This window comes from Bos grunniens, chromosome 10 (genome assembly GCF_055505025.1).
Source record: "Bos grunniens cultivar Pamir isolate PY7600 chromosome 10, Bosgru_T2T1.0, whole genome shotgun sequence".
Taxonomy (NCBI): Eukaryota; Metazoa; Chordata; class Mammalia; order Artiodactyla; family Bovidae; genus Bos; species Bos grunniens.
This window is the reverse complement of record NC_141174.1, coordinates 2,740,798-2,879,607: the sequence shown is the minus strand read 5'-3', so window position 1 is coordinate 2,879,607 and position 138,810 is coordinate 2,740,798. Positions and strand designations below refer to the sequence as shown.

At 42.8% G+C, this 138,810-nt stretch overlaps 1 protein-coding gene, 2 long non-coding RNA genes and 1 pseudogene across 5 annotated transcripts; 2 read left to right on the top strand and 2 right to left on the bottom strand.

The window, feature by feature from the left end:
* Positions 1 to 17,192: 17,192 nt before the first annotated feature.
* On the top strand, positions 17,193 to 18,734 carry LOC147363872 (endogenous retrovirus group K member 25 Env polyprotein-like; annotated as a pseudogene).
* Positions 18,735 to 23,788: 5,054 nt separating this feature from the next.
* On the bottom strand, positions 23,789 to 24,759 carry LOC147363871 (uncharacterized). Its single transcript, XR_015133868.1, has 2 exons — positions 24,085 to 24,759; positions 23,789 to 23,993 (listed from the first exon to the last, which is right to left on the bottom strand). It is a non-coding gene; the product is annotated as an uncharacterized LOC147363871 (long non-coding RNA).
* A 265-nt stretch (positions 24,760 to 25,024) lies between these two features.
* TTC8 (tetratricopeptide repeat domain 8) lies at positions 25,025 to 83,467 on the top strand. Of its 3 annotated transcripts, XM_086319233.1 has the most exons (15): positions 25,025 to 25,217; positions 34,650 to 34,679; positions 41,092 to 41,212; positions 42,526 to 42,589; positions 42,710 to 42,869; positions 43,088 to 43,177; positions 45,641 to 45,685; positions 50,763 to 50,848; positions 62,261 to 62,348; positions 64,976 to 65,086; positions 75,513 to 75,652; positions 77,229 to 77,403; positions 77,719 to 77,841; positions 80,552 to 80,635; positions 82,840 to 83,467. In XM_086319233.1, the coding sequence occupies exons 1-15, from the start codon at positions 25,116 to 25,118 to the stop codon at positions 82,954 to 82,956; spliced, it is 1,536 nt and encodes a 511-aa protein (XP_086175359.1). In that variant the 5' UTR covers positions 25,025 to 25,115; the 3' UTR covers positions 82,957 to 83,467. The 3 variants fall into 3 exon arrangements, with proteins under 3 accessions (XP_086175359.1, XP_086175360.1, XP_086175361.1); XM_086319234.1 differs by lacking the exon at positions 34,650 to 34,679 and having other exon boundaries at positions 25,026 to 25,217; XM_086319235.1 differs by lacking the exons at positions 34,650 to 34,679; positions 41,092 to 41,212 and having other exon boundaries at positions 25,077 to 25,217.
* Positions 83,468 to 87,586: 4,119 nt separating this feature from the next.
* LOC147363869 (uncharacterized) lies at positions 87,587 to 96,346 on the bottom strand. The gene is made up of 2 exons (XR_015133869.1): positions 96,182 to 96,346; positions 87,587 to 87,931 (listed from the first exon to the last, which is right to left on the bottom strand). It is a non-coding gene; the product is annotated as an uncharacterized LOC147363869 (long non-coding RNA).
* Between the last annotated feature and the right edge of the window lie 42,464 nt (positions 96,347 to 138,810).

Genomic DNA, 138,810 nt, shown 5'->3' with positions numbered 1-138,810 from the left:
CACACTCAGTGCCCCCGACCCTGCAGCAGGCCTCCACCAACCCACGCCTCTGCTGGAGACTGCTGGACACTCCCGGGCAAGTCTGGGTCAGTCTCTCATGGGGGCACTGCTCCTTTCTCCTGGGTCAGCTGGTGCTAGTGGTAAAGAATCCACCTGCCAATGCAGGGTACACAATAGACATGGGTTTGATCCCTGGGTCCAGAAGAGACCCTGAAGCAGGGAGTGGCATCCCACTCCAATATTCTTGCCTGGAAATTCTGTGTGCAGAGGAGCCTGATGGGCTATAGTCCATGGGGCCGCAGAGACACGACTGTGCATGAACGCACATTCCGGGGTCCCTCTATTGATATGGCCTCAGCTGCTAGAGACAAGCTAGAGTTTGTCACGCCTTGTTGGCGGCACTTCGAGGTATGCAGGGCCTTGGTTCTCTGATCAGGAATCGAAACCACGCTGGACCACCAGGGAAGCCCTCCTAGAGCCTGTCAGGTCTGTGAATGTGTAGGTTTGGATGGAATTACTAAAAGCTGAGGATTCTGCAGTTTTCAGTACAGCAGTTGTATGGCTGGCTACCAGTAAGAAGTATGAAGCATATCTCAACATCAGTCTAACAACAGAAAACACGAGAATTTTTTGTTTGATGAACTTTTAACAAAACACTTCCAGGACGATAAATAATTCTATTCGGAGAGGTAACTATAAATGCTCGCACAGATACGGAAGACCTTCTTACATACTGTAGTAGCAATTACTCTGTAATTATTATTGACTTGTCTCAAGTTGCTTCATGTTCCTAATGCCTTCTAATACATCATCAAAAATTCTACTATTCCAAAGCATGCCAAAGAAAGAAAAAGGTTAGGAACCACCACCACAGTCATCTCAAACATAAGTAGAGCACCCACATGTGAATACTGGGCTTGGTTATATGAAGGAATAATCAAGGAAAATGAACTCACAGTCTGTGCTTTGAAGAATTTACGTTCAAGAGAAGAAAACAAGATAAAGCCATAAGGACCTTTAACAACAAATAAAAAGTGGAACTTCCTCGGTAGTCTAATGGTTAGGATTTTCTGCTTTTAATACCAGAGGGTTTGATTCCTGCTTGGGGAGCTACCATGCCACACAGCACAGCCAAAAAATAAAATATAAAAGAGCAATAAGAATAACAAAATAATTTTAAAAAGAAATATTTTAAAAAATAAAAACAAGTGAATTATAGATACATATTTTAATATAATTAAGGGCCATATCTAAAAAATTACAAAAGAATTACAGAATAAACATACTTATCAAATGAGGCTTTATTAAATTCTACCCTTCATTAACAACTACTACATTTAACAGATGGATGTAAGAAAGATAAAGAAAAGTAGATTTATCATAGGTTGTTCAAAAAAGCAAACTTAGGTGCAAAGTATTAAGTCTTAAGCTAATTTTAATATAGGAGGACATTTCTTAGGTAAATATAGCCAGTTATAGACACATCAGTTTTAGAAAAAGTAGATATGATAATTGAAGCTAAGAGAAGATAAAACTGGGACATATAAAAGACAGGACAGTAATAAAATGCCATATATATTTTAAAGTTAGAAACTTTACTATACTGGGAAAAGTCTTTTGGTCAACAAATGCAGCACCATGTATAAGTAATGTCTTAACACTGCACCTCCACTTCAAGGATTAGAGATCTTGAAACTGAACCATTAGAAAGTGTCCAAAATGAAGCATAAAGAGAAGACAGTAAAGAAAACGGAGCATGTAAGAGCTGTGAGGTGATGTCAAATTGTCAAGCACACGTGAGATTGGAGTCTCATAAGTAAGAAAAAAGCGAAAACAGGGATGAAGACACATTTGAAGAAACAATGTTCATAATTAATGAAAAATTACAAACCGTTGATCCAAGAAACTCAGAGAATCTCAAGAAGGGTATTAGAACTTACACACACGTACTCCTGGACAGATCACAGACAAACGACTGAAAAGAGAAAAGACAAAGAGAAAATTTCTGGAAAAACAATGACATTCAGAAGAACAAAGATCCTAAAGAGTCTACCCCCCAAAAACTACCAGAGCTAATAAGTGAATTTAGAAGGGTTACATAAACAAGGTCAATATCTCAGCATTCTTTTTTACTAATGGCTATTGTAATTTAAAAATGGTTTGTTAAACTTCTTTGATGAAACATTAAAAGCAATGTGCAAGTAAATAGTTAACTTTGCAGAGGCATAATTCCTCTAAGACACTATAAAAGTTTTATGTACTCTAATCTGGATGACAATAATAAATGATTTAAAGCAGTATTTCTCATTCTGGGGCCTTTGGATCATGAGAAGCCTGTGAAAGTAATACAATTTCAATTATAGAAAGGCCATTGTCTACTTTCCAGCACAAGCTAAAGTATCAACTCGTTTTGAACTAGACCTCACTTTGGATACAATGGTTACTTAATTTGAATATGAAGTCTTTGTGTTCTTCTCATTTTTAATTTTAACCTTGACATAGTTTTAGATGGTTAGAAATGATAAAAGAATTTCTCTATATTTTAATCTTTATCCATATTCCTGATGCCCTGAATATTAGCACTTACATTTTCCTTACCATTCTCTCTCCCCGTATGTGTGTATGGAAATATGTATATACACATACAGGTATATATATATGCATGTGTGTGTGTGTAAACTCTCTCAGAGTAATTTGCAGACATAACTCCCTTTTTTAGTGTGTATTATTTTCCAAAATGACATTCTCTTCCATAATTATAGGATAATTATTAAAATCACCAAATAAACATTGATACAATACTATTGTTTAAACTATGAATCTTATTTGAATTTTGCTTATTGTCCAGTTAATAGCCTTTATAGGAAAACTTTTAAAATCTGACCCAGGATTCTATTTACATGCTGTATTAAATTTTCAAGTCTCTTTAAATCTGGAGAAAGTTTCTGAATATTTTTTCATCATCTTGACACTGTGAAGAACACAGATGATTTATTTTGCTCAGTTGGTTTTATCTGATGTTTTCTCTTTACTAGATTCAGGTTATGCATTCTTGGGAGTAACACAGAAAGCAGTGTTGTATCCATCTCAGTGCATTGTATGCAGAGGAAAAATGCTAACTCTGCATTCCATTTCTGGTTGACTTTGATGGCTTGGTTAAGGTGGTGGCTGCTGGGTTTCTCCTCTTTAAAGTTACAATTAATTAATTCCCAAGATATTAGTATCTTTGGAATAATAAAGAAATTTTAATATAAAATGTTTATTCATAAGCATTGACAAATAGAAAAATAATAACTATAGTTTGGTACACATAATTTCTCAAGGCATGCCTTGGATGAGGGGTGATTGAGGGGGTAATAAAAAGATTATACACTATTGCCTTATAATGTTATTTTAATCTCTGATTAACAAAAGCTTGTGGCAGCATCTTTAGTCTGTTTATGATGTTTATTAAATTCTGTAGACCATTCTCTATGAATGCACAGAATAAAAATCTCATTCATAGTAATCAACTTTGTTCAAAGGACAATCAGCTAATCGGTTACAGGTTGAAAATTTTTTTTAAAAGGTCACAATGAAGTATTTTGAATACTCGCACATCTTAAAACACATTCATTCCTGCAAATTAATTTTTGCTGCTGAGAGGTTTTTTTTAATCCTTTTGTATTAATTTTTAAAGATCAGGCAATATGCAGGACTGTAAATAAAAATTTGGTTATAAAAAGTAACCATTAACAATGTCTGATAGTTTCTGTTGACAAATATTTCAACAGGGTTCACACAGTGGAAGCTGTAGAGTCAGGGAGTTTTAGAAGCTGACAGGGTAAACAGGCTCCTTGAATTCATCATTCAGTGAGTCCTTTTTTTGTTTTTCCCTTTCTTTCCTGAGCAGGTCTGTGAAGAGGAAACTTTTTCATGTTGCTTTTTCTAATTGGAGGATAACAGCTTTACTGTGCTGTGTTGGTTTCTGCCATCCATCACCACGAATCCGCGGTGAACGTGTACACACGTGTACACACCCCCACCTCCCTGGGCCTCCGTCCCACCCTACACCTCTAGGTCATCACAGAGCACGCGGCTGAGCTCCCTGCTACAAGGCTGTGAAGAAATTTCAAGTTACAACGTGAACAAGGTTGAACAGTTACTCGGAGCATTAGCCTAAAAGCGGGGCTTCCCAGCGGGTCAGCTGTAAAGAACTCCACACACTAGCAGCAGCCTAAAGAAATGGGCCCAGACTAGAGCCCAGGGTGTGCAACAGTGTTAAAGCTGTTGTTGTTCAGCTGCTCAGTCGTGTCTGTTTTTTGACCCCACAGACTGAAGCCCGCCGAGCTGCTCTGCCCATGGGATTCTCCAGGCAAGAAGACTGGAGCGAGCTGCCACGCCCTTCTCCCAGGGATCTTCCGGACCCAGGGATCAAACCCGTGTCTCCTGCATTGCAGGCGGATTCTTTATCACAGAGCCATCTGGGAATCCCAGGGTTAAATTTGGGATATAAAAAATGCTGTGTAAGGTAGGACGGCAAGTATCCTCTAGAGGAATGTTAAGATTTAGTGAGTAGACACAGTTTAAGCTGGGCCTAAATTTTGCTATGTAGATAACTGGTAAAGGAGAAGGAGGACATTCCTGGAATGTGTGAGGCTATTAAAAAGAATGGAGATGCATACGGGGTGGAGACCAGAAGGCTGATACTAAATTTTAAAATTTACATTGTAAAAGTAGTACATTGATTTTCACTATAAAAATTGAAGATATATTAAAGGCATGCTCTTTTTCTCCTTGAAAGCTAAGTTTCTAAAAGTGAGATTAAAAAAAATAAACATATAAGTAAAAGTGAGATCAAAGGTTTTCTGTATTTCAATCTGTAGATTATTTTCTAAAGAAACTGTCAGAATCTCCAGTAATTCTATAGGGCATGAAAGGGTTTCTTTGTATTCTAACCGACACAGTTTTTTATCTTTCTAACTTTTCCTAATCTACAGAGTGAAAAAGAAGTGCTGCTTTCGTTTTTATTTCTCTGATTAATAGGGAGGTGGATCAACTCCAAATATGTTTATACTTTATCTCCTACAGTTTTTTAGGAAAATGTTATTCTTAGTTTCTTTTGTTTTATAGGAGTTTAAAATGGGTTTTATAGTCAAATAAACCTATCTTTTCAATGGAAATTTTTGGGTTTTGGGGCCTGTTTGGTAAAGATTCCGTCTACCCAAGATTAAAAAAAAAAAAAAATCTTCCTAACTTTTTTTCTTTTACTTTTGGAGTTTGTTTTAACCAAGAGATCTTTATTTTTGTACACTGGTGAGTTGACTCATTTTTTTTCCCCAAACGGAAAGCTAACTATCCCCTACACAATCTGCCGGAAAGGCTATCTTTTCCTTACTGTTTTGAAATACCATGTTTGTCATATGTTAAGCTGTCACATATCTGTAACCATATCTGGCTTCTCTATTTTGTTCCATTGATCTCTTTGTGAACCTGTTCAGATACCTCCTTGCTGTAATTACTATAGCTTTACTGTAGGTTTTTGGGGTCTTGTAAGGCAAATCCCCCTTATAATTATTCTTTCTCACTTTTGGGGGTGGGAAGATACTCTTCCTGATGATTGTCAGATTCAACTATTCTAGTTATTAAAAAAACACAGAATTTACAGGGTAATTTGAAGAGAACTGAAACATCAGTATCTGATCTTTCAAACATAAGTAAATAGGACCAGGGTATTTACTTATGTTTCTTTTTTATATGACTTTCAGTAAAATTTAGTAGTGTCATTCATGTGGGAGTTAGTGATATCTTGCTAATTAGTATAAGTAGATGTCCAAAATCTAATTATGGGAAACAAAGAAATGAGGATGAAGGTATCAGTGTTCGTCAGCTTTGCTGCTGTAACAAATGATCCAAACGTCTCAGTAACTTTCAACAATCACCTTTCTTTCTGGTTCACATCGCACATTGGCAGTTGTACAGAGCTGTGGCTTGGCTGCGCTTGGCTCCATCCGTCTTTTCACCCTAAAACTCAGGCTGAAGAAGTAGAGGAGAAAGAGTAAGAGACAACCATAAAGGCTCTAGAAGATTCTGATAGAACACAGAGTGTGTTTTTTTCTTCTAATAATCCATTGACCGCAGCAAGTCACGTGGCCAACCCCAATGTCAATGGGGCCAGGGCAGTCACGTGGCGGTGCTGGGTGGATGTTTAGCCTTCCTGCAGAGGAGGGGGTACATGGATAACCGGGGACAATAATACAATCTGCCGCAGTATCCTCAGGAAAAGGAATTATGTAAGGGAATTCAACACTCTATAAATGCTTAAAACTTTGGAACGTCCAGAGTAAAGTGGAAAATTTTTCAGAATATGAGGGAGGGAAAAGGGGAATGCCAGGAAGTATAAATATGAGACTTTCACGAGAAGACAAAAATATGTTCCACCGTGCAGGAAAAGTTAACTCACTGCTCGACCTTCTCAGGTTCCAGCAGACTCAGGGATGGGCGGTCAGGCTGGGAACGAGAGTGGGTGTGCTGGGCAGATGACTCCTCTGGATTCCCTCTCATCGCCTTTCTCTCTGAATTCCATCTGGGAAGGACGCCATAGGGTAGCACTCTGTTACTGACTCAGGGCCAAGGCCAGGCATTGTGAAGAGATTGGCATAAAGGTGCAGAAATTCTTGAGATGACTGTTTTATGTTTGGTTTGATGATAAGGTATTATGTTCAGTTAAATAATCTATACTACCAAGTCTTAACGTTTATCAAGATGCTAATTAATAGTTAGATCTTAAAACTTAAGTAGTAAACCAGAACTTGTATTACTTAGTATAATATTATAGGAAGGAAAGCTATTTATTCAGAAATTTGGTTTTTTTTTTGAGCACGTATTATGTCCAAACACTATTCTAGGCACTGAGGATGCAGTCAACTTTCTACTTTAGGTGCTTGCTTTCTGGGGAAGAGTGCGTAAGGGTAGAGAGAGAGGTAAATATATACATGCATACATGTAAAATATATCAGGTGGTTACAGATGCTATAAAGAAAAAAGTGGCAGGGAGATGAAATGGGAATGGTTTTCAGGGAGGACCTCTTTATTTTTTTTTTTCTCTAATTTTATTTTATTTTTAAACTTTACATAATTGTATTAGTTTTGCCAAATATCAAAATGAATCCGCCACAGGTATACATGTGTTCCCCATCCCGAACCCTCCTCCCTCCTCCCTCCCCATACCATCCCTCTGGGCCGTCCCAGTGCACCAGCCCCAAGCATCCAGCATCATGCATCGAACCTGGACTGGCAACTCGTTTCCTACATGATATTTTACATGTTTCATTGCCATTCAGGGAGGACCTCTTTAATAAAGTGATATATCAGTGGGGAGTTTTATAAACAGACAGCGTGATGTAGATGGCTACCTCGAGGCAAATATACAGTGGCTGTCAGCAAACACTACCCTAAGCCCAGACAAGCACCAGCAAGGAGGCCAGTGAACCGAGTAAGCAAGTCAGAGGGGCTGAGATACGGCCAGAGAAGCAGGCAGGAGCTAGGACCTGCAGGACCTTCAGATCTTGGTAGAGAGTTTGGATGGTGGTGTTAGAGCCTTTTAGAACTTGTTTTTTTTTAAAAAGAGCAGTACTCTGGCCAAATCAAAGATACTGCCTTACTCACTGCCCTTCTGTCATAAGTGTATATAAGTGTCCTTGTGGTAGACCAAAGTAGCGAGCAGGGACGTAAGAATATAGTGCATATTGCACTTTAAAAACCAGTACTTTCAGTTTGCATTTAAACTTTTTATACCAGGATTCCCTGTAAATGCCATATGACAGGTAGATTTTGGTTTGATCAAAATGCCATTATTTTAGCTAAAAAAAAAAAAACTAGGTTTATTTTTCTTTTTAAAAATAATTTAAAAAGGATCCTCATGACCCCTTCCCAATGAGTAGAAATAAGGCACTCTTTCAGATCATGTTCAATTGAATGAGGATGAGATGGAGCCAGAAGTGGTTGTCACATAAATAGAATTTATACCAACAGAGTTGTAAGCTTACTTCAATTGTTGAAATTAATTTGTTTTCAGACTTCAGAATCTGATTTTTGGAGTACAAGAAGCTTGATGGAAAAAGCAATTGAATGCAATCAGCCTGTCTTTATGTGCTTAGTTTAAAACTGTTTAGGCTGTCGTGTGTGATATGAATCAGAGAGACTCGGTAAACGTTCCTAAGAACACCTAGATGCTCACCTTCAGGGATGTGTAACTGCCTGCAAAATTCAGACTGAAACAAGCAAATTTAGAATAAAAGGGAACACTGAATCGTTGCATTTTCACGTTTCTGAGGCTTTCGCCAGGTGATGGCTTCACTGGAGAGTCACGAGAGAGAAGAAAACAGGTCTTGGCAGATGGTCAGTTATTTGAGGTCAATGTAAGGTCGCTCATGTACAGGAATCGAGAAGCATTTTATTTATTTTCAGGGAAGTCACTAGTTTTACAGTGTTTTTCAACTTGGACATTATAATGGCAGTAACAGAGTGAAGAGAATACATCCCATCAGTTTAGGAAAAATTATCATTCAAGTATTTGAAATGCCAGTAATATTTGATTGTGACTAACTTTATGGTATAAAATAGCTTTTCTGCAAATAAAGGCTAAAATAGGCTTGAAGACGTGAGAAAATGTGAAGATTTATAAAGAGAGCTTTAGTAATTAAAGCTGTGATACACTTTCTTAAATATTGACCTTCATATCACTAGCCTTAAATAGACAATCCAGAAACAGCATTCATTCTATGCTATAATTTGCAATATAATTAAGGTAGCATTCAAAAATCACCGAATCAGTGTCTAGTAAACTATGGAATACAAAATACACATAAAAAAAAAAACAAAAAAACAAACACCAAGAGCTTTCCTACATAACAACATTTCCTAGAAAGGCAATTATCTGCATTTGGCAAATAATAACTTTGGCTCTGCCCTTCCAATAGCCAAATGTATTATTATGTTCATGGCATTGACTATAATTTTCTGCACAATCTTAAATAATAGTGGTGCTAGCCTGTCTTGTCCCATCTTCTAATGGAGATGTATCTAAGGTTGTTCTGTGGAGTGTGGTTTAAGATAGGATACTCTAACAAGCCAAGGGGACTTCCTGGTGGCTCAGATGGTAAAAAACTGCCTGGAGATGCAGGAGACCTGGGATCTCTGAGTTGGGAAGATCCCCTGGAGAAGGGAACACCAACTCATTCCAGTATTCTTGCCTGGACAAGACCATGGACAGAGGAGCCTGGCAAGCTGTAGTCCATGGGACTCCAAAGAGTCGGCCATGACTGAGCAACTAACACTTCCACTTTGACAACATGCCAAGGGAAAAATCCTTATATTCCTGGTTTGTGGTGGTGGTTTAGTTTCTTAGTCATGTCGAACCTCATCACCTTATGGTGGGCAGACCGCCAGGCTCCTCTATCCAAGTTTACCAACAGCTATAATTTTCTCTCCCTTCCATGAGAGAGGAGAGTCTTTGCTACATCCCCATAGTTTAGAAAGTGTCTGGTACAGGTGGGCACTCAATAAATGCTTGGTGAGTAAATGAGAAGTTATTAAGGGGATTGAGTCAAGAAGACATGTGATGTGTCTATAAAATTATCTGGAAAAAGTTTGAGATCTTAAGAATAATGTATCTAACAATATTGGAATTATACTTATATCAAAGTTGTATTAGAAAAAATATATCCATTTTCTTAAAAGTAAGTGAATATTTTGATAGTTTGTACAATTAAGTTGCCTTTAAAATGCATAAAGATCTTTAAACTGTTTTTTTTGGCTGTTCTGGGTCTTCACTGCTGCGCGGGGACTACTCTTTCCTGCTGTGTGTGGGCGTCTCGTTGTGGTGGCTTTTCTTGCTGCGAAGCACAGGCTCTGGGGCATGTGGGCTTCGGTCCTTGTAGCATTTGGGCCCAGCACTGGTTCTGTGCAGACCCTAGCGTATGCAGGCTTTAGTCCCTGTAGCATTCGGGCCCAGCACTGGCTCTGTGCAGGCTCTGGGGCGTGCAGGCTTCAGTAGCTGTGGTGCACCGGCTTAGTTGCTCCATGGCATGTGGTATCTCCCCAAACCAGGGATAGAACCCACGTCTCCTTAATTGGCAGGCAGATTCCCATCCACTGTAACCCCTGAGAAGTCCTAAACTGATCATTTTGAAAAATAAAGACAAAAAACCAACTTGTCTGATTTTTATCCCCTTCAAGAGAAAAATAACTTTCAAATTGCCTTAGGAAAACTATACTTACGTAGACTAATCTTCAAAGGCTTTGGTATTTTAATGAAAAAAGTTATATAGCACTAAGTTTTTGAAATGGTTAAAATGAGCTCCTTAAATTGGAGAAGGCAGTGGCACCCCACTCCAGTACTCTTGCCTGGAAAATCCCACGGACGGAAGAGCCTGGTAGGCTGCAGTCCGTGGGGTCGCTGGGAGTCGGACACGACTGAGCGACTTGACTTTCACTTTTCACTTTCATGCATTGGAGAAGGAAATGGCAACCCACTCCAGTGTTCTTGCCTGGAGAATCCCAGGGACGGGGGAGCCTGATAGGCTGCAGTCTATGGGGTCGCACAGAGTTGGACACGACTGAAGTGACTTAGCAGCAGTAGCAGCAAACATTTAAATAGATGCCAAAGTGCATATTAAAGCATTAAATTATTTATTTCAAAATGTAACTCTTAGTTTTGCATTTAGTAAGAAAAGTATAGCATCTATTGAACTTAGCTAGTCATTCAACAAACATCTATGAGATTTTGTAAGGTTGAATATTATGAAAGTCTACTAGGAAGACACAAGCATTACAATGTAGCACAATAAGTTTTATAGGAAGAGTACTGAGAATATTTGCAGAGAGGTCTTTGGAGAATTGGAGTTCAAATAAAGTTGACATTTGGCTTGGATCTATACCAACCAGACAACAGGCATGGGGAAAGGACATAAAGACATTGCTACAGACTAACAAGTGCAAAGGCACTAAATCCTGAAAGTGCATGAAGAGTACAGACGGTGCTATGTGCCAGAGTATCTTCTGCTTCCAAAAGTACACGTTGCACATTTGGTTGAGGGTGTAGGATCTTGGGGCCTCCCTGGTGGCTCAGATGGTGAAGAATCTGCCTGCAATGCAGGAGACCTGGGTTCAATGACTTGAATTCAAATTTGATTCTGCCACTTATGAGCTGAGCAAACAACGAAGTCTAATTCTCAGTTCTTTTCCCTGTAAGATTGAGATAATACCAAACTTGCAGGGTTAGTTAGAAGATTTAAGGGCAGATGTAGAACCTAATTCACCTACAGTAAGACTGAGTAAGTGTTAGTGATCATTATATTGGTATATAGATAAATGTCAGTGACTTCTTATTAAAGTAATACCAAGTGGTGATTTGCTTATAGATTGCTGAGAATTATTTATCTCGTGGCTTTTGTTTTAGCTTAAAAAGCAGAGTAAGTCCTATGCTAGTGCTAATAATGAGCCACCTTTTCCATATAGAGTCCAAGGGTATCACAGTATCACTTCTTCCTGAACAACAGGAAAAAAAACTGTATACCTGTTACCTCAGATAATATCCATGTTAGAAAAAGATTTCTACCCCAGAATCAGTGGTTTATGCAACTGCCAGTAATAGAACTCTATAACTTTAAAATTCCAAAAGAACATCTTTTGTTGTTCAGTTGCTAAATCCTGTCTGACTTCCTGTGACTCCATGGACTGCAGCACACCAGGCTTCCCTGTCCTTCACAGTCTCCCAGAGCTTGTTCAAACTCACGTCCATCGAGTCAGTGATGCCATCCAACCATCTCATCCTCTGTCGTCCCCTTCTCCTCCTGCCCTCACTCTTTCCCAGCATCAGGGTCTTTTCCAATGAGTCAGCTTGTTAGGAAGCATAGTACAAAATAGCCGTATTAGGAGAAAGTCCGTGGGAAAATGGCGAAGGGCCAGAAGTACCCCGGCTTTGTGTACTGCGGACAGAAAAACATCTCCTGCCTTTGGTTATGCTCGGCGCCAAGATTTAATAATAAATAGGGATGTTACTTGAGAAAACAGGTTATGGGATAAGCACAGGAGTCACTTAGAACACACTGTCCTTGAAATGTTTTTACTGATTGTGTTAACCCCATATGCGCTCTGCTGGCCGTATACTCTAAGCTCTTTGTTCCTGCTTCTGTAAAAAGGCTTGACTGCAGAAATAAACCGGTCAGTCCTTGCAAGAGACTGTCCTAGTGTCATTCTTTCAGGTTCATCGCTTCCAAGTCCGGGGGAAAATTCCCAACAAGTGGCGCCCGAACAGCGACTTGAAAGGAAGGCTGAACAAAGCGACGAGCCCTGCAGAAAGAGGCAAGCAGGATGGGACAACATAGCAGTAAGATTCCTTTCATTTCTATAATGCATCATTTTTTGAAACAAAATGGTATGTTTCAAGAGATCAATTGAACGACTGCTATCATATTTTACTGGAACAATTTATGGTTCCCAGAAGAGGGGACACTCAATCTAGACATATAGAAAAGGGTTAAAAATAATGTTTTGTGAGCATATCGGCAAGGGTTACATGGTCACTCATATGGGCTATCATAGAACAAATTGAAGGGCATAACGTTGATTTGGAAGTAAAAACTATTCAATCTTTACATAAACATGAGCTTAAAGAACAAGATATGCAAGGTGCTTTGAAATATAAGAATGTTATGCTCAATCAGATACAATCCTTAGAAAAACAACTTAGAGACATATACATACAGGATGTGTCAAAACTGAAGCCACTTAGAACGGAGATCATTTCATTCAACAGACAGCCCAAATCTGAGGCTTTTCCTTCTGCTCTGCCTGTAACAGCAGTTGCTAACCTTGCTCGTACTAACCACTTCACTCCTCCTCCAGAGATGCCTGCTTGTGCTTTCGCTTTCCCAATACAATTTGATCAACCCATCCAAGGTCAAAATTCTTGGGACGGTGTAGATTTTTGGCATGCTGTCTAACTTTAAGAAAGCCTGTACTCTGTATGGACCTACTTCTCCTTACTGTATGGAATTTCTCAGAGGATGGGCTGACCATTGGACGCCATATGATTTTTTTCAAGTAGCAAAGATGGCTTTAAATCCTCAACAGTTACTGCAATGGCAAATATGGGTTAATGATGAGGCCCAACAGCTGATGATTGACCAGCAACCTCATGGTAACCCTGCCAATTTAACTTATGGTATACTGACTGGAACAAAGACTATGGCCGATGTAATGGCGCAATTAGCTGAGATATTACATTTCATTAAAGAAACTGCCTGCAAGGCATGGGCAAAGGTTGATAGTGCTAACTCTGATGGTTCATTTGTTAAGATTATTCAAGGACATGAGGAGGAATATTCTCAATTTATAGGAAAATTAAATGATGCAATTGAAAAATCTATTAAGGATGTAACTTTACAAAATATTATTTTAAAACAACTTGTTTTTGAAAACGCTAATGAGGAATATCAATCCATGCTTAGACCAATTCAAGAGACTAACTCTCTTATGGAATATTCGAAAGCTTATAAGGATATCAAATCTAATTCCCACAGAGCAAAATTGGCGACATTGGAAACCTTTGATGTACAAAAAACTGCTAATGCCAAATGTTTTAACTGTGGGAAGCCCAACCATATGAAAAAACAATGCCACATACCAACACAGGCCAGAAAAAATAATACTACTTCTAATAAGAAGAAACCCCCAAGAGTATATCCAAGATGTAAAAAGGGGTACCACTGGCTGAATGAATGTCATTCTAAATTTGATAAGGATGGAAACACCTCGACCCCCGGTGCACAACAAAAACAACAGGGAAACTAATAAAGGGGCCGTCCTCTAGCCCCGCTACAAAAGGAGGACCTAGCGTTATGACGCTACAAGCAGCCCTCTAGCCCCGCTACAAAAGGAGGACCTAGCGTTATGACGCTACAAGCAGCCCTCTAGCCCCGCTACAAAAGGAGGACCTAGCATTATGACGCTACAAGCAGCTACATCTAAGAGTGCTTGCATTGATATACCTAGTCCTTATAATATGGAACTAATAGAATTATACAACCCCCACAAAATTCCCACTGGATATTACGGCCCGATTCCACCCAGGACAATGGGACTAATTTTGGGACATAATAGCTGCACAATGAGAGGTTTAATGGTATTGATCGGTGTTATGGACAAAGATTATGAAGGGGAAATACATATTATGGTAAATGTTATGAAAATGGGAAATATATACTTACAAAAAGGGGAACATTTCGCACAATTATTACTTTTACCATATGTCAGACCAATGAAGGCATCTAATAAATTTCGGCAGGGAGGCTTTGGCAGTACCAACCTTACTGCTGCACTATCCACCTTATTAAAGGAACATCAGAAACCCATGCTTACTTTACGCATACAGAGAAAAAATTTCACAGGCATGTTAGATACCGGAGCTAACATTTCAATCATTAGAGCTACAGAATGGCCCCTTGATTGGGGTAAGGTTATGGCTCCTTCTAGACTATTAGGAATAAATAAAGCTAATGCCACACAAACTTTTGTCAACACATCCTATTTACAAATGTATGGCCCTAATCAAATTGTAGCTTATCTTAAACCATATATTACTAATATCCCAATCAATTTATGGGGACAGAATTTTCTCGAACAAACGAAAGCCACAATTTCTTTAAATGAACCTTTTTAATGGGGGCCATTGAGTTAACACCGCTACCCCTCGACTGGGAATCTAATATCCCAATATGGACACCTCAATGGCCCCTAACTAAAGAAAAATTGGCAACTCTTATGCAATTAGTTAATGAACAATTACAAAAAGCTCATATAGAACCTTCATTTTCCCCATGGAATTCCCCTGTTTTTGTAATAAAAAAGAAATCAAGAAAATGGTGAATGTTGGTAGATTTAAGAAATGTTAATAATACCATGTTACCTCTGGGGCCCTTACAACCCGGATTGCCCTCCCCTTCTATGGTACCAAAAGGATGGTCTGTAATTATTATTGACTTACAAGACTGCTTTTTTACTATACCTCTGCACCCTAAAGATAGAAAACGTTTTGCCTTTTCAGTTCCTTCTTTCTATAAATCACATGGCTCCTGTTAAAAGATTTCAATGGAAGATGCTACCTCCGGGAATGATGAACTCTCCTACCATTTGCCAATATCTCATATCTGTTTTATTACAACCCATTAGAGATAAATATCCTACTACATTTATAATTCATTACATGGATGATATACTTCTGTCTATGGAATCTGAACTCTATTTGCAACAATTATACAATGAAATTACTACTACTCTTCAAAATCATGGCCTGTTTGTTGCGCCAGATAAAATTCAATGGAAAGCACCCTTTAATTATTTAGGACATGTTATGGAAGAATCTAAAATCAAACCTCAAAAAAATCAAATTGCTATGCAGTCTCTACACACGTTAAATGATTTTCAAAAATTGCTAGGAGGTATTAATTGGCTACAGCCATCTGTCAGCATCCCCACCTATGCCTTACAAAATCTATTTAAAATTTTAGAGGGATCCCCTGACCATAATAGCCCTAGGCAACTAAAAAAAGAGGCCAAAGAAGAACTGGCCTTAATGGAAACACATTCAACAATCGTCTTCAACTCAGCTAGATTATGATCAACCAGTTTCTTTATATATATTCCCCACTGAACATTCGCCTGCTGCAATTATAGCTCAGCATAGCCCAATAGAAAGGGTATATTTACACACTAAACAGTCTAAAAAAATTGTATCATATATTGAAAAAATAGGGCAATTAATTATGTCAGGAAAAAGCCATATACAAACTTTGACTGGCTTTAATCCATATGCAATACCGTCCCCTTGACAAAAAAGGTTGCAAATTGCCTTACAATATAACTTGACCATGCAAATGGCATTAAATGATTTTCAAAATGTTGTCTCATTTCATTTGCCGAAAGGAAAATTATGGGACTTTCTACAGTGTACTAAATTCGTTATAACTAATATCATTGCATCCCAGCCTATTTCCAATGCACCCACCTATTTCATTGATGGCAACAAAAAAGGCCTGACAGGGATTGTCAGCCCTGATATCAAAGAGAAATTACCCACTACCTATTCTTCAGTACAAAGAGTTGAGTTGTATGCTTTATATGCTCTTTTATCACTTCAACCATTATCCTTCAACGTATATACTGATTCCAAATACCTTGCTTCCCTTTTTCCTGATTTTGTTACTGCCTTTTTATACAACCTAGATGAAGAATTATATACTCTCTTTTCACAGACTCAAGCTTTAATTCGCTCACGTACGGAACCTTTCTTTATTGCACATATACGTGCTCACTCAGGTTTACCTGGCCCTCTGGTCGCAGGAAATGATGCCCTTGACAGGCTCATAGCTCCCATTTTTACATCTGCCAATGATGAACATGCTAATCTTCATACCAATGCCAACAGATTGCACTCTAAATACCATATTCCTCTCACTAAAACACGGCATATTATTAAAACCTATGATGTCTGCACCCCTCTGCATTTACGGACTACAATTTAAAGAATTAATCCCTGGGGGCAACAACCTAATTCCCTTTGGCAATCTGACTTCACTCACTGCTCCTTAGGAAAATTTTGTTTACTTTTTGTCTCAATAGATACATTTTCCAACTTTATCCGGACAGTACCTGTCTCTTCAGAATCCAGTAAACACACCATTTTCGCACTCTTACTCACTTTCCCCATTATGGGGTTTCCTTCTGTCTTGAAAACAGACAATGGACCTACATTCACCTCGCATTCGTTTCGTTCATTTTTATCAGAATGGAACATAACACACATTACAGGAATACCCTATAATCCTCAGGATCAAGCCATTATTGAAAGAGCCCACCGCACCCTAAAAACTCATTTATTAAAACAGAAAGGGGGAATATGGAAGAGGAGATACACTTCTTATCCCATGAACCCTGAATTACTATTATCTTTAACTCTTTATTCCCTAAATTTTTTAAACTTAACAAAAAATAATTCTAATACTCGTGCAGATAGACATTTTGCAGAAGACAAAAACAGCAAATTAGAAATCAATACACCAATATTATATAAGCAATTTAATCAATGGCTACCAGGAATCTTACGACTCCTAGGCAAGGGGTATGGTCTTGTCATTGCAGATGGAGAGGAAATCTAGGTTCCCCTTCGCCATGTCCGTTACCGAGAGGGACCCCAAGACCGAACTCCCTCGGGAAATGACGAAGTTGACTTGAAGGGTCTTGTCAATGACCCTGGAGGAACCAATGAGGAAACGCCATCGTCTGAATCCTTACCCAACATGGACTCAAGTGAAAAACATGACCCGTCAGGCTGAGCAGACACTGAAGAACACTGGAACTCCTATGACTCCAGATAAGCTGTTTCTGGCAATGTTAGCTGTTCTTTCCTGTTCCTCTAGGGTAAATGCAAAATATGTTTATTGGGCATACATACCCAACCCACCACTTCTCCCCATAGTGGATTGGGTAGATGAAGCCCCTGTGATCTTTACCAATGATAGCATGCATTTTCCAAGTCCCTCGTCCATAAAGCGACCAATCCATGAAGAAGGTGAGGGAAAGCCAATCGATATTTCTGTGGGATTCAAAACCTTGCCTATCTGTTTTGGATCTCATCCCCTTTGCATGACTATCTTCCCACAGTGGTGGGCATACTCTGCCAACAATGGGACTACTTTACGTCTGGGAATGTTTGCTGTGGCATCTTTGTTACTTAATGGCTCCGAGCGACATTATCCAGGCCAGATAGCCAACTATTCGAACTCACTTTTTCAACCAGAGGAACCTACATGTCATACTGTATCTTGGAAAAGAAAACAGGAGATACAACCGTTACATTGGTCTGATTGTTGAGGCCAATTTGGGAAAGTTTCTATAATTCAGCAAAATCATACTAATCATACACTTATATTTGTTGACTGGGGACCTCACGGGTTGTTTGTGAACTGTTCTCAAGAGCAGGAGGAACATCATAACTGCTCCTGGTTTAATAGATCAAGCACTGGAGGCTTTCATAAATCTAAGACAAGTTTCTGGACTGATAAGGACATATTGCTGAATTGGTAAAATGGGGGCTTATCATCCTCGTGACCCAGGATTGTCATCCCCATTGTAGGGCCAGAACAATGGCACATTTGGAAAATTCCAGTAGCTTTAGAGCACTTTGTTAATGTTTATGGGACTATGGGTGTGTTTCGTCCTTCTAATTATACCTTCCTATACAATAGTACTGGCTATATTCAATCATGTATTCACCTTCCGTACTTATTTATTGTAGGGCATTTTGATATCGACTTATCGGCCAAGATTGTCAATCGTACTGCATGTGCATTGTATACCTGCCTTAATCACACCATTTCATATCACAATGCTAGCACTGCACTAGTTAAACAAAAATCTGAGTTATGGCTTCCCGTAAACTTAACTGAACCTTGGACTGATTCTGTATTTCTTTCTGTATTGTTGAAAACTGGGCTTAGGCGATCTAAGCACATCATTGGGTGGATTATTGCAGGCATCTTAAGCCTTATCTCCATTGTGACTGTAGGAACTTTGTCTGTATGGCTTTACATAATTCTATACAAAATCATGATTTTATCACTGCTTGGCACAAAGACTCTCATGATCTGTGGACTCGACAAGCTCAAATAGGTCAGCAATTACAAACACGAATTAATGAGTTACAAACTATGTTTATCCACTTAGGAGACCAAGTGCAGCAACTGACTTTCCAAACACGTATACGCTGTCACTGGAATTTTACTTCTTTTTGTCTGACTAACATGCCCTATAATAGCACTGAATATCCTTGGGATAAAGTTAAAGCGCATTTGCAGGATCTCACAGATGACTCAAGTTTAGACATCAATTTGTTGAAACAACAAGTTGCTAATTTTCAAGTTAGGGTACCTAAAGAATTATATAGCACTCAATTCTATGATACCTTAGCCAAAACCCTATCGTCTCTAGACCCTAGAGCTTGGTTTTCAGGAAGCAATATTTTTATATATGTATTAATCACCCTGCTCTTTTTGTCATTGCTTGTAGGATACAGAAGTCTCTACTTAAGACTCCATGCTTCCCACAATGGAGTCCAACTAGCAGCCGCTATGCTTAAATTAAAAACAAAAGGAGGATATGTTAGGAAGCATAGTACAAAATAGCCATATTAGGAGAAAGTCCTTGGGAAAATGGTGATGGGCTAGAAGTACCCTGGCTTTGTGTACTGTGGACAGAAAAACATCTCCTGCCTTTGGTTATGCTCGGCGCCAAGATTTAATAATAAATAGGGATGTTACTTGAGAAAACAGGTTATGGGATAAGCACAGGCGTCACTTAGAACACACTGTCCTTGAAATGTTTTTACTGATTAGGTGTTAACCCCATATGCGCTCTGCTGGCCATATACTCTAAGCTCTTTGTTCCTGCTTCTATAAAAAGGCTTGACTGCAGAAATAAACTTGTCAGTCCTTGCAAGAGACTGTCCTAGTGTCATTCTTTCAGGTTCATCGCTTCCAAGTCCCAGGGAGAAAATCCCCAACACACCTCTTTGCATCAGATGGCCAAAGTATTGGAGTTTCAGCTTCAGTCCTTCCAATGAATATTCAGGACTGATTTCCTTTAGGATGGACTGGTTGGATCTTCTTGCAGACCAAGGGACTCTCAAGAATGTTCTCCAGCACCACAGTTCAAAGGCATCAATTCTTTGGTGCTCAGCCTTCTTTATGGCCCAACTCTCACATCTGTACATGACTACTGGAAAACCATAGCTTTAACTAAATGGACCTTTGTTGGCAAAGTGGTGTCTCTGCTTTTCAATATGCTATGTAGGTTTGTCATAGCTTTTCTTTCAAGGAGCAAGAATCTTTTAATTTCATGACTATCTATTATGTGGTAAATTGCCATAAAGTATAACACATCTTTGAATTCATGCATGTGCCTGTGGATTTACAAGTATTTTAAAATCATGTGCACAACTGTCCCTTGAAAGAGTAAATTGTATTTATATATCTATTTCTTTAGGTCTGTGTTTTGCTTGACTTTCTGGGACAGCCAGGTAGAGATGTTCTGCTGATAACTGGAGACAGATACATGTCAGAAACCATAGAAAGAGATCAAGGAAAGATGAAATTTGAGACTCATCTCATCATATATCTGCTCATTGAAGGCAATGGATGAGACCCCATGGAGAGTCTGTGGAATGAGAAGAGAAGAAAGCCAAAGAGAGAACCCTGCAGGCCTGTGATATCCAGGGGCAGGTAATTAAAAGACGAAGGATGAAACATATCAAGGAGAAACAGATGCAAGAGAGCAGATGTTGATCGAAACGGTATCTCATTTTACACTTTGCTTTTGTTTTGGGTTAAGTTTAAATGGCCTGCTGCTGCCGCTGCTGCTAAGTCACTTCAGTTGTGTCCAACTCTGTGTGACCCCATAGACGGCAGCCCACCAGGCTCCCCCATCCCTGGGATTCTCCAGGCAAGAACACTGGAGTGGGTTGCCATTTCCTTCTCCAATGCATGAAAGTAAAAAGTGAAAGTGAAGTCGGTCAGTCGTGTCTGACTCTTAGCGACCCCATGGACTGCAGCCTACCAGGCTCCTCCGTCCATGGGATTTTCCAGGCAAGAGTGCTGGAATACGGTGCCATTGCCTTCTATGTTAAATGGCCTGAGTGATTTCAATTTAACATTTAAGAAAATTTAACCTTTCACATTTAAAGTTACACTGACCTCGGTATCTGATTAAACTGAATTAACCTAAAGAGATACCCAGTTGCTAGAGAGCAAAAAATAAGGATCCCTGAACTGAAATCTAGCTCTCATTGTGAAACTGACCTTTCAAAAGAGATTAAGTTTTTTCTCCAGATTTAGGTCCAGGAATGGGGTCGCAGGATCATATGGAAGCTCTATTTTTAGTTTTTTAAGGAACCTCCACCTGGGTTCGATCCCTGGGTTGGGAAGATCCCCTGGAGAAGGGCAAAGATACCCACTCCAGTATTCTGGCCTGGAGAACTCCATGGGCTATACACTCCATGTGGTCGCAAAGAGTGGGACACAACTGAGAGACTTTCACTTTCACACTGTCCTTCATAGTGACTGTGCCAGTTTCCATTCCTGCCAACAGAGTAGGAGGGGTCCCTCCGCCTCCACCCTTTCCAGCACTTGTGGATTTTTGATAGCTATTTCTTGTTGTGGATTTTTGATAGCTATTTCTTGTTGTGGATTTTTGATAGCTATTTCTTGTTGTGGATTTTTGATAGCTATTTCTTGTTGTGGATCTTTGATAGCTATTTCTTGTTGTGGATGTTTGATAGCTATTTCTTGTTGTGGATGTTTGATAGCTATTTCTTGTTGTGGATTTTTGATAGCTATTTTGACTGGTGTGAGGTGATATCTCATTGTAGTTTTGACTTGCAGTTGTCTAATAATTAGCGATGTTGAAAATCTTTTCACGTGCCTCTTGCCCATCAGTATGTCTTTCTTGGAGAAATGTCTATGTCGGTCCTCTGACCATTTTTTGATTGGGTTGTTTTGTTTTGATGATATTAAGCTGCATGAGCTGTTGGTTAATTTTGGAGACTAATCCCTTGTTAGTCACATCATTTGCAAATATTTTCTTCCATTCTGTGGGTTGTCTTTTCATTTTGTTTATAGTTTCTTTGCTGCGCAAAAGCTTTTGAGTTTAATTAGGTTCCATTTGTTTTTATTTCCCCTTCTCTGGGAGACTGATGGGAAAAGATATTGCTGTGATTCATGTCAGAGAGAGTTCTGCCAAAGTTCTCCTCTGAGAATTTTATAGTGTCCGGTCTCACATTTAGGTCTCTTTAACCTGTTTGGGTTTATTTTTGTGTGGTCCAAAAGGATATATGCAACCTCAGTGTTCAGTGCAGCACTGTGTACAAGAGCCAAGACATGGAAGCAACCTAAACGTCCACAGAGGAATGGATAAAAAAGACGTGGTACGTATACACAAGGGAATATTACCCAGCCATTAAAAAGAATGAAATAATGCCATTTACATCAATATGGATGGACCTAAAATGAGAGTAGGAGGATGAGCTGGTTGGATGCCATCACTGAGTCAACAGACATGAGTTTGAGCAAATGCCAGGAGATAGTGAAGGACAAGGAAGTCTGGCATGCTGCAGTCCATGGGGTCACAAAGAGTGACTGTGACTGAGTAATTGAAGAACAACTGAAATCTGAATAAATTGTGGAGTTAATAGTAATATTCCAATATAGGTTCCTTCTTTGTGTCATATGAGCCATCGTTCAGTTTAGTCGCTCAGCTGTGACCAACTCTTTGTGACCCCATGGACTGCAGCACGCCAGGCTTCCCTGTCCATCACCAACTCCTGGAGCTTGCTCAAACTCATGTCCATTGAGTTTGTGATGCTATCTAACCATTTCATCCTCTGTCGTCCCCTTCTCCTCCTGCCTTCAATCTTTCCCAGCATCAGGGTATTTTCCAATGAGTCAGTTCTTCGCATCAGGTGGCCAAAGTATTAGAGTTTCAGCTTCAGTATAAGTCCCTCCAATGAATATTCAGGACTGATTTCTTTTAGGATTGACTGGTTTGATCTTGCAGTCCAAGGGATCTAGTTTCCCCACCAGCTATTGAACCAGGGTGCCCTGCATTAGGAGTATGCAATCTTAGCCACTGGACTGCCAGGGAAGTTCCCATATGAGCCATAGTAACATCATTAACAGCAGGGGAACCTGAGTGAAGAGGATACAGGAACTCTCTGTATTATCTTTGTAACTTTTCCATGAATCTGAATATATCCTAAGGAAAGACTGAAGGTGAGAGGAGAAGGAGATGACAGAGGATGAGATGGTTGGATGGCATCACCAACTCAATGGACATGAGTTTGAGTAAACTCTGGGAGTTGGTGATGGACAGGGAGGCCTGGTGCGCAGCAGTCCATGGGGTCACAAAGAATCAGACATGACTGAGTGACTGAACTGAACTGAGTGTTTAGAAAATCTGTCTAATGTGGAACAAGGGTTGAGAATCAGTTATAGAGAAACCACTTACATTGCACCAGAAAAAAAAAAAAGTGCCCCATGAAATACTGAGTCCAACTGCCAATTCCAGCATACACAGTCCTAAAAACCTGAACCCTAGAAGCAATGGGCTTCTGCTTTGGAACAGGTTACATTTCTAGAGGCACTTCCAGGGAAACAAAAATGGAGTAATTGCAATAAACATAACTGGAATAATCACAGTTCTGATAATTAATTGCCTCTAAGATACAGAAATTCAAGAAACACTGCTTAGTAAAGGAGAAAAAAACTACCCACAACCCATTTCTGAGTTTAGAAAGGTGTCATTTTGATATATATGAAAGGTATATATATCTGGATTCAATATAATGTCATTGTGGTACCCTCGTGCTTTGAGAAAATTATCATTTATCTTTGCTAAAAGCTGTTGTCAGTTTGCTTTTGATCTCTAAAGGAGATTTAGATCTGGTCAGAAAGTTCTTCAATATTGAGTTACCATTTCTTCTCCTGCCTCACCCATTGTGGTAGGAAGAAGGCAAGGAAAAAAGATCCCCTGGCCCTACATAATGAAGTTAACCTGGATTTAGCTTGGTCTCATGCCTCTTTTCCTAATCATTAAAGATATTTGTCATCTGTGTAAATCTCTAGAGGAAAGTTAGAACTGTATAAAGAAATCATTGTGCACAAGTAAACATTTGACAAACAAGTGCTTGGAGATGGCATTTCTAAAAGCTCCTTAAAAAATTTATTTTTTGCATACATTATTTTGTTTAGTAAAAATATCTGATTTATAAATCCAGAACCCCAAGGCATCTTCAAATTAACAAATGGTATTAGCAGTTTGTAATGATCCAGATAACAATCCAGCTCCTTAACTCCATGTGACAGCACATTAATAATTTCTCTGAGCCCATCTCAGTTTCTCATCTGTAAAATGAAAGATTTGAGAATACATTGAGAATAAGCAGTTCTTCTCCTTTTCGGAGAAGGCAACGGCACCCCACTCCAGTACTCTTGCCTGGAAAATCCCACGGACGGAGGAGCCTTGTAGCTGCAGTCCATGGGGTCGCGAAGAGTCCGGAGACGACTGCGCGACTTCACTTTCACTTTTCGCTTTCATGCATTGAAGGAAATGGCAACCCACTCCAGTGTTCTTGCCTGGAGAATCCCAGGGACGGGGGAGCCTGGTGGGCTGCCGTCTCTGGGGTCGCACAGAGTCGGACACGACTGAAGCGACTTAGCAGCAGCAGCAGCAATGTACCTTTTCATTGGGACACAAGAGACTCGGCGAGGACTTAAAGAAACAGACTGGAGTGTTTGCGGATTTAGGGCTTAGAGTTCTGGTGGGCGGGATAGTGCTGAAGAAAGGTGTTCCCTGTGTTTCTGAAGTCGGAGGGGTAAGTGACAGGGGTATAGGAATTACTGAAGTGGAAGAGCAGGACAGCTACTGCTGGAGGATCAGTTCCCGGGACGTTTCTGGCACTGGCGGAGGACGCGCGTTAGGTTGCTACGCAACCGGGGGTCCTCGGGGCGGGTGGAGGACCCCAGTAGAGGTGTCTCAGTCAATGCCTGCCCATTTGGGCGCGGTACCGGCCTCGAAACTAACGAAGTAGGTCGTCTTTTCAAAGGTGCACAGTTTCTGGAGCCAAGACTTGGCAAGCCCCAGCGCCGAGTTCCGCCCGCGGCGCGTTCCTCTGACCCCGTCCTCGGGCGCGAGGCGGGGCGCCGCTCGGGCGAGGTCCCCGCCGCCGAGCGTTGCTGGGCGGGACCGGACGCCGCCGCCCGCGCCCTCCGCCCGCCCGGGTCCCGGCCCGAGCCCCCCGCGCCCGCCGGCCCGAGCCCTGCGCCTCCCCGGCCGCCCCGGTCCCGGCCCCCGCGCCCCCCGCGTCTCCCGCCGGCCCGAGCACCCCGCTCGCCGGCCCGTCCCCCACCAGCCCCCCGCACCCCCGCCCCCGCCCACCGGCCCCGCGCCCCGCACCCGCCCTGGCCCCTGGCCCAGGCCCCGGCCCCGGCCCCGCGCCCCCGCCCGCGGGCGCGCCGGCCGCGGACATGGAGCCGCTGCTCCTGGCCTGGAGCTACTTCAGGCGCAGGAGGTTCCAGCTCTGCGCTGATCTGTGCACGCAGATGCTGGAGAAGTCCCCTTGTGACCAGGTACCGGCCGGACCCCGCCGGGCCTGCGGGTCTTGGCAAGAGGGCTCCCGGGGCTCCCCGGGACCCCATCGGGAGGGGGCTGCAGGGAGGAGGACGCAGGGCGAGGGTGACCCTGTGGTCAGCACGGACGCGTGGAGCCCAGATCCTCTGGGACCGCGGCCGCTGGGTCCTGACTGCGGTGGCCGCGCCCTCTGCTAACTTCGGCCGTTGAAAGATGCTGAAAGACAGCAGCTAGGAGACCAGCCTCAGATGTCGCTGAAAAGATGATGAACTCTGTTAGGTCCTGTATTCTTGCGTATCAGTTCAGTCCAGTCGCTCAGTCGTGTCCGACTCTTTGCGACCCCATGGACTGCAGCACGCCAGGCCTCCCTGAACATCAACTCCCGGCCATCGAGTCGGTGATGCACATATTCTTGCGCAGGGGTGGGCTTTTAAGCTCGCTGCCTGTTACCTCTTAATTTCCAAAAGAGTTATGTATAAACTTAAAAATCTGTAACTCCCCGCTCCCCGCCCCTCCCCCCATTGAAATAGCTGCCTTTTTTTCTTTTGGATCAAACGTATAACCCTTCCAGTTCATCTTAAGACGGTTGTCCAAAAGTGGGGAGCTTTGGATTCTGAGCCTTGAGTGCAGCTTGAGGCAAACAATTCAAGTTAGAGGAATGAGAACCTAGGAAGGGAAAAGATACATTTATTATTGGGAGGGAAGGGTGAGAAAAATAATCCCCCTGAAAGAAGGCAATGATGGCATTGATTGTAGCTTACTAATGCTCTCTTAAATAAAGTACAGTGTTAAATAAGTGAGTGAAAACAGTAATATGCTGCTCGTGAGAGGGGCACCACTGCGGTGGTCAGGGAGTTCTGGAGGAGGCCTAAAAAGGAGAAAAGTGCCTCTAGCAAATGCAAAATGTACTCGTGGAGTTCGAGTTCCCAGCTTTTCCTCTAGTGCTGTTGGCTTGCGGGTGTTAGAGAGAAAAGGAAAATTGATGAGAGTTACATTCACGGAGCTGTGACAGTTGTTGCTCCGCTCTGCCTTAGCTCCCAGCAAGCTTAGCACATCTCCCTCAGAACAGTCTACCTTAGTGAGAATGCTAAACTAGGTTCTGTTTGGGTTAGTTCCTATTGGTTAATAAGACTCTCATTTCCATGGGCAAGCATTTTTCCAAGTGTGTTTCTTAGCACAGTCGTCCCACAAATGCTGCTGAAAAAAAAAGATTCCACCCTCAGGTTTGTTTGGGAACCATGACAAAATATGGACCCCTTTACAGTTTGTACAACCAGAGTTGGTTACACACCAGTGATGTACCAGACATTGTTTTTCCGTTGAGTCAGGGTAGTTTCCATTCCACAGAACAACAGTCCCCGGAGGAAGAAAATTTCCTCATTAAATGCATTTGGGAAACGTGTATTCCCTACTTAGAGATTCATTCTAAAGGCTCTGAGAATTTCTGCAGGAAGAGACTTAACTTTGCCTGATTCTGATGAATACAATAGTTATGAAATTTAATTGACCACCGATTCCTTTTGTGGCTGTGGGCAAGGGTCAGATCACCCTAGAGAGATGTCGCATTGGGAAATGTGTTATAGGCAAAGCAGCGGTGTTTTCTATTAATAGTTAAGACATTGTAATCTTATAAAAACCATTTTTGTGTTAGTTTCAGGTGTTAGAGTGAAGTGATTCATATGTGTATATTTTTCAGCTTCTTTCCTATTGTATAGTTTGTTACAAGATATTGAATATAGTTCCCTGTGCTATATAGAAGGTCTTTGTTGGTTATTTATGTATAGCAGTGGGTATATGCTACTGCCTAAATCCTAACTTATGCAACTCCCAGCCCACTTCCCCTTTGGTAACCATAGTTTGCTTTCTGTGTCTCTCGTCTTAATGACATAGTCACAGTGACGTTCAGTATTGCAATTCAGGTTTCATTTGTGCTGGGCACTGTGGTTGGGTCTTTACAGTGTTCAGTGGCCTTTTATAGAGTGCTTACTACTTGCCAGGGATAAATTCTATAAATCATGTTTATTTCTTTGCTGAGAATAGCCTTGCAAAGTAGGTAACAAATCGCTAAAGTTTATTGAGTATTCATTGAGCCTCTGTCAGGCTTGATTCAGAGGGTTTTCTGTTATCTCATTTAATCCTCAGCTAGTTTAGGAAGTTGGCGCTTTTTGCACCATTTTGCAGGTTGAGCCCAGTGAAGCACAAGGCCTTGGGCCAGCCTTTCAGTGCTGCGCGCTCTCTCTCTGTGCTTTCCTTAGCACCGACTTGTGCATGTTGTATCCAATTGTTATTTCGTTTTGGAAATATCTTCCAGTTTGATTTTCCCCACGCTTAAAGAAAACGTGCTTTTTTTTCTTAATTCATTAAAAAGAATTTAAATATTTATGTTAGAGTGCTGATGGAATTAATGAAGAGCCTTAGGAAGCTTAAGGAGGTTTTCCTATGATTAAAAGCCCCCAAAATTCTTCCTTCCTCTTAGCATGAGTCCAGGATGGCAGGTCTGCGTGTGGAATGGCAAGGACCCTGGCACACGGGTGCCCTCATTACTTGATATTTGCTGAACGAGCGCAGCAGTCGTACTCATACGTGCATTTGGTGCATGCGTTTGGTGTGTGCCAGCTTCCGCTGTGTTTACCAAGATCACCCTAGTTGCCTGATGGCCTCTGCCTCTCTCTCTCTGCCCCCATCTTAATTCTCAGCACCATAGGCCCCCTTTTTTTTTTTCTCTTAATACTTATTTTTACTTATTTAATTATTTGGCTGCACTGAGTCTCAGTTGCCGCACGTGGGATCTAGTTCCCTGACCAGGGATCGAACCCAGGCCCCCTACATCAGGAGCTTGGAGCCTTAGCTTGGACCACCAGGGAAGTCCCACCGGAGTTTCTGAAATGCATTCGCCTTTTCAAATAAGTGTGATTGCATTATGGGGCATTCTTACTTCATTTCTTGTTTCAAGGATGAATTTTTTTTTTTTTTTAAACCAGTTGAGCAGTTTCTTCCTGGGTCCTTACGGGAGAGTATTTCTGGTAGTAATTATCACTGGTATTTCTTACGACTCTCTCGTTGTTCCACTGGAGGAAGTTCAGAGACTGGCAGTCAATGAAGGGCTAATAGAAATACATGATCAGAGCAGAAGCAGATGGTCCTCAGCCCGCAGTTAGTGGGTTTATCTTCGCCTGTCCCTTTAGCCTCATGGGCTTTGTTTTTGTTTTTTGAGGCATCTATATTTTAGACTACTTTTCCTGTGCAGCTCCTTGAAGTACCATTTCTATGCCACCCAACTGATTTTAGTACAAACGAGTGACTCTGAAGCAGTGCTTGGACACATGGAAGAGAAAGGAAATTAAAATATTTCTCCTGAGTGCCAGTTGGATTCATTTTTGCTCTTGCTTTTATTTTTTTCCTCCCAGAACAAAAATAGCTTTTGTTTTTTATGTTAATTTTCACTTTTTAGCTTTGCTTATTTTTCTCCCGGATGAGGAAAACCTCTCTAAAGTGATTTTCTCTTTGTTAATCTTTTTATAAGCTGGTCCAGGGAGCTTCATGAAGATAACATTTCAGTCGTGATACATTATTAATCTTTGGAGATGAAGCCCACCTCTAAGACTATTTCTTCTACATTTAGTTCTCCTTTAAGAGATAACATTTTGGTGTCATCTCAGAAATAATGAGTACTTTGTACTTTTTGTTAGGGCTTTCCAGGTACTCAGTGGTAAAGATTCCACCTGCCAATGCAGGAGGCATGGGTTCCATCCCTGGTTCAGGAAGATCCCCTGGAGGAGGAAATGGCCACCCATTCCAGTATTCTTGCCTGGGAAATCCCATGGACAGAGGAGCCTAGTGGGCTACAGCTCATGGGGTCACAGCGAGTTGGACACAACTGAGCGGCTGAGCATGCACACATACTTTCTACTAGCATGTATGTATTTAGTTTTGATTCTTGCTAACGTCAGAGTAGTCAGGTTGGCTGGAGAGGTATGATATGCTATGGACTAGCTTGTTTCCTTAGAGTAAAACGTTTGTATTTGGATACAGAAGGCCTGAAGGGTAGGTTGAAGATGATAACGTGATGTTTGGCTGTGTGGAAGGGCTCCTGAAAAAGATGGATTCTGAACTGCTTTTCCAGATGCAGAGTGGTGAGGGATAGAGGATAGGGTCCCTAAGCACGAAGGACTAAGGTGCTGACCAGTTAAGAATAAAAAAGGACAACCGATGAATTCATCAGACGTTTCCCATTTGACAAAAGACAGTAAGAACAATCAGTTCATAGGGAAGTGTTGTCTTTTTTCAGACTTTTTTTCTAAATCATAACTGGGAAAGTGGTTAAAAGTCGTAAGATATAAAAAAGAGAAATGCAAAATGGCCTTCCATGCAGCAACATGACCTAGAGGGAATGCTTGCATTTACAGCTCATGTCAGTCATCCTGATTAGTTGCTTAATCTGATTACTGTTCTTTGTGTTCCATATGTCAGATTCATGGCTTTTAAAAAAGGCAGCCCCGATTTTAGCTCCAGTATAATTCAGCAGTTATGAAACATACAGGTTTTTCAGGTAGTGGTTTTTTTTTTTTTGTTTAAGATAATATACTTTTCTTAATGGGGTAGATTTCCAATAAAGTTTTAAAGTATTAGAATCAGTGATTCTGGGAGTGGGCGTGATCAGAATGGGGGTAAGTCACATTTTCCTTCCCCACCACCAATCTCTGCTTATAATGAGAGATGTTGCAGCGGAGAGTTATGACTGTAAATGGTCTGAATGTGGAGAAAAGGCTGAAAGCCGCTGGCTTAGATGAACGGGAGGGAAGGAGGGGTCCCCAGTGAGATGTATGTGAGTAGTTGGTTGAGACAAGGATCTGGTGCTCCAAGCCAAATAAACATCTTTCTGTGTGATTACCTAATTTACTTCCTCACTGGGGCCATGGAGACTTACAGCCAGACAATCTTTTGATTCGAGACACTGCAGAGCAGTTCACTTTGCTGAGTTTTACAGATTACACTCGCACTTGGCTCCCTGGTCACTAAATCTCGCTAAACCTTCTGAAATCCGTTCATTTCTCTCTTACATTCTTTCCCTTCCTGTTATTGCTAAATTCTGAATGATGACCCCGTGGTTTATGAGCAGAGCTGGTTAGACTCATTAGCCAGAGTAGGTATTGATGGCAATTAGGAAGTCACATTTAGAACTAGCTGGAGATTTTAATTCCCTAAAGTAATAGCAACAACCTAGGGAAAGCTGTACCCTCGGGAGGAAGGAAGCCGCTGCTGTGAGTTGAGGTTTATGCTCATGAGTTTGCCCAGGTTCTAGGCAGAGCCCCTCCATTCTCCGTCTTCTTACTCACTCACTTCGAAGGAGATTCAAAGGGAAGCTTTGATTTGATGCGCCATAAATTGGGAGTCAGTTCTGAGTTCTGAAGAAGGAAGTAAAAGAGAGCTGGCTGCTTTCCTGCTCATTAGATACATGTTTTTATAAGGAAATTCTGTGTGGTTGATACTTGTTGAAAGTGCTACCACCTTATACCTCATGAACTAAGATAGTATATGTAAAAGAACTCTGAAAACTATGAAATGGTCTTTAAGATGCCAGGTTTTATTTTTCAAGCTCTCCTATAAAGTAGGCGCTAGGGCTCTTGAGAGGGGTCGGAGTCATGGAGGTCGCCCGACTTGTTCAAGGTCCTGCAGCTGAGTGGCTCCCTGGGGGTCAAGCTGAGGTCTTCTGACGCTGGTGCTGCTGCTTTCTACTCAGCTGTGCTGACACCCCTGGGAATAATCCGCTAGACCAAGTGAACCTAACTTGTGGTTCCTTATGTGAGTGGGTCAATTTAAACCATAAAACTATAATTGACAGAGACCCAAAGATCAAGGTCTCAGTGATTTACAAAGAGTTTTGCCCTATCTCTAAATTAAAATATCCTGACTCTTTTCCTGCATTGTCCTGCCATTCCTGATGGGTCTGCAGACTAGCCTTTGTCTTCCACACCCTACAGTAGTCTGCTTTCCAGCCTTGCTATGATCTCAATACAAAGCTAAGTGCATGCTCTTGACTGACAGTGTCTAGGCTCATTGGAAAAGGGAATGGCAATCCACTCCAGTATTCTTGCCTGGAGAATTCCATGGACAGAGAAGCCTGGCGGGCTACAGTCTGGGGTCGCAAAGAGTCGGACACGACTGAGTGACTAACACAACAACACAGGCTCAAATATTCCCTGTACACTTTGACCTCTGAGTTTTCTCATCCATCAAATGGCCATGTTAATATGCCTGTCTCAAAGGACTGTTGTGTGGGCTAAGTTCATCAACACGTGTAAGTGAGCTCTTATTCTCTCTATACAGCTAGAGATAGGGAGAAGGAAATGGCAGTCCACTCCAGTATTCTTGCCTAGAGACTTCCATGGACAGAGGAGCCTGGTGGGCTGCTGTCCATGGGGTCGCACAGAGTCGGATGCAACTGAAGCAACTTAGCATGCATGCATGCATTGGAGAAGGCAATGGCAACCCACTCCAGTGTTCTTGCCTGGAGAATCCTAGGGATGGAGGAGCCTAGTGGGCTGCCGTCTATGGGGTTGCACGGAGTCGGACACGACTGAAGCGACTTAGCAGCAGCTAGAAATATTTGCAGGCAGGATTCTGCCATTTGTATTTGTCTTAAAGGATTGTTGGTAATCTGGAAACCATCTGTGAGGAAAGTGCTCAGTGAAATGGTGATAAAATGATGAATATAGCTCATAGATCGTTGGCACTCAGTAAACTTCCAGAATCATCTCTCTCTTCTCTGATCTCCTTGTCTCTCTTGTCGTGCTTTTCTCTCATCCCTCTAAGTCATCGACAGTTGGTTCAGGGTTGAGTATAGCATTTACCACATTGTACTGTAGTCTAATTGTGTGCCTTCCCCCATAGGAAGTTTTCAGCGCCTGTCCAGGGAAGCCAGGAGAATGTGGAATCAATGTTTTCTCTGCCTCCCTTGTGGTTCAGCCTCATCTCCATCTTCAGCCACATCACCTGGACTAGCTCTGCGCCTTTACAGCCTCCAGGCCTCTGATTTTCTTCTCCTTTCGCGTCGTTTCCCTAATGTCCTTTACTCGCACAGGAAATCGTCCTTGTGATCCCCAGAGTCAGAGAGACCCCGGAGGCCTTCATCAGTGAGCAGAGCGCTCAGGCTGGGCTGCTGGCGCCAGTTTGGGCTGCTGGAGGAATCTTCGTGCCCTTGGCTGAATAGGAGGCATCCCGCATTTACTTCCTCTCCGTGGCCCTTTTTCCTTTAACTTTTCTCTTCCTTGTCGGACGTTGTCTGCAGTCACCTCTAGTGAACATTTTTACCCCTTTCTATACGGAACTTATCTTGTACCTCTCCTTCACTTTACCTTTCAATCCTGCCTGGTTATATCCAGCTCATTTTTTATCTCTAAGGTGGACTGGCAAGTATGAGCTCTGGCTTCTTTGTGAGACCTTGAGCAAATTACATGACATCTCTGAATTTGTTTCCTTATCTGTAAAATGGATAGTAACACTTACCCGCCTCCCTGAGATGGTGGTGGGACTCATGAGAGAATGGGTCATTTAGCCATGTACACCAATAAATAAAAGGAAGAATAGAGGGGTTATTTCTTCTGTCATCTCATTGCTCGTATTGGTATCTTTCTCTAAATACGGACTGTGAGATCTAGGAAATCTGTTCTTTTTCCAGTTCTTTCTTATGCACACTGGCATTCAGTTCAGTCGCTCAGTCGTGTCTGACTCTTTGAGACCCCGTGGACTGCAGCACGTCAGGCTTCCCTGTCCTTCACTGTCTCCCGGTGTCTGCTCAAACCCATGCCCATCGAGTCGGTGATGCCATCCAACCATCTCATCCTCTGTCGTCCCCGTCTCCTCCCGCCTTCAGTCTTCCCCAGCATCGGGGTCTTTTCCAGTGAGTCAGTTCTTCACATCAGGTGGCCAAAGTGTTAGAGTATGAAAGAGTATGAAAGGCACTGGCATTGAAAAGCTGCAGTTGCTGTGTCTTATAAGTTGCTGTTTTGTGTTTGGTTCAGCTAATTGCCAGTGTTAGTTGCTCAGTCGTGCCCGACTCTGCGACCCCATGGACTGTAGCCCACCAGGCTCCTCTGTCCATGGAATTCTCCAGGCAAGAATACTGGAGTGGGTTGTCATTTCCTTCTCCAGGGGATCTTCCTGACCCAAGGGTTGCACTGAGGTTTCCTGCATCGCAGGTAGATTCTTTACCGTCTGAACCACCAGGGCCTCACTGGACTCTCCCTTTCTGGCCTAGTTTAGCCTTTTCCTCTCATGTTGCTGTTGCGTGTCATGCTAAGGAAATTGCTTATCCTTGCCTGGTGACCAGATGGTTTACACATTGCTTCCACACATATTCTTAAATATTTTAGGGTATTCTTTTTGGATTTTAGAGCTGTCGAAAGCAAGGTTCTTTTTTTTCCTTTCTTTCCTTTTTCTGTTTCTTAGTAACTTTCCTGGTAAAACATGCTGCAGATTGAGTGTTCAGAGGTTGCTGACTATAAACATGTGAGTGTAGATCTTTTATAAATAAATTTGTTATGAATCTGTTTTTGTTTTTTTTTTTAAACCAGTGGACTTCTATTTAATTTGGGATAGAAAAAACCCCGAGTTTTTCAGCACCTGGCACCAATATATATTACATAGTCTATTTACAAACATTTCTCAGAGGACATTACAGTCAGAATTAATTTCTTATCTTCAGCCACTAATCCCATTATGTTTATGCAGAGCAGAAGGGTTTATAGTATGTGGATTTTCCTCCTCCCCAAGTGATTAAAATCTGAATGTTTTAACCACCATCAACTGTTTTTGAATATAAAAAAATATTTACTTGGTATAGTTGTAAAATTATTTTTAATTCCTAAGATACTGAGACTTCATTAAATACATAGATATCTTCTCTGTGCTCTAAGTGAGGTTAATTAGAATTTTCTGATAATAGAAAATTTAGCACTCCTCCCTGGATATTAGTTATACAGAACTCTTGAGTGCACTTTTGGGGAAGGACTAGAGTTAATGTTTGGGTTTTTATTGAATGATTTTTTTTTTTTTTACGTTTTTTTAAACTTCTTTTTTTTAATTTTAATTTTTTATTTATTTATTTTTTTACTTTACAATATTGTATTGGTTTTGCCATACATCAACATGCATCTGCCACGGGTGTGCACGTGTTCCCCATCCTGAACCCCCCTCCCACCTCCCTCCCCATACCATCCCTCTGGGTCATCCCAGTGCACCAGCCCCAAGCTTCCTGTATCCTGCATCAAACCTGGACTGGCGATTTGTTTTTTATATGATATTATACATGTTTTAATGCCATATTGAATGATTTTTAGTCTACCTACAAATACTTGGTTAATCATTAAGACTTTTTATTTTAGAAATTGTATTATCCTAAAGATGTTTACTACCTTCTTAATGCTTTCCAGGAACCAGATCCTGCATTGCCAGTGTCTCAGGTAAAGGTTTAGCTGCAATATTTAGTTCAGAGCATAGTTTAATCGCTATTACTTAGTTGTTGCTATAGATTAGTAAGTTTGCTGCCTATCTATTGTGCTGTTATAAATTAGCTAAATCTACCAGGCATTCTGTACCTTTGTACATAAATATAAACTTGTATTTCCAATACTTTTGTGTCTATAGGTGTAAAACTAGGGCACTCTACTCGTGAAGACTTGGAGCTTAAATAGAAATGACCAGTACTGACCCAGAGGATGAGATGCAAAAGAGGAGGCAAGGGGAGCCAGGGGCTTAGAAAGGGAGCCAGAACATCCGCAGAGCCAGGAGTGTCCGGAAAGACTGATGGATGGGATTGTCGGTCCTGAGTAAGGACGAGGCTGACTCTGCTTGGAAAGATCTTGTCTTTTAGAGAGAGGTGCCTGCCACCATGAGGAGGAAAGGAAGACTTGGCCAGACAGCCGCATCTCCTGAATCAGCTTTGTTAGAAGTGGAGAGGCAGCCAGAAAGAGCTGCTGACTGGGTGGGACGGTGGGTGGGTCAGAAGGGAACCGAGGAAGAGGAGGTCTGGGTCGGGGGCTCCTGGCCAGTGAAGTTTTTAGCCCAAGAGGGTTTCTAGTAAGTCTGGGAATAGGAGAGGAGATGAGAGAGCTGTAAATCAGAGAACTTAAACATTACCAGGTGTTTGCCCTGCCAAGCGAGATAAAACTCTGTCTTTTAGGTAAATAAACAGTTTGAATCTCATGGGGTTCAAATGTGTAATCATCAGACCTTTTTAGAAGAAAGTGGTATACAAAATACTCTGCAGGAGGCCTGTGTGGTATCAAACAAAGACGGTAAATAGGTTAAAATGTTGTACTCTCTTCTTTAAAAGAATGACATTTGTCATTGAATATTCATTATAGTTTCTGTATTGATAAATGTGCAAAACTATTTTTTTGCATAATATATGTACAAGTCATAAGAGGTACCTAAAGTATAATAAGCAGAGTAAGTAATGTGCCTTTTGTTTTCAGTAATTTTGCAAGATTTTGATTAAAATTAAGATTAAATTAAAACATCAACCGTTTGCATTGTTGGTCTGGTTTTAAAACTTTACGTGGGATTTGAAAGTTTCAAAACCAGCACAAGGACTTCGTGAAGGACCTGCATTTGGTATGTCCTGTCCTGTTCCTGTTGACTTAATTGGACCGTGATCTAAAAGAATCAGAAGGGAGCAGGGCTGACTGGATTCTTTTGAGCTCACTATTCAGACTTTGCGCCTTTGCGCTCTCTCAGGTTTTAACCACTTCTAAAGTAAATGAGGCTTTACAATAACAACTCAACATTTTGTGCCTGAGTTTTCATTCTCACAGAGTAGGCAGAGTGTCGGTTGTTACTGATTGTCGTGATGTCTAAGTGAGGTTAGACCGTTCTTTTGGTGGCTTTATCCTAAGAATAACTTAGGAGAATTGTTTATCACCAGCCTTAGGCCTTACACGGCTTTGCGTTCTGTATGAAGAGGAGCAGAACAATTTAAACATGTTTACTCAGTCAGTAGAGTTTTAACCTTTTCATTTGTCTATTTTTATCACTAAAATTGGGTTAACCTCCCAGAATGCAGTACAAGTAAGTCAATATTTTCCTGATGTTAGCAGGCAGATATTTGCGTCTAGAGTAATGTCCTGTAGACTAACTCAGTAGGTGAATGAGTTGGGATTATGTTTCACAGATAAAAAGGGAAATAATTGATGTGATAATTACTCATTTATCAAGGAGAATCTGTTTTCCTATGAAAAAACTCCTAAGCATCTATTATCAATTTCACAGTACTTCCAATTTATCATCAGTATTCAAATTTATTTGCATAAACCACACAACCCTGTCATTTATTAACGAGTTAAGTGTATCTGATAAAAACAATTTGCAATTTTATTTAGATTCTAGTGGTAATGTAGGATTACCAATTTGCTTTGTTATGCATTTTATTTCACCAGTTAGTTTTGAACTTAAAAATTTAAACAGGCAGAGGAATTCAGAGTTGTAAAACGTACGTGGCTTTCCTCCAAAATAAGATGTTTTCATTAAAATTCCATGAATTGTTCCTATTGCCCAGAGCAGTTCCTTGGATACAATCTGATGTTTAATCAAGCAGTGATATATATCATTTTCAAGGGCATTTTTTGTCAGGATAGAAGTAAAGTTAGGAATATTAATATTCTCAAATACTGATAAAATTTAAAATTAAATAATTGTTTAAGATTTTATTGCAGATATTTAAATATCAAGAATTCACATGATTATTTCTACTTAAGAGTGAGATTTAGGAAATTGAAACAAATATAAATCTATTTACTTTTTTGAAAAAACGAATTCTTATTGAATAAAAATTTAAAAAATAAATCTTCCTATTTGGCTTCTGAAGCATATATTCGTTTGGTGAGGGGGGAATAGTGGATTTACTTTCCTATCCTTATATAAAAAAAGCTGCCCTTCCTTAATATTTGAGAGTTTAGTAGGAGGATGGAGGTCAAGAAGCCTGATGGATTGGACTCTGAGGTGACTGTATGCATATGAAAATGGTTTTACAAAATATGTGCATTTATAATTAATATCCAACTGTCTCAATGATATTATACTAATAAAAACTTGACTTTTAGAAAGTTAATTTAACTAGGGTTCCAAATCATATGTTAAGTCCCCTACACACGAGCCTTTGGGTTGTGAACCTGCAGACGTGCCATCGGGCGCATGTGTGTTCAGTTGCGTCAGTGTGAGTGACGCTGCGTGAGCGTGATGCTGCGTGAGCGTGAGTGACGTCAGCGTAGGTGACGCTGCGCCGCCGCGGCTCCCGCCCTGACGAGCCTTTCAGCTCTGCCCTCTCCCACTTCGTCTACCTCCTCCGGGTGGTAACTCCACTTGCCTGTTTACTCGCTGCCGGCCCCTGAGTGCCAGCTGCTGTACTACCGTCCTTTTCAAGGTCCTGTAAGATTAAAGCTGCTTTGTTTTTTTACGTGTTATTTGTGTGAAAACCATCATAAAGCTACGTAACAGCACAGTACTCTATAGCCGGTTGTGTTCACTGGGTACCTAGGCTAACTTGTGGGACGTAGGAACAAATTGGACCTCTGTGCTCTTGGGACTAAACTCGTTCGTACGTAGGGGACTCCCTGTCCTCCTGAAATTTTACTAGTCCCTCCTCAGGGGGGAAGTCCGCACCCCTCTCCGCGCACACAGGGTCCCGCGTTTGCCCTTGACTCTCCCTCCAGCTTCTTGCCAAGCAGCTTCTCCTCAGCCGAGCCCGGCCCTTTACTTTCTCCAGATCAGCTCCAAAGTGGGGCTTCCTCCTCTTCCTCACGTGTGTCACCTGGCACTCGCTCTCCTGTCTTGGCCTGGGTGCCGAACTCTTCACCTTTCCCCCACCCCAAAGCATCCGGTCCCGTCACTTCATGGCAAATAGATGGGGAAACAGTGGCAGACTTCATTTTTTGGGCTCCAAAATCACTGCAGATGGTGACTACAGCCATGACATTAAAAGACGCTTGCTCCTTAGAAGAAAAGTTATGACCAACCTAGACACCATATTAAAAAGCAGAGACATTACTTTGCTAACAAAGGTCCGCCTAGTCAATGCTATGGTTTTTCCAGTAGTCATGTATGGATGTGAGAGTTGAACTATAAAGAAAGCTGAGCGCAGAAGAATTGATGCTTTTGAACTGTGGTGTTGGAGAAGACTCTTGAGAGTCCCTTGGACTGCAAGGAGATCCAACCAGTCCATCCTGAAGGAGATCAGTGTTCATTGGAAGGATTCATGATGAAGCTGAAACTCCAGTACTTTGGCCACCTCATGTGAAGAGTTGACTCACTGGAAAAGACCTTGATGCTGGGAGGGATTGGGGGCAGGAGGAGAAGGGGACGACAGAGGATGAGATGGCTGGATGGCATCACCGACTTGATGGACATGAGTTTGGGTAAACTCCCGGAGTTGGTGATGGACAGGGAGGCCTGGCGTGCTGTGATTCATGGGGTCGCAAAGAGTCGGACACAACTGAGTGACTGAACTGAACTGAACTGTAACACTGAAATTCTTAGAAGCTAGAACCTGGGCTGTGGCTTACCCAGCTCAGTTCTCAGGACCTTGGGTGCAGTGTGTGCCCCCTGGGAATGTGAGAAGGAACCAGTGAGGCCCGTGTCTTGCTTTCCTGTGTGAACAGAAAGTGCCGCAGTCCTTCCCGTCCGCCAGAGGGTGCTGAGCGAAGAATACCCTTTTGAAAAAAAGCCGTCCGATACTTGGAGAGCAGCATAAACTGTGAGGACTTAAAAATAAATCAGGATTACTTTCTTTCATCCTCAAAGTTAAACCATAAGTCCAAGCCATCAACAACTTCCGTGATCCCTGCGGACAGCTGTATAGATCTGGCAACTTTCCTCATCTTTTTTGTGTGTGAAAATCTTAGGTTTCTACCCTTTGGTGGCTCACACAGTTAGATGCAGCTCCAACTGAAACTGACTTTTTCTAACAAACAAATCAGTTCTTTGGGCCCATGTTCTGCCCATTTAATTGTGCTGAATTTACGCATAACATTTGAAATATTTTATTCTAAGTTATCTGATAAGAATCCAGTAAACCTCAGCCAGAAAAGTACAAGCCCCAAATCCCACAATCTAGTTAAATGTAATTTCACTCGAGGAGCCTAAATATGTTGTGAAGTCAGCCTTCTTTGTTCCCATTAAAATGAAAGCCTGAGGAGTTTCTTTTATTCTTTAAAAATTAAAAAAAAAAAAAAATTCCAGTTACTTCAGCCCACAAGAGCAGCTCTGCTTGCTAATTCTTGTAAAACTATTTTCCATGTCGCACATTCGTCACATGTCATGCGCTCCTTGGCCCTGTTGTTTAATCCAGTAGGTGATACCTTCAGGGAAATTAGGATCCATGTTTGAAGGTGCTTGTGTTTCCTTCTCGGAACCTGTAGCACAATGCTATGTAATGAGGCGCTCCATCAGTACACGCTGATGACTGAGCACATCTCGAGGTCTTGATAAGGGCCCTTGGGACATCTCATTGCCTCTGTCTGTTCCTCTCTCTGTCCCTTTGTCCACCTGCAGCATGCTTCACAGCCTGGTTCCTAGGGTGATGAGGAGTAACCCCTCTCCTTGCTGCTACCTCCTCTCCACTTTATTATTTTTTTCTTTTTTTAATTTTTCCTTTCCACTTGAGAGTCTGTCCTGTACTGCTGCTTCAAGGGTGCCCTTCTCCCCACAGCTTCCACAGGGTACCAAGCTTTACTGCTCTCTGCTTCTATTGAGGCAGAAAGGCAAACTTTTCTGCTGAAGCAGTTTTAAATGTTTAATAAATGTTTGGGCTTCCCTGGTGGCTCAGATGGTAAAGAATCTGCTCACAATGCAGGAGACCCGGGTTCAATCCCTGGGTCAGGAAGATCCCTGGAGGAGGGCATGGCAACCCACTCCAGTACTCTTGCCTGGAGAATCCCATGGACAGAGGAGCCTGGTGGGCTACAGTCCACGGGGGTCCCAAAGAGTCATGATTGAGTGACTTTCACTTTCACTTTTCTATTGAGGCAGAAAGATAAACTTTTGTGTTCAAGCAGTTTTAAATGTTTAGTAAGGTATTCAGTTGTGCACAGCTTTATTTCTGATTTCTCAAGGTAAAGCAAAGCTGGTAAGATATTTTCTAAACTCCTTAATTATCTTTTCCATTTTTTTTTCTTCCACTCTCTAGCAGGGTTTCTACTGACTAGATCACAAAACAACTGAGATTGTGTTGATTAGTTACTAAAAAGTGGCAAAAATTGATCTTAGTTCAAGTCAACAGTTTTGAAACACCTATTATGTACAAAAACCATAGGTGTTACGGAAAATTCAAAGTGAACAAGGTAAAAAAGCTTGTGTTCTGGGGGAAGGGAGGGCAAACAGATGCCCAGGGAATTAGAGTGTTTGTCAAATACGGTACATACATAATAATATAAGTATCAAGAGACTGCTTTATGAGAAAGGTAAGAGGGAAGTAGGTTTAGAGTTCAACCATCAGGAAAGTTTTCGTGAAGGACATGGCTCTGGAGGGGGAAGACAGAACCCTGTGGTTGTAGCTTTATTCATTTGTTCTGAAGTTACTATTCTAGTAAAGCTTTCTATAAAGCTCTTCTTTCACTTCTAAAAAGGCGTGTTAGAAGAGCGCCAGGCAGTCGCCTCCCTGCCGTGTATTAGGTAGTTGATACATACAGGTTGTTTCTTGGTGAATAATAACCCTGTCTTCTTGTGTTAGCCTCTTGACATCGCCCTTTAAATCAGTATTATGCACTGTGTGGTAAATATGCTTGGTAAAATTAGACAATGATGAAGGGTGGTTAGCTTCCCAGGCTTTGCACTACTTCCAGAGCGAGTTAAGATATGCTCTGTCTTATCCACGCTTATTAGGCAGCCTGGATTTTGAAAGCACGAGCACTGACTGAAATGGTGTACGTGGATGAAATCGACGTAGATGAGGAAGGAATCGCAGAAATGATACTGGATGAGAATGCTATTGCTCAAGTTCCCCGTAAGTATTGATTTTTCAGTTAAGTAAATGAAATGCCATTAGGAGGCGCAAAATGCTCTCAATGCTTTTTTTTTTTTTTTTTGGTAATAAAAATAAGACATTATATACATGAAACGTGTATATGTGAAAAAATATTACCTCAAGTAAATGGCCTCTATTCTACCTAAACAGTACAAAAGCGCAATTCAATTATATTATCTCAAAGTATGAGACTGATGTATAACTATTTTTCAATAGAAATTATACGTTTTAAAAATGTTTTATAAAAATGCATTCAGTCTGATCTAATATAACAAAAGACTGTTTATCCAAGAGTCTGTAAACACAGGAAAGCATCCAAACAACAGCAGTGTTCTAAAAGGATTTTTAAACATTGACCATTTGAAAGCATCACTTCCTTGTAGTAACTGAAGATGCTTTGCTGTGATGCATGATGTGAGGTGGTGGAGTGATTGATTGGCTTGGCAGAGAATGCCCATCACGACTGTCACAGTGGCCTAGTCCCAGCCCGCAGGTGTGCTGCTGTGAATGGCATTGGGTGATTACCATGACATCTGGGGGTCTTGCTAGTAATTTCTTAGTTGTGACAGTGGTCAGTCATTTATACATGTTTGGAAGGTAATAGCTGTTTTAAAGTGTCTCTTTTCCCTATCATTTGGTCTTTTGGAGTTAAAATATCTAAATTCTAGATATTGGGGGTAAATGATCTTTTCCTGGGAGAAGAAGTTTGCGTGAAAAATAAACTATGAGTATGCTGCTGCTAAGTTGCTTCAGTCGTATCTGGCTCCATGTGACCCTATGGACTTCAGCCTGCTGGACTTCTCTGTCCATGGGCTTCTCCAGGCAAGAATATTGGAGTAGGTTGCTGTTTCCTTCTCCAGGGGATCTTCCCAACCCAGGGATTGAAGCAGGGTCTCTTACGTCTTACCTTCTTTGGCAGGCAGGATCTTTACCATGAGCACCACCTGGGAGTATAGAACTCTCATTTTGATGCGTCAGAGCTTTGGACCCCGTCTTGTCTTGAGTGTGAATGCTGGCTCTGCTAACAGGTTGACCTGTTTACCTAAGTCTCTAAGCCTTTGCTAAATGGGTTAGTACTATCTACCGTACAGAATTAGTGTGAAGATTAAATGTGATAACAAAAGTAACATAGGTACTCAATAAATAATGAACCAAACACATCTTACTAGGTTCAGTTCTTGTTGTTAAGTTCTTTTCCGTCAGGCCAGCGCACTCGTGAAAATTGCGTTAGCGGACAGTTTTTACAGATTTATAAATAATATGTGAATTGAACTTGCCGTCTGATCTCCTAGGCCCTGGAACGTCTCTGAAACTCCCCGGGACTAATCAGACAGGAGGGCCGAGCCCCGCTGTCAGGTACGGTAGTGCACTCCTGTTTCATCCACCCCCGCCGCCACCGCCAAATACCGGCCAGACTGTGTGAGAGCCTTCCTCTCTAGATCTTCGTCGGACACTAACGATTTACAATCTTCGCAGGCCGGTCACTCAAGCTGGAAGACCCATTACAGGTTTCCTGAGGCCCAGCACGCAAAGCGGAAGGCCAGGCACTATAGAGCAGGCCATCAAAACGCCGAGGACCGCCTACACCGCCCGCCCCATCGCCAGCTCGTCCGGGAGGTTTGTCAGGCTGGGAACGGTAAGTTCCGGCAGCTGCACCATAGCCTTGGATGACCAAAGTAATTTATGTAATGTTGCATCATTTTCCACTCTTTTTATAGTAGGGAATTATATGGAAGATTTTTGAAGGTGATTCTTTTTTACCTGTGTTGGATTTATAATTTTATGAATGTTAAATTCAATTTTTGTTTCAAGAGAAAGTTTCAGTTTTTCTTGTTCTGTCATTTCTCCCCACAGGCTTCCATGCTTACAAGTCCTGATGGACCTTTCATAAATTTATCTAGACTGAATTTAGCAAAATATGCCCAGAAACCTAAATTGGCAAAGGTATGTACTTAAAGTTATTTTATGTTATGAAGTGATGTTCAAAGTGAAAGTTAAAGTCGCTTCACTCAGTCGTGTCCGACTCTTTGCAACCCCATGGACTATACAGTCCATAATTCTCCAGGCCAGAATACTGGAGTGGGTAACCTTTCCCTTCTCCAAGGGATCTTCCCAACCCAGAGACTGAACCCAGGTCTCCTGCATTGCAGGTGGATTCTTTACCAGTTGAGCCACAAGGGCACCCCAAGAATACTGGAGTGGGTATAGCCTATCCCTTCTCCAGCTGATCTTCCTGGCCCAGGAATAGAACCAGGGTCTCCTGCATTGCAGGTGGATTCTTTACCGACTGAGCTATGAGGGACTTATCATATTAGCATTGCAGGAAATGGATAAAAATTTGTGAAGAAAAAAGACTTTGCCTTGATTGAAATGGAAATGTTTAATTAATATCTGAACTTTCTTTTAGTATTAAGGAAAGTCAATCAGAAATAAAGCATATATACTATCATAATAGGAAGTTCATTTTCTCCTAATAAAGAATAGCAATTCGTAACAAAGCAGATACACAGCACCATCTTTGGGTAATGACGTTTAGGGTGTCATCTGTATGTGTGTGTATTTTTCTTTTTTAGCTTGGACTATTCTCAGAAAAATAATTTTCTATCCTTGTAGGATTTTAGAACTGTCAAAAAGAAGATAGAAAAATGTTCTCTTTCTAATTAGTAATTAATCTGACATCTCAATAAAGATTACTTAAGCCAGACAATGGCAAGCCAACTATTAAATTCTTTTCTAAATTAAAGACAAAGAGTAATAGAGAGGGGAGGGGGAGGAATAGAAAGAAGGATGTTCCTGACCTTTCCAGTAGAAAAGAATTTGAAGGTGAGCATAGAATAATTCAGAGCCAGGAGCAGTTAGTTTCCAGAAACTGGTATAAGCCTAGCTCAGGTTTTTAGCTGTAATTCTGTGAATTCTGTGCATGAGTGCTGAGCTTGTTCCTATTATTAGTTCTACTGGCGTTTAACATTTACTAAATGTTAAACATTCTAGGGACTTTCCTTGTGGCTGGTAAAGAATCCGCCTGCAAGGCAGGAGACCTGGGTTTGATCCCTGGGTTGGGAAGATCCCCTGGAGAAGGGAAAGGCTACCCACTCCAGTGTTCTGGCCTGGAGAATTCCATAGACTGAGTAGTCCATGGGGTCACAAAGAGTTGGACACGACTGAACGACTTTCACACACAAACATTCTAGGGAAGGCGAAAAAGAACTCTAGCCATACAGACTTGAAACTTAAGTCAGAAAAAAGAATGCTAGCTGGTAAACAGGAAATCAGATGGTAACAATGCCAATGATATTTTTCTTCATTTCTTATTTGATAGTGGTCTAGTCAACTTGATTTAGTAGTCATAAAGTTTTACTTATTTCTTTTACCTTTATGAGGAATATCTGATTGCTTATCTTTTCAGGCCATTTATTAGAGGTGGCTCATTGGCTACTTGATACCATTGCTGTTTTCTAACCAGGGATTGTAGTCAATGGAGGCATTTCCCTCAATTAAATTAGGATGCTTCCAGGACAGACCTGGTTTATGTTATGAAATTCAAACCGAACTAGATTTTGCACTTATTTAATGTGTTGTGGAAATAATGCCAAGTTTCTCTGTCTTTGGTCTCCAACTTGCCTTGACTTAACTTATCAGGACGCAAGCTGTACTCATAACCTTTTAAAAAATAATTGAACAAATGGAGAATTAGGAATAGATTTTTTAAAGAGGGCTTTATCTTGATTTATTTATTCTTTTTTTGGTTGCTTTCAAGTGATCTCTCTTAATAACCTTGATATTTTCCAGGGGTAGAAGTGTACGCTTTGCAAGTGTAAAATAATGGTATTTATGGATAAATATAGTACCACCAAGAGGCAGTCCGGTAGATGCTTATTTATCCAGATGAGTTGGGGGCAGTATTAGAATAATGGTTCTCAGCCTTGCTGCACATAGAGACATCTGCATATCAGGAAAAACATCTTACTTTGCAGTTAAACTCTGCTTTGTTTCAGAAAGAGCTTCCAGATTTTCCTATGTCTGAGGTGTCATTATTAATATCACAATGACTGTATAATACATGCAGTTTTATGACACTCCTAAGGTTGGTCTTTTCATTTGTCTGTTTCTGATAAAATAGCATGTGTAATATGAAAAAAACTGGTGAGCTGTCCAGTTCGTATTCTTGAACTTTCCAGTTCCTATTTTTAAAAACAGGCATCAGTTGTAAGTAGCCTTGTTTTAAAATGAGTGATTGTAACAAATGTATGGATATACCCTTTACTTATAAATTCCAGGCACTTTAGAGGACTTTGTTATTTTGGTTCAATCCAGCTGCTGTCAAAATAGCCTTTGGGTTTTGCTATAACAATAGAGCACCTTCATTAAAATAAAATGTAATGTATTTTTTTTATTCTTTCTTCACAGGCTCTGTTTGAATATATCTTTCATCATGAAAATGATGTTAAGACTGTAAGTTTTGAATTTGCACTATTTTTTTAATGTAATTTTTCTGATTTGGGGGATTTAGATTTGGAAATGTCCTATTTATTACCGTATAAACAGCTGGAATTATTAAAGATTGGAGAATTACTCATACTTTCAAATCCATTGTTCGTTTCAGCAGGAAAGTTTGTATAACTATAGAAGTAGTAAGACTTATGCCTGATCGGTGGAGCAATCGATCTCCATTAAAGGGCAAGGTATGGGTAATCGAGAACGCTGCATAATATGTTTTCGTTAAAGTTTATTTTTACCCTAATAGCACGGTGGGTCCCTTTTCCTCTTTGGTGTGAGTAGTGATTATAGTTCACTGACACCTGTATTGGACGTCCTGGCGGCGTAGTGGTAAAGAATCCGCCTATTGATGCTGTGTTTCTGGGTTTTTTTGGTAATGTTCCCATCTCTCCCGTTTAACACTTTGTGATAGAAAATTTCAAACATGTGCAGGTAGAATGTATAATGCGAGTGTAATGAACTCGCATCAATCATCACCCAAATTCAACAGTAATCAATAATCAGTCATCTTGGTAGCCTTTGAACAGAGAATTTCAAGGTTATGTGCATATGACTTCTCCATTTGTGGTAATTTTTACATGCTAATATGCAAACGAGTAGTAACTGCACAGATTTTGTGAGATCAAATGTAGTTAATTCTATACTGTCTAATGATAGTGTTTTTTGTCATTCTTTATTCACAGAAAAAGCTTTATACCTATGTATTTAGTATGCAGGGAGACAAAAGCGTTTTTCTCAGTTGTGTTTTCTATGTGTCAACCATTATGCTATATAAAAATATGTTTTTTCCTGCCTCTTCTAAGCCGTGTAATCTAGCTGAGGAAATAAAATTGACACAATGAAACAGTTAGAAAGGTAATTGTGAGGTTCTGATATTATTACCAGATATCAAGGGGAAAAATCAGGGGATGATATTAGTAAAAATCCAGTAAGATTTTTTTGGAAAGGGAGGGAGAAAATGTAAAAGAAGGGTAAAAACATGAAGAGGATATGGAATGAGAAATAAATAAGCCATATCCTAAATAGTGGGAGCATTTTGAGGCATTGTCAGAAAGAAGTGACAGAATGTGATGCTGGATTTGGTGTGGCAGACAAAGGAGAGAGCCAGGTCAGACCTGCCTCCAGAAGATGCTGTGAGAGCGATTGTTTTACTAACAGACATGGGATTGTTAGGGAAGGAGGTTAGATTGTAAAGAAGCTGAATAACTCACTGAAAGGCATTTTCAGTTTGAAATTGTGAAAGCCGATCCAAGTGGAGATGCCACTGCATGTATCAGAAGCTGTGCCCCTAAAATGTAGGTGAGAGCCCAGGCCAGATATACTGAGTGTGGTGGTTATCTGTAAGGGAGTGATGGTGGATGTGGTCACATAGAGAAAAGAGAAACTAAGGCTGGAATGACTGAGAAACTGGGCACATTGCTGTAAATAAAAGTAAGTACAGTTCATGCCATTTTCACTCAGTATAAAGCTGGTCAGAGCATTATAGGGTGATATATGAAATCACATAGTTACATTGTCAGTAAAAAGAAACATTCACATACCATCCCCTTTTATAAATGAGTAAATGTTTGTAATTACTAGATCATAAGTTTCTTGACTTGTTGAAGATTGATTCATTTATTGCAGAGATGTTTATTTTTTCTTCCTGCACATTCTCAGCCGCCACAGTGTGCCAGGCACTGTTCCAGGCCCTGAGACCACAGGGTGAAGCGAACAGACAAAATCTCTGCTCTTTTGGAAATTACGTTCCGGTTGGGCAAGGAACGGAGACAGTTAGCAAATTTTAAAAACATATAAAATGTCATGGGATAAGTAATATAAAAATAAAGCAGGGAAACCGGGGAAGGGAATAGATGATGACATTGAGGATGATATTATTTTAGATGAGGTAGAAGGCGGCTGCTTTCCTGGTGGGTCAGATGGTAAAGCATCTGCCTGCAATGTGGGAGACCTGGGTTCGATCCCTGGGTTGGGAAGACCCCCCTGAAGAAGGAAATGGCAACCCACTCCAGTATTATTACCTGGAAAATCCCAGAGACAGAGGAGCCTGCTGCGCTACAGTCCACGGGGTCGCAAAGAGTTGGACACAACTGAGTGACTTCACTTTCACTTAGAAGGCGGTTGATAAAGTTCACTTTGAAAAGATGTTTAAACAGAGGCCTAAAGGAAGGAAGACGAACCACGTGGTTCGGTGGAAGAAGAGCACGTTAAGTCAGAAAGACTGACTGCAGAGGCCCTGGGTATCAGCATTCTTGGGTCGTTTAAGGAACGTTGAGGAGGCCAGTGTGGCTGGAGTGAAGTCTGAGAGGGGAGAAGTTGTAGGCAGTGGGTTCAGAAAACTGATAGATCATATGCCAGTTATGGGTCATGATGATGATATCCTCATGAATAGCTTCATCTTGAAGATGTTCTACATCTTGACATTTACATAATAGTGAGAAAAGGAGCTACATTGAAAAAAACGATTTGTTTTATGGAAAAATGTCTTTCTGCTTTTGGGTCCTTAATAAGTCTTTCCCTTCCTCTCCCTGTTTGGGGCAGTGTTGGCAATATTGACAGAACTGAAGTGGATTGGGGATTCTGAGATCTTTATCTCCATAAGCTGTTGAATTTCATCATGCTGACGTTGTCACAGCTCTCACAGTAGTGAATGGAAGACTGTTTGTTTAAACTTCGGTGGTTGGGGGCACTGTGTCCAGCTATCACTAGGAGCGTCTCTGGGACACCTAGTTGGACGTATTCACAGGTGTTTTGTTGTCTGGATCTGCCAAGGCTCCCTGTTCATAGGGACTTTTATGAACTTATTTATAACCTTGCAGGTCTTTATTAAAAACCAGATATTGGATTGATTAGTTTATTCAAAGATCCTAAGATATAAGTATCTAGTCATTTATTTTAAAAAGCTGGCAAAGACTTTAAAAAAATACAGCTCATCGGTCACCTCTTTAAAATTTAAAAATGTTAACAGCTTTTAATTGTGCATCTTATTACGATGGCAGTTGTGTTTGATTCCTAAGCTATTTTCAGCATAAATCAGAAGTAAAGAATGAAATTAATTCTTGAGGGACTCAACAACACGGCACCATTCGCGAACAGCAAAGCCGAGTAAGAAGCGGGCGCCTGTTCCCAGGGGATGCAGGGTCCATTTCGAATCATAATGGTGGTTTTGTCTAGTGCAGCCTCAGTCATCGAATGAAGAGCGATCATTAACATGTAATTTTTGCCATTTTTATTCTATATCTGTAATTCATATTAATTTCCTTGATTGGCTTAGACAAATATGTGGGCATGTGAGTCATATACGGGAACCATATCTGAAAGCAAAATCAACAGCCTGTAGTCAGCACTAAATCTAATCTTGGAAAAATTAGAATATGTAAAAAAAATTCAGAATGACATATTTTTATGAAAAATAGAATGTTATATTAAGTCTGAAAGTGAATCTGATCTGTTTGCTTTAACAGGTCTAAAAGATTAAGTTAAAAGGAATATGACTCAGATATTTACAATGTACTCCTGAACTGAGCTGATTGAAATATGGTTTTCTGGTATTTCTAGAGATAATGATAATTGAAATGATGCCTTTTTTCCCCCTCATTTTTCACTTCCACTTTTATCTCTGGATTCTTTTTAATTTCCATAGCTTTCAAGTAGAGATGTTGATTTTTCAAGTCCATTAGAACCTCAGCATGTGACACCATTCCTTTATAAATAGTTTGCATATTTAGAAGTCTCCCCTGGAGTGAGGGAAGATGGGAAACACAAGGAAAGTTATTAATTTTGCAGCAGGAGCTTCAAGGAACTCTTTTGGCGTTCATTTCAGATAAGAGTTAATATGAAGAAATGAACAATGATATGGGATACATTCTGAGATTATGGGCGTCCCTGGTGGCTCAGACGGTAAAGAATCTGCCTGCAATGCGGGAAACCTGGGTTTGATCCCTGGGTTGGGAAGATCCCCTGGAGAAGGGAACAGCTACGCACTCCAGTATTCTGGCCTGGAGAATTCCATGGACAGAGGGAGCCTGGCGGGCTACAGTCCATGGGGTCACAAAGAGTCGGATATGACTGAGGGACTTTCATTTCACTTCTGAGATTATAGAACTGAAAATCTAAGAGTTACTGTAACTGAGCTATTGGATATTGTGATAATGTTAACACTGACTAAAGCATAAAAGGTTTTCAACCTTAATAGAAAGGATAGTAAGTATTATAAAAAATCAGAATTCTTTTAAAACTAATAACCAAATCTTTACATGAGTTTCAGATTCCTGTGAACTTTACATTTGTATAAAGATTGATTTGCTTCCTCTCTGTCCAAATGGTTTCTGCTTTTTGAGTATAGAATCCTAATTGTTAATTAGGTATTTTTGTCTAATCTTGAATAATCACTAGAAGGAACAAACTAGAAGACAGAGAGAAAGGGATAAGCACACATAAAATACGAAAGCAGTTAGCTCTTTTTCAGTCCATCGCAAGCAAAGCCTGACCTTTAGGATTACTGGAACGTAAGGTGACATCAGAATAACTTAACAGTGGTTGTTAAAGATGGCAGTCACCCAAGCAATCAGTTCTTCTTCATGACCCTGTTTTTAAACCTTTTTCTGCCTCCATACTTGATCTTTCCCTGTTTCTCAACCTCTGTCTTTAAAGTGGGGCCTGCGCTTGGGCCTACTTTACACAGTAAAGGCTTGACTGCCACTAAGTTTGGAAGCATTTTGGTGGGGTAAAAACTTACAAATTTTTAATACCAGTTTTGTACTTTGTATATTAAAGCTGTATTCAGATAGACTGTACATCTGCTTCCCTTTGATCAGTGTTTGCTTCTCATCTGCTGTCAGCCCTCTGGTCTGGAACTGATTATTTAGGGAAAATTGGTGGGGCCATCTGGAGACATGAGCAACTCGAGTTTCTATCTGATTTCTAATGCATGTTTTGATTGATGCTAATTATATGGTTTATTTCATTATTTATTGTTTCTGCTTATTGTCAGAAGAGAAAATCCTAATTGAAAATGAATTGTTTTTCAAAGGCTTTGGATTTGGCTGCCCTTTCCACGGAACATTCTCAGTACAAGGACTGGTGGTGGAAAGTGCAGATTGGAAAATGTTACTACAGGTAAAATTCAGATTCTTTTCAAAGGCTGAGAAACGGCAATGTATTTTAGGGCCTCAAATCCAGTAACTTTTTCTGGGGGATGGATTTCCTCATGAAGAAGAGAGCAAGGTATCGCTGGCTTACTTGAGAGAGCATTTGCTTAGCAATCACGTGATGGCTTCCTGCGAGTGGTAAAGAATCAGCCTGCCAGTGCAGGAGACTCAAGAGACACATGTTCGATCCCTGGGTTGGGAAGATCCCCTGGAGTAGGAATGGCAACTCATTCCAGTATTCTTGCCTGGAAAATTCCATAGACAGAGGAGCTTGGAGGGCTACAGTCCATGGGGCCACAGAGAGTTGGACATGACTGAGTGACTGACTACACACATACACGATGGCAGTAAGACACCTTTACAATAGTGAAATTTTAGATGTGGGAAGGGGAAGCTTTGAGACCATCACACCCTTCTCAGATGAAGAAGCTGAGGCCAGAGAAACTGATTTGTATCAGGAACCAGTTAGTAACAGACCTGGGATTAGAATCGGGTCTGTTGGTTCTCTGCTCCTCTTGACTCACATCTTTATTTCTTCTTCTGCCTCACATCTGCAAAGTGCTTTACAGTTAAGCGAGAACTGGTCCACACATCACCTTACCTCAGTTAAATCTTACGGCATTTTGGAGGTAGTTGCTATTAGTAGCCCTTTGTCCAGATGAGAAGATGTGAGCCTCAGAAGGATAAAGTGACTTTCCCAACTTCATGGAGCCTGTAAGCGGCAGAACTAGCCTTTGAGCTCAGCTTTCTGATGCCAGTTCTTTTACTGTTTGCACAATCTCCTAGTGTTTCCCTAGGATCTGAACATTCTTACACAGTTCACTTAACCTTTAAACACATTTTTAAGCCAATTGAGAGATCAAAAAAGTTATAATGAATATTATGAATATTATACAACAACTGATAAACAGGATCTGAAATGATTGCTTAATATGGAAATGCACTTGGGGCATTTGAAAAATAGAAACAAATGAATAGTTATATTTTATAAAGATAAATGTATTTTATTATTCAAAAACAAGGTAGACTAGTCACTGTGAACATCATTCTGTAGTTAACTAACTTTAGTTATTGAACACTGAGGAAAAGGAAATATATAAATAGAATAAAAAGGATGCTTATTTTTCTACTGTTGAAATTAAGACTATTTTCCATTTAGATATTTCACATAGAACTCTAAAGTATTTTTTCCTACTGTTAGATTGAGGAAGTATTTTCTGATAAAAGGTAGTTCTGGATCATTATAACATTAAGGTTTTATGAATGTAATTTCTGAGGACAAGCTTGGAATCTTGAGGTTCTAAGCAAAACTCTCAGAAATCTGTAATAATGAAAGAAAAGCATAACTTGATTCCTTGTTTCCTTCATGTACGATGGTATTTAAATGAATGTATTTTGTTATATCAATTATTATTCTCCTCTGTTTCCTTGGTCGCTTCTCATCTTTGTGTATTGAGCATTCATTCATTTGTCCACTCACTCACAGTAAAATGTTTAATGAGAAGCTCCTTTAAACGGTTGACAACTGAATGGAAGAGAGCGGACAGGAATCATTTGCAAATGTGGGTCCCGTTTTGATAGAAGCAAGTGCAGGGCTCAGGGGGAGCCCAGAGAAAGAGCCCCTTCCTCTCGGTGACGAGGTCAGGGATGGGTACCAGAGGGAGCACCCAGGGCAACTTCACTCTCTCTGCTCCTGACAGTTAAGGCCTCCTGGTTCTTCCTGGGCAGTGGCTTTTACAGTTGCTCCCTTACTAGCCATCCCCACTCCAGTGCCCTGTTCCTGGCTTTTCGTGTCATTTGTTTGAATTGCTACGTTAGTTTCTTACCGAGGTTTTCTGCCTCCATTTTCTTGCCTGATCAATCCTTCCTGTGTACTACTGTCAGAGGGACTGTTGCATATATTCTTTGGTTGATCTCCATTACCTCTAAAGTGAAATCTGTATTTTACATGTGGCATCCATGAGCCTGTCCAAGTCTGTAGCTTTGCCCATGTGTCTCACTTCTCCCATTCTGTCTCGTGTTTTCCTTTTTGGTTAAACCTAGCTACTCGGCATCCCCCTAACATGCTGTGGACTTTCCTTCTTGTGTGCTTGTGCACCCCAGCCCACCCTACCTCACTGTTGAAATCTTGCCCATTCCTTCCACGCTGGAACTTAGTTCGTTCCTCCTTTGTGCTCTCAAAGTACGTTTTTTCCTCATTGGCCATAATGCAATTAGATTTATTTTAAAATATGTTTTGTTTCAGTCTTAATTGGTGCCTTCAGTACATGGTTGTTATCTTCATTTTTGCAACTCCTTAACATCATTAAATGTGCATGCGGTTGGTCCTTGACAATGTTTATTGAATTAAATTGGAGAGAAAAACTTGGCAGTTGGTGGAGATTATCTCTGGACTCTGACTCTTTGATATTGTCCTATGTTTATGAACTTGACTGATGTTTTCATTATCCCTAGACGTTCTTTATACATGGCGCCCACTCCATTTCCTTTGCACAAGAACCCATGTGGTGAATTCCTTTTTGATAGGATTAGAGGAAATGATCTCTTAAGGATATAGTAATAAAACACATATGACTCATCCTTCTTTCCTTTCTTTGGTTTCCAGGTACTTCAGTAGCTCTGATTGCTTGTTTTTTAATTTCTTTATTCTTCATTGTTTTTTCTAAAATCTAGTTCTGTTTTCATATTCTTTTTTTATATGTATCTTTTTATTGTAATCCCTATAAAATTATTTTTTGCAAGAGACAACTTATTAGTTAAAAATATGCAAACTAAATAGGTGTTTATGGAATTCAGTGATTGAACTTCAGCCATGTATTTAAGACTTAAATGTTCAGTTGAAACTCTGTATAAATATGCTGTTCTTCAGAACTTCAGAGTTCTCTGATAACATTTTATGAACATACCTTGTAAAAGTTGCAGGGCTTTTGAAGCAATAGGGGCTTGTACCACATCATACATCTGCTAACTTTAGGCCAGACTGTGGGGTCAGTTTAACTTCTTTGTCCCACATTGTCCAACATCTCTTTGGGTATAGTTATACCAGTGCTTAAGGTTTAGGTTAGGAAAAAAGAACACAGCTATTCTTTCAAGCCTTTAAATGAAAGTAACATAATAGACCATATTGTATACTGTTTTGTCTTTATTTCATAAATAAAAGCATTATCATAAAGTGCCTAAGTAGCTCCCACATGTCTGGGATGAGTAGTTATGAGAAAGCCCAACAGATCTATTAAGGACAGGCTGAAGTGTGCTTTAGCAATTGATTTCATGGTAATAAAATGTTCCCTGGGCAGAAGTGGGTGTTGACATCAGGACAGTTGTATTTAAGCAAGGAACAAATCTCAGATTCATAGACTAGGACAATCAGTATCAGAGACAAAAAAAGGGAAAGAAAATGTTGTGGAATAATAAAATGGTATAGCTGTATTACTCAAGTGGAAGTTAACTGATTACCTCAAAATTGTTTAGAGTTTAAAAATGGGCTTATGCAGAGTCAAAAAAGGTAACTTGAAACAAGTGAAAACTGGAATTATAACACATCAAAACTTATGGAATGCAGCAAAAACTGCATCCTAAGAGAGAAGTACCGAGCAATAAATGCCTACTCAGGAAACAAGAAAATTCTCAAATAAGCAACCTAACTTTGCATCTCAAGTAACTAGAAAAAGAAGAACAGATAAAGCTCAAAGTTAGTAGAAGGAAGGAAATAACAAAGATCAGAATGGAAATAAATGAAATAGGACCATGAGAAGGATCATGATTATGAGTAAGTGGGATTATTCCAGGTCTGTAAGGATGGTTCAGCATATGCAAATCAATGTAATATATCACATTAACAAAAAAGTATAAAAATCATACAATTATCTCAATGGATGCAGAGAGAGCATTTGACAAAGTCCAGCATCAGTTATGATAAAAACTCCTAACAAAGTGGGTGTAGAAGGAATGTACCTCCACACAGTAAAGGCCGTGAATGACAAGCCTGTAGCTGAAGTCGCACTCACTGGCATTGAAAGCTTTTGCTCTGTAAGATGAAGGGTAAGATAAGGATGCCCACTGGCTCTGTTTTTACTGAACATACTATTGGAAGTCCTAGACAGAGGAGTTAGGCAAGAAGAAGAAATAAAAGGCATCCACATCGGAAAAGAAGTAAAACTGTCTGTTTATAGCAAATGTGATGCTATATATAGAATATCCTAAAGACTCCACCAAAAAACTGTTGGAAATAATAAGTAAATTCAGTAAACTTGTAGGATACAAAATCTGTTGCTTTCTATACCTTAATAACAATGAAATTAAGAAAATAGGCCCATTTACAATTCCATCAAAAAATAAAACACCTAGGAATAAATTTAACCAAAGAGATGAAAATACTTGTACACCAAAAACTAAAATATTAATGAAAGAAATTGATGAAGCTGTAAGTAAATTGAAAGATATTTCACATTCTTGGATTAGAAGAATTATTACTATTAAAATGCCCATAGTGCATGAAGCAATCTACAGATTCAGTGCAATCACTATCAAAATTATAGTGGCATTTTTCACAGAAGTAGAGCAAGCAGTTCTAAAACTTGTATGGAACCACAGCAGACCCTGAAGAGCCAAAACAATCTTAAGAAAGAAAAACAAAGCTGGAGGCATTACATTCCCTGATTTCAAACCAATTACAGAGCTATAGGGACCAAAACATCACTACGAACAAAGCTGGTGGAGGTGATGGAATTCCAGTTGAGCTATTTCATATCCTAACAGATGATGCTATGAAAGTGCTGCACTCAATATGCCACCAAATTTGGAAAACTCAGCAGTGGCCATAGGACTGGAAAATGTCATTTTCATTCCAGTCCCAAAGAAAGGCAATGCCAACGAATGTTCAAATTACTGCAAAATTGCACTCATCTCACATGCTAGCAAAGTAATGCTCAAAATTCTCCAAGCCAGGCCTCAGCAATACATGAACCGTGAACTTCCAGATGTTCAAGCTGGTTTTAGAAAAGGCAAAGGAACCAGAGATCAAATGGCCAACATCCGCTGGATCACTGGAAAGGCAAGAGAGTTCCAGAAAAACATCTATTTCTGCTTTATTGACTATGCCAAAGCCTTTGACTGTGTGGATCATAATAAACTGGAAAATTCTGAAAGAGATTGGAATTCCAGACCACCTGACCTGCCTCCTGAGGAATCTGTATGCAGGTCAGGAAGCAACAGAACTGGGCATGGAGCAACAGACTGGTTCCAAATAGGAAAAGCAGTACGTCAAGGCTGTATATTGTTACCCTGCTTATTTAACTTATATGCAGAGTACATCAGGAGAAACACTGGGCTGGAAGAAGCACAATCTGGAATCAAGATTGCCAGGAGAAATATCAATAACCTCAGATATGCAGATGATACCATCCTTATGGCAGAAAGTGAAGAAAAACTAAAAAGCCTCTTGATGAAAGTGAAAGAGGAGAGTGAAAAAGTTGGCTTAAGATTCAACATTCAGAAAACGAAGATCATGGCATCCAGTCCCATCACTTAATGCAAATAGATGGGGAAACAATGGAAACAGTGAGAGACTTTATTTTGGGGGGCTCCAAAATCACTGCAGATGATGACTACAGCCATGAAATTAAAAGACTCTTGCTCCTTGAAAGAAAAGCTATCATCAACCTAGAAACCATGTTAAAAAGCAAAGACATTACTTTGCCAGCAAAGGTCCATCTAGTCAAAGCTATGGTTTTTCCAGTAGTCATGTATGGATGTGAGAGTTGGGCTATAAAGAAAGCTGAGCACCAAAGAATTGATGCTTTTGAAATGTGGTGAGAGTCCCTTGGACTGCAAGAAGATCCAGCCAGTCTATCCTAAGGGAGATCAGTCCTGGGTGTTCATTGGAAGGACTGATATTGAAGCTGAAACTATTATACTTTGGCCACCTCATGCGAAGAGTTGACTCATTGGAAAAGACTCTGATGCTGGGAGGGATTGGGGGCAGGAGGAGAAGGGGCCGACAGAGGATGAGATGGCCGGATGGCATCACCAACTTGATGGACATGAGTTTGGGTAAACTCTGGCAGTTAGTGAGGGACAGGGAGGCCTGGCGTGCTGTGATTCATGGGGTCGCAAAGAATTGGACACAACTGAGTGACTAAACTGAACTGAACATATACAAAAAGTGTTAACATACACAAAACAAATATCACGAACTCACGAAAATTAATAGAAAAAAAAAAAAAAAACTAGAGCACTGTCATTAAAAAATGGGCAGAGGCTCTGAAAAGACTTTTTTTCTAAAAAAGACAAGAGGCCCAACAGGTACATGAAAAGGTGCTCCACAACTAATCCTCGGAGAAACGCAAGTCAAAACCACAGTGAGATTGTCATCTCACATCGGTTAGAATGACTGTTACTGAAAACACTAGAAATCACAAGTGTTGGCAGGATGTGAGGGAACGAGAACCCTCATGAGCTGGTGGTGGAAGTGTGAATGAGTGCAGCCACAAGGAACACAGTATGGAGGTTCCCGAAAACATGAAAAATGTGCTTGAAATTAACATTTTAAATTAATTAAATTTAAAAATTAATTTTAAGTTAATTAAAAATTGCTGTACCATGTGCTTCAGCAGTTCTCATTCTGAATATCTGTCTGAATAAATGAAAACACTGACTTGAAGAAAAGATACCCGCATCACCATGTTCATTGCAGCATTAATAGCCAAGATATGGAAACAATCTAGTGCCCATGAAATCTTGCTGTTCGAGATGGCATGGATGGGTTTGGAGGGCATTATGCTAAGTAAACTAAGTCTCGTAGAGAAAGACAAATACCCTATGATCTCCCTTATATGAGGAACCAAAAATAATTAACAAAGTTTATAGATACAGAGGACAGATTGGTAGTTGCCTGCGGTTGAGACTAGAGGTGGTCAGATTGGTAGCAGAAGTCAAAAGGTTCAAACATCAATTATAAAATAAATAAGTTGTGGGAATGTCACATAGAGCATGGCAGCCTTGTTAATAATGCTGTATTGTGTGTGCAAAATTTTCTAACAAAGTAAAACTTAAACGTTCTTATCACAAGAAAAAAAATTCTGTAACTGTGTGTGGTGATGGATGTTAATTAGACTTATTGTGATCATCTTGCAATATGTACAAATATCAGATTATTATGTTACATGCCTGAAAAGTTGATATAATGTTATATGGCAATTATATTGAGTTGGCCAAAAAGTTCCTTCTGTTTTTTAAATTAAAAATAAAAGACACATTTTTCAAGACCAAAATAAATGGAAATCCGAAGGTGGAATGTCTGGTCAATATGGCAGAGAAATCAGAACTACTCAGCCACGCTGTAACAATTTTTGCCTGGTCATCAAACAAACGTGGTCTTGCACGATCTTGATGAAAGACTGCATTTTCTGTTGACTAATTCTGCACGCTTTTTGTCGAGTGCTGCTTTTAGTTGGTCTAATTGGGAGCAGTACTTGTTGGAATTAATCATTAGGTTTTCCAGAAACAGCTCATAATACAGGACTCCTTTCCAATCCCAGCATATACACAACATCAGCTTCTTTGGATGAAGACTGGCTTTTGGTGTGGTTGGTGGTGGTACATTTCACTTGCCCCACAATCTCTATCATCCCACATGATTGTACAGTATCCACTTTTCATCACCTGCCACAATTTGTTTTAAAAATGGAGCATTTTCCTTATGTGTAAGTAGAGAATCACATCAGAAATCCAGTCAAGATTTTTTTCTGCTCAACTTATGTGGAACCCAAACATCAAAATGATTAACATACCACACTGGTATAAATGATTTTCAGCACTTGGTTTCAGCATGTCCTGTGAGAAATCTCCAGCACGTAACTTCAGAAACCACTTTTGACTCATTTGATCAGTCACAGCACCTTCTCTACATGCTGCTTTTTTTTTTCTTCTGCATTTCAGTTGCATTTTTTTTATCTTTCTTGAAATAATAAAGCATAGTATTCTGAAAATGTTGCTTTTTTTCTTCTATCTTTAGTATTAAAATGACTGTACAAAAATTCACCAGTTTTGATTTTTTTTTTTTAATGCACACAGATATGACAGCTGTCACAACCTAACAAAATTGTTTTGAATGAAGTTAAAGGATGAGATGGCTAGATGACATCACTGACTCCATGGACATGAGTCTGGGTGAACTCTGGGAGTTGGTGATGGACAGGGAGGCCTGGCATGCTGCGATTCATGGGGTCGCAAAGAGTCGGACACGACTGAGCGACTGAGCTGATCTGATCTGAAAGACAATTAAGCAAATGGCACTCCATTCCAGTACTCTTTCCTGGAAAATCCCACGGACGGAGGAGCCTGGTGGGCTGCAGTCCATGGGGTCACTAAGAGTCGGACACGACTGAGCGACTTCACTTTCACTTTTCACTTTCAGGCATTGGAGGAGGAAATGGCACCCCACTCCAGTGTTCTTGCCTGGAGAATCCAGGGACGGGGGAGCCTGGTGGGCTGCCATCTATGGGGTCGCACAGAGTCGGACACAACTGAAGCTACTTAGCAGCAGCAGCAGCAGAGCCATCTTAACGAAAAAAACCGAATGAACCTTTTGGCCAACCCAGTACCTCAGTTTTTAAAAATGGGCTTTTATTCTGGGAGGTGGGTCATAGAGGATCCTGCTGTGATGTATGTCAGAGAGTGTTTTGCCTATGTTCTCCTCTAGGAGTTTTATAGTTTCTGGTCTTATGTTTAGACCTTTAATCCATTTTGAGTTTATTTTTGTGTATGGTGTTAGAAAGTGTTCTAGTTTCATTCTTTTACAAGTGGTTGACCAGTTTTCCCAGCACCACTTGTTAAAGAGATTGTCTTTAATCCATTGTATATTCTTGCCTCCTTTTCAAAGATAAGGTGTCCATATGTGCGTGGATTTATCTCTGGGCTTTCTATTTTGTTCCATTGATCTATATTTCTGTCTTTGTGCCAGTACCATACTGTCTTGATAACTGTGGCTTTGTAGTAGAGCCTGAAGTCAGGTAGGTTGATTCCTCCAGTTCCATTCTTCTTTCTCAAGATCGCTTTGGCTATTCGAGGTTTTTTGTATTTCCATACAAATTGTGAAATTACTTGTTCTAGCTCTGTGAAGAATACTGTTGGTAGCTTGATAGGGATTGCATTGAATCTATAAATTGCTTTGGGTAGTATACTCATTTTCACTATATTGATTCTTCCAATCCATGAACATGGTATATTTCTCCATCTATTAGTGTCCTCTTTGATTTCTTTCACCAGTGTTTTATAGTTTTCTATATATAGGTCTTTAGTTTCTTTAGGTAGATATATTCCTAAGTATTTTATTCTTTCTGTTGCAATGGTGAATGGAATTGTTTCCTTAATTTCTCTTTCTGTTTTCTCATTATTAGTGTATAGGAATGCAAGGGATTTCTGTGTGTTGATTTTATATCCTGCAACTTTACTATAGTCATTGATTAGTTCTAGTAATTTTCTAGTGGAGTCTTTAGGGTTTTCTACGTAGAGGATCATGTCATCTGCAAATAGTGAGAGTTTTACTTCTTCTTTTCCAATTTGGATTCCTTTTATTTCTTTTTCTGCTCTGATTGCTGTGGCCAAAACTTCCAAAACTATGTTGAATAGTAATGGTGAAAGTGGGCACCCTTGTCTTGTTCCTGACTTTAGAGGAAATGCTTTCAATTTTTCACCATTGAGGATAATGTTTGCTGTGGGTTTGTCATATATAGCTTTTATTATGTTGAGGTATGTTCCTTCTATTCCTGCTTTCTGGAGAGTTTGGAAATAAAAGCAAAAATAAACAAATGGGACCTAACTAACCTTAAAATCTTCTGCACATCAAAGGAAACTATCAGCAAGGTGAAAAGACAGCCTTCAGAATGGGAGAAAATAATAGCAAATGAAGCAACTGACAAACAACTAATCTCAAAAATATACAAGCAACTCCTACAGCTCAACTCCAGAAAAATAAATGACCCAATTGAAAAATGGGCCAAAGAACTAAATAGACATTTCTCCAAAGAAGACATACAGATGGCTAACAAACACATGAAAAGATGCTCAACGTCACTCATTATCAGAGAAATGCAAATCAAGACCACTATGAGGTACCATTTCACACCAGTCAGAATGGCTGCGATCCAAAAGTCTACAAATAATAAATGTTGGAGAGGGTGTGGAGAAAAGGGAACCCTCTTACACTGTTGGTGGGAATGCAAACTAGTACAGCCACTATGGAGGACAGTGTGGAGATTCCTTAAAAAACTGGAAATAGAACTGCCTTATGATCCAGCAATCCCACTGCTGGGCATACACACTGAGGAAACCAGAAGGGAAAGAGACACGTGTACCCCAATGTTCATTGCAGCACTGTTTATAATAGCCAGGACATGGAAGCAACCTAGATGCCCATCAGCAGATGAATGGATAAGAAAGCTGTGGTACATACACAATGGAGTATTACTCATCCATTAAAAAGAATTCATTTGAATCAGTTCTAATGAGGTGGATGAAACTGGAGCCTATTATACAGAGTGAAGTAAGCCAGAAGGAAAAACACCAATATAGTATACTAACGCATATATATGGAATTTAGAAAGACGATAACAATAACCCTGTGTACGAGACAGCAAAAGAGACACTGATGTATGGAACAATCTTATGGACTCTGTGGGAGAGGGAGAGGGTGGGAAGATTTGGGAGAATGGCATTGAAACATGTAGAATATCATGTATGAAACGAGAAACCAGTCCAGGTTCAATGCACGATACTGGATGCTTGGGGCTAGTGCACGGGGACGACCCAGAGGGATGGTATGGGGAGGGAGGAGGGAGGAGGGTTCAGGATGGGGAGCACATGTATACCTGTGATGGATTCATTTTGATATTTGGCAAAACTAATACAATTATGTAAAGTTTAAAAATAAAATAAAATTAAAAAATAAATAAAAATGGGCTTTTATCTCAAAGTAGATGTTTTTCAAAAAAATGTCATCTTCAGTTCTTCCAATAAAATGGAGGCTCTGAGCATTTCTTTTTTTTTTTTTTTAATTTTATTTTATTTTTAAACTTTACATAATCGTGTGACATGTCAGCTGACACAAGCAATTTGGTTGGTGACTCACTGGCATCCTGCTCTGATTAGGCTTCAGACAGACTCTACACCCCATTTAAGTGTTCAGACAGTGAATATGGGAATGCCGGCATATTTTGTCTAACCTGTATAAACATGCATGTGTGCATATAACATTGCCTTCATGGTACATGCTTACTCTTAACAGATGTAATTTGTCTCTAATTCATATCCTCGGTATGAATGAATGCTGGTAGTATTTGTTTTAAATTGATTGTCTAATTTTTAAAATGGTTGTTCTTAGGTTAGGATTGTATCGGGAAGCAGAGAAACAGTTTAAATCAGCCCTGAAGCAGCAAGAAATGGTAGATACATTTCTCTACTTGGCAAAAGTAAGTATTCTTAAATTGAGTGGAATTTGTCTTCTCTGGATAAATGTTTAAATTCCAACCAGCACATGGGGAGAGTTGCCAGTTTCTGTAAGAACAGTTGGCAAGTTAATGTGTTCGGACTTAACATTTTTTTTTTTTTAATGGTAAGGGAAAAGGTGAGAACATTCGGAGGATAACCATCTCAGGAAAAATCGGTTGCCAGGGAAAGTAAGACAGCCTCTTTGAAATATTACCCGTTCGATTGGGAGAACATACTACAGGCCTACTATCCCCAGGGGTCACAAGCCCTAGAGAGGTGTTTTTCTACAACACATTTGTTTCCCGTGTCAGCAGACTATAGAGAACAGGATTGTTTTTATGTAGGTCTTTCACTTTTTGGCTCTGTCATTATAACAAAAACAGTATTTCCCCTTTATTGAGCACCTACTCAGTGTAAGGTATTTTATCAAGTCTTTTCCACATGTAATTTAATTAAACTTTCTTAGCAACACTGCTTTAACATTTCCTTTGTACTGTTGAGGAAAAGGAGACTTAAGAGGATAAGTGAAAGATTTTCAGTCTCACTTGCCTGTTAAGAGCCAGCATTCAAACCCAGGGGGCTTCCCCAGTGGCTCAGCAGTAAAGAGTCTGCCTTTCATTGCCGGAGACTCAGGAGATGGGAGTTCAATCCCTGAGTCGGGAAGATCCCCTGGAGATGGAAATGGCAACCCACTCCAGTATTCTTGCCAGGAAAATCCCATGGACAGAGGAGCCTGGCAGGCTACAGTCCACAGAGTCACAGAAGAGTCAGACACGACTGAGAGACTAAACAACAACAATTCAAACCCAGGACTTTCTGATTCTAGAGCCTGAGTGCCACCCACAGCCACAATAGAAGTGAAGGACCACCTGGAATTTTCAGTATTGGAATAAGTGACTACTTTACCCTCACCAAGGCTACTTTAGAAGAAGCATTTGATGAAGTGGTGGTTAGGACATCATCTTGTATTAATATATCTTTAAGAATTTCTTAAATTTAAAAAGTGTTGTAAAGGAGGTTGAAAAGAAGGCAGAAAAGGAGGTGCATCTGCTGCTGCTGCTGCTGAGTCACTTCAGTCCATGGGATTTTCAGGCAAGAGCGCTGGAGTGGGGTGCCATTGCCTTCTCCAAAGGAAGTGCTACTATTTTCCAAATATGGTATTAATGTTAGCATACTAACAGAATCAAAGGGAAGTTCTGCCATATAAACTTACTGTGCTGGCTTAGTATGTTTATAGTAGTTTTTAAAAAACGTTTGAAACTCTAATATCTAAGTGTCTTTATACATTATATGTTAAATTCTAAAAAGGTTTCTAAACATCACAGTAAAGTTTTCTGACAGCTTGAAATTATAATTCAGGTTACAGTATTTGACTATTATCTTCTTAATTGATAATTACTTGCCATGTGGTTAAAAATGTACTTTTTATTTTAACTATTGTTAAATACATGGTTTGATTATTTTTTCATAAATTGATTTGCTTAACTCTGTTGTTGCCTATGTGACTATATAGGGTTACAATTTACTTGTTTTTTTTAATATGTGAAGGAATTATTGCTAAGTAATTGGAGACCAAGCAGATTTTAGGAACCACGTTATTTCTTATAATTTAAGCTTGTTAATTTAAGAATTATTAAATATTTTATATTACTTCACATATGGAATTATATTATTTATTATATTTTAAAAAGCAATTCAGAAGCATGTAAGGTAAAAATTGAAAAGTTTTCATCCATACCCTTTCCTCTAGTCTCATTGTTTATCAGTAAACACTGCAGGCAGTTTTGTGTGTCTCCATTTGGGCTTCTTCAAAGCACAGTCTAAATGTTTAGGAAGAAATGGAGGATCCAAGATCATGAAGAAAATAAAATGTCATCATCTTATGTTTCTATACATAGAACTGTAGTTCTCCTTTTAGAAGTTCCTAATAGGTTGTGGTTTATCCACGCTGAATATCTCATTGCTAATTAAGTGGTGGAAACTGTTAAACGGGAGTATCGAGTGCTAACCCTCTCAACTCCCTGCCCCTCTACCCTGCACATGTGTTTCCTTCTACTTCTCAGGGTCCTTCTCCCCAACTCCTCCAAAGGCTTCCCCAGCTGCTGCTCCTCAGACTTTCCCCTGGGGCATGCCCTCTTTCTCCAGCATCTTCAAAATCAGCCTCACAATTGGCCCTTCGTGCCTGCCTGTAGACACACTTAGGTCTGTCCTATCCTAAAAAAGATTTTCCCCTGATCCTCTCTTTTTTAAAAATCAATGTATTTTAATTGCAGGATAATTGTTTTACAGCATGTGATAGTATTGGGTGTACATCAGCATCCTTTTCTAGTTACTCTCTAGTCTGTGTGACGGTAGTAAGCCCACAGTAAGTGTTTGCTGAAGGAATAAATGAATAAATGTGTCACACACAGCATGAGGAGATATAACTATACATCATTATTGGAAATTAATCCTACACATTTCTGAAAAATGTTTACTGTAATATCTAGGAGATAATTTGTTACTAAGCAATAATTTTAAATTTGTCATAATGAAAAAAAAATAATAAATTTGTCATAATGAATACTGTTATTTTAAGTCCTTTTGTTGAAGTGTATCCTGGTTTTAGGTTTACATCTCATTGGATCAGCCCTTGACTGCTTTAAATCTTTTCAAACAAGGCTTAGACAAGTTTCCAGGAGAGGTAACCCTACTTTGTGGAATTGCCAGGATCTATGAGGTAAGGTTCCTATCTTTCAAAAAGTTGACATACAATTGAGGTTATATGCTACTTAAGTAAGTTCATAGTCCCTTGGGGTCTTATAAAATGTAACATTTTGTAAAATTATGATTGTTGGCCAGTGATTTACAAACAGAATAAGAGATTTTAGTGTATACATTAAACAAACTTAACTTTTTATGATGAAGTATTTCAAACACACAGAGGGTATAGAGAATGGTATGAGATAGGAATTTGAATTAGTGCCTCCCTCTGCATAGTTGGTTGTCCCAGCACATTAACTGATCCTCCTCTCAGGTCTGTACTGTCAAGCAGCAGGGTTTTTTTCTGTGTATGTGGTAGATATGTTTTGGGTTTTCTATTCTGTTCTGTTGGTCTGCTCGTCTATCCTTACACCAATATTATACCATCTTAACTCCTGTAGCTTTATTATACTTACTCTTTGGGAGGGCTTTGTTCATCTTCATTAGGAATGTCTTGGCTATTTTGGACTTTTGTTTATTCTGGTAAATTTTAGAGCCATTTTTGTCAAATTTCATGAAAAGCCCCATTGAGTTGTTCTCGCTGCTGCCCAATTAAGGTAGCTTCATAATAATTCTTGATGTCAGGTGGGGAAATTCTACCACCTGTTGTTCCCAGTTGGTTATGCTTGGCCCTTTGCTCTTCCATATTAAAAAACCCTGTTGGCATGTGGATTGGAATTGCATTGAATGTAAGAATGATGGGGGTGGAGGGTCTGCTTTTCTTCCCAAGGGGGATCATGATATAACTTTCCATTTACTTTAGGCCTTTTGTTGTTGTTGTTGTTGTCTTTCAATGAATATCTTGTAATTATCTTCATAAATGTTTTGTTGAGAGTCCCCAAAACCACTGTGAGGTTCAGTGATTTATTAGGTCTCGGGACTCGGCACACAGTTGTACTCATAGCCATGATTTTTTGTAGCAAAAGGATACAAAGCAAAATCAGTAAAGGGAAAAGGCATGTGGGGCAAAGTTCAGAGGAAACCAGACACAGGCTTTCAAGAGTTCCCCTCTCACCCACCCCGACCCCTGATGGTTAGGGTTACAGAGGACACATTTGATCTTCCTGCAAGTTGTGGCAACATGTGTGAAGCACTGTCTGCCAGAGAAGCTCATCAGAGACCTGGGATCCATCACATAAAGAAGGCTGAGCGCTGATGCTTTCGAACTGTGGTGCTGCAGAAGACTTGAGAGTCCCTTGGACCGCAAGGAGAGCAAACCAGTCCATCCTAAAGGAAGTCAGTCCTGAATATTCACTAGAAGGGCTGATACTGAAGCTCCACCTGATGGGAAGACCCGACTCATTGGAAAAGACCCTGATGCTGGGAAAGATTGAAGGCAGGAGGAGAAAGGGATGACAGAGGATGAGATGGTAGGATGGCATCACCACCTCAATGGACATGAGTTTGAGCAAACTCCGGGAGATAGTGAAGAACAGGGAAGCCTGGTGTGCTGCAGTTCTTGGGGTTTCAGAGAGTCAGACACGACTTAGCGACTGAACAACAACAATCTGTTACTGGGGGCTGGCCATAGAGGGAGGCACCGTCTGCCTATCATGTACCAGGACCCCAGACTCCAAGAAGTGAAGCAGGTGTTTGTACACCACATGAAGGTGTAGTGAGCCACGCTATCATTTGGGGAAAGTTATATAAGCATAGGGCACTAGCTGGGCTTCCCAGGTGGCGCCAACGGTAAAGAATCCGTGTGCCAGTGCAGGAGATGTAAGAGACGCAGGTTCAGTCCCTGGGTCGGGAGGATCCCATGGAGGAAGGCATGACGACCCAGTCCAGCGTTCTTGCCTGGAGGATCCCAAGGACTGAGGGGCCTGGTGGGCTGTAGTCCATAGGGTCGCAAAGAGTCAGACACGATTGAAGCGACTTAGCACTCACGCACGCACACACGCACAGGGCGCTAGCCAGGTTCTAAGTTACTGACCAGGGGCCAGCCTGTCAAGCAGGCCTTTCTAAGAGTAGCAGTCCCAGGCTTACTGTGTTAACTCTTTTCTGCACAGATGTATTTGTGGGAAAACTGTGAATGAACTGCTCTTTTTTTCTCTTGTGTTTTCTATGGTCATTTCTGGTGAGTGGTAATGTAGTAATTTAAGTTGATTTGATACTAAAACTTGGCTAAATAGTCTTTTTAATAACATCATAGATTCTCTTAGATTTTCTAAGTAAATAAAACAATCATCTGCAAATGTACATAGTTTTATCTCTTAATTTCAGTTATTTTACTTAAAAAAACTTAATTTAACAGAAGCATCTTTGTTCTCTTTTAAATTTCTTGAAATGCTAGGTATGATCTTTTAAAATTATTTTGTTAGAAAAAAGAATGGAAAGTATTAATAGTTTCCATACCTGGGTAGTAGTGTGTGAATGGTTTTTATTTTATTTTCCAGATTTTCTGTAATTAACATGTATTACTTGTAATATGAAAACAACAAATATTTTCCTTAAATTGTTTAGAAATAGCTTCTCCTTGTGAAATGTAATTTTGATAAGCATATAAATAGAAACGTTTGACCATTCTCTAAAAAAGCAATATCAGTATCTCTGTATCTTTAGTTGTGTAACCTTAAATTGAACATGAACAAGATTTTGACCAAGAAGCTTAGGAAGGAAATAGAGTCCATTCTGAAAGCTGCAAAATTCATGGTGGTGACTGTCTTGATGCAGTTGGAATTGTTTGTGCCTTTTGTTCCTTCTGCCCTTCTCAGGTGGAAGCTGCTGTTAGAAGGAACTGGTGGGAAGGATTCCTTCCACGCTCCCATTACAGTGATCGTTGCTATGGCTGGGACAGGGAGCGGGTCTGGAGTGGATTCTTTAACCGGCTACCTTCTTCCTTCCCCTGCTCTGGGTCTGGCCAGGACTTGGAGGAGCACATTCTTTTATAAGGGTGACAGGGGAAGGCTTTGTGAGAAAAAGTAGAATCTGAATTTTTACTCAAAAGAAGAAAGAAGTGAAAAGAGAGCATCCTAGTTTTGAGGATGACATCGTGTACAAATAGGGTGTCCGAGGACTGAGCATAGACTTGGAACAGCTGGATGCAGCATTTCCCCTTGAATTTACATGGTTACTTTCACTTACGGCAAAGTTTGCCTTACAAAGATTTCCACTGTGTTCCTTTTCTCCTTATGTAACAGTGGATTGAGGGTTAATTAGTAAAGTTTGGTTCTTAGCCTTGGAGCTTACACAGCATATGCCTTTAGGGATTTTTGTATATCATACTTTTCTCTGGAGGGAGTTTCTTCCTTTATGTTCTTTTTATTTTTTATCACTTTCATTTTGATCTTGTTTTTTTTAAATGAGCATGTTGTGCTGCCTATTATTTATTGATTGTTCTGTACAGAATCTTGTTTTAAATGATTTATCCTTGCTAAATTTATTTGGTTGTGGTTTTACTTTTTCTTGGGGCCTTTTGTTTATTCATTTGAAAGGCAGGCCTTTATTTGAACTATCTGTGTTAAAAGGTTCAAATAAAGGCCTGTCTTGCTTCCCTGGTGGCTCAGACGGTAAAGAATCCGCCTGCAATGCGGGAGAGCTGGGTTTGATCCCTGGGCTGGGAAGATCCCCTGGAGGAGGAAATGGCAACCCACTCCAGTATTCTTGCCTGGAGAATTCAATGGACAGAGGAGCCTGGCAGGTTACAGTTCAAGGAGTCGCAAAGAGTTGGACACGACTGAGTGGCTAAGCACAGCACGCTGCAAATGTTAAAAGGTGTTTGAAACTGAATAATTACCCTAGGAAATATTGTTCTCATGGTCCTTGAACTTTACTGTATATAGAAATGACTTTGGGAGTGTTTGAGAGTGAGGCCCATCTTCCTCCCCCTGACTCACATGTCCTGGAAAGTGGGATACAGGCTTTTGTCTGCTGAGCAAGCTCACAAGGTGATTCTGATATATAACAGAGTTTGAGAATCATAGCAAAATTCACTTCCCTAAGTTATTTACAGTTTTGTTTTAAATAACTAAAACCCAGTGTTGATATTCTGTTCAGTTCAGTCACTCAGTCATGTCCAACTCTTTGCAACCCCATGGACTGCAGCATGTTAGGCCTCCCTGTCCATCACCAATTCCCAGAGTTGACTCAAACTCATGTCCATCAAGTTGGTGATGCCATCCAACCATCTCATCCTCTGTTGTCCCCTTCTCCTCCCGCCTTCAATCTTTCCCAGCATCAGGGTCTTTTCAGATGAGTCAGTTCTTTAATTTAACTCAGATGATATTCTGTGGATTAGTTTGAAAAATAATCACTAATAACTACTGTAATAATCACTTAAATGATAGTTGAAGTGATATTTGTATGTTTGAAAATATTATTTTAAATCTACATTTATAAAATTTATTCTTAAGCTACTATAAACAGTTCTAATGCTGGAATAGATTAAAGAAAGGACAGAAATAGAATCTGTGTGTATTCATACATATGAAAATTTATGTGATAAAGACTGTCTATTAAACCAACTGGATTATTGGATTGTTTAATAACTTCAGAATAGAGCTGGATGAGTAATGAGTTCTTATCCTGAAAGAACACATTGCTGGGACTTCCCTGGTGATCCACACTCCAAATGCAGGGGGACTGTGTTTGATCCCTGGTCAGGGAACTAGATCTCACCTGCCTCAACTGAAGAGTTCAGGTGCCGCAACCAAAGACTCTGCATGCCACTATGAAGACCTGGGGCAGCCAAATAAATAAATACTTAAAAAAAAAAAAAAAAAGGAACCCATTGCCACCAGGTGACTAGAAGATTTAAAACCATGAATGTTTCAGAAGAAGTACAGATGAATTATTTATATAAACTTGAATTGGGGAAGACCTTTCTAAACATGATACTAATTCAGAAAGCCATAATAGAAAAAATTTATCAATATGAGAACATAAAGGTTAAATTTTCTATGCTGTAAAAACGAAAATACAAATAAAAGCAAACCCTAACAAAACAGGTAAAAATATCACACAGGGAACATATTTGCCATACCCGGGACAGGGAACCATACCCGGGACAGGGAAGGCAAGGCTGCTTTTACTCTCTTCACTTTATATGTTGCTCAACAATTGCTGGGTTTCAGGTGCTTTATAGATTGACGGGAGAATTACACACTGACACGTAAGTGTGCACATCCACGCTTATAAATTCTCATTTTGGTCAGGAACATAAGCATGGAAACCAGAACAGGTATTTCCTCAGAGCACTGGTGGGGGTGAGACCACGGTGTGGCCCTTGTCTTTGCAGCCCACACGGTGACCTGGCCCCTCTCCATGCACGTGGTCGCTCCAGAGCTGAGACAGCAGCCAGACTCCGGCCGCAGTTCAACTACACCAGCGCCCTTTCGTCCTGGTGCTGGTTGACACACGCCTGGAAGGACTCAAGCAAACCACCTGTGCTTTCCCTCTGAAGGGAATGTTCACAAACACGTGGCCTTCCTGGGTTGTGAGCGCAAGTCCACGTCAGCACGCGTTCATCGTCAGGGAGGAGAAAGCAGGCAGTGCCCAGCGACCCTGGAGCCACAGCTGTGTCTCCAGCTCTCCTGAGCCCCAAGGGCAGTTTCCCACCCGAGCCCCTCACACAAACCAACAATGAGAAGACAAGAGCTGGGACCGCAAAGCTGACAAAAGGCGTGAATCCGCAGTTCGCAGGGAAAGAGATGTGTGGTGTGTCGAGTGCTAACCTCAGTGGTAATTAAGGAAATGAAAGCTGAAACAACAGTGTCACTTTTTACGTAAGGATGACTAAGTTTCATGGCATTTAAGGTTGTCGAGGGCGTAGAGGAACAGATGTCACATATGAACATTATTGCTGGGAGCGTACACTGCTACAACCCATTTGGAGGCTATTTGCAGTTACTTATGAGATTTTTAAATGTGCATTTAAGTTTATTTAATATCAGCACATATTTTATAACAACTTTGAGAAATTTCATATAAGGTTGTCAAAGACATGTTGTGTGTCTGTTCAGTCGCTAAGTCGTGTCCAGCACTTTTGCAGCCCCTTTGAATGTAGCCTGCCCGGCTCTTCTGTCCGTGGGATTCTCCAGGCAAGAATAGTGGAGTGGGTTGCCATGTCCTTCTCCAGGACATCTTCCCGACCCAGGCATCAAACCCTCATCTCCTGCACTGGCAGGCAGATGTTCTTCACCACTAAGCTGGTGGGGAAGCCCCAAAGACATGTTAGTTTCAGTCTAAAATTCCTAGAGATTACATAAGTTAAGTCCATGACCATCAATCAAGCATGCAGACATTCTAAGGCATTTTTTAAAAACTGAAGTATAATTGTTTATAGAAGTGTCTTAATTTCAGGTATGCAAAGTGGAAACAGACTTACAGACATAGGAGACAAACTTAATGGTTACCAGGGGGAAGAGGGGGTGGTGTGGGTGGCAGATATAGACTTCTGAGGTAATTTTATTGAATCAAAGCCTTGAAACGGCTGACCACTAGGGCTGGAATCTTTTTTGAATTGGGTGTTACCACCTGTGGCAGACTGAATTTTCTGCCTCCCTACCCACGCACAGTCTTAGGTTGAAGCCCCAGCCCCCTGTGGAGGGTGTCTAGAGACAGGGCCTTGGGGAGATAATTAGGGTTAGATGAGCTCATGAGGGTGGGTCCTCATGATGGGATTAGTGCCCCTATATGACAAGACACCATTCCTTCCCCACAAATGGGTCTGGATTCCATATATATGCGTTAATATATGAGATTTGTTTTTCTCTTTCTGACTTATTTCACTCTGCATAACGGGCTCTAGGTTTATCCACCTCACTAGAAGTGACTCAAACTTGTTGTTTTTTATGCTGAGTAATTCTCCGTTGTGTATATATATACACACACACACGTATCGCAGATGTAGAGAATGGACTGTGGACACAGTGGGGAGGGAGAGCGTGGGACGAACGGGGAAGTGGCGTCAACATTTATACAGTACCATGTGTAAAAGGGGTAGCTGGTGAGAGGCTGCTGTATGACACAGGAAGCCCAGCCTGAGGCTCTGTGATGACCTCGAGGGCTGGGATGAGGGGAGGGGTAGGAGGTTTGGGAGGGAGGGGATAGATATATAATTATGGCTGATTTGTGTTTTATGCAGAAACAAAAACACAACATTGTAAAGGTATTTTTAAAAAGACCCCAGAAAGCAGTTGAGTGCTCTCTCTCTCTCACACAAGGACACAGTGAGAAGGTGGCCCTCTGAACCAGGAAGAAAGTCCTCACTAAAACGCTATGACGTCAGCTCTGTGACCTTGGACTTCAAGCCTCCAGAACTGTGAGGACAGAAATTCCTGTTGTTTAAGCCACTCCGTCTATGGTAGTTTGTTACGGCAGCCTGAGTAGACGAGCACACCAAGTTCGGCACCTGTGACACTGAATGAAGCCTTGTGCTGTGGAGTGCTGTTGCCGTGTGAATGTCCTCTTTGGAAAAAAAACCTATTCAGGTCTTCTGTCTGTTTTTAATTGGGTTATTTGTTTTTTGATATTGCGTTGTATGAGCTGTTGATATGTTTTGGATACTAACCACTCATCAGTCATCTAATTCGCATATATTTTCACCCATTCATTAGGTTGTTTCCATTCTGTCAATGGTTTTCTTTGCTGTGCAGAAGCTTTTAAGTCTATTTAGGTCCCATTTGGTTATTTTTGCTTTTTCTTCCTTTGCTTTAGGAGACAGATCCAGAAAAAGTAGTGCTATGATACATGTCAGAGACTATTCTGCCTGTGTTTTCTTCTAGGAGTTTTATGGTTTCTGGTCTTACGTTTTGGTCTTTAGTCCGTTTTGAGTTGCAGCCAGCAGGGGCTGCTCATCATCACCGTGTACAGGCTCCTCAGGTGGTGGCTTCTCTTGTCGTGGAGCAAGGGCTCCAGGCACGTGGGCGCAGGAGCTGTGGCACGCGGGCACAGGAGCTGTGGGACGTGGGCTCAGGAGCTGTGGCGCGCGGGCTCAGTAATGGTGACACACAGGCTTAGTTGCCCTGAAGCATATGGAATCTTCCCAGACCAGGGATCGACCCCCTGTCCTCTGTATAAGTAGGCAGATTCTTAACCGCTGGACCACCAGTGGTTAAATCCTTGACTTTATTTTTGAATATAGTGTGAGAGAATTTTCCAACTTCATTCTTTTACATGTAGTGCACCAGTTATTGAAGACACTGTCTTTTCTCCACTGTATATTCTTGCCTCCTTTGTGGTAGATTAATTGACCATAATAAGTATGTGGTTTTATTTCTGGGCTCTCTGTTCCAATGATCTATTAATATACGTCTCTTTTTGTGTCAGCACCATACTGTTTTGATTATTGTAGCTTTGTAGTGCAGTCTCAAATCAGGAAGCATGATTCCTCCAGCTTCTTCTTCTTTCTTCATATTGTTTTGACTATTCAGGGTCTTTCTTGTCTCCATACAAATTTTAAAATTATTTGTTCCAGTTCTGTGAAAAATGCCATTGCTAGTTTGATAGAGCGGAGAAGGCAATGGCACCCCACTCCAGTACTCTTGCCTGGAAAATCCCATGGACGGAGGAGCCTGGTAGGCTGCAGTCCATGGGGTCGCTAAGAGTCGGACACGACTGAGCGACTTCACTTTCACTTTTCACTTTCATGCATTGAGAAGGAAATGGCAACCCACTCCAGTATTCTTGCCTGGAGAATCCCAGGGACGGGGGAGCCTGGTGGGCTGCCGTCTGTGGGGTCACACAGAGTGAGACAGGACTGAAGCAACAGCAGCAGCAGCAGCAGCAGCAGTTTGATAGAGATTGAATTGAATCTGTAGATTGTCTTGGGTGGTATAGTCATTTTAACTATATTGATTCTTCAAATCTAAGAATATGCTGTATCTTTCCATCTGTTTGTTTTGTCTTCAGTTTCTTTCATTAGTGTCTTAAAGTTTTCCAAGTATAGGTCTTTTACCTCCTTAAGGTAGGTTTATTCCTAGTATTTTGTTCTTTTTTATGTGATGGTAAATAGGATGTTTCCTTAATTTCTCTTTCTGATAGTTTGTTGTTAATGCATAGAAATGCAATAGATTTCTGTATATACGTTTGTATCCTGAAGTGTTACCAACTTCATTGATGAGCTCCAGTAGTTTTCTGGTGGTATCTTTAGGAATTTCTATGTATAATATCATGTCATCTGTAAATAGTGATAGTTTTATTTCTTCCTTTCCAATTTGGATTCCTTTTATTTCTTTTTCTTGTCTGGTTGCTGTGGCTAGGACTTCCAATACTAAGTTGAATAAAAGTGGTGAGAGTGGGCCTCCTTGTCTTATTCCTGATCTTAGAACAAATGCAGAAATCCTCAACAAAATATTAACTGAATCTGACAATACATTAAAAGGATCATACACCATCATCAAGCAGGATTTATCTCAGGGATGCAAGGATTTTTCAATATTTGCAAATCAATCAATGTGATATCCATCTTTACAAATTGAAGAATAAAAACCATATCTTAATAGATGCAGAAAAGCTTTTGAGAAAATTCAACATCCATTTATGATAAGAATTCTCCAGAAAGAGGTCATAGAGGAATCATACCTCATCATAATAAAGTCCACGTATGACAGATCCACAGCTGACATCAGACTTAATGATGAAAAGCTGAAAGGCCTTCTTCTAAGACAGCAAGTGTTCACGTGCTTGTCTTCCTACCAGATGTAACCTCCTTGAGGACAGTGCCGCCGTCTTTCTGTGTCCAAGGGGGATTGGTCCCAGGATACCCCTGGGTTGTCAAGATCTGTGGATGCTCCAGTCCCTTATATAATGTGGCAGAGTATTTGCATATAACCTGCCCACATCTATCTGTATACTTCATTTATTTAAAAATTTTTATCTGTCTGTGTTGGGTGTTAGTTACTTCACATGGGATCTTTCACTGTGGTGCGTGGGTTCTCTCATGGCAGCACATGGCCGTTGTTGCTGCACAGCCTGTGGGGTCTCCCTGCATTCCCTGCATTGCAAGGAGGATTCGTAACCCCCGGGCCTCCGGGAAGTCCCCATGTGTATACTTTAAATCACCTCTAGATCGCTTATGATGCCTAATGCAATACAAATGCTATGTAAATAGCTGGAGATGCAAAGTAAGTGGTATGTAAATAATTTCCAGTGCAGCAAACTCAAGTTTTGCTTTTTGGAACTTTCTGGAATTTTTTTCTAAATATTTTTGATCTGTGGCTCACCGAACTCATGAAAGCGAAACTACAGATGCGGGGCGGGGGTGGGTGGTGACTGTAATTTTATCCTTTTGTTCACATTGTGTCCCCAGGGCCTAGAACAGAGTCTGGCTGTGGTAGGCTCTTACTGAATATTGAATTGGAAAAAATACTGAATTGAATAAAATAATGTAAGCCAGTCATCACTGTAACAATTTCTTGTTGAATATTAATACAGTATTGCTCTTCCCTCTTGATGGAGAATAGGAGATGAACAATATTTCATCAGCCACTGAATACTACAAAGAGGTTTTGAAACAAGACAATACTCATGTGGAAGCCATTGCGTGCATTGGAAGCAACCACTTCTACACTGATCAGCCAGAAGTAGCGCTCCGGTTTTACAGGTGCACTCTACGTTCAGTTTGTAAAATTGCTTTCCTGTGAAATAGTGATGCAAAAAGTGATACAGATGGAACGAAGATGCAGGGAAGTAATGTGTGGGCCATGCTTATATGAGACTAAAAAGTGATACAGATGGAACGAAGATGCAGGGAAATAATGTGTGGGCCATGCTTATATGAGACTAAAAAGTGATACAGATGAACGAAGACGCAGGGAAATAATGTGTGGGCCATGCTTATATGAGACTAAACATTCAGGCACCCAGATGGGAAATAATGTGTGGGCCATGCTTATATGAGACTAAAAAGTGATACAGATGGAACAAAGATGCAGGGAAATAATGTGTGGGCCATGCTTATATGAGACTAAACATCCAGGCACCCAGGTGTTTTATGACTACTGAACCTATTTCTAAATAATTTGGAAATGCAGAAGTATTTAGCATCTTGCAGAAACACACCTGGATAAATGCCTACGTTTAACACCATGTCCGTGTATGTGAATTGGCCATTTTGTCATCAACCAATAGCAACAGTTACCAGAAGCTTCCACATCACTGCCTCCACTGGTATCACTGTTCTGTTCAGTTCAGTTCAGTTCAGTACCACTGTCCATAGTGTCAAAACCTCAAAGGTGAAATGATAATGTGATTTGTGAAGAGTAGTGGACCCCAGGCTCTAAAGTTGTGAACAGCACCTTAAAACAGAATCCCACAAATACGTTTGCAAAATCTAAATAAGTTATGTTCACTGGTTCTTTGAGCACATACTTATTTTATCCTATAGATGGTTTCTGAGATTAATTTTTAAATTATGACTTCCTCTTCAGCCCTTGGGTAATAAACAGGGAGGTAACTGGCAGCTGACAGGAGTTCTTTCCAAGTATATGTTGGAGCACAAAAGAGAATAATGTGAATCCCAGCCTGTGCCCACACAGCCGTCTCTACTCCCCTACCCCCGGAGCGGGTCACGGGTTCCTCAGGGCAGCTGGGATGATTTTGACATGCTTGTCGGAACTCTCTCATCCTTCGGGATTAATGATGAATAGCAGCAAAATAGGGTTCTTGAGCTGCAGCGTGAAAGCTAAACGGGGAACATCGGGATCCCCTGACAGTCTTGTCTTCCTGAGTGGGAGCTCACTGGAGGTCACTGGATGTAGCTGAACCACACAACACAACCAGAATCCAACTCAGCCGAAAACTCGGGAGGCTAAACAGAGGCCTCGAGCTTGGTTAGAAGGTCTTAGAAATTTCCCTTCTGAGCCTGAGGACAGAGTGTGCAGGGGTTTTACTTTATGTGACTATTTATTTATTATTTTGATACTCTAGCAAAGCTTTTGGGGGGAAAAAAAAGTCAGTTATTCTGACTTTGCCTCTGGATACATTTCTCATGACTGGAACCATTACAAAAGACATGCTTTTGAATTTGCTTTAAACTCTTTTTCATTTACTATAATACTTTCTGTTCTTTGGAGGCTATTAAAAACGTATAAAATGAATTCATTTCTAACTTTGTAAAAAATATGTCAATATCTGTAAAGTTGATCTGACGCCAGAGAGTGTGTGTTCTTTTCAAAAAGGCGACTCCTCCAGATGGGTGTTTACAACTGCCAGCTTTTTAACAACCTGGGGCTGTGTTGCTTCTACGCCCAGCAGTACGATATGACTCTGACCTCGTTTGAACGTGCCCTTTCTCTGGCTGAAAATGAAGAAGAGGTAGCTGACGTCTGGTACAACTTGGGACACGTCGCTGTGGTACGTTGTTTCCCTGATAGAGCTTCTGTTCTAGAAAAGGTAGCCACATGTTAGTCTTGAAGACATTTTCATGTACTGGAAATCCAGGTTTGGTTACAGTCCTTATACCAATTTATAGAGATTTCTGGGAGTCACCCAAACTCGTTTTACATCCCCAGGTTAATCCCCTTACGTACAGGTCACAGCCGACTCCTGTGCCGGGATGTGTCGTTTTCTCTGCGGTGGCAGGAGAGATGTGTGTGGGGTGAGGAGGTCGGAGGCGGCGGGAGCAAGTGGCCGGATTTGTGTGTGCGAGTTTGCGCTCTTCTCTTACAGGGAACAGGGGACACGAACCTGGCCCACCAGTGCTTCCGGCTGGCTCTGGTGAGCAACAACCAGCACGCAGAGGCCTACAACAACCTGGCCGTGCTGGAGATGCGGAGGGGCCACGTGGAGCAGGTCAGCCAGCCCTGTGGGCTGCACACAGCCTGCTTGCTCCCCAGAGCAGCAGCCGCGTGCAGCCGTCTTCACACGTGACAGTTTCAAATGAGCTCTGGGGTCTGACTGCCCAGGGTTTGAGTCCCAGTATGGGCAGCGTGACCTTGGACAAGTCACTTAACCTTTCAGTGTCCAAAACAGAACGCTCGAGTTTACTGGGGCAAAACTGCACCTCCCTAGCCTGTCCTATGGTCGTGAACCGCTCCACCGTCCACAGCCCCCCGACCACCACCCCACTGCTCAGGCCCGCGTCCTAGGACCACCCCCTACATATCCTAGGACTCCCTCCCACCCCCCCACCCAGAAACTTCTCTTTTCCAACTGCCCCTTCCCCACCACCTGCTGCCTCTAGTGAACCCCATCCGTGCCACGCACACATCCTCCACTCTCTGCCCCTCGCCCCCTCCTCCAGGCCGCTGTCATTTCCTGCCCGGGTGAGTACGAGTCTCCTAGCCATGGTCTTTGTTTCCGCTTCCATCAGCAAGGAAGTGCACCCCGTAATGTGTTTTCCTCAGGACAGCCTTAAGGATATGTTTTTAAAACAAGATTATTAAAAAAATAATAATAATAAATAAAACAAGGTTATTTCATCACTGCTTTGCTTAGCATCCTCCAAAGGCTCCTCCCTGCAACTCAGAATATGTGAATAGTTTGAACTTCAAACCTTAGCCTTCAGGGCCCCCCTCAGACCAGGCTTTGCCACCAATCCTTCCCCCACCCCCCCGGCCATCAGACGCGTGAGCTGCTGGCTGCTGGGCGGGCCCGTTCCTACTGTGGGGCCTTTGGACTCCTTTCAGATCCGACAGGACCCTTTTCTTTTTATCGTTCGGGTCTTCACTTAATTACCACCTCTTCAGAAAGACCCGCTGGACCGTCAGTCTAAAGGAGCCCTCAGTATTGTCTCCTGGTGGTGTCTCCTTCACAGTACTTGCCATTTTATCAGATACTTTCAGTCTGTGTGTAGAATGCAAAATGCTAGCTGTGTGAAAGCAGGGACCTTCTCTGCCTTCTAACTGCTGTATTTTCAACATCAGAACCATTGCCCGACCCTGGGGAGGTGCTTAGTGTGGGTAGACTGAGCGGATGATAAACAAAATAGAGTCATCACAGCAGCTGACCTGAAGGGGTTCTTGTGAAGGTGAGCCGCTTGTGCGTGTAAAGCACTTGGAATAGTAAAGTCACATGATAGATGCTTAATACATTATATTTTGTTGTTATCATTTACCTAACAGGAAGTTTAAAAGCTAAATACACGCATACCATATTAAATGACAATCAAGACAAATAGCTGTTCCATTCCCTGTGTTAGAGATGAGGAAACAGACTAGAGGAGGGTAAGTAGCTAACCAAGGTCACAGACCCTGTGCGCACACGCCAGGACGGTGACCTCCAGCCTGGCCTCCGAAGCGCGTTGCTGAACCTGAGAAAACAAGCAGAGAGGCCTCAGTGGGTGCTGCTCTCGCTGCACAACATTTTCCCAACGAAATAAAGTGGCTGTGTGTTTGTAAACAAAAGCTAACTGCTCTAAAGTGGGAACTTGTTCTGTCCTGGAACTTTATATCCATTTGAAGCAAGTGCTTTTTATGATTTTCTCTGTTTGCATGTTGGTGATTTTCTTTCCCTCCTACTTATTGTCCTTTCTATAGTATGCAGTTGATTTGAAATGTTTTGGTGAAAGGTCTCACTGTTATTAAAAATTATACTTCAATTTCCCTGGAGAAGGACATGGCAACCCACTCCAGTATTCTTGCCTGGAAAATCCCATGGACAGAGGAGCCTGGCGGGCTGTGGTCCATGGGGTCACAAAGAGTCGGACACGACTGAGCACACACACACACACACTTCAATTAAAAGAAACTAGCAAATCATAACATTAATATCTACCATCTTATATAAACTGTTGTTTTCCTTTAAAAAAAAGATTTAAGAATTTGTCCTCGGGGTCATACGTAGAAGTTTAGCTACAAGTTGAAAGGCTGTTTTGGCAGCTTAGGAATGCTGAGTTTGTGGTCTTAACAGTGAGTGTACAGGCTACTCATGTCTCTCTGTGGTCTCTGCAACGAGTGATCCTGTGAGCCTGCAGGCGACAAAGCATGATGTGAGTTTTGTCTTTTGAGTGCTTTAGAGAGCGGAAAGCTTGTCATTTTCAGTTGCCTTCAGCTGTCATTTTCAGGTCAGCAGTATACTAAGTGCTTGCTCATTGTCGTCCAGCACAGAACATGGCGATCTGAATTTGCAGTGGTTTTTTGATGCCTTTGGTTGTTGCATTACAGAAGGTAGTTGAAAGCCTACTAAATCAATCAACACCAACAGAAACTGGATTGATAAGACTTTTCTCTTTAGCATTGAGAGGACTATGTTTTGAGTTGTACATCATATTGAAATATAAACGATAAGAACAGTGGTTCTCACATAACTTTCAATTCTATTCTTTTCTCCATATTTTGAAGCATTTTATTTTTAATAAAATTTTGACAAGATATAAGTAGTTAATTGTATATCTGTAAATTGTATTTCACAGAAATTCATCCATGTTTATCACAGAGTCATGTTTTTTAAAGTCCTTTCCTGGGTAAAGTATTCTTCTACCAAAAAAAAAAATCACCAGTATAGTGCTAATATATGCTCATATGCCTTTGGTCTCTCTCTCCTTTTTTTCTTTTCTAAACAGGCAAAAGCACTGTTACAAACCGCATCATCTTTAGCACCCCATATGTACGAGCCACATTTTAATTTCGCAACAATTTCTGATAAGGTATCCTCTTTCTTTATCAGTTTACCATCTGACCTGTTTGTTTTCTTCTTTTGTGTGTGTGTGTGTGTTTTCTTCCTTGGTTTTAAAAATTGTACAGATAAATAAGGACATTCTAACCATAACTTGCTGAGAGAAATGATTTTTTAAACACTTGATTATTTACACCTATGTCTTCATTTTAAGGGAACGTTTAATATACTTTAAGTATATGTATCACTGAATATTAGCTAAGCTTAATACCATTATGGATTGCAGAAGAATTATTTTATGTTTTAAAAGACATTTAATCATTGAAAAACTGCTCATTAACTCCTGGTTTGGGGAGGATTTAGTAATCAGTTTTTTTTTACAGGGAAATCCTGTATATCATTTATAGATCATATAGTCACCAAGTCTAGCATGATGCTATAAAATTGGGGATATTAGTGAAAGCCATTTCAGCAATGAGCAATATAGGAAAGAAGCAACTGTTAATACTGTGTTACAAGTCAATTAACATCCAAGAGCTAAAAGAAATTGTGTGTCCTTTTACAATAAGAAGAAAGAAAGAAAAGTCATCTAATAACTTTTACTTGCAAAACTTCCTTTAACATGGAAGATGAGTTTTGAGGATAAGGAAATGGCTAAAAATGTTTGCTGATGTAAAGACTCTTTCTTTGTAGACCCAAAAAGTTATAAAAATCATTTTTCATAACATGAATGTGAGCTTCTCTCTCTTGGGTTTTGAAAATAAAATATGCTGTTTTTTATAAATTGTCATTTTTGAGAGCTTGTTAAGTGCTAGGCACTGTTCCGGCTACTCTCCACACCTCTAATTCTCTCAACACCCCTGCAATGTAGGTAACCCTTACCTTTCCTATGCGTTTTTTCATACAACTGATGTTCTGTTTGTTGAACTTGTATGAACAGCTGCTACATACCAGGCACTGCTGTAGGCACAGAAGATGTACGTAGTGAATAAATCAGGCAGAAACTTCTGCCTCATGCAGCTTACATTCTAATGGAAGCCAAGGCTTTGGAACTTGAAAGCCTTCTCTGGAGCTCCATGGCAGTGGCAGATTCAGATCCATGCCCGGCTCCCACGTGTTTCCCCATGCGCTGTGCTGCCACCGGGCGTCCCTGGCGGCTCAGACGGTAAAGGACCTGCCTGCAGGCAGGAGACCCTGGTCCAGTCCCGGGTCAGGAAGACCCCCTGGAGGAGGGGATGGCTACCCACTCCAGTATTCTTGCCTGGAAAATTCCATGGACAGAGGAGCCTGGCGGGTTACAGTCCATGGGGTTACAAAGACTCGGACACAACCGAGGAGCTAAGCATGCAGGCACATGCTGCCAGTTAGTTAAACCACAGAGGAGCCTTGATTACTTTCTTTCAGGAGTGTTACTAAATTTTAATGATATTTAATGCAAATGGAATATTTCTGTTAGCAAAAGTCTACACTTCCATAAAAGAAAATACTATGTTAAAAAGAAATGCTATGATTTAAAAAATAAAAGTTTTCAGTTCATATGTGTGTTACAAAAAAACTACCAGAAGTGAATGATCTGTATTTGTGTGTGTGTGTGTGTGTGTGTGTGTGCACTGCAAAGCTCTCTCCTTTTGGAAGTGTATACATGAATCAAGGTGCGTTCAGATGCATTCAGATACTGTATGTGTTTTTCTTTGGGACTGGATTTTAACAAAAAGTTTATTGAAAATCAAAGATACCCTCAATGAATTTTAAAAACTGGATATCTTCCCAACATTACTATGTTAGCAACCTTTTAAAAGCTCCCAGAGCATGTTATTATATCTTAAATACAATAGTTTTTACTTAAGTTTCCTGTCTTAAGAGATATTACCATAACCAAAACATCATTGTCTGTGGTAAATTACAGACTGAACTGAGTTGGCTGTTTTAGCATGTAGATGTCAATTTATTTTTATGAGACTATCAGTGACAGGAAAAGAAAGCAGGTTTCTGAGTTCATAACTAGACAACCATAATGGAACAGAAATTATTTACATGACTGGTTATTTTTCTCATACTTTTTCATGACTGAATTGTAATCTAGGTGAAAAAAATTTTTATATCAAAGTAACACAGTCAAGTAATTTACCTTGGGTTTTTATGTTTTGCAGATACTATGTTTTTTTTTTTTTAATTCATTTCTTATTTTTTATGGTCCTCATTCTGTGGTCTTATTGTGGTCTGCTTTCCTTACAGATTGGAGATCTACAGAGGAGTTATGCTGCTGCTAAGAAGTCTGAAGCAGCATTTCCAGATCACGTGGACACTCAACACTTAATTAAGCAGTTAGAGCAGCATTTTGCTATGCTCTGATTTTTCCTCAGTTAAATATATGTGTGTGTGTATTTAGGGAAAAAGTAGTATTATATATGTATATATTTGTAATACAAACCTGTGCCTGATATTAGTGAAAGTGACGTAGCGGGATTTAAACCAGAATCTTTAAAACTGTATAATAATAACTTTATAAGACAATATCATAAAAGACAAGATTTAATCTCTTGTAAGCAGATCATGAACTCTCCCACGGTATATGGTAGATGTTTGTTTACAATGTTTACAAAAAATTTTCATGAATTTCTTCAAATTCTTAAAAATACACGTTGTTAATGTCCTTTAGTTGGCCATTAGCTAGCATGTAGCTTAAGAGGTGTGAAATCTGCCTTTAAAGTTGCACTTTTATGGCTAAAAATTATATACTTACCCTTGGTATAGACTTTAGAAATTAAAGGTTGTATTTCAAACTATTTTTTATGAAATGCTTTGTGAGACATTCTACATTTTCTTATATATTATGCTTTAAATAAATGTGTATGAAACACCATCCTTCTGTTGCTTTTCATGAGTCTTTGTTTCAATCATCTCAGATGAAACAAGTTTTCCAGAAATGAAGTCTTAGAAATCAAGTCATTATCCTAATTTTATTTTAAATGATGTACCATCAATTTTGCTTTTTCCTGAGAAGCTATTTATGGGATATCACGTTGTCAGCCTAAGAATATCAGGATTAGGAGTGGAGTCATAAGCCACAAGTCCCTCGTGGTCAGCCCCAAGAAGGTTAGGGGGCATCCGGTACCGTGAGTGGTAACATCCTAGGAAGGTCTGCTCCAGTGTTTCCTGGACCGCTCACTGACGGCTTCTCACAAGGAAGTGCGTTCACGGGCCTGCTTTGGAATCTGTCCACGGTGCTTCTCAGCGTTTTAACTTTAGAAAACCGTTTCACGGGTATTTTGTTTCTGTTCCATGCATATAAATTGTACTGCTGAGCTGATGGAACACAAAAGGTGTGGATGCAGAGAATAAGATTGGTAGAGGCTGGAAGTAACTTCAGAGAACGTGTCAATGCATCTCCTCGCGGGGAGGAGGCCAGGCCCCGCCCTTCAGGCTGGAACCTCCCCTGGTTCTCCATGAGAGGCTACCACTTGTTGGGCTTGCGAGAAATTGCTCAAGTACTGTCAAACTTCCTAACACTATTCAGTATTTAGGTTCAAATTTTATATTGGGAATTGTTTTCTTAGTTAATTTAAAATAAGCACTGGTAACAGAGGCTAGCATTTACCAAGGATGTTGTGTGTACTGAGCACTGCTCAGACCCTGGGTGAGGAGTGACATTTCATCCCTGTTGCAGTCCTGTGAAACGCTGTTATTCCCATTTTTCTTGTGAGAAAAATGAAGTGCAGAGCAATCAAATAGCTTGCCCACGTTGTCAGGCTCAGCAAGTGGCAGAGCTGGGATTCAAATGCACATTTACTCTAGTGGTTAAGAGCACATACCCGGGAGCCAGGTGCACAGTATTGGTAAAGAAATGGGCATAAGGCAGACCGCAGACTTGCGTGTGGCCTCTGAGTATGTGTTTTTAACTACTGTGTCAAATCTCTTAGTGTCTCTTCTGTAAATAAAGCTATCATTTAAAATGAATGGTATATGCACTAGTAAAATTGAATAAGGGGATATTAACCACTGTGATGAACAGTATTGCATAGGAACCTGGAATGTTAGGTCCATGAATCAACATAAATTGGACGTTATCAAGCAGGAGATGGTGAGAATAAACATTGACATCTTAGGAAGCAGTGAACTAAAATGGACAGGAATGGGCGAATTTAATTCAGATGACCATTATACCTACTACTGTGGGCAAGAATCCTATAGAAGAAATGGAGTAGCCCTCATAATCAGCAGAAGAGTCCAAAATGCGGTAGTTGGGTGCAACCTCAAAGATGACAGAATGATCCTGGTTCATTTCCAAGGCAGGTCATTCAGCATCACAGCAACCCAAGTCTATGTCCCTACTACCGATGCCGAAGAAACTGGAGTTGATCAGTTCTGTGAAGACCTAGAAGACCTCCTGGAACTAACACCAAAAATAGATGTTCTATTCATCACTGGGGACTGGAATGCAAAAGTAGGAAGTCAAGAGATACCTGGAGTAACAAGCAAGTTTGGCCTTGGAGTATAAAATGAAGCGGAGCAAAGGCTAACTGAATCTTCCAAGAGAATGCTTTGGTCATAGAAAATGCCCTTTCTTAATAGCATAAGAAAAGACTTTACACAAAGACATCACCAAATGGCCAATACCGAAATCAATTTGACTACATTCTTTGTAGCCAAAGATGGAGAAGCTGTTTACAGTCAGCAAAAACAAGATCTGGAACTGACTATGGCTCGGATCATCAGCCTCTCATAGCAAAATTCAGGCTTAAACTAAAGAAACAGGGAAAAACCACTAGGCCAGCCAGATACGACTTTAATCTCCTATGAATATGCAGTGAAGGTAATGAATAGATTCAAGGAATTAGACCTTGTAAACAGTGTGCCTGAAGATCTATGGAGGGGGGACTGTAATATTGTACAGGAGGCAGCAAACACAACCATCCCAGAGAAAAAAGAAAAGCAAGAAGGTAATATGGTTATAAGAGGAGACCTTACAAACAGCTAAAGAAAGAAGAGAACCAAAAAAAAAAAAAAAAAAAGCAAGGGAGAAACGGAAAGATATATCCAACTAAATGCAGATTTCCAAAGGACAGCAGGGAGATACAAGAAGGTCTTCTTCAATGACCAGTGTGTAAAACTAGAAGAAGACAACAGAAGGGGAAAGACTAGAGATGTCTTCAGGAAAATTGGAGACACCAAGGCAACATTTTGCCCAAAGATGGGCACAATAAAGGACATAAAAGGTAGAGACCTAGTAGACACTGAAGAGATCAAGAAGAGATGGAAAGAATACACGGAAGAACTGTATGAAAACGTCCAGATGAACTGATGACTATGAAGGTGCGGTCAGCCACCCAGAGCCAGACATTCTGGAGGGCGAAGTCTACTGGGCCCTAGGAAGCACTGCTGTTAAAGCTGGTGGATGTGGTGGAATTCCAGTAGAACTATTCAAAATCTTAAAAGATGATGCCATCAAGGTGTTGCATTCAATATGTGAGCAAATTTGGAAGACCCAGTAGTGGCCTCAGGACTGGAAAAGGTCAATCCTCATCCCAGTTCCCAAGAACAGTAGTACTAAAGAATGTGCTAACCATCGGACAATTGCACTCATCTCCCATGCTAGTAAGGTCATGCTTAAAATCTTGCATGCTAGACTTTAGCATTATGTGAACCAAGATCTTCCAGATGTCCAAGCTGGAGTTAGAAAAGGAAGAGGAACCAGAGATCGAATCGCCAACATTCACTGGATCATAGAGAAAGCTAGGGAATTCTAGAAAAACATCTATTTCTGTTTCATCGACTACGTCAAAGCCTTTGAGTGTGTGGATCATAATAAACTGTGGAAAGCTGTTAAAGAGCTGGGAATACCAGACCATCTACATGTCTCTTGAGAAACCCATATGCAGGTCAAGAAGCAACAGTTAGAACCCTGTATAGAACAACTGATTGGTTCAAGATTGAGAAAGGAGCATGACAGGCTATCTGCTGTCACCCCGTTTGTTTAACCTATACACTGAGCACGTCATGAGAAATGCCAGGCTGGATGAGCGACAGGCTGGAATCAAGACTGCTGGGAGAAACATCAACAGCCTCAGATATGCGGATGATACCACTCTAATGACAGAAAGTGAAGAGGAACTAAAGAGTCTCCTGATAAGTGTGAAGGAGGAGAGTGAAAGAGCGGGCTTAAAACTAAGTATTAAAAAACCTAAGATCACGGCATCCGGCACCACTGCCGCATGGCAAACAGAGGGGACAGATGTGGAAGTCGTGACAGATTCCCTCTTCTCCGGCTCCAAAATCACTGCAGATGCTGACTGCAGCCCTGAAATCGAAGATGACTGCTTCTTGGCAGGAAAGATAGCTTGTCATAGGACAAACCTAGACAGTGTGTTGAAAAGCAGAGACATTGCTCTGGTGACAAAAGTCTGCATAGTCAAGGCATGGTCTTCCCGGTGGTCACATACAGTTGTGAGAGCTGGACTGTAAAGAAGGCAGAGCACCAGAGAATCGATGCCTTTGGTTTGTGGTGCTGGAGAAGACTCCTGAGAGCCCCTTGGGCAGCAAGGAGATAAAACCAGTCAATCTTAAGGGAGATCAACCCTGAATACTCATTGGAAGGACGGATGCTGAAGCTGAAACTCCAGTATTTTGGTTTTTGGATGCGAACAGCTGACTCGTTGGAAAAGTCCCTGATGCTGGAAAAAACAGAGGGCAGAAGAAGAAGGCATCAGAGGATGAGATGGCTGGATTCAATGGACATGAACTTAGGCAAACTTTGGGAGATGGTGAGGGAGGGGAGGCCTGGCGTGCTGCAGTCCATGGGGTCACAAAGAGACACGACTGGGTGACTGAACAACAAATTAACACAGCAAAAAATGAACACGTCAGTATTCCTGAAGTGATACGGAGATATTTTTTTGTCTTGAATTTATGTTAATTCAATGTGAACACCAGTGCAAAGAATGACTCAGGACGGCTAAGGGCAGAATGATGACATAACACTGCATCAGGGGTTACATACATCTTTGTAACAAAATTACCTCAGGGCTGCATAACTTCTGGCTTCCATGCCAACACTGCTATATAAGGAAGGTTAACAACTGTCCTCTACCGTGATGAAAAACATGTCCAATCCATGTATAAATTGTTCAGCCAAAATTAACATGATTGAGCTTCCAGCTGATGAAAATGAGATATGGCAAGAAGACCGCCTGCACTGAAGGATGGCTGAAGTTACAAGTCCTTCCTTCTCGGTGGGTCCCGTCTGAACCAGCCCCTGTGGCTCTGCGGCTCTGTTACGTTTCTGACGTGTTCGCCAGGATCGGAGCCCCATCAGGATATAACTTATGGCCTAGACATAGGAAAATTAATAAAGATAGCTCATTACTTTTATTTTATTTTTATTTTCTGGCAATAGTGACAATGTTTTTATTTATTTATTCATTTTTCTATTTGCACTGGTGATTTCTCCTGGGAATTTTCCTTTTTTTAAAATTTTATTTTATTTTTAAACTTTACAATATTGTATTAGTTTTGCCAAATATCGAGATGAATCTGCCACAGGTATACCTGTGTTCCCCATCCTGAACCCTCCTCCCTCCTCCCTCCCCATACCCTCCCTCTGGGTCGTCCCAGTGCACCAGCCCCAAGCATCCAGTACCGTGCATCGAACCTGGACTGGCATCTCGTTTCATACATGATATTATACATGTTTTAATGCCATTCTCCCAAATCTCCCCACCCTCTCCCTCTCCCACAGAGTCCATAAGACTGATCTATACGTCAGTGTCTCTTTTGCCGTCTCATACACAGGGTTATTGTTACCATCTTTCTAAATTCCATATATATGTGTTAGTATACTGTATTGGTGTTTTTCTTTCTGGCTTACTTCACTCTGTATAATAGGCTCCAGTTTCATCCACCTCATTAGAACTGATTCAAATGTATTCTTTTTAATGGCTGTGGTACATATACACAATGGAGTATTACTCAGCCATTAAAAAGATAGCTCATTACTTTTAATGTACCACCAACTCTTTATTAAAATGAGGGATTTCTATTAAGAGCTTTCAACTGGGATTGATTTTAAGCATTCAGAAAAACAGCAAAGATTTTAGAACTGATGCAAGAGGACTCAACCTTGGAAAAAAATGAATGCAGAAATTAGGGAAAATGCCACTCCTGGATGGTTTCAAATTCTAGGGAGCAGGCGGATTGAAATGGTCCATGGAGATGTTCCAGAGTTCCAGAATAGTTACCTAGGCTCAGATATCAGGGGGAAAGTTTATCAGTTTGAAAATAACTGCAGTTTTACATCCTTCCATGTTGATGGCATTAGTCCTATTTTTGGCTGACTAAAAATTTAACATTTTTGACAGATGCTGCCATTTCACATCCTTGATATTAAAGCCCAACTCTTGAGATTAAAGAATAAGGATTAAAGGTGAAATCGTAATCCTTAAGGACTCAGTTGATAAAGAATCTGCCTGCAATGCAGGAGACCTCGGTTCAAGTCCTGGGTAGGGAAGATCCCCTGGAAAGGGACAGGCTGCCCACTCCAGTGTTCCTGGGCTTCCCTGGTGACTTAACTGGACTCTATTCCTTACAGCGTGATGAAACGTGAATAGAGGACTGTATTTCTTATAACGTGATCCTCTCCCTTAGCCGAATCCTGACTGATAAGGAGGAGGTGATTGGTGTCATGTCAACAGCACTAGTGATAAAGAACCTGCCGCCCAGGCGGGAGACAGAAGAGACTCGGGTTCCATTCCTGGGTCAGCAGATCCCCTGGAGGAGGCATGGCAACCCGCTCCAGTGTTCTTGCCTGGAGAACCCCGTGGACAGAGGAGCTTGGTGGACTGCGGTCCACGGGGTCATAAACAGCTGGACACAACTGAAGTGACTCAGCACAGAACACAGCACAGATGACGGGAACTCTTGCAGAACGCAGCCATGCTATCCTAGTGAAGAGAAAGTCACACTCAGATACTGGGAAGGACAATCTTTCCTGCTTCAAATGGACACAACTGAAGTGACTCAGCACAGAACACAGCACAGATGACGGGAACCCTTGCAGAACGCAGCCATGCTATCCTAGTGAAGAGAAAGTCACACTCAGATACTGGGAAGGACAATCTCTCCTGCTTCAAATGGACACAACTGAAGTGACTCAGCACAGAACACAGCACAGATGACGGGAACCCTTGCAGAACGCAGCCATGCTATCCTAGTGAAGAGAAAGTCACACTCAGATACTGGGAAGGACAATCTCTCCTGCTTCAAATGGACACAACTGAAGTGACTCAGCACAGAACACAGCACAGATGACGGGAACCCTTGCAGAACGCAGCCATGCTATCCTAGTGAAGAGAAAGTCACACTCAGATACTGGGAAGGACAATCTCTCCTGCTTCAAATGGACACAACTGAAGTGACTCAGCACAGAACACAGCACAGATGGCGGGAACCCTTGCAGAACGCAGCCATGCTATCCTAGTGAAGAGAAAGTCACACTCAGATACTGGGAAGGACAATCTCTCCTGCTTCAAATGGACACAACTGAAGTGACTCAGCACAGAACACAGCACAGATGGCGGGAACCCTTGCAGAACGCAGCCATGCTATCCTAGTGAAGAGAAAGTCACACTCAGATACTGGGAAGGACAATCTCTCCTGCTTCAAATGGACACAACTGAAGTGACTCAGCACAGAACACAGCACAGATGGCGGGAACCCTTGCAGAACGCAGCCATGCTATCCTAGTGAAGAGAAAGTCACACTCAGATACTGGGAAGGACGATCTCTCCTGCTTCAAATGGACACAACTGAAGTGACTCAGCACAGAACACAGCACAGATGACGGGAACCCTTGCAGAACGCAGCCATGCTATCCTAGTGAAGAGAAAGTCACACTCAGATACTGGGAAGGACAATCTTTCCTGCTTCAAATGGACACAACTGAAGTGACTCAGCACAGAACACAGCACAGATGACGGGAACCCTTGCAGAACGCAGCCATGCTATCCTAGTGAAGAGAAAGTCACACTCAGATACTGGGAAGGACGATCTCTCCTGCTTCAAATGGACACAACTGAAGTGACTCAGCACAGAACACAGCACAGATGACGGGAACCCTTGCAGAACGCAGCCATGCTATCCTAGTGAAGAGAAAGTCACACTCAGATACTGGGAAGGACGATCTCTCCTGCTTCAAATGGACACAACTGAAGTGACTCAGCACAGAACACAGCACAGATGACGGGAACCCTTGCAGAACGCAGCCATGCTATCCTAGTGAAGAGAAAGTCACACTCAGATACTGGGAAGGACAACCTCTCCTGCTTCAAATGGACACAACTGAAGTGACTCAGCACAGAACACAGCACAGATGACGGGAACCCTTGCAGAACGCAGCCATGCTATCCTAGTGAAGAGAAAGTCACACTCAGATACTGGGAAGGACAACCTCTCCTGCTTCAAATGGACACAACTGAAGTGACTCAGCACAGAACACAGCACAGATGACGGGAACCCTTGCAGAACGCAGCCATGCTATCCTAGTGAAGAGAAAGTCACACTCAGATACTGGGAAGGACAATCTCTCCTGCTTCAAATGGACACAACTGAAGTGACTCAGCACAGAACACAGCACAGATGGCGGGAACCCTTGCAGAACGCAGCCATGCTATCCTAGTGAAGAGAAAGTCACACTCAGATACTGGGAAGGACGATCTCTCCTGCTTCAAATGGACACAACTGAAGTGACTCAGCACAGAACACAGCACAGATGACGGGAACCCTTGCAGAACGCAGCCATGCTATCCTAGTGAAGAGAAAGTCACACTCAGATACTGGGAAGGACAATCTTTCCTGCTTCAAATGGACACAACTGAAGTGACTCAGCACAGAACACAGCACAGATGACGGGAACCCTTGCAGAACGCAGCCATGCTATCCTAGTGAAGAGAAAGTCACACTCAGATACTGGGAAGGACGATCTTTCCTGCTTCAAATGGACACAACTGAAGTGACTCAGCACAGAACACAGCACAGATGACGGGAACCCTTGCAGAACGCAGCCATGCTATCCTAGTGAAGAGAAAGTCACACTCAGATACTGGGAAGGACGATCTCTCCTGCTTCAAATGGACACAACTGAAGTGACTCAGCACAGAACACAGCACAGATGACGGGAACCCTTGCAGAACGCAGCCATGCTATCCTAGTGAAGAGAAAGTCACACTCAGATACTGGGAAGGACAATCTCTCCTGCTTCAAATGGACACAACTGAAGTGACTCAGCACAGAACACAGCACAGATGGCGGGAACCCTTGCAGAACGCAGCCATGCTATCCTAGTGAAGAGAAAGTCACACTCAGATACTGGGAAGGACAATCTTTCCTGCTTCAAATGGACACAACTGAAGTGACTCAGCACAGAACACAGCACAGATGACGGGAACCCTTGCAGAACGCAGCCATGCTATCCTAGTGAAGAGAAAGTCACACTCAGATACTGGGAAGGACAATCTTTCCTGCTTCAAATGGACACAACTGAAGTGACTCAGCACAGAACACAGCACAGATGACGGGAACCCTTGCAGAACGCAGCCATGCTATCCTAGTGAAGAGAAAGTCACACTCAGATACTGGGAAGGACAATCTCTCCTGCTTCAAATGGACACAACTGAAGTGACTCAGCACAGAACACAGCACAGATGACGGGAACCCTTGCAGAACGCAGCCATGCTATCCTAGTGAAGAGAAAGTCACACTCAGATACTGGGAAGGACAATCTCTCCTGCTTCAAATGGACACAACTGAAGTGACTCAGCACAGAACACAGCACAGATGGCGGGAACCCTTGCAGAACGCAGCCATGCTATCCTAGTGAAGAGAAAGTCACACTCAGATACTGGGAAGGACGATCTTTCCTGCTTCAAATGGACACAACTGAAGTGACTCAGCACAGAACACAGCACAGATGACGGGAACCCTTGCAGAACGCAGCCATGCTATCCTAGTGAAGAGAAAGTCACACTCAGATACTGGGAAGGACGATCTCTCCTGCTTCAAATGGACACAACTGAAGTGACTCAGCACAGAACACAGCACAGATGACGGGAACCCTTGCAGAACGCAGCCATGCTATCCTAGTGAAGAGAAAGTCACACTCAGATACTGGGAAGGACAATCTCTCCTGCTTCAAATGGACACAACTGAAGTGACTCAGCACAGAACACAGCACAGATGGCGGGAACCCTTGCAGAACGCAGCCATGCTATCCTAGTGAAGAGAAAGTCACACTCAGATACTGGGAAGGACAATCTTTCCTGCTTCAAATGGACACAACTGAAGTGACTCAGCACAGAACACAGCACAGATGACGGGAACCCTTGCAGAACGCAGCCATGCTATCCTAGTGAAGAGAAAGTCACACTCAGATACTGGGAAGGACAATCTTTCCTGCTTCAAATGGACACAACTGAAGTGACTCAGCACAGAACACAGCACAGATGACGGGAACCCTTGCAGAACGCAGCCATGCTATCCTAGTGAAGAGAAAGTCACACTCAGATACTGGGAAGGACAATCTCTCCTGCTTCAAATGGACACAACTGAAGTGACTCAGCACAGAACACAGCACAGATGGCGGGAACCCTTGCAGAACGCAGCCATGCTATCCTAGTGAAGAGAAAGTCACACTCAGATACTGGGAAGGACAATCTCTCCTGCTTCAAATGGACACAACTGAAGTGACTCAGCACAGAACACAGCACAGATGACGGGAACCCTTGCAGAACGCAGCCATGCTATCCTAGTGAAGAGAAAGTCACACTCAGATACTGGGAAGGACAATCTCTCCTGCTTCAAATCAGAGAAGACAGACCCTCCTCCAGTGTTTGAAACTCAAGTCTCAAATGCCGGGCGCCAGCATTTTCTCTCTACTGAAGCGCGTCTCTCATTCCCCGTTTAAAACAAGCAAAACCAGCGCCTTTAAGCCCGCCCCTTTATGGCACTGCCTTCCTCCCTTTGTCGGAACAGCGTCACAGGGCAGATGATGCTTGTTGCCTGCTTCCTCATCGTCCCTGTGTTTCCTGACCCGCTTCAGTCTGGCTTCAACTCCCACCGCTACTAAGCAGCTCTCGCTGAGGTCACTAACGACTCTCATTAGCAAATCCAGAGTTGTGTTTTTTTTACAGTTATTTATTTTTTATTGGAGTGTAATTGCTTTACAATGTCGTGTCCATTTCTGCTTTGCAGAGTGAATCAGCTACATGGATATATATATGCCCTCCCTCCTGCATTTCCCTCCCACCTCACCACCCCCATCCCACCCACCGAAGTCATCACAGAGCAACTAGCTGAGCTCCCTGTGCTCTACAGCGGCTCCCCACCAGCTTTCGATTTTACACACTGTTGCTGCTGTTGTTCAGTCACTTACGTCGTGTCTGAACCTCTGAGACCCTATGGACTGCAGCACGCCAGGCCTCCCTGTCTTTCACTATCTCCCGGAGTTTTCTCAAATGCATGTCCATTGAGTTGGTGATGCTAACCATCTCATCCTCTGCCACCCTCATCTCCTTTTGCCTTCAATCTTTCCCAGCGTCAGGGTCTTTTCCAACGAGTCAGCTCTTCACATCAGGCGGCCAAAGTATTGGTACTTCACCTTCCGCAAGTCTTTCCAATGGATATTCTGGGTTGATTTCCTTTAGGATGGACTGGTTGGATCTCCTTGGGGATTCTTGTGGCTTGTGAAATTGCTCAGTCGTGTCCAACTCTTTGTAACCCATGGACTGTAGCCCACCAGACTCCTCTGTCCATGGAATTTTCCAGGCAAGAGTACTGGAGTGGGTTGCCATTTCCTTCTCCAGAGGATCTTCCCAACCCAGAGATCTAACCTGGGTATCCCACATTGCAGGCAGACGCTTTACCATCTAAGCCACCAGGGAAGCTCTGGGGATTCTGACGTCCCCTAAATTTTGACTGGTTTGATCTCATTTTGCACATGGTGGTATATATATGTCAATCCTAGACAAGGACTGAGAGCGAATGGAAAAAATCCCTGCATGAAGGGTCAGTAGGATTTTGAGAGCCAGAGAGGAGAGAGAGGCTGTGGCAAAACATCCCAGGCCGGGCCTTGGGGGCCATAAGAACGTGAACTTGGCTGGATGGGAGCTGGGCAGTAGCATGCTGGTCATGAGAGCTGGGTTTGGAGGCTCAGGAAGGACCAGCATGTAGAAAGCTCTGAATCGCAAGTTAAGGAGTGTAAGTTTCACCTGAGGGTTGCCAAGCAAGCAGGTGTTTTGTAGGAATTGATTTGGAGACAATGTTTAGGATCAGTTGGATAACACAGAGTTGGATGTAGATTTTATTTATTTATTTTGGATATAGATTTTAAATCAAGTTTTCTAGGAAGAGTGTGAAAATGAATATATTGACACTAGATAATAGATACAACTTTCTCGGCTGCACCACATATGCAACCGATCAGATAGTTCACGCCACACTTCTGCTTGGTTTCACCCTTTCCTCTTTCCCATCTGTCCCCCAAAGCAGAAAAAATGGCCTAGTCACAGCTCGTGCAAAGAACACTGAATGTCACAGATGGTGCTTTATTAATTACACATTTCAACAAATAGTTTTCTTAACAAGATTTCTGTCTTTTCACCAAAGTGGGTCTATGAGTTAAGTGACATTTTTATACTTCATGAAATAGGAATTTGGAGGAAAGAAAAATATTAATACTGCGTACAATTTTCTCCACTATAATCTTTGTTTCAACAGTGTCTGTGGCTAGGCTGTGGGGATTCTGATGTCCCCTAAATTTTGAGAACCATTTTGCTACATGTTTTCTAAGAGTATTTTCACCACTAAATTCCTCAAGAAGAAATGTGTGTGTTACTCGCCCAGTCGTGTCCGATTCTTTGTGACCCCATGGACTGTAGCCCGCCAGGCTCCTCTGTCCATGGGATTCTCCAGGCCAGAATACTGGAGTGGGTTGCCATGCCCTCCTCCAGAGGACCTTTCCGACCCAGAGATCAAACCCACATGTCTCTTGCATTACAGGCAGATTCTTTACCACTGAGCCACTGGGGAAGCCCTCAAGATGAAACGGATAACCTGAATAGTCCTGTATCTATGAAAGAGTCTGCTTGTTAATACCATTTGAATACAGTGCCAATGGGAGGTGTCCCAGATCCCTTGAGAGAGGGCTTTAAATTGCAGGATTCAGGCCATCTTTTGAGACCCTCATGAAATACCTGTGAATAGAGGTGGAGAGAAAGGGCATCCAAATAATAAGTAATTATGTTACTATTGTTATTATATATTAAGTGCCTGCTGCTTGTCATCTTTGCAACTCTACACTATTATGATTCCCATTTTCCTGGTGACAACCTCAGAAAGGTTACATCATGGTCCAAGGTTGCTAGATAGTAAAAAGCATAGCTGGGAGTCACAGCGTCTGGACATGCTATCTTCCTTCAACCAGTTAAGAATAGGCAAGCTAGCGAAAGTAGGAGATGAAGCGGTAGCTCTCGACGAGTTTGGGAAATGAGATGGGATGGAAACACGTGGGTCACAAACAATGAGGTCTCACCTATCAGAATGGGTCCTGACGTTCCCACGGGTTCTGTGGGTCATGATCTCGTCTGATCCTTTCAGCAGCCCTATGGGACTAGTGACCCAGCAGTTCATATCCCCATCCTCTAAATGAGAAAAACAAAATTCCGAGAGAGAATCCGATCCATTTACAGTCACACAGCTGCCAAGAGACACATTAAGGGACTTAACAACAGGTCTTCTAACCCCTTCTACACCCTGTATTTCCACTTTCCCAACCACGCAGCCTTTGAATAGCAGAAAGAGGAACTGAAAGACAAAATTGCATGCGTTAAACTTTCCAGGCAAAGGAGAGCTGTGTTTAGAAACAGTTAGTTCAAATACTTCTGAGCACGTCTTTAGATACGTTATACTGAGTAAGCACGGACGATGTCCAGCACTTCCGAAAGAAGAAGCGGAAGATTCCAAACGGCTCTGACAGAGGCGGGTTGTGTTCCAAGCCCCGCATTCAGACCTGTGCGAGCTCACAGTGGGCTTCCTGTGGTTTTATAATCCCTGCTAAGGTTTCGATCAGAAAAAAATGTCTGAAGAGCTTCGATCGAAAAGCACCTGTGTTAGCACTGAGCTGTGTTCTGATCCTGATTTCCCAACACAAGGCTTCTTGGTTTCCTATCCATGAAGCTCACTGGCAAGCAGCTTTTCCAGGTGTTACAGTGACTCGCAATAGGAGGAGGAGAGGAGGTGACCGAGCTGAGAAAATCCGAGTCCAGGTCACCACCCAGGAGGCCCATCGCAAGCAGAACATCTGCAATTGGAGTCTCCCTTTGAAATAGTGGATGCAGAGATGATACTGCTGCTACTGCTGCTGCTGCTGCTGCTAAGTCGCTTCAGTCGTGTCCGACTCCGTGCGACCCCATAGACGGCAGCCCACCAGGCTCCCCCATCCCTGGGATTCTCCAGGCAAGAACACTGGAGTGGGTTGCCATTGCCTTCTCCAATGCATGAAAGTGAAAAGTGAAAGTAAAGTCACTCAGTCGTGTCCAACTCTTCATGACCCCATGGACTGCAGCCTACCACGCTCCTTCGTCAATGGGACTTTCCAGGCAAGAGTACTGGAGTGGGGTGCCATTGTCGTCTACTACACACAAAATAGACAAACAGGCTGAGAGGCCAGCAGCGAGGCTGTCTGTGGAATTCAGAAGGTGGTTCCAGGGAACGTGGCTCAGCAGGTATCATATACTGCAAATGATCACGTCTGTGCCCTGGGAACCGTTTTTCAGGGGTGGGGACCGGAGTTTGAAGGGTGTCTGTTGGAAGACATTCCCCAACTTACTGTCAACAAGTGTCACATCCTCACCCCCGTCCACCTTCAGATTACAGTTTGAATTGTTGCGCTGTATATAAAGGGGAAGGGTGCTGAGAGCAAGGGGGGTAGTGTGTGCAGGGGGGCAGGATGCTGAGAGCGAGGGGGGCAGGAGGAACAAGCGAGGTCTCTATGCTGCCTTTCTCTCAAGTTTGCTGCAAACATAAAACTGCTTTAAAAAGTAAAGTCTTGAAAAAATAAACAGGGACCTCCTGCATATTCAATATCTTATCATGACCTATAATGTAAAAGGAGTTGAAAAAATATATATTTATAGGTACAAGTGTAGCTAATATCTGGGCTTCCCTGGTGGCTCAGACCATAAAGAATCTGCCTGCAATGCAGAAAACCTAGGTTCAATCCCTGGGTCCGGAAGATCCCCTGGAGAAGGGCGTGGCCACCCACTCCAGTATTCTTGCCTGGAGAATCCCCATGGACAGAGGAGCCTGGTGGGCTACAGTCCATGGGGTCGCAAAGAGTCGGACACGACTGAGTGACTAAGTACAGCACAGCATAGCTTATATCTATACATCCACACTTGAGTATATAGATAAATAACTGAATCAGTGTGCTGTACCCCTGAGACATTGTAAATCAACCATATTTCAATAAAAAAAAGTCACCTGGATTTTGCCATTAACCCCAAAGCAAATCTGTATTTAAGATAAAAATAATACAATCCTCACTTCTTCACATAAAGCAGCTGTTCAGGGCAAAGGTTTGTAATTTGGCCCGCATTCTCCCCAGCATTTGCCATTGTTACTCTATCCTTCCATTCTAGTTTTGTGTAGAAGAACCAAGTGACTGAAGTCTGCCTTGTTTAACGCCTCGCCCTCCCCACCTCTCCCTCTGGCTCGCCCAGCCTCCTTCCCATTCTCAGGGCTTGGGTTCTGTCCTGTCCTGCTCAGCTGCATCTCCTGTTCTGGACCTTTATGTCCCTTCACCCAAATTTGCCCAGTTCTCTGTTGCCAACAGGAGAAGGCGATGGCACCCCACTCCAGTCCTCTTGCCTGGAAAACCCCATGGATGGAGGAGCCTGGTGGGCCGTGGCCCATGGGGTCACTAAGAGTCGGACACGACTGAGCGACTTCACTTTCACTTTTCACTTTCATGCATTGGAGAAGGAAATGGCAACCCACTCTAGTGTTCTTGCCTGGAGAATCCCAGGGACGGCGGAGCCTGGTGGGCTGCTGTCTATGGGGTCACACAGAGTCGGACATGACTGAAGTGACTTAGCAGCAGCAGCATGTTGCCAACAAAGCTCCATCTAGTCAAGGCTATGGTTTTTCCAGTAGTCATGTATGGATGTGAGAGTTGGACTATAAAGAAAGCTGAGTGCCAAAGAATTGATGCTTTTGAACTGAGGTGTTGGAGAAGACTCTTGAGAGTCCCTTGGACTGCAAGGAGATCCAACCAGCCCATCCTAAAGGACATCAGTCCTGGGTGTTCATTGGAAAGACTGATGCAAAGCTGAAACTCCAATACTTTGGCCACTTGATGAGAAGAGCTGACTCATTAGAAAAGACCCTGATGCTAGGATAGATTGAAGGCAGGAGAAGGGGACGACAGAGGATGAGATGGTTGGATGGCATCACTGACATGATGGACATGAGTTTGGGTGGACTCTGGGAGTTGGTGATGGACAGGGAGGTCTGGCGTGCTGCGGTCCATGGGGCACAGAGTTGGACATGACTGAGCGACCAAACTGAACTGAACTGAACTGATGTTGCTGTCTAATGTGAACACTTTTATGTGTTGCCCCCTCCTAAGGAAAAACTATGGCTTCCCATGGGATTTCAGGCATCATGGCAGACTTATATGAGCTATCTGGGGCCAAAAAGAACTCCATGGCATCCCTCAGCTCACAGGCTGAAAGCAGCTGTAACAGTGACGAGCAAACCTGACTCCATATTGGATGCTTCTTTTACTTTAACCTTTGTATTCTGTTGCTTTTGCTACAAGTTCATCACTAAAAGGATGTTGCCTATAGCTTAAGGTACAAGTAATGGCCCAACTCTGGGAACGCTGCCTCCCATGTGTGAGAGTTAAGCTAAAATACCTTTGTTTAGCTCACAAGAAAATCCTGACCAGGGTGTTTGAATGGCTGTGAAGAGCCGCAAGAAAGAAGAAGCTAACACATCCCCTCTGGAGTCCAGCCAGAACCAGGAAGTATTTGCAACAGCTTATCATCCTTTGTAGTTACCTCCTCACCCCACCCCTTCTTTGCTCTAGAACAGAAGCTAGCCTCCCAACCTGGGCAAGATGGTTCTTTGGGACACTAGTCCAGCATCTTCTCCATCTGCTTGCTCCTTCTTGCCCCAGCAACCCATCTCCCATTCAGTGAGCATTACAAGCCTGGATAACTAAGCATAGCCAACTCAGCGGGATACTGCTCTTCTAAATCCCAAAACCGTGAGAGTGGCTGGTGAAGTTTGAGCAGAAAGCCAGAAAGCATTAGAATCTAGGCATTTACATAGACTTCTGGGGTTTCACCGTGGTATTGCTTAGAGCTATCCTCTGTGGGGTTTAATTTTCAAATCTGACGGAGGGGTATGACAACAGGACAGCAGAAGTCAAAGGACGAGCCCACACCACGCCGGGCTCCAGAATCCCAGGAGAACAGGAAGTGGTGGCCGCACTTGGTCTATCCTTTGGGCAAAGCACGGCTCACTGGGGTTGGAATCTGTTTCTAGCACGTCCTGTTAAAATGCTCAGGACCTACTCTCCCCTGAGTAACAGTGTTAATTACAGTTTCAAAGCTGTGAACGCAGCACAGTGTTTTTGGAACGCAGTGGGAGGGTGAGTAAGTGTTTGGAGACACCTTCTGTGCTGGCTTCGCTCACACACCCATTTCTGCCCACATGGTGCCATACAGATTATACCTTTGGGGTGCTGTGGGGTGGTTTCTTTGTGCATTCGTGTGTGTGTGTGTGTGTGTGTGTGTGTGTAGGTGTATATAGTGGAGGACATCATATTCTTTTTTTTTTTTTATTGCAAGTTAATCTCATCCTGAGAGTTATGCTGTAGGTGCCATTTGGGAAATCAGAATTCTCTATTTGCTTTTAATACAGAGATAATCTTTGCGGTCATGGGACCTCTCAGTAGTGGCATCAGTCAGCCACATGAAAGAGGTGTGCCTGTTCTGAATCCAAAGACACTGTTAAAACAGCGTGACCTTGCCCCACCCCCACTGCCTCAGCTGGGGGACCAGGAGCAGCAGATTCCCTGGCTGGCTCTCTCAAATGGTGGTGTGAACTGCAAAGGCAGAGGAGAGTCAGGGTTGCCCTTGAGGAGAGTCAGAGAATATTCCCTTCAGCTTCTCTCTACTGGTCTGGAAGTCTCATAATCTCTTTCTGTGTCTTTAGTAGTTATTCTTAATATTGAGACATACTCAATTTAAGTCTATTTAAAATTTAATATTTCCACCCTTTCCCTGCATAATTTAAAATCCTTTTATCTTACATGGCCACATATTACAAGTACTCAGTTCAGTTCAGTTCAGTCGCTCAGTCGTGTCCGACTCTTTGAGACCCCATGAATCACAGCACGCCAGGCCTCCCTGTCCGTCACCGACTGCCGGAGTTCACTCAAACTCGTGTCCATCAAGTCAGTGATGCCATCCAGCCATCTTATCCTCTGTCATCCCCTTCTCCTTCCCCCAATCCATCCCAGCATCAGAGTCTTTTCCAATGAGTCAACTCTTCGCATGAGGTGGCCAAAGTACTGGAGTTTCAGCTTTAGCATCATTCCTTCCAAAGAAATCCCAGGGCTGATCTCCTTCAGAAAGGACTGGTTAGATCTCCTTGCAGTCCAAGGGACTCTCAAGAGTCTTCTCCAAAACCACAGTTCAAAAGCATCAATTCTTCGGCGCTCAGTCTTCTTCACAGTCCAACTCTCGCATCCATACATGACCACTGGGAAAACCATAGGTTGGCCAAAAAGCTCACTGGGGATTTTCCAAAGCTGTAATGGAAAAACCCGAATGAACTTTTTGGAACCCCCTATCAAATTTGAGTCTCACTTTATATCTCTATCTCTTAAAAGAGTCATTTGTTACTATTGTTGTTAATGCTTGCCCAGATATACCTATGTGATGACCAGTTTCTTTGTTCACAGTTCTTGTGATTCATGGCGTATAAATTTTCAGAGAGACTTACCTTACAGTTGGTATATGTTTCCATGAACAGAAAAATATCTATTCTCTAGATATGAGAAAATCAGACTTTTTCTCTTTCTCTAATATACAAATCATTTTTTCTATTAAACATTTATCTTACTTTATTCAATGTATCTGTGTTCTCACTGCCTTTTTTATCTATTAAATTTGTCAGATTTTTAAAAAATTATTTTAATTGGAGGATATTTACAATATTGTGGGCTTTACAATATGGAGGACTTTACAATATTGTGATGGTTTTTGCCATCCATCAACATGAATTGGCCACAGGTATACCCGCGTCTCCTGCATCCTGAACACCCCTCCCTTGCCCCTCCCCACCCCATCCCTCTGGGTTGTCCCAGAGCCCTGGCTTTGGGTACCCTGCTTCACGCATCAAACTTGTGCTGGTCATCTGTTCTACATACGGTAATATACATGTTTCAGTGCTAGTCTCTCAAATCATCCCACCCTCGCCTTCTCCCACTCAGTCTGAAAGTCTGTTCTTCACATCTGCGTCTCCTTTGCAGCCCTGCACATAGGCTCATTGGTACCATCTTTCTAAATCCCATATATATATATATACACACACATATACAGTATTTGTCTTTCTGTTTCTGACTTACTTCACTCTGTATAATAGGCTCCAGGTTCATCCACCTCATTAGAACTGACTCAAATGTGCTCCTTTTTATAGCTGAATAATATTCCCTGTGTATATGTACCATAATTTCCTTATCCATTCATCTGCCGATGGACATCTAGGTTGCTTTCATGTCCTAGCTACTGTAAACTGTGCTGCAGTGAACATTGAGGTACACGTGTCTCTTTCAATTCTGGTTTCCTTGGGGAGTATGCCCAGCAGTGGGCTTCCCCGGAGGCTCAGAGGGTAAAACATCTGCCTGCAATGTGGGAGACCCAGGTTCGATCCCTGGGTTGGGAAGATCCCCTGGAGGAGGAAATGGAAACCCACTCCAGTACTCTTGCCTGGAGAATCTCATGGACGGAGAAGCCCGGTAGGCTACAGCCCATGGGGTTGCAAAGAGTCAGACATGACTGAGCGACTTCCCTTTTCTATGCCCAGCAGTGGGATTGCTGGGTTGTATGACAGTTCTGTTCCCAGATTTTTAAGGAATCTCCACACTGTTCTCCACAGTTTGCATTCCCACCAACAGCATAAGAGGGTTCCCTGTTCTGCACCCTCTCCAGCATTTGCTGTTTGTAGACTTTTTGATGAGGGCCATTCTGACGGGGGTGAGATGACGCCTCACTGTGGCTTTGATTTGCATTTTCTCTCACAGTGAGTGATGGTGAGCATCTTTCCATGTGCTTATTATTTGTCAGATTCTTGACAGCATAGTATCTGATAGGCTGTCTCACGTGGTTTAGATCTGGGTCTTCAATAAGATTATATCTGTTTACATCCCAGGTATCTAGCTCAGTGCTCATCTGTTGAGCCAGGGTGGGCTTGATCTCTTTCCTTCTCTTTCTTGTTTCACAGTGATCTAAGATTTTGATGGCCTATGGTATCATGTACAAGATGAAGAACAATATTGTCTCACCTTAATATAATTTTATGTGGGGAATCCCACAGTGCTGGAAGCGAGAAGTCCCAAGCCCAGTTCTCAGCAGGGCCATGCTCTCTCTGATGGCCTCGTCCTGGGTTGTTAGCCGCTCTTGGCATTCCTTGACTTGTACCCGCATCATCCTAGTCTCTGCCTTTATCATCACCTCCTTCCCTAGGAGGAGTAGCCTCCTTCCCTAGGTGTCTATGTGCCCTCTCCTCTTACAAGGACACCTGTTATTGGATTTAGGGCCTACTCTGATACAATATTGGAGAAGGCAATGGCAACCCACTCCAGTACTCTTGCCTGGAAAATCCCATGGATGGAGGGGCCTGGTAGGCTGCAGTCCATGGGGTCGCTAGGAGTCGGACACGACTGAGCGACTTCATTTTGACTTTTCACTTTCATGCATTGGAGAAGGAAATGGCAACCCACTCCAGTGTTCTTGCCTGGAGAATCCCAGGGACGGAGAGCCTGGTGGGCTGCCGTCTATGGGGTCACACAGAGTCGGATATGACTGAAGCGACTTAGCATCAGCAGCAGCTGATACAATATGACCTTGTCTTAACTTATTGCACCTGTAAAGACCCTATTTCCAAATTTCTGAGGTTCTGGGTGGACATAAATATTTGGAGGACACTATTTAACCATCAGAAGGAAGGTCTTCTGAACCTCAAGTGCTATGGGAAATAAATGTCTGTTCTTTATGTCACCTGGTGTATGGTATGTTATTATAGCAGCTCAAGATGACTAAGACAGCCTTGTAAGCCCAGCCGCTCAATCATGTCCAGCTCTTTGCAACCTCATGGACTGTAGCCCACCATGCTCCTCTGTCCATGAGATTCTCCAGGCAAGAATACTGGAGTGGGTAGCCATTCCCTTCCAGGGGATCTTCCAAACCCAGGGATGAAGCCCAGGTCTCCCACATTGTAGGCTGATTCTTTACCATCTGAGCCACCAGGGAAGCCTGAGACAGCCTTCTTATCCCTAAAAAATACATACATTTTGCCAGAGTTTTGTTATAAACTTTTTTTCTATTATTTCAAACAACTTTCTTCATTTGACTTCATTCTCTAAGGCAAAACAAAAGGAAAAAAACCAAAATGGAATTTGAAAAATAAAAGTCAAGTCCAAATACTAAAAAGCAAAGAAATGACAAACAAATAAAACCTGAATGACAAAGATAATTGAACCCTAGTGACCCTGTTTCCTTATAATTGGCATAGTAAAGCTCTAGTAAATTTAATGTGGGTACTTCTGAACATCTGTGGATGTAAATAACAGGAACAGAGACTCTCTTAGATCTTTTCAACAGAAAATTTCATGATTTTTTAAAATTAATTTTTTGGATGGTAATTGCTTAACAATGTTGTCTTGCTTTCTGCTGTACAACAGCATGCATCAGCCATAAGTATAGATATATCCCCTCACTCTTGAGCCTTCTTCCCACCCCTATCCTATCCCTCTGGGTCATACGGAGCCCCAAGCTGAGCTCCCCGCACTATATACAACTCTTGCTGCTGCTGCTGCTGCTAAGTCGCTTCAGTCGTGTCCGACTCTGTGCGACCCCAGAGACGGCAGCCCGCCAGGCTCCCCCATCCCTGGGATTCTCCAGGCAAGAACGCTGGAGTGGGGTGCCATTGCCTTCTCCAATGTACTTCACATTAGCTATTAATTTTTCACGTGGAAATGTATGTATGCCAGTGCTCAGCTCATCCCACCCTGCCCTTCCCACCTGTCTGTTCCCCACACCTGTATCTCTATTCCTGCCCGGCAAATAGGTTTATCAGTACCATTAAAATTCCAAGATTTTTTTTTTTTTTTTTTTACTGTTTGAAATCCTTAATTTTATCTACAAACTATAACTGACCCATCAGATCAGATCAGATCAGATGAGTCGCTCAGTCCTGTGGGACTCTTTGCGACCCCATGAATCACAGCACGCCAGGCCTCCCTGTCCATCACCAACTCCCGGAGTTCACTGAAACTCACGTCCACCGAGTTGGTGATGCCATCCAGCCATCTCATCCTCTGTCATCCCCTTCTCCTCTTGCCCCCAATCCCTCCCAGCATCAGAGTCTTTTCCAATGAGTCAACTCTTCGCATGAGGTGGCCAAAGTACTGGAGTTTCAGCTTTAGCATCATTCCTTCCAAAGAAATCCCAGAGGGTTATTCTTTTTCAGGGGATAATTAGCCACAGATTTAGTTCAGTTCCAACAATTAATTCAATTCCATCCATTTCTCTGTAGCCCAATATAACCATACATGTAAAGATTTTATATCTTCCACAGAAAAATGTATAGGCGTATCCCCGTAAGGCAAAGTAGCAAAAGTTTTCATAAAATCTATATTACTTCTTATTACAGCTGCCCTGGAGACTTGGATATATAAAAACCCATTTCTTATGCAATCTCAACATCAAGTTAGGAGATTGAACTTTCAAATGAGAATGCATGTCTTTGCCCAAAAATCATTATTGCAAGGTTTCTGAAAAAATTATGTCTATTTTCATATGAACCAGACTGGAATTAACTTTTTTTTGCCTGCTTGAGCATATGTTTGATATTCAGGGGTTAGTGGTTTCATATTAGTTATTTGTTCATAAGTATTCTAACCATCCCTGCATGAAGAAGATGTATATGAGGAAACTGCGGTTCTGTAACTAACCCAAGGGCACAGCCTTGAATGGCAGACCCCACTGCAGCCGCTCAGGGGTAAAGAATCTGCCTGCCAAGCAGAAGATGCGAGTTCTATCCCTGGGTCAGGAAAATGCCCTGGAGAAGGAAATGGCAACCCACTCCAGGATTCCTGCCTGGAGAATCCCATGGACAGAGGAGCCTGTGTCCACGAGGTCATCAAGAGTCGGACATGAGTTGGTGACTAACAACGATGACTACCGAAGCCACACTTTGCTGCCCTCGGATCAGTGGGCACTCACTGGCATGTCACGTGTGCTGACGGAGGCAGCCCTGCTCACAGGGCAGCTTTTGGAAGTACTGTGCCTCTCCCAGTGTGCTGCAAAGACTATAGGAAAGAAAATCCGTTTGGGGAGAGGGTGATTTTTAAAAACACAGATTCCTGGGCCCTATATCCATCTTTCCTGAATCAGATTCTGGGGAATAAACAGTCCTAGGAATAAACATTTTAGACATGCTCTGTAGCTGATGTTTAGATTTACAAAGCGGTAGGACTGTTTTTAGAAGGGACATTGACTCACAGCTGAGTTATCACCATAGCAACCGAAGAACCTATGACCTGAGCTACATTCCACACGCTTTCGTGTTTACTGTCTTCTACGCTAAATGATAGACCAGAGAGAAAGGAAGCCACCAAGATCTGGTCAGCAAGGCATCATTTACTCATTAACAGAGCTCCAAGTCCAGAAAGCTGCCTGACATGACAACTTCTCTCTCTTGTTTATGCTCCCCTCCAGACAGTAGAGTGACAGGGTCATGGATCCCCTTCAACAGAGTGAGATGTGCTTGCCCCAGGGTGCCCTCTTCAGAGACACCCCGTCATTCTGCCAGCCTTGCCAACGTGTGACATGGGGGGTCACTCCCAAGGGAGCCGCTCTGTGCTAATTCTATCCCAATCCGTCACCTCACAAGCACTCATGAATCAGACGGCACGTCAGAGAGAGAAGTAAAAGGCACTCAGAATAGTTTAGGAGGAGAAGGGATGGGCCTTTTAGAACTCCAGAATCAAAGCATGAGAAAGGAGGGGGGAAAAAGAGAGAGAGAGAGAATATGAATGTTCCAACTTGCATTTTCTGAGGTTGTCTGCAGCTCACTCCTGAGAAAGCAGCTTGGAATAGAGCTCAGGTGATGGGCCTCTGGTTGCCATGGCAATTCCTCAGCTGCGTGCAGCGCCTGACGCGTCTCTGATTTCCCTGCAGAAGTGCACACGAGGTCAGCAGAGGACGGCGCGGAGTGCCTGCCCCAGACTCCTGGGGACAGAATTGGTCTCTGCCTGTCACATGATCCCACTGTCTTTAAAATTCACTCCATGCCTTAAAATGTTAGTGCTTGCTTTGACACGAAGTAAAACGAGGCAGTCTGGAGCTTCGGCATGTAGAAATACAGTTTTATTTAGACATAACTCAACTTAGTTATGATTATCCTTTATCCCAGTGTGGTGGTGGGAAAACTTAATGTCTTGTGGGACCACTTCACTTTCTTAGGCTTGTATGGAGGTTAGGGGTGGGGGGCTCGGCTCCTTGTTGTCAGGCGTGGGGAGGGGGCGTCTGGGCAGGTGGTCACTGAGACCGGGTTCCTTTCTGTCCTGCTTCTCTCTGCTGCTCTGCTGACTCTTGAGTGGCTGACTCTCTGAAAGGCCCTCTGTGGTCCTTTCTGCATGGATGCAGCACCCAGGCATCCCGCTCAGGGGCCTGTAAAAGGCAAGACACAGACTTCACTCTTGAGAGCTCACCAGACCCTTCGGTCTCATCACTCTTTCAGTCCCCTCAGATATTTTTCTAGTACATGAGCGGGAGATCTCCTTCTCCCTTTTGAGTAATTTCCAAACATTTTGGCTACACCGTACCCTTTCTGTTGCCAAAGGCTTAGAGTTTTAGAAACTCAGGAAGACTTCCTCTATTTTCTGCCCAGCTGTATTTCTCCCTTGAGACATTTATTCATTTATTGAGCACCTCTTCTGCTCAATTCGTGTCTGACTCTTTGCGACCCCATGGACCACAGCCCGCCAGGCTCCTCTGTCCATGGGATTCTTCAGGCAAGAATACTGGAGTGGGTTGCCATTTCCTCCTCCAGGGGATCTTCCTGACCCGGGGGTGGAACCCTCGTCTCCTGCATTGGCAGGCAGATTCTCTATCACTGAACCACCTCATTGAGCATCCACTACTCTACATTAAATACTGTTCTAGGCTATGAGGATATAGTGGAAAAAAATACGCAAACTGCTTGTGAGTGTGGGGCTTATTGTGTTCAAGAAGGGGAGACAGACAATAATAAACAAATGTGGACTTTCCTGGTGGCCCAGTGGTAAAGAATCTGCCTGCCAACGCAGAGGACACCAGTTCCATCCCTGGTCCGGGAAGATCTCACATGCCCCAGGGCGCTAAGCCCGTACACCAGAGCTACTGAGCCTGAACACTCTAGAGCCCATGCTCCGAAAGTAGAGACTACTCCCTGCTTGCCGCACCTAGAGCATGCCCTCGTGCAGCCGTGAAGATCCCAACACGGCCAAAACTGAGTTAAAAAAAAAAAACAAATGACCTCACTTGGGTTTAAAAAGAATCTCTCTGGCTGCTGTGATGAGGAGACCACAGAGGATAAGACTGCAAACAAGGAGATGTTAGAAAACCATTACAGGACCCAAGGTGTGAGAGGGACCAGCAGGTGACGAGGAATGGTCAGAAAGGGGGTGAACAGTTACCTCTTTCACCTCCACCTTCACCGTGTTCACTAAATTTCTCCGTTTCCCCCACTGCTCGAAGCAGCTGCCAAACCCATTTTTACGTACAACACGTGATTGGTTTTCCAGGAGCTCTTCTTCTTGACAAGCAGAACCCCCTTCAGGGATAGTGCGGGCCAGCATTTGTTGCCGGGGTCCAGCCCCGGTGGATCCAGGGAAATTCGAAGGGAGACGGCTTCGGTGATCAGGATACGATAGCTTTAATCAAATATTAATTAGAGATATAAAGAGTAATAGAATGAGGACAGCTCAGCAGGAAAATTCAGTGGAGAAAAGAGGCTGAATAACTTGGTTTACGTGGAAAGCTAATAAAATTCCAAGGCAAGGAATTTGCATCACCTATGTAGGCCGCAGGCGTCCTCCCGTTCTCCCGAAGGAGAGGAGACACTAAGGCCTCCCTGCTCAGATCTTAGAAGCCCAGGCATAATTAGTAGGCTTGACGAGCCTCCACGTTCCAGATGGGGATTCAGCCAGAAGGTGAGAGAAAGAACAACATGGGGAGACCAGTCTTTCGAGGAACTGATCCCATTTTTTATTTTTCCAGGGTCTGTTTTTATACACTGAGATGTTATACAAAAGTCACGCGGGGACAGCAGTCCTGACTTTTATTAAAGTCAGGTGCTTTATACAAATGTATACAGAGGTCTTAGGGGTGTTACATCATCTTCTGGCCAGGGGGCCTGCTGACAATTTATGACCCTCTCCTCGTGACAGCGGTCAGTCAACCAGAATACTTATTTCTCCAGGGGTGATTATTCTTAAGACGCCACCTTCCAAAGGTACCAGATAAAGTTACATTCCTATAGGGTGGGGGTGTAGTGGGTTTTAATTAAGGAAAGAATTTGCTTAGCCTAAAATATCAAAGGTTAATACTTATTTCTTCTATATATTCATTAATGTGTATAAGGGTAGGGTATGTGGAAACTTAGCAACAAACATTGGCTCAACAAATGAAAAACCCTTCACCAATACAATTTCTAATCAGCCCACTATACTATACTAATAGTTTTCTAACTTCTCTAAAGAACCTGTTTTTAGAAGGTTTAAAGCATCTCTTGCCTCTCACGGTTGGGAGGCTGTGAACAATCACATGTGGCCAGACAAGCCTGTCAGGCAGGCTAGAGAACCTTCAGAGGAGTTTGTAGGTTGAAACACTCCTGCCCAGGAATTATTATTAACTGGAGCTGTAAGTTAACTCCTTCTCCGAAAGAGGTGGTGGGGGACAGCCCCCTGTAAAGTCAGAGGTGTAGGTGAGAGCACAAAGTAGTAAAGTAGGCAGGCTCTGGTTTTGGGGGTAGATGCTCGAGGATTTCCAGGGGGACTCCTGAGGCTCGGTCCTGCCTTTGCGTATGTCGAGCCTCCTTGCTCATGACCTTTGCCACAGGCGGAGCTCCTCACGCCGGCCCCCAGCAATTTGTGCCACAGTCCCTCCTGGTAACGTGAGTCGTTGTGAAAGACGCTGTCTGGTAACTTGATGTGGCCAATGGCCTCACACCTTGATACACATAATCTAAAGTTTTTTAAATCCTGAAAGAATGTTTACCAATCAAGTCCCCCCAACCTGTCTTTTTTAAAAAAAAAAAGAAAAAGGAATTCAATTTATATATTCGGTAGCAGTTCACGTCTTCTAACAGCTATATCCCATGGGCGGAGGAGCCTGGTGGGCTGCAGTCCATGGGGTCGCTAAGAGTCGGACACGACTGAGCAACTTCACTTTCACTTTTCACTTTCATGCACTGGAGAAGGAAATGGCAACCCACTCCAGTGTTCTTGCCTGGAGAATCCCAGGGATGGGGGAGCCTGGTGGGCTGCCGTCTATGGGGTCGCACAGAGTCGGACACGACTGAAGCAACTTAGCAGCAGCAGCAGCAACAACAGCTATATAACAGCCCAACTTTTTATCTCTGGGGGCCTTCTATGACTTTTAAAAAAAATTTTATTCTATTTATTATTTTTGGCTGCCCTGGGTCTTCATTGCTTGCACGGGTTTTCTCTAGTCACAGCCGGCGGGGCTGCCCTCTAGCTGTAGGCTGCAGGCTCCTCACTCCGGCGGCGTCTCTTGCTGCCGAGCATGCGCTCTTGAACCCGGGCACAGTAGTTATGATGGACAGGCTCAGTCGCCCCGCAGCATATGGGATCTTGCCAGACCCTGGATTGAACATGTGTCTCCTGGGTTGGCAGGCAGATTCCTAACCACTGGCCCACCACGGAAGTCCCACCTATGACCTCTGAATTACATCTGAGCTATTTCTTGTGCTCCTACCAGTATCCATTGCCTGCAACTATTAATACTTGGATATTATTGCTCTGGTTTAATCTACAGGAATATAGGCAGTATCGGAGAAGGATGGGCTGGCATCTGACTACCATTTCAGGGTCTGCTTTTTGTTAACATTCATTCTGAATAGAGGAATTCCTGCTCAGGAGCCTTTTAAAGTATAGCTGCAAATCATATATCCTTGGAAGAAAGCTTACCTGCTTACTGCCACTGCTTCGAGTTCTTCAGGTAACAGTCAAATATCTTGGGTTTTGTTTTTTTTGTTTTTTTTTGTCTTATTTTGTGAATCTCTTTATTAGGTGCTAGAACAGCCAGGGTTCCTGGCTGTGTGGAATTGAAATGGTGGTTTGATCGCCAAGTCATGTCCAACTCTTTGTGACCCTGTGGACTGTGGCCCACCAGGCTCCTCTGTCCATGGGATTCTCCAGGGAATATAATTGAAATAACACAAGTTAACTTGAGTGGACAGTGAATGTATCAGAAGGAGGTGAGATAGATCACAGAAATGGAGAGAAGGCCAGAGAACCAGGCTCCACGGGCAGGCGGGAGCCTGGAGAGAAAAGGGAGGGTGAAGGCCAGTGCAATGGACAGAAAGTTTGACCACTGGACCACCGGGGAAGGCCCCACTGGTCTTTAAGCGCTGCGACTTGATCCTCAGTGACCGTGACACTGCGCAGGCTTAGCTTGTCACCGGCACTGTCATCTCAACTTCCCTTGTGGCTTTTTGGCCACTGTTCCCCATGTTCTTAGAAAATGAAACAAACCCAGTTTCTTTGTTGAAAATGGCAGCAGACTAAGGAGAAAATAGAAATGAAAAGTCAATGAGGATCTGCCCAGGAAACCTGTGGTTCTCAGTGAACACATTATCCATATTTCCAAATTTGAGAAGGCCAAAGATCTGCAGATACTGTCTTGCTGACTGTCAAAGGCCTACTCCACTGTGACTTATCATCCTTAGTATCGTCCGATTGGCTATTTGTTCAGCTAAGTAATTAGGTCCTTTGGGCTTCCCAGGTGGTTCAGTGGTAAAGAATCCACCTGCTAATGCAGGAGCCCCAGGAGGTGGGGGTTTGATCCTTGAGTTGGGAAGATCCCCTGGAGGAGAGCATGGCAACCCACTCCAGTATTCTTGCCTGGAGAATCCCACGGACAGAGGAGCCTGGCCGGCTACAGTCCATGGGGTCGCAAAGAGTCAGACAGGAGCTACCAACTCACATATACTATACACACACACACACACACACACACACACACACTTGACCATCCATATTGTGGGAGGAATATCCCATGATATAAATCCCTCCCCACCAATTTCCACAGAAGCCAGCCTGTCTTTCTCAGCCTCCCTTGAAGCTAGGGTACAGCCTGTGGTCCTGACTTCTACAATCATTCACCCACATAACACTTGAAATTGGAAGAAGGCAATGTGAGTAATCAGTTGCTTCCCAGAATCCAGTTTTCGGAGAACAGGGTTGGTGAGGTGTCCACCTATTTAAAGCAGAGGAAGACGGTCGTCCCTGGTGGTCCAGTGGTTAAGACTTGATGCTTTCATTGCAAGGGCTCGATCCCTGGTCAGGAACTAAGATCCTGAGTGCTATGGGGTATGACCATAAAATAAAATTAAAAACAAAAAGCAAAACAACCAGAGGGAGAGGGCTGGCACCCAGAACCTGGGCTTAGCAGAGGACCGTGGATCTGTATCCCCTGACTGTCTTTGCCGGAGCTGCCCTGCAGCGTGACTCACACGTTCATGAACTTTCAGTCTGACTCTGGCCCTCCAGGAATTTCTGTGACCTCATATCCTTTAATGCATTCCTTTTTCTATGTAAACTGATAGAATGCCTTCTATTTTTCTCAACTGAGAACTCTGACTGATTGAGGCAGGGTAGAGGAAGCAGGGACATGTTCAGTGAAGTGTTAGGGTTGCAAATGAATTAGGAATTAAAAACAAAACCTCTGTAAGTTATGATTTAAGTCAATGGGGGGGATGATGGCTGATTTATCAAAATCCAATTTGCTCACACACTCTTGGAGAGCAGAGCTATTGAAATAACATTGCTGTTAAGCAGAAGGCAGGTATTTGGCAACTAGAAGCTTGTAAAGACATTTGGGCTGTAAAATACCCCAGCAGGATGCTGCGTAAGCATGCACAATAAAGCTCTTAATCCCTCTCACTTACACGAGCACGCTGCTCGATGGTATTATATTCTGTCCCAGTGTGAGCCGTCTCCTTTTCACCCTCAGAGCCCCAAGCGTGTGTAATGCCACGGGAGTGTTTCTACATTGAGTTCCTGGCGACTGAAGGGGACGTTTTGAAACACTTGGCAGAAATGGTATTCTTGTATAGTAAGTCTCCTACATATGAGTGAGTTCTGTTCTGAGAGCATGTTCGTGAGTCCTAAAACACACAAACTTCACCATTCTTTGGAAAACAGCAAAATCTAGACACGACGATGTAGCACGCACAAAGTTCAGCATCCAATTAAAAATTGGTCAACGATATTGTAGAGCCTCCCTTATATGTGGACTCCAAAAAGGAACGATGCAAATGAACTTACAAAACAGAAAGGGACTCACAGACGTAGAAAACGGACTGAAGGTTGCCGAGGGGAGGGACCGTCAGGGAGTCTGGGAAGGTCACGCACACGCTGCTGTGTTCAAAATGTATAACCAGCAAGGGCCTCCTGTGCAGCACGTGGAGCTCCACTCAGTGTTATGTGCCAGCCTGGATGGGAGGGGGGCTTGGAGGACAGTGGGTACATGTATATGCAAGGCTGAGTCCCTTCGATGTTCACCTGAAACTACCTTAATATTGCTAATCAGCTATATCCTAATACAAAATAAAAAGTTTAAAGTTTGAAAAAAAGAAAAGCTAGTCAACACATTAACAACGAGGAAAAGGTGAACAATACCCAGGAGAAAAATCAATCAAGTGGAACAGACCCAAATGTGACAAAGGTAATAGAATTAGCAGATAAAGACTTTACAAAAGAGCAATTATAAACACAAGTCCCCTACACAGAAATGAGTTCTGGCCTGAGGTCATTTGTCAGTCCAATTTTGTTTGTTAAATCCAACAAGTCAGCCTAGGTACTGAACACAATCAGCATCTTCCCTGGTGGCTCAGAGTTTAAAGCATCTGCCTGCAGTGCAGGAGACCTGGGCTCGATCCCTGGGTCAGGAAGATCCCCTGGAGAAGGAAATGATAACCCACTCCAGTATTCTTGCCTGGAGAATCCCATGGATGGAGAAGCCTGGTAGGCTACAGTCCACAGGGTCGCAAAGAGTCAGACACAACTGAGCGACTTCACTTACTCTCTTACTTACTTACTTACTGAACACAATCGGCTACAGAGTACTGGACTGTAATGGGTTAATAATACTTTCCACCTTTTAAAAAGTTTAGCATACTTTTGTGTTGTTTTACATGCGTGGGTCCAGGAGGGCCTAGAGAAGCTATCCCATGTTGAAGATCAGGAAGGGCGGCAGTGAGGAGATACCCTTTGTCCAAGGTAAGGAGCAGCAGCTGCACTTTGCTGGAGTAGCCGTGAAGAGATACCCCACGCACAAGGTAAGAGAAACCCAAGTAAGAGGGTAGGTGTTGCAAGAGGGCATCAGAGGGCAGACACACTGAAACCATACTCACAGAAAACTAGTCAATCTAATCACACTAGGACCACAGCTTTGTCTAACTCCATGAAACTAAGCCATGCCCTGTGGGGCCACCCAAGACAGGCGGGTCATGGTGGAGAGATCTGACAGAATGTGGTCCACTGGAGAAGGGAATGGCAAACATTCTAGGAATCAGCAAATTAAAATGGACTGGAATGGGTGAATTTAACTCAGATGACCATTATGTCTACTACTGCGGGCAGGAATCCCTCAGAAGAAATGGAGTAGCCATCATGGTCAACAAAAGAGTCCGAAATGCAGTACTTGGATGCAATCTCAAAAACGACAGAATGATCTCTGTTCGTTTCCAAGGCAAACCATTCAATATCACAGTAATCCAAGTCTATGCCCCAACCAGTAACACTGAAGAGCTGAAGTTGAACGGTTCTATGAAGACCTACAAGACCTTTTAGAACTAACACCCAAAAAAGATGTCCTTTTCATTATAGGGGGCTGGAATGCAAAAGTAGGAAGTCAAGAAACACCTGGAGTAACAGGCAAATTTGGCCTTGGAATACGGAATGAAGCAGGGCAAAGACTAATAGAGTTTTGCCAAGAAAATGCACTGGTCATAACAAACACCCTCTTCCAACAACACAAGAGAAGACTCTATACATGGACATCACCAGATGGTCAACACCGAAATCAGATTGATTATATTCTTTGCAGCCAAAGATGGAGAAGCTCTATACAGTCAGCAAAAACAAGACCAGGAGCTGACTGTGGCTCAGACCATGAACTCCTTATTGCCAAATTCAGACTGAAATTGAAGAAAGTAGGGAAAACCACTATACCATTCACATATGACCTAAATCAAATCACTGATGATTATACAGTGGAAGTGAGAAATAGATTTAAGGGCCTAGATCTGACAGATAGAGTGCCTGATGAACTATGGATGGAGGTTCATGACATTGTACAGGAGACAGGGATCAAGACCATCCCCATGGAAAAGAAATGCAAAAAAGCAAAATGGCTGTCTGGGGAGGCCTTACAAATAGCTGTGGAAAGAAGAGAAGTGAAAAGCAAAGGAGAAAAGGAAAGATATAAACATCTGAATGCAGAGTTCCAAAGAATAGCAAGGAGAGATAAGAAAGCCTTCTTCAGCAATCAAGGCAAAGAAATAGAGGAAAACAACAGAATGGCAAAGACTAGAGATCTCTTCAAGAAAATTAGAGATACCAAGGGAACAATTCATGCAAAGATGGGCTCGATAAAGGACAGAAATGGTATGGACCTAACAGAAGCAGAAGATATTAAGAAGAGGTGGCAAGAATACACAGAAGAACTGTACAAAAAAGATCTTCATGACCCAGATAATCACGATGGTGTGATCACTGACCTAGAGCCAGACATCCTGGAATGTGAAGTCAAGTGGGTCTTAGAAAGCATCACTACGAACAAAGCTAGTGGAGGTGATAGAATTCCAGTTGAGCTATTTCAAATCCTGAAAGATGATGCTGTGAAAGTGCTGCACTCAATATCCCAGCAAATTTGGAAAACTCAGCAGTGGCCACAGGACTGGAAAAGGTCAGTTTTCATTCCAATCCCAAAGAAAGGCAATGCCAAAGAATGCTCAAACTACTGCACAATTGCACTCATCTCACACGCTAGTAAAGTAATGCTCAAAATTCTCCAAGCCAGGCTTCAGAAATATGTGAACCGTGAACTTCCTGATGTTCAAGCTGGTTTTAGAAAAGGCAGAGGAACCAGAGATCAAATTGCCAACATCTGCTGGATCATGGAAAAAGCAAGAGAGTTCCAGAAAAACATCTATTTCTGCTTTATTGACTATGCCAAAGCCTTTGACTGTGTGGATCACAATAAACTGTGGAAAATTCTGAAAGAGATGGGAATACCAGACCACCTGATCTGCCTCTTGAGAAACTTATATGCAGGTCAGGAAGCAACAGTTAGAACTGGACATGGAACAACAGACTGGTTCCAAGTAGGAAAAGGAGTATGTCAAGGCTGTATATTGTCACCCTGCTTATTTAACTTATATGCAGAGTACATCATGAGAAACGCTGGACTGGAAGAAGCACAAGGTGGAATCAAGATTGCCAGGAGAAATATCAATAACCTCAGATATGCATATGACACCACCCTTATGACAGAAAGTGAAGAGAAACTAAAAAACCTCTTGATGAAAGTGAAAGAGGAGAGTGAAAAAGTTGGCTTAAAGCTCAACATTCAGAAAACGAAGATCATGGCATCTGGTCCCATCACTTCATGGGAAATAGATGGGGAAACAGTGGAAACAGTGTCAGACTTTATTTCTCTGGGCTGCAAAATCACTGCAGATGGTGATTGCAGCCACGAAATTAAAAGACGCTTACTCCTTGGAAGGAAAGTTATGACCAACCTAGATAGCATATTCAAAAGCAGAGACATTACTTTGCCAACAAAGGTCCGTCTAGTCAAGGCTATTGTTTTTCCAGTGGTCATGTATGGATGTGAGAGTTGGACTGTGAAGAAAGCTGAGTGCCGAAGAACTGATGGTTTTGAACTGTCGTGTTGGAGGAGACTCTTGAGAGTCCCTTGGACTGCAAGGAGATCCAACCAGTCCATTTGAAGGAGATCAGCCCTGGGATTTCTTTGGAAGGAATGATGCTAAAGCTGAAACTCCAGTACTTTGGCCACCTCATGTGAAGAGTTGACTCATTGGAAAAGACTCTGATGCTGGGAGGGATTGGGGGCAGGAGGAGAAGGGGACGACAGAGGATGAGATGGCTGGATGGCATCACCCACTCGGTGGACGTGAGTTTCAGTGAACTCCGGGAGTTGGTGATGGACAGGGAGGCCTGGAGTGCTGCGATTCATGGGGTCACAAAGAGTCGGACACGACTGAGCGACTGAACTGAACTGTGTTTTACATTAAAAAAACAAGCTCAAAAATAACCAGTTTTAATCTTACGGTACAGGACCTTGAAAAGGCCAGCAGCGCAGTACCGGGGCTGGCACACGGGCTGGCGTCCAGTGAAGAGGCAGGAAGAGTGACTGATCGGAGGACGGGGGGCGGGTGGGAGACAGCGGAGCTGGAGGGCGGTCCGCGACGGGGAGGGTGCGTGCAGCTCTCACGCCTGCGCGGATGACGCAAGTGCTGGTTCCTTGCTGGATTCAGTTCTGTCTACCCTCTTGAAAAAGATGACCCGGGGACGTCTGCGTAGTGGCTCTGTCTCGTCTGTCGTAGATGACACGGTAGCACCCGATCGCATTCTAAACTGCTGCTGCAGTCTTCGTTACTGTTCTACGTTCCGGTCCTGGGCCTCAAAAACTCTCATTGCCTCCTCAAATAAAGAACATCCCCTTGGAAACAGTTTCAGAAAGGCAGGTGTTAGCGCTTCTCCAAATATTTGATAGAATTCACCTTTGAAGCTGACTGAGCTGGACTTTTGTTTGCTGGGAGTTTTTAAACCAGTTTCCAGTTTAGTACTTGTGATGGGTCTGTTCGTGTTGTGTATCTCTTCCTGGTTCAGAGTTGGGAGCATATACCTTTCTAAGAATTTGTCCGTTTCTTCCAGATTGTCTGTTTTATTGGCATAGAGTTGCGTGTAGCAGCCTTTTATGATCCTTTGTATTTCTGTGGTGTCAGTTGTAACTTCTCCTTTTTCATTTCTAATTTTATTGATTTAAGCCCTCTCCCTTTCTTTCTTGATGAGTCTGGCTAAAGGGCTATCAATTTTGTTTATCTTTTCAAAGAACCAGCTTTTGGTTTCATTGATTTTTCTATAGCTTCTTTAGACTCTAGTCCATTTATTTCTGCTCTGATCTTTGTGATTTCTGTCCTTCTATCAACTTCTGCCTCTGCCTTTTCTTCTTTCCCTAGTTGTGTTAGGTGTGAGGTTACGTTGTTTATTTCAGATTTTTCTTGTTTGTAAGATTGTCACAAGGATCCCTACCTTGTCAACCTTATGAATTGTAATAGGACTTAAACAAGATAATTAAAAGATTTTAAAAACCAAGAGCCATTTAAAAAATGGATGATACATATTTTTAAATACTATGTAGTTTATTTATTTTTAAAAAATTAGTTAATTTTAATTGGAAGATAATTACTTTACAATATAATGATGGTTTTCGCCATACATCGACCTGAATCAGCCACGGGTGCACATGTGTCCTCCCCTCCTGAAATGGATGATACATGTTTTTACCAGTCAGGGTTATCAGTCAGAAGACAGAAAACCCCTCTAGGTCTTTAGATAGAGAGAAATTTTACAGAGGAATTAGGTCACAAGATGTTTGGGAGGGCTGGGGGAGCAGAAAGCAGTAGGCATGATGCTCTCTCAAGTCCAAAAAATGCAGAAATCTGCTGCTGCCCCCGAAGGGGTGCCCGTGTTCCTGGCGTTTCCGCTGGGTAACCACGAGCAGGGCCACCAAAGGAATGGTGGCTACCTCCCTCTCTCCCCCTCACCTTGGTGAGTCCTTCTTGCCAGTGGAAACAAAAGGAATTTTTCTGCTTTTGCTGAGGAGAGCTTACGAAGGTGGTTAAGGACCACAGATCATGTGTTTTTGCTTTAAATTAATTTTTATTGGAGTACCACTGCTTTACAATGCTGTGCTAGTTTCTGCTGTCCAGCAGAGTGGATCGGCAACACGCGTGCATCTTTTTTGGATTTCCGTCTGCTTTAGGTCACCACGGAGCACTGAGCAGGGTTCTGTGAGCGATACAGTAGGTCCTCGTTAGTTACCTATTTTATACATCGTAGCCCATATATGCCAACCCCAGTCTCCCAATTCATCCCACCCCTGCCGTTTCCCTCTTGATGTCCATACATTTGTTCTCTGCGTTGACCACAGATGATATTCAATCCAAGCGCAATGTTTAATCCAAGTTTTCTCCTCTGTACCAGGGCCCTATTACAAAAACAGTGTCTCTCTGGCTCCTGCTCCTTCCATAGTTATGGGTCTTTTACTCGCTCTAAAATACCCTCCTGGGTCTTCTGGAGTGTTTCCGAGTGCTGCTAAATATCATCTTTCAGCTGATGGGGTCTTCTCTGGGGCTCTGCTTCACAGTATCTGCCCTGGGGGCTTCTGAGGCTGGTCCTCCCGTGGCCTTCCTGTTGGCTCTGCTGCTAAAGGGTCTGGCACCCTTGAAAGCTCGAGAGCCGCCGTGCATGGCTGTGCCTGCCGCTCAGGCTGCTGCCGCCATTGACCACAGGAGCTCCGGTTCCACCATGACGCACCGCTGCAGGGGACAGCATCAGCTGCGGGAGCTCTGCCCTAGCAAGGTGCCACCGCCACCATCTGCTGAAGCTGGCGCCAGGTCACCACCCAACACTGCTGGTCATCGGTTCCATCCTCCACACACGCTGTGGATGTCACCGCAGTAACCTCCCACCCACACCACACTCTGCTTCTTTATTCTGGAGGTAGCCGTGTTTGTTGCCCTGAACTTATTGCCACATGTGACCCTGTTCCCATATGACACAGAATTTTCTTGTTGGAAAATAGCACTCCTTTAGTATTCTGGGTTTTTAAAAATTAAATATAATCTCTCTTTTTATCGAAGTAGTCCATGAATACAGGTCTATTTATCTATTCATTTTATTTCCTGGTGGAGCAGCAGGGCGTGTGGGATCTTAGTTCCCCAACAAGGGATCGAACTCGCACCCCCTCCAGTGGAAGGGCAGAGTCTTAACCACCGAACCGCCAGGGAAGTCCCGGTACTCTTTGTTTCTGAAGTTCACTACTCATCTTTGCCTAAGGACCAGACCACAGCACAGAACATGATGCCCATTCACTCGCTCATTCCTTTGGGTAGCAAATGTTTATCGAGGCCTGACATTGCCAGCCCCATTCTAGGCTCTAGAGATAAAGCAGCCAACAAGACAAATAGAATTTTGGCCCTTGTTGAGCTCACAGTCAGGTTGGAAGTTGACAATAAAGGCAGACCTCAGACAATAATTTTATAATGTTATCGGGGGTGATGAATGTCATATCAGAATAGGGAAGACAGTGATGTGTGTGTGTGTGTGAGAGAGAGATATTTCAGCAGTGGTTAGGGAAGACCTTCATGTAAGGTGACTTTTGAGCTCTGCCTTTGCTATGGATTGACTGAATATCTGCGCCCCACACGCCCACCCAATTCATATGTTGAAGCCCTAGGCCCCAGTGAGAAGGTATTTGGAGGTGGGACATTTGGGAAGTGATTAGATCATGAGGACTGAGCCCTCATGAGTGGGATTAGTGCACTTATAAAGGAGATACCAGAGAGATAATCTCTCTCTCTCAGCCATATGTTGTTGATGTTCAGTTGTTAAGCCGTGTCCAACTCTCTGCGACCCCATGAACTGCAGCACTCCAGACTTTCCTGTCTTTCCCTGTCTCCCAGAGCTTGCTCAAACTCATTTCCATTGAGTCAGTGATGCCATCAAACAATCTCATCCTCTGTCGTCCCCTTCTCCTTTTGCCCTCAATCTTTCCAGCATCAGGGTCTTTTCTAGTGAGTCAGTTCTTCGCATCAGGTGGCCAAAATATTGGAGCTTCAGCTTCAGCATCAGTCCTTCCAATGAATATTCAGTGTTGATTTCCTTTAGGTTGGACTGGTTGGATCTCCTTGCAGTCCAAGGGACTCCCAAGAGTCTCCTCCAACTCCACAGTTCAAAAGCATCAGTTCTTTGGTGTTTCAGCCGTCTTTATGGTTCAACTCTCACATCTTCACATGACTACTGGAAAAGCCATAGCGTTGACTGTATGGACCTTTGTTGGCAAAGTGACATCCCTGCTTTTTAATGTGTCCTCAACCACATGAGGACACAGCAAAAACGGCAGCAGCCTGCAGTCCAGGAAGGACTGCATCAGCTGCTGAATCTGCGTCTTGATCTTGGACTTCCCAGACTCTGGAATTGTGGGAAATAAATGTCTGCTATTTCAGCCAGCCTGTCCATGCTGGTTTTATCACAGCTGCCCGAGCTGCCTGAGACAGCTATTAACTGACTGTTGCCACCAACGCTGTTTCTGTCCTCATGGAATCATCTCAGTGACCCTTCAGCAGCCGGGCCTCGGGATGCTGCTGACACAATACCCCTTTGGTCAAATAGAATACTAGACAAGCACAACCACAGCTCCAATAATCAGCATATTCTGATCATCTCCTGTGTGCCAGACACTGTTCTCTGCTTTGCATACATGATCTAATTTAATCCTTATTTTAGTTCTCTGTGGAGAGTACTATTATTTCTCTCTCGTGATAGGAAAATGGAGACAGAGACGGAGTTCCTAGTTGACATGCCATGTCTGGATCAACTTTAAGTGGACCACCTTATAAAGACAGTTTCCCCGCTGTAGTACTAATACCTCCTTACAAGCACGCTGATGCACCTGAGTTGGCTGTCTTAGTTAATTAGGCTGTTAGAAGCCAAACTGCACTGGGAAAAAGTGCAGGCTCCACTTAGGTGCCAACTCGTTGAAAACTTGGCCCTTCTAGACTGTAATCATGAGAGAAAGAGCCCACAATTGATCCAAACAGAATAAAGGAGCAGGAGAATGATTCGAGGGCCAAGGGGCCTGGGAAGGGTCTTCTTATTTTTTAATTCTCTTGTACCCTTTTAATTTGCTTGTTTATTTTTGGCTGTGCTGGGTTTCCATTCCTGTGCACGGGCTTTCTCTAGTTGCGGCGAGCTGGGGCTACTCTTCGCTGCGGTGCACAGGATTTTCCGAGGCGCTTCTTTCCCTTGTCTCCTAACATCTCAGCCAGGGGCAGCCCCTAGTCCTCGGGAGCTGCCTCCAGCCTTGTGGTCCCTTCACTGAAGCCCCAGGGTGCAGGGGGTTAGGGAAGAACTCACATCCAGCGCTGGTGTGAGTGGGTGAGCCTGGGGCCCTGCTGAAACTGTAGGATGAATCACAGTGGGTGTTTCCCTACTCTCCGCCTCCGCATCCAGGACTTCAAGCCAAAGCAAAGGAGGCTGCCCTGAATGTCAAGGTCAGCCTTCAGAGGAAACAGCGAAGTGTAGAATAACAGGACTGGAGGCGGCAGTCTGTTACGAGGCGTTTCCTGCTGCAGTCCTGTGGAGCTGGTAACCTCAGTCCCTGATGTACTTTCTCTAAAAGAAAGAAGATACAGCTGAAGCAAAGCTGGCCGGGTGCTGCGACACCCAGAGCTTCTGTCGAGGCCCCCAAATGACTTTCACATCACGCTCAATTCCCCCACCCAACCCCTAGTTCTGAGCAGAGGTGCCTGTCGCCTAGTTCTTGGTGTTCCCCACTTCCAGCGTGTTCTGTGATGGTTGCGGCCCACAGAGGACAGCTGTAAGACCCAAAAAGGAAGCCCAGTTTTCCTTTGTCTCCTCTTCCCATTTTTGGTTTTCAGTTTAAGATGCAGAGAAGAAATGAACTCAACCGGCTTGATCACTAAACGCAAAAAACACTTGCAGGCAGGTGAGTGGCCAGTACCAGCTATCTGAAGGGTGGGGTGTGTGGGGGTGTTGGGTCACTTCTCACTGTCTCCCCGGTGTCTGTCCAGACTGGGATCACTCTGTCTTAAACCAGGAAGTGGTGTCTTTGAACCTCTTGGTGTCATCTGAACAAGTCGTCTTGGCTGCTTCTCCTATACATTGTAGGGAAGGGTCTCCCTCAGAGAAGCGGGGCAAGCTTCCCAGGTCAGATTCCACAGTAGGCAACACTGAGGAAGATGCATCTGGGCCTTCAAAATAAGACTCTTCCAAATAAGTCCTAAGTTATATTGGGAGCCAGGCGATCTCCTCACAATCTCCACACCCAGCCGTGAGCCAGGAAACGTTTAACAACTGGCTCTCTGGGGGCAGGGAGCCCTGATTTATTGCCTGTGCCAACGGCTGCAGTGTAGGTTGTCCACCACGGCCAGCTGCGAGCTTTCCAGTGTGAGGTCACTGAGTGTAAAGTCGAGAAAAGATGGTTGTTATTGGCTCCCGTGAGTCACCGTGACCTCAGCACACCATCAGTGTTCCGTGGTCAGTGACGGGAGGGCATGCGGACTTCAACTCTCAACTCTAATTAAAGCCGTGGTGAGACCCAGAGAAGTGGTATAGGGACACACAGCTTGACAAGATGGGCAGAGATCAGTTTCTCTGCATGAAAAAAAAGAAAAAAAGCAAAGAGACATTGGGGAAGGTCTCTGTAGTGGGTGGCCAGGAAGAGAAAGACTTAAGAAGAAGTATATGGGATATTTGGGTGGTGTTCGGGGTGGGAGGCAGATAAAATCCTATTTGCCATTTATGACTTGTGTAATTGAAAAGTGAAAAAGGAAATTAATATTAAAGGTGCTCTTTGCTATGTAACTTAAGCATCCCTTTACCATCCTTTAAGAAACCTTCAGTAAAATCTTCAGATGGATTCTTCACTTACGGTTATCTGAGTGGTTGTGCTTTGGGAAGACAGAATGAAGTGCTTGGCTCCTCTGTGATGCTGCCATAGAACAGATTGCCTATTTATGGGACAGCAGCCATGCCTGGAGAATCCCAGGGATGGGGGAGCCTGGTGGGCTGCCATCTATGGGGTCGCACAGAGTCGGACATGACTGAAGCAACTTAGCAGCAGCAGCAACCATGTCTAAGTCCATCTGATAAGGATCTCTTACATTTTCTCAAATAATCGGTAGACGGTAAGTTCCATGAGAGCAAGAATTTGGTCATTTGCTTACCTGCGTATCATTGTCTGGCCTGTGGTACATGACCACTATGTACTGAGTGTTGTGAACAGCTCTCTAGCATCGCAGTGATGCTCTAACACAGCGAAGTGCAATAGGACTCTCGGCGGTGATGGACATGTCCTCTGTGCTGTTCAATATGGGAGCCATCAGCCACGGGTGGCTACTGACCCCTTGAAATATTGCTGCTGCAATTAACTGGATTTGAAATTAATTTAAAGTCGAAATGGCCACACATGGCCAGTGGCTATCATAATGGGCAGCACAGCAAACAGCCCGCGACCCACGTTGCCATCCACGGACCAGCGGCTTTGGCGTGACCGGGGAGCTTGTGGGAAATTCAGAACCTCAGGCTCCGCCCCTGAACTACGGAATCAGAATCTGTTTTCCATTCCTATGGATGTGTGGGTGCGTGCTAAGTCGTTTCAGACGTGTCTGACTCTGTGTGACGCTATGGACTGTAGCCCTCCAGGCTCCTCTGTCCGTGGGACTCTCCAGGCAAGAATATTGGAGTGGGTTGCCACGCCCTCCTCCAGGGGGTCTTCCTGACCCAGGGATAGAACTCGAGTCTCTTAGGTCTTCTGCACTGGCAGGCAGGTTCTTTACCACTAGCGCTACCTGAGAAGGGCTATGTCTGTGTAAATGCATCCTTGTCTGAGAAAGTGAAAGTCACTCAGTCATGTCCGACTCTTTGAGACACCATGACACCGTACAGTCCATGCAATTCTCTCGGCCAGAATATGGGAGTGGGTAGCCTTTCCCTTCTCCAGGAAGCTCTGCTCTAAAACGAGCATTTTCACAAGACTTGACTTCATTTGATTCTCACAGAAAGTCTGGATTGTGGTCATCACTCTCCCTGTTTTATAGACGACATATTCAAGCCTCTGAAAAGTTACGTGATTTGCTCAAAACCACAAAATGGAACAGAGAGCCTGGGTTCCAAGCCCAGCATTTCTTCTCTTTTGTTCTCTGTACTGTTGGGATGGAAGCAGCAAGTGAGCTCCAGGCAAGCTTAGGACCACTGCTTCTTCCAGTTCCATTCTTAAGTGGCTTAGATTGCAGCACTTTACTGCTGGAAACATGAGCTCAAGACTGGTGATAGTGGAGAGGGGCTGTGGAACGACATGGACTCAGAGGGGAGGGGAGGGAATTAGCTATCAGCTTCTAGTCTCTTCCTCAGGCCGGTTGAGTGAGGAGGAGCTAAGACATGGTGTGGTGCAACGCCAGGCTGGCTTTTAAGCAGAAAAAGTAGTCCTTTTGTTGTTCAGGATTTATTTCTATTCACAAAGCCAGCTGCAACTGTCTGTTTTTCTTTTGTTTGTTATTTCATCATGTGGAAAGGTTGGAAAGATTTTTTTTTTTTTAACAATCTGCAGATTAACTATTGATTGGTTTGTTTAAATTTCCCAAAGGAAATCTTTAAGAGTAAGGGCAAGGGGACTCCCTCCAGGATGGCTGAAGGTGAGATACAAAGATGGAGAGAATTTAACAGTGGTTTCAAATACGAACCCTGAATCAAAAGAAGTTCACAAGGACCGAGATGCTAAATTATGACTTGTTTTGTTGTCTAGCAGGTGCTCATGGAAGCATCTCTCTGTAAGAAGCTTCAGGTTCATATTAAATAAATGCACACATGTAATTAAAGGTGGCACCTGAGTGTCCTCAGTGAAGTTAAGAAGTCTGGTCTGCAATCTGTACGTGCCGGCCAGTCAGCGAATTGTCAGTGTGGTGACTTTCCTCTTCAGATCAATTCAGTTCCCATCCTACACTATTTCATTGGCCTCATCTCTGTAGACCTCACAGCCTCAAGTTACAAAAAGTGGCTAAAATTAAATGTGTGTACTCCTGGCTGGCTCACCAGTAGTGAGAAAGAATAAGAAAAGGAACAGATACGTGAGCAAATGAACAAACGTAAAATAATGATGGTTCAGGGTTGTCAACCATGCCTAGAAATGATAAGCATCACCTCCTCCTGGCCCACCCTCCCCATGACCTGATTCATCTCTGTTTCTTGGGTTGGAGAATGGTTACTCCTTCACACAGACTCCTGAACCAGGAGCCCTGCCATCACTGTGGATTCCTCGACTCATCTCTCACCCTTCACATGTAATTGATCATCAATTCTCATGAACTCTAGCTTTGAAGTAACTCCATGATATCATTTCTATTCTTAGTGACACGTCACATCTTTATCATGTTACCTGGAATTCTGCCTCCTAACCACTCCCTCCCAACTCTGCCTTTAGAACAGCTACCCACTCCAGTATTCTTGCCTGGAGAATTCCATGGCCAGAGGGGCCTGGAGGGCTACAGTCCATGGAGTTGCAGAGTCAGACACCACCAAGCGACTAACACTTTCACTTATCAATCTACTATTTCTGCAGAAGGAGAAAGCGAATTCCCAAGGATAATCCAACAGTAATCTCTATTTCCATCATCCAGAACTGTCATACATGCATCAAGTCTTTTCTAAAAGTATGTCGCGGTTCTAGATAACATTCCCTTTATTCACCGACTCCTGTTTGCATTCTTCTTTTCTGCTTGTCCAGAGGCAGTCACCCTAGTAAGTTTGGTGTATATGGTATATTGTATTATTTTTTCCATAATAATTTGTTGCCGCCTCATCTTGTGCTCTTCTTGGAGGTGGGACACAACCTATCACAGGCGAGCAGAGCCTGGCAGAGCTGAGCAGAGCCTGGCCAGCCTGCAGCCCTCGTGCAATGTCAGTGAGAGTAAACATCCGTTATTGTAACCCACTAGGACACTGGGTTATTTGTTATGCATCAGAAAAATATGACATTCAAAATACTTTTGCCTGTGAAAATTTACATATCTCGCTGTACATACACATGTATCCACAAGCCACGTGTGGCTCTGTTCGGTATGTGTTCCAAGTTTACACAGATGGCTGCATTCTAGATGTATTTTTCTATATCTCGCTTTTTACACTCAAGATCCATTTTGGATAGTTCTCCACGTGGGTGTGTACCGATCTAGGTTATTCGCTTTAACAACTGTCAGAGAAATGTTTCTAAACCACAGAGGTGGAGCTGCCAATTCTTTGCCTTGAAGGGCGGACAGCTGACGGTAGTCACTGTAGCACGGGGAGCAGCTGGACTATAAACCCTCACGGAAAGCAAACAGGTGATGCAGCGCAGCGACGACCCGTGCAGTGGGGTCCACGCTTCGTGCCTTCCGCAGCTCGGGGGCCTCTTTCCAGAGGAAGGTGAGGAAGGCAAGCCAGGGCCCCTGCTCTTGCATCTGGTCTTAGAACCATGACTGGCATCCATCATCTCTCTGCCATCCATTCCAGCTTCCTCTCGCCCTCCACCACCACCCTGGCTGCTTTGATGGCTTGTCTGGTGGTTTGACTCAGATTTGCATCCCCGAGGGGTCTGTGTCCCTGGTCACCTTGCCCTTTGTAGGCTGGGCTTGCTGCACTCAGGTGTCTACTGTCCAAATGGTACAGGTGTCTAGAGGTACTCCAGTGGGTCACGTTGGCCCCAAACCCGTTCCTCCTGGTCCCTGAGGCATGGCAGCAACCCAAGTTGGTTTTGTACTGAAAAAGGAAGTGAAACCCAGGAGGCTAATTCTAAAACATTTCCTGACTCCACCCTCAGATGACTAAGTCCGTTGATTTGATTTCCTTCCCATTAATCAAACTAGGCTTATTTAACATTTTTGATTATGATTGCATTATCAGCTCAGTTCACTTCAGTCACTCAGTCATGTCCAACTCTTTGCGACCCCATGGACTGCAGCACGCCAGGCCTCCTTGTCCATCACCAACTTCTGGAGTTCACTCAAACTCATGTCCATTGAGTGGGTGATGCCATCCAGCCATCTCATCCTCTGTCTTCCCCTTCTCCTCCTGCCCTCAATCTTTCCCAGCATCAGGGTCTTTTCAGATGAGTCAACTCTTCGCATGAGGTGGCCAAAGTATTGGAGTTTCAGCTTCAGCATCAGTCCCTCCAATGAACACCCAGGACTGATCTCCTTTAGGATGGACTGGTTGGATCTCCTTGCAGTCCAAGGGGCTCTCAAGAGTCTTCTCCAACACCACAGTTCAAAAGCATCAATTCTTTGGTGCTCGGCTTTCTTTATAGTCCAACTCTCACATCCATACATGACCACTGGAAAAACCATAGCTTTGACTAGATGGACCTTTGTTGGCAAAGTAATGTCTGTGCTTTTTAATATGCTGTCTAGGTTGGTCATAACCTTTCTTCCAAGGAGCAAGCATCTTTGAATTTCATGGCTGCAGTCACCATCTGCAGAGATTTTGGATCCCAGAAAAATAAAGTCTGCCACTCTTTCCACTGTTTCCCCATCTATATGCCATTTAGTGATGGGACTGGATGCCATGATCTTCGTTTTCTGAATGTTAAGCTCTAAGTCAACCTTTTCACTCTTTCCCTTTCACTGTCATCAAGAGGCTCTTTAGTTCTTCTTTGCTTTCTGCCATAAGGGTGGTGTCTTATATGTGTATAAAAATAAAAGTGTTTATATGCATATGAGCATCTATACACATCAGGGGCTATAGAAAAATAAAAAGGACACCACAGAAATCACCCACAATACCACCATCCAGGGGGCAATATTGCTCTCTTTTGATATCTTTCTTTGTAGTTTCTTTCTCTATATATTTCTTTGATTTTTCTAAAATGAAAATGATAGGTATGTATATATAAATTATTATCCTGCCTCTTTAAATAAATTGAATAGTATATCATGACTATTTCCCAACCCTTCTGTCTTTACACTGTATTCAAAAAAGGGCAAAAGAATCAGACTGATTGTGATTACTCCTCAATAGCATTCTCAAAGTAATTTTTATGATAAGAACTGGCTAGCTTTGAAGAATTAGAACAAAACAATTTCTCTTAGAAGGTAGAAAGCAGCATGCATAATATACAGCATATATAATAGTGACTGCCAAGATAATAAACGTATTATATTAGTTAACTCAACAGTCATATTATGAGCTCAGTATATATTTTTAAGGAATTTTTTTTTTTTTGATGTGGACCGTTTTTTAAGTCATTGAATTTGTTACACGATTGCTTCTGTTTTATGTTTTGGGGGTTTGGTCACGAGACCTGTGGGATCTCAGCTCCCTGACCAGGCATCAAACCCACGCCCCCTGCTTTGGGAGGCAAAGTCTGAACCCCCAGACCACCAGGGAAGTCCCTGAGCTCAGTGTGTGTTATGGGTCACACACCTAGAAACCTGAACCAAAGTTCGAATCTAGACATCCTGCCCTCAAACCCCACACTCATATCTATGAAAGGCGGTTAAGACAAATTTGTGCTGCTAAGTCACTTCAGTTGTGTCCGACTCTGTGTGACCCCATAGACGGCAGCCCACCAGGCTCCCCTGTCCCTGGGATTCTCCAGGCAAGAACACTGGGGTGGGTTGCCATTTCCTTCTCCAATGCATGAAAGTGAAAAGTGAAAGTGAAGTCGCTCAGTCATGTCCCACCCTTAGCGACCCCATGGACTGCAGCCCACCAGGCTCCTCCATCCATGGGATTTTCCAGGCAAGAGTACTAGAGTGGGGTGCCACCCATTTTTGTGGGGGAGACAAAAACCCAGGAGGCAGGAGGAAGTCCAGCTGAGCAGGGGAATTGTGAAGATGGGGCTGGGCCAGAGCGTCTGTTGGGCTGGGTGGCTGCCTCCAGAGGGCTCTGCTGAGGTCCCGGGACCTCTGACCTGCAGGTGAGTGGGAGAGGATGTTCAGCACCTCAGCCCAGGACCTGGAGCCCCAGGGAAACTCAGGGAGGAAGCCCTGGCTTGGGTAGGAGAGAGCCCCAGGTATAAGAGATGTGGAGGAGGGAGGTGGTTGGGGAAGGAGAAATGTGGGGGCTAGAAGTCATGCAGTGGGGATCCCCTTTCCTTCTCCTCCTCACCCACCTCCCGCTCTGGGTTACCCTGTCTCACTGTAACCATGGGTAGGAGGCTCGTTTAAAAAAAAAGGAGGAGATTAAAAGCCATACACAACAGGAGCGACTAAACACACTCACCAAAAGACGTGTGCCAGAAAGTTCCTAGCAGTCCTGTTCAAATGGCCCCAAGCTGGAAACTACACATGTCCACGCAGCAGGATGCATGAATAAACCGTGGTATAATCACGCTGTGGAATACTACACAGCAGGGAGAACGAACAACCAAATTGCACACAGCAGTCAGGCGGCCAAATCTTGCAAACCCGGTGTCGAAGGAAAAAAAGACACAGGACCATACATTCAGTAAGATTCCAATCATGCAAATTATCAAAACAGTCCAAGCTCTTCTGTGCCCCTAGAAGTAAGGTGGGGGTGGTGACCGGCAGGGTCACGACGGGGCTTCTAATCTTTATATTTTAATTTGGGGTGCACGTAGTGTTTGTGGATTCTGATTATTTCGTCTAAAACGCAAACACAGGCTTATTAGATTAAAAAAAAATAAGAAAAGAAGGAGGAAAAAATGACCAAGAGCAGCAATGGCAATAGGCTAACCCAAATCACTATGATGAAAACTTTTAATTTCACACAACTTCCATCTATAGGTAGAAAATAGTACACTTTTGGCATGTATTTCTATACAGTTACCCCCACCCCCCACCCCCAAAGCATCCTAGCCCAGTGATCATAAGAGAATCAGCAAAGAAGTTTCAGGCTCTCAAATAATTCATGATTGTTCCAACCCACTTCGGAAGATTCACAGCTCTGGGCTGCAGGGCATTTTTCCAACGAGCTTTGAAGTCCTATCGCATTATTTCTATGTAATGCAAATTGACAAGGTCTCTAAATTAGGCAACTAAGTAGAAAATGAGGTCTGAAAGCCTGCTTTATTAGCAGCCAGGGACCTGGTCTAAAAGATTTATCTGTTTGTGGTCAGGGCAGGGGTGGAGAGAACATTTTCTACACAGGGACTCAGGGAGACAGGAGGAGGAGGAGGGAGGGAGAGCAAATGGAGAAGCCAGGGGGTAGGTCTGGAGGGTGCCCATTTTTCTAGGTTTTATTTGGCAAATATTTATAGAGCCCTTTCTTTGCGCCAAGCACTCACTACGCACTCTGTGAACAAAGACTCGTTTAACCCCTACAACAAACGTGTGAGGTGTACGTCTTAGCACCATCCTGGTTTTTAAGTTGAGGAAGCCGAAGCACTGGGAGGTTAAATGATAATCGGGAGAGCACACAGCTGCCAGGCGGCAGAGCCAGAGTCCAAATCCAGCCACGCTGCTCATTCCGAGAATGGCGGCCCGACTCGAGGGTGATGACTCTGCTTTTCTCGCCGGCGTCCGCGTCAACAGACCTGCTGCTGGACCCACTGCCTGCGCGCTGTGCTTCCAAGATGGCTCAGCAGGCACATCCTCCCTTCATCCCCATCCAGCGCGTCCTTCACGTGCTGCAGTGTCGATGCCTAAACCTCCACCACTGGCATTTATCCTTCTGGGTACGTGCTCTGTAAGCTGGGCTTCCCTGGTGGCTCAGATGGTAAGAAATCTGCCTGCAGTGCAGGAGCCCCGGGTTCAATCCCTGGGCCGGGAAGATCCCCTGGAGAAGGGAAATGGCAACCCACTCCAGTATTCTTGCCAAGAATGTCAAGGACAGAGGAGCCCGGTGGGCTGCAGTCCATGGGGTCACAAAGAGTCAGACAGGACAGAGCAACGTTCGCTTCCTGCCTCCCGTGCTCCTTATAAAACGCAGATGCCCCTGCAGGACGTCTGTGAACCAGGTCTGACTGCAGCTTCCCCCAGTTTTCTGAGAAGGGGCGAGCTGAGAGCACCGAGGGCTAGCGGGGTGAGAAGATACCCAAGCCAGGCGGGGTCTGAGTGTCAGATTCACCGAGCTCACTGTTCAGCCTCAGCACAGCAGGTCTGCAGCTGTCCAGGGCACATCTCTTTATCCATCCATCCCTTTCCCACGTTTGATCCTTGATCTAAGTGGCGTGCGGGGTATAATGGCTTTATAACCCTCAGTATCCCTTTAGGTGTTATTCATGTTTTAATTCACAAAACTCTTCTCATGTGATCCTATAGGGTCACTATTATTATCCCCAAGTATCACTGAAGAAAGTTGGGTTCAGAAAGTTTCTGTGAACTGCCCAGGGTCACTGTGTTTGTGTTTAGCAGGAATCAGGACCAGACCTTCAATTCATCGCAGTGGAGTAGCTGAGGAAAAAAAGGGGGAATTACTCAACAAGTACTCTTTTTTGTTTATTTATTTGTTTTTATTGTGAAAAAGTATGCATAGCATACCTAACAACAGGCGGCTCAGGTGGTAAAGAATCTGCCTGCAATGCAGGAGACTTGGGTTCAATCCCTGGGTTGGGAAGATCCCCTGGAAAAGGGAATGGCGACCCACTGCAGTATTCTGACCTGTGAATTCCATGGACAGAGGAGCCTGGCGGGCTACAGTCCATGGAGTGACAGAGCTGGACACGACTGAGAGACTAACACACATAAAATTTACCATCTTAATAATTTCTTAAAAAACACTTACATATTGTTTATTCTGTTTTATATTTTATTTTATATATTTATTTTTTGGCCACACCTCACAGCACATGGAAATTTCTTGACCAGGAATGGAACTTGTACCCCTCAACCTTAATCCCCTCTCCTGCAGTGGAAGCCGGAGTCTTAACCACTGGACTGCCAGGGAATCCCTTAATCATTTGTGAGTTCCAGCTCAGTAGTGTTAGGTACCTTGACACTGCTGTGCAAGCCAACTCCAAATTCTTTTTAGCTTGAAAAATGGAAATTCTGTACCCACTAAGCAGCAACGCCCCGTTCTCTTCCTCCCCATCCCCTGAAAGCCCCATGCCACTTTCTGTCTCTGTGGATTTGGCGCCTCTAGGACTTCGTGTAGGTGGGGTCACAGCGTTTGTGTCTCTGTCGCTGCTTTCTTTCACTCAGCACAACGTCCTTTCTCAGGGTTCATCCATGTTGTAGAGTGGGACAGGATGTCTTTCCTTTTAAAGGCTGAATGGTGCTCTGTCGTGTGTAGGGATCATATTTTGCTTCTCCTTCTGTTTGTTGGTGAGCACTTGGGTTGCTTTCAGTTCAGTTCAGTTCAGTTCAGTCGCTCAGTCGTGTCCGACTCTTTGCGACCCCATGAACTGCAGCACGCCATGCTTCCCTGTCCATCACCAGCTCCCAGAGTTCACCCAAACTCATGTCCATCCAGTCGGTGATGCCATCCAGCCATCTCGTCCTCTGTCGTCCCCTTCTCCTTCTGCCCCCAATCCCTCCCAGCATCAGAGTCTTTTCCAATGAGTCAACTCTTCGCATGAGGTGGCCAAAGTACTGGAGCTTCAGCTTTAGCATCATTCCTTCCAAAGAACACCCAGGACTGATCTCCTTAAGGATGGACTGGTTGGATCTCCTTGCAGACCAAGGGACTCTCAAGAGTCTTCTCCAACACCACAGTTCAAAGGCATCAATTCTTTGGCGCTCAGCTTTCTTTTTTTTTTTTCTTTAATAGAAAATTATTTAATTAGTATACATGTGTTCCCCATCCTGAACCCTCCTCCCTCCTCCCTCCCCACACCATCCCTCTGGGTCGTCCCAGTGCACCAGCCCCAAGCATCCAGCATCATGCATTGAACCTGGACTGGCATCTCGTTTCATACATGACATTTCACATAGTCCAACTTTCACATCCATACATGACCACTGGAAAAACCATAGCCTTGACTAGACGGACCTTTGTTGACAAAGTAATGTCTCTGCTTTTTATTTATTTATTTTTTTGTCTCTGGTTTTTAATATGCTGTCTAGGTTGATCATAACTTTCCTTCCAAGGAGTAGCATCTTTTAATTTCATGGCTGCAATCACCATCTGCAGTGATTTTGGAGCCCAGAAAAATAAAGTCTGACACTGTTTCCAATGTTTCCCCATCTATTTCCCATGAAGTGATGGGACCAGATGCCATGATCTTCATTTTCTGAATGTTGAGCTTTAAGCCAACTTTTTCACTCTTCTCTCACTTTTATCAAGAGGCTTTTGAGTTCCTCTTCACTTTCTGCCGTAAGAGTGGTGTCATCTGCATATCTGAGGTTATTGATATTTCTCCTGGTAATCTTGATTCCAGCTTGTGCTTCTTCCAGCCCAGCGTTTCTCATGATGTACTCTGCATAGAAGTTAAATAAGTAGGGTGACAATATACAGCCTTGACGTACTCCTTTTCCTATTTGGAACCAGTCTGTTGTTCCATGTTCAGTTCTAACCGTTGCTTCCTGACCTGCATATAGGTTTCTCAAGAAGCAGGTCAGGTGGTCTGGTATGCCCATCTCTTTCAGAATTTTCCACAGTTTATTATGATCCACACAGTCAAAGGATTAGCTTTACCTGTTGGCAATTTCGAGTAGCGTTGGTATGAACATGGGAGTAGAAATATCTGAGTCCCCGCTCTCTATTCTTTTGGATCAACAAAGTGTTTTTAAAATCAAGTATGAACATGAAGATTATTAAGCCTGCGATGAGACCTTAGAGAAAGTGTTGTGAAAGCCGAGGTCTGTTGATAAGAGTGTGATCGAGCGTTTGGGGATCAGGCTATGGGAGCCAAGGGGGTGTGGTCAGAGCAAGGCTCCTTCCTTGTGTGTGTGCTGGTGATCCCACCCTCCACCAGGGCGAGTCCCCAGCCTGGGACTTTATCCTCCAGGACTGGGTAGTGCCTCTCTCACAGTTCAGCACCCTCTGCTCTGAGCAACTTGTCCATCTGAAGATCTAGTCAGGACCCCAGATGCCGCCCCGGACACCTTGGCTGCGGTCTAGTCCCGAGGACCAATCCTCGATCACCTGTTTCGAGTCCCAGGTGGCTGATCCATCGCGTCCAGCCTGGTCCCCAGCCATAGTCCACTGTCGGATGTGATGTCTACTGAGCTGGCAGTCCCTCAGTGAAACCACCACAGAGCTCAGGGTCCAGATTACCCAAGGGCCACCATCCAAGCTAATGTTATAGTAGGGCAGAATGCTGGAAAGGACTAGCACTTAAATGGCAAGAGGGAGAGAAAGAAAATAATGCTTTCACCTAGCCCTGTGTTATCTGTAACGGGCATGTTTTAAGACTCCCGTTAGGCCCATCTGATCTCAAACACAAACTGTCTCATGGTGTAAATGAGCCAGCATCACATTTCCCATTTCTATCTTGGCCACTTAGCCTGGCAGGGAGAAATTCGCCTTTTTCACCATCACAGACTTAATAGAAAGGCTTGGAGTCAAGGAGCAGGTTGGCGTGGTGGGGAGGGAGAGGGCTGAGCGTGGACGGCTCACCAGCATGTGCAGAAAACCCCAAGCGCCCATCCTCCCAAGAGCCAGGGATGCTGGGACTTTATAAACCCTCTACTCTTTTGCCTGGATGCATGAATGTGGTCTCATTTGGGTGTGGGCTCGTAGAAGTCAGGAATCACAGCCATTTGTCCTTTTCATCTTGGGCAGACTTTTTCATCTTATTTCATGACAAGACCCAAGCTTTGTGGCATCTCTGTAGCACCTCAGCATGGCAAATGGCCCCAGAAAGGACAGTCTATAAGGGGTTTCCGTTTTGGTTCAGAAGTCCCAAGCGATCAGTTTTGGTGGGCATTTTGATCAAGGGCTGGTCTTTGATGTACAAGGGCTGCAGAATTGAGGCTGACGTTCACACTTCCTTCCCCTGCAGCTCTTCTAACGCCTCAAAAGTGAATCATCAAGACCCCCCTCTGCAGGCAAAGGAGAGCCTGCAAGGAGGACAAGGAACCAAGGGAGAATTGTCTGGTTACGGATCAAAGGAGTGAAGGTCCGAGGCTCCATCCCTCATCAGAGGATCGGGCTTTGGGTCCTCAGCCCATCTCTTTGTCTGACTGTTCTTATATGCAGTGGAAATACAGTTCTCTGGAAGCCGCAGCTGTAATAATGGGCTGGAGAAACGCTGCTCCGAGCGGCATCTGTGCCACGTGGGTGACCATGACCGCGCCTCCATGAAATCATGGGGGTTGTTTTACAGGCTTCCCCCGCCCCACCCCAGCGTCTGCAACTCTCATTAGTCTTCTAATGTAATACTCGGAGGTGGCTGATTTGTCATGTCCAGAATGCGTGTTTATCACCATCTTTTCTCGAGCAAAACAAAGAATAACACTCAGGTCAAAGGGAGACAGAACCTCTGTGGGAAGTGAGATTTAAATAAAAATCGGAAATAGATACTTTGAGAAAGGGCACTTTATCTTTAGGAAAGAAAAGGAATTAGGAGAAGATCATGGTTGCCATGGTGACGGCAGAGCACTGCATATATTCTATAGGCCTGGCTTTAGACATGAAGTGGGGAACAAAACGGATTCCCTGGTGACTTTCTGAGAAAAATACAGACAGAAATAAAAAGGCTGCCCAGAAACAGTGTCTTACATTAGTTCAACTGCCATTTCGCTGCGATTTAATAGGCTCTTTACTCCAAAGCCCTGTATTAACGTCAAAACCCATTTTTAATGTTTGGCACAAAATCCATGTTAAAGGAGAGTCTTCATTTCATTTTCCTTCCCCATTTCTAATTGTGCTGTAAAAATTGAACTGAGAGGAGCAGGCCCAGGAACATGGCTTGGAAACCCAGGATTCTTAACTTAAACAAGGAGGTGATGTTGGCAGCACTGGCAAGCCTTTGCACTCAACCTGGAAGGACAAGCGAGTTCATTGCTAACGTCTTACAACTGGAGGTTGCACGTAAAAATTAAGTGTTCTGTCTTCTCTTACAAACTTTGGCAAACTGACCCTCCCAGATCCTCTTTTTCACGTGGTAAAAACCACCCACGGTTCTCTCGCATCTCCACCACATTCCCTTCCGCCAATGCCTTTTCTATCACTGCCTTGTCTCCCTGGACACTGGGTGGAATCCCCACCTAGCCACAGTCAAAGTCCTTCCTCTAGATCAGTGCTTCTCAAGCTGTAGCACGCTCAGAATTACCCAGCGGACTTGCTGAAACGCAATCTGCTGGATCCTACCCCCAGAGTTGCTGCTTCCAAGGATTCGAGGTGGGCCAAGAATCTACATTTCTGACAAATTCCCAGTTGATGGTCTTGCTCCTAGTCTAGGGACCACACTTTGAGAACAACTGCCCTAGTTGAACAGTTCCTACATTTTTGTTAGCCAAGACCCCTTTTCTTTTCTTTCTTTTTATTTAAAAGTTGAAATGTAGTTCATTTACAATGTTGAATTAGTGTCAGGTGTATAGTGAATGGTTCCGTTTTGCATATACATATAAATGTATTCTTTTCCATTGTAGGTTATCACATGATACTGAATACAGTTTCCTGTGCTATACAGTAGGTAATTTTTGTTTATTTACTTTATATATAGTACTATGTATCTGTTAATCCTGAACTAATTTACCCCGCCCCTCCATTCCCCTTTGGTAATCACAAGGCTGTTTTCTATGTTTATAAGTCTATTTCTACTTCGTAAATGTTGCATTGTTTTAGATCCCACAAATAAAAAACACCATATATTTGTCGGACTTACTTCACTAGGTATGACAGTTCTAGGCCCATCCGTGTTGCTGCAAATGGCATTATTTCATTCTTCTTATGGCTGAGTAATATTCCACTGTATATAAGCACATATCTTCTTTTTTTAAAAAATGGTTTTTTCTGTCTTTATTTTTTTTTAATTGGGGTGTAGGGCTTCTTTGGTGGCTCAGATGGTAAAGAATCTGCCTGCAGTGCAGGAGACCCAGGTTCAATCCCTGGCTTGAGAAGATCCCCTGAAGAAGAAAACAGTAACCCACGCCAGTATTCTTGACTGGAGAATCCCCATGGACAGAAGAGCCTGGTGGGCTACAGCCTGTGGGATCACAAAGAGGTGGGCATGACTGAGCAACTAACACTTTCACGTTCTTTCTTACCTCACAACGTTGTGTTGGTTTCTGCTGTACAGTTGAAGTGAATCAGCTGTATGTATACATGGATCCCCTCTTTTTTGGATTTTCTTCCATTTAGGTCACCACAGAGCTCTAAGTAGAGTTCCTTGTGCTATAAAGCAGGTTCTCATTAGTAATCTATTTTATAAATGTTCAGCTCAGTTCACTTCAGTCGCTCAGTCATGTCTGACTCTCTGCGACCCCATGGACTGCAGCACGCCAGGCTTCCCTGTCCATCACCAACTCCCGGAGTTTATCCAAACTCATGTCCATTGAGTCGGTGATGCCATCCAACCATCTCATCCTCTGTTGTCCCCTTCTCCTCCCGCCTTCAATCTTCCCCAGCATCAGGGTCTTTTCAAATGAGTCATCTCTTCACATCAGGTGGTGCCGGGGTCCAACCCCGGCTGATCCAGGGAGTTTGAAGCGGGAACAGCGTTGGCGAGGATCAGGATACAATAGCTTCAATTAGATATTAATTAGAGATATAAAGAGTAATAGAATAAGGATAGCTCAGCAGGAAAATTCAGTGGAGAAAAGAGGCTGAGTATCTTGGTTCACGCAGGAAACCAATAAAACTTCAAGACAAGAAGTTCGCACCACTTACGTAGGCCGCAGGCGTCCTTCCGTTCTCCCGAAGGAGAGGAGACACTGAGGCCTCCCCGGTCAGATCTTAGAAGCCCAGGCATAATTAGTAAGCAT

Bases quoted from the DNA above. Each gene is read 5' to 3' on its own strand.
- TTC8 (XM_086319233.1), top strand. From the start codon at position 25,116: ATGGAGCCGCTGCTCCTGGCCTGGAGCTACTTCAGGCGCAGGAGGTTC. The intron at 34,680-41,091 runs GTAAAGGTTTAG...CACGCTTATTAG, and splicing joins CTGCATTGCCAGTGTCTCAG to GCAGCCTGGATTTTGAAAGC. The intron at 62,349-64,975 runs GTAAGTATTCTT...TCCTGGTTTTAG, and splicing joins CATTTCTCTACTTGGCAAAA to GTTTACATCTCATTGGATCA.